Raw genomic sequence first — 107,507 nt, forward strand, 5'->3', positions numbered from 1 at the left:
GGAGTGATTGGGTTTTTGCTGTTCAGAGAGCCCTATCAACGGAACTTTCTCAGAGCTCACAGGATTTGTGGCAAGGTCTGCTGATTTTTTTTTTTTTCAGTCGAGTTGGCCTGGGCCCAGCTGTTGGACCGATTCTTTGGGAACCTCCAATTTAGTCTGAGGTGGAGGGAACCCTGCATACTGAAGCTGTCTCTTCTGAGAGAGGTGCAAGAACTATTGGGCAAGGTGGGGGAGTCTCCTCACGAAAGGAGAGGCCTGGCCGGGCGCGGTGGCTCACGCCTGTAATCCCAGCACATTGGGAGGCCAAGGTGGGCGGATCACGAGGTCAGGATTTTGAGACCAGCCTTGCCAACATAGTGAAACCCCTTCTCTACTGAAAATACAAAAAATTAGCCAGGTGGTAGTTGCAGGCACCTCTAATCCCAGCTACCCAAGAGGCTCAGGCAGGAGAATCTCTTGAACCCGGGAGGTGGAGGTTGCGGTGAGCCAAGACCATGCCACTGCACTCCAGCCTGGGCAACAGAGTGAGACTGTCTCTAAATAAATAAATAAATAAATAAAGGAGAGGCCAGACTGGGCACAGTGGCTCATGCTTACAATCAGCACTGTGGGAGGCTGAGGCAAGAGGATTGCTTGAGCCCCAGGGGTTTGAGACCAGCCTGAGCAACATAGGAGACCCCATTTCTACAAAAAAAAAAAAAAAAAAATTAGGCATGGTGGCCTGTGGTTCCAGCTGCTAGGGAGACTGAGGTAGCAGGATCATGTGAGCCCAGGAAATCGAGGCTGCAGTGAGCTGTTACCATATCACTTCACTGAAGCCTGGGCAACTGAGCAAGACTCTATCTCAAAAAAAAAAGGCTGGCTGGGTGCAATGGCTCACTCCTGTAATCCCAGCACTTTGGGAGGACAAGGTGGGTGGATCACCTGAGGTCAGAAGTTGGAGACCAGCCTGGCCAAAATGGCAAAACCCCATCTCTACTAAAAAAAAAAACCAAAAACAAAAATTAGCCGGGCGTGGTGGCGCACGCCTGTAATCCCAGCTACTTGGGAGGCTGAGGCAGGAGAATCGCTTGAACTTGGGAGGCAGAGGTTGCAGTGAGCCGAGATCGCGCCACTGCACTCCAGCCTGGGCGACAGCAAGACTCCGTCTCAAAAACAAAAACAAAAACAGAAAAAACCCTGATCTTTCACTTCGGGCCTGACAGCAGCTTGACTGGAAGTTTGCTCCCGCAGTTCTGAGATTCTGGCCTTTTCTTTTGTCCCATTGCTACTTTTTGCTGCCAGGGTTTCCTGTCCTTCAGGTTTCCATCCCCAATCAGTTGAGAGTCCGACTGGAGTACCCAAGGTGCGTTGAGGAATGAGGCACAGCCCTGGGTTTAACTCATCCAGCCTGGCCAGCTCAGCCTTCCCCTGTCAGGTGGGAGCCTAGGATTGCTGTCAGCCCAGGGAGCAGAGTTGGAAGAAGGGGGCAGGGCCCTACCTAGGCTGCGGCCCATCGGGGCAGCCTGCGCTGGTGGCTTCGGAAGGCCCTGGTTTGAGGATGGGTGTGGCAGGAACAGCCTGAAGATAGTGGATGGAGAAGGTGCCTGAGGTGTTGGGAGCTCTGCTGGTGAGCTGGGCCCTTCACGTCAATGTTAGAGGTTGTTACGTGCTAGGCGCTGTTCAAGCACTGGGAATTAGCTAAACAAAATGACCATTACTGTCATGGAGCTCACCCCTAGTTGAGAAAAATAAGCCGAATCACACGGCAAGTGCTAGGAAATATAAGCAGGGATAGTGAGGGAGTTATTTTACCTAAGTTTGAAGGGAAAGCCCTCTGATAAGGCGACATTTGAGCAAAGGCCCGGAAGAAATGAGATACGTCTCGCCCAGTCGCACCCTGTCTCTACCTGACAAGTCTCCGGCCCGCGGACTGAGTGGGGGACCTGGGCGGCCGCCATCCCCCACTTCCTCATTGTTCCACGGCCCTGGATCGCCTTCCTTTCTCGGTCCTCCCGAGGACCGGACGCTTCTCCTCTCCCTGGCGTGTGTGGAAGAGATGGACGCTACGCTAGAGCACATGGCACAGGCGGTCCCATTAAAAATCAGATGGGGGAGAGAAGCGAGCCCAAGTCAACCGAGGAGAGCGGGGAGCGGAAAGGGAGGAGCCGTCGGGGGCGGGACAGACACCGGCCCACCGGAGGGGCGCGCCGCCGCCGCCCCGCTCCACTCCGCCAGGGGGCGCTGTGTGGCTCCCGAGTAGGCTCAGAGCGACCGTGGCCGGGCGGAAGCGGCTTTCTGGCCTAAGCTTTAACAGGCTTCGCCTGTGCTTCCTGTTTCCTCTTTTACCAGGGACCCGCCAACATGGTAGGTGTTGTGGCTCGAGGCCGCCATCCTCCACAATCGTCCCCCATCTGCAGCTTCCCGCGGTCCTCAGCCCACAGAGAGGCCCTGGGCCGGGAAGGCGCAGAGCCCTGTCAGGCTGGAGCGCAACGGGCCGGCGGCTTCCGCATTAAGCCCGGCGCCCGGCACTGTTTAGCCGGGCCCTCTCCGGCTCAGCGCAGCCGGCGGTCCCCAACCACACCGGCCGGGGCTCGGCGCCGCACTCTTCCCAGAAGGTTGCGCTGGCTCGTGAGTGATCCTGTCCTCTCCACCCGCAGGGCCGCGTTCGCACCAAAACCGTGAAGAAGGCGGCCCGGGTCATCATAGAGAAATACTACACGCGCCTGGGCAACGACTTCCACACGAACAAGCGCGTGTGCGAGGAGATCGCCATTATCCCCAGCAAAAAGCTCCGCAACAAGATAGCAGGGTGAGTCGGGCCTTCCTCGGCCTCCGGGGCTCCGCGGTCTGTCTGTGTGCTCTGCCGCCCTCCGACTCGGGAAGAGACGGTGCCTTGGTGGTTTCGTTAGCCTGAGACTCCCTGGTGTCCCGGAGAAGGGCTAGAGCTTTGCGTGTGCAGGATTTCTCTTGTGAACCTAGGCTTGTGTCATGACTGGCCGCGGTGACCCTGGGTCGAAGGTAGCCACCGTCAGACCTCTTGCTTTGAAGCTACGTTGCTTTTAGTTGTCAACTTTTTTCTTTCTTTTTTTTTTCTTTTTTTTGAGACGGAATCTTGCCCTGGCGCCCAGGCTAGAGTGCAGTGGCGCCATCTCGGCTCACTGCAACCTCCGTCTCCCGGGTTCAAGCGATTGTCATGCCTCAGCCTTCCCAGTAGCTGGGATTAGAGGCACGTGCTACCACACTTGGCTAATTTTTGTATTTTTAGTAGACAACAGGGTTTCACAATGTTGACCAGGCTGGTCTCGAACACCTGACCTCAAGCGATCCGCCCGCCTCGGCCTCCCAAATTGCTGGGATTACAGGCGTGAGCCACCTCGCCCAGCTGGATGTCAACTTCTAATGCTTACTTCACAGTTGCAGTTACTGTTCGAGAGATTTATAGGCATATGGCCTGGAAGAATAGTGCCAAAGTCAACGTATTAATTGCCAAGTTATGTGAATTTGAAATTGGAAGAAAATGAAGGCTGTGAAGGGTCGTGAAACTGCGGGGCGGGGCGGGGCGAGTGGGGGGTGGGGCGCTTGATCATCATGAAGGAGAGTTTGAATAGAGAGTGAGAAACCAAAGGGAAGGAATGCTCAGGCCAGTGGAGGTTCTATGTGTAGGAGGTCCCAGGATAGTGAGTGCTCTTCCTTCTCACTGTGGAAAAGAACTAAAGCGGGTATTTATATATCCACATGTGCTCAGTACCAGGTGGGAGTTGATTTGTCTTCTCACTGTTCTCTTTGGCTGTGTGTGCTTTGTAGCTATGTCACGCATCTGATGAAGCGAATTCAGAGAGGCCCAGTAAGAGGTATCTCCATCAAGCTGCAGGAGGAGGAGAGAGAAAGGAGAGACAATTATGTTCCTGAGGTAAACTTTCTGGATATTTGGGCTTCTGGCTAATCCTCAAATGATAAAGCTATGGGTTCTTGGCTTCCAAAGGGACCTCAGCTGAATCTGAGACCTTTTATCCATACATTCCATAACCAGCTGTGGGTGCCCATAGGCCCCCTACCAGTTTCTTAGCCTCCATTCTGCTCTTCTGGAACCAGTTAAGTCTATTCCATATTTCATGGGAGCCCTTAATGTTGATTTGATGACTGCTGTCGTGGCTTGATTGTTTGCCCCTAATATAGTATTCTTTGGTGTAAACACAGACTTCAAGTGTTCTGAATACTGAATGAGGGCATGGGAAGGTAAGACCAGAAGAACAGGTCATCGGGGTCTGTAATACTGTAAGAGACTGCTCACCTTGTGAGAGGAATGCTATCCTTGTGCAGCTCCTCTTCCCCATATTTAAGAACCTGGGGAGAGGAGGAGGAGAGGTGAGTGATAATCTCATTGATTGGTATTTTGACCCTACCTCGTTTCCTTGTAGGTCTCAGCCTTGGATCAGGAGATAATTGAAGTAGATCCTGACACTAAGGAAATGCTGAAGCTTTTGGTAAGTGTTTGCTGGATTCCTAAAGTGGTATTTTCCTGGTCAAAAACCATCAGTAGGTCTTATTATCCAAGGTCACCCAGCTAGTAAGTGGCAGAGTTGGGAATCCCATCTAAACTTCTAGCCACTAAACTGGACTGCTTTCATAAGGGGTGTAGCGGAAGTTGTGTGCATTGAGTTTGTTCGCCACAAGATCATGATTCCCAAATCTAGTGGCTTCCAGGACACCTTTTCTCTCTTGGCTGCTTCTGTTCTTGGTCTTATAGCTGGCTTACGTTGCCCCCTTTGTGTCAGCCCTGGCTGAATCTGCCTGCTTTTCTTCTGTGAAGGCATTCCTTTGGTGTCTCCATGCTAACCACTCAGAAATGAGCTTTGGTCCATTTCCAGGTACATACAAGGCACTGCTTAGGTAGTTCACGAGTATCTTCATTGCACTTTGATGTTTTTTCTATGGCTTATCTTAGTCCTTTTGCATACTTGGGTGAAAGCATGGGCTTCATGGGCGGTTGGTGATTTTGAACAACTTCATTTTTCCTATTTTTATGGTCATTAAATGTTTAAGACACTCAAAAAGGTAGTAGCAAAATGAACTCACATGTACTTTCCCAGCTTCAGAAAAACATCACCAGTACAGCTACAGCCCCACTGTGGGTCTTTTCTTCCTGAAATAACCACTGCGCTGAATGCAGCTTTTTTGTTGAAACTAAATGGGTTTCTGAGGACCAAATAGGACATGAAGTTCCAGGTATAAGTTGGGCCCTTGGCTTCTTGCCCTGCCTACCAGCCTGAACTTGTTTGAGGGCAGGGTCTGCTCTTGCCTCCCTCCCTTCTGCTTGATGCCTTGTGTACTTGGGCCCTTCACAAATGTTGATTAGATTAGTAATAGGTCTTACCCAGGGCTGGTCCTGGAAAGCAAGTGGCACTGTGTATTCTCAAAGGGACAGAGTTTTGCTTTAGAGGACATTTGGCAATGTCCAGACACATTTTTCGTTCTCATAGCCAGGGGATACCTGCTAACTTCTAATGGGTAGAGGCCAAGGATGTTGCTAAACTTTCTGCAATACACAGTACAGCTGCCTATAACAAAGAATGTCCAGCCCAGGATGTCTACGTTGCCAAGATTGAGAAACGGTGTTTTAGAGTGATTGATAGGAAGGGGTTGTGAAAACAGATACAAATGGCATGGTACATTGGGTAAAAGTCATAGAGTTGTAAATGGGGATACCACATGGTCAGGTGTGTGTTGAAGGAAGATCACTCTGGAAAAGTGGGAGGCATTGAGAACCCTGTTGGCTCTTAAAGGGTCCTTCAGGTCGCCTCTGGACCCCCTTGAGAGTGCTGTGGCTCTAGGGGCCTGTGTTTTCTTCTGGGGTCCACCCACAGATCTCACCAGTAACTGCTCACTGAATCCATTTTCTCGTTCCAGGACTTCGGCAGTCTGTCCAACCTTCAGGTCACTCAGCCTACAGTTGGGATGAATTTCAAAACGCCTCGGGGACCTGTTTGAATTTTTTCTGTAGTGCTGTATTATTTTCAATAAATCTGGGACAACAGCCTTGCCTGTGTCATCTTTGCAGTTGTGTGTGGGTAGAGGAAAGGCAGGAGCTCTTGAGGCAACAGATCAGCTGGCACTTGTCTGGGATTCAGGTGCTGCTGCATCTGGTTTATGGGGAGTGGGTTCACCAGAGTTTAGTAAAGGAGCAAGGGCAAGCCTGAACGTGTTGAGAGTGGTCTGCAGTATGAGCCTGGAAAGCTGCTTTGGCAGCTCCGCCCTGCTTCCCTGGGTCTTCAGCCCCTGCTGGGTGCATACAATTTGGGCCAACTTGCCCACGTTCAGAAGGTAGCAACAGGATTATCGTGTATCAGAGGTTGACTTTTCTTTCAGTGGGAGTTAGGATGAATGGTGTCTTTGTGTCCAATGTTGAGCCCAATGCCTAGAATATAGGAGATCTCAACAAATGTGAATAAATGTGTATGGGAGGATTGATAGTGGGATGCTTCAGCCTAACCGGAGGCAGAGCTCACCAGCTGCAACCTGGGTAGACTACCCTGGACTCTGAGCTTTAGGCTCTCTGTCGCTGTCAGTTAACCACGTGTGTGTGTGTCTCACAGGAGCTGGGCTGCACTTGGTTGGTTCATGCCCTTGCATATGAGGAAAGCTGTGGGCTCTTTTTCTCCAGTGGGACAAGGAGCTGTTGCAGAGCCAAGCTTAGCCGGCTGCATGTCCAGGAGAACAGGCAGGCATGGTGGCTCACACCTGTAATCCCAGTACTTCAGGAGACTGAGGTGGGAGGGATTGCTTGAGCCTGAGAGTTGGAGACCAGCCTGGGCAATACCAAGACCTCCTCTCTACTAAAAAGGTAGAAAATAAGCTGGGCATGGTGATGTGCATGTGTAGTCCAGCTACACATGCTTAGGCGGTCGGAGGGCTGCCTAAGCCTTGGAGGTGGAGGTTGCGATGAGCCGAGATCATGCCACTGCACTACAATCTAGGCGACGAAGTGAGACCCTGTCTCCAAACAAAAAGCAGCCAGCAAGTGGGAAAGCTCTAGCCTTAAAGTAATTCTTGCATATCTATTTCTGTCAAGCAGATAAATACAGCAGACATTTTTAATGTGTTTTGTAACTTAATTTTTGTATAATTTCAAACTTACAGAGAAGTTGCAAGAATAGTACAAAGAACACCCAGGTTTACCAGTTCACATTTTGCCTCAATGGCTTTATTTTTTGGTGGGGGGAGATGAAGTCTCACTCTGTCACCCAGGCTGGAGTGCAGTGGCACAATCTTGGCTCACTGCAACCTCCATCTCCCAAGTTCAAGTGATTGTCCTGCCTCAGCCTCCCGAGTAGCTGGGATTACAGACGCTCACCGCCACACAAAGCTAATTTTTTTTTTCTTTTTTGAGACAGAGTTTCGCTCTTGTGGCCCAGGCTGGAGTGCAATGGCACGATCTTGGCTCACTGCAACCTCCACCTTCCAGGTTCAGGTGATTCTCCTGTCTCAGCCTCCCAAGTAGCTGGGATTACAGGCATGCACCACCACGCCTGGCTGATTTTGTATTATTAGTAGAGACAGGGTTTCTCCATGTTGGTCAGGCTGGTCTTGAACTCCCGACCTCAGGTGATCCACCTGCATCAGCCTCCCAAGTGCTGGGATTATAGGTGTGAGCCACTGCACCAGGCCATATATTCTTTATATATATATATATATATATATATATACATATACACACACACACACAACTTTTTATATTCAAGAAAGTCTATTACATTTATTTTTTATTTTAACGATTTATTTTCTTTAATTATTATTGTTATACTTTAAGTTCTAGGGTACATGTGCACAACGTGCAGGTTTGTTACATATGTATACATGTGCCATGTTGGTGTGCTCCACCCGTTAACTTATCATTTATATTAGGTCTATCTCCTAATGCTATCCCTCCCCTAACCCCATGACAGGCCCCAGTGTGCGATGTTCCCCATCCTGTGTCCCAAGTGTTCTCATTGTTCAGTTCCCACCTATGAGTGAGAACATGCGGTGTTTGGTTTTCTGTCCTTGTGATAGTTTGCTCAGAATGATGGTTTCTAGCTTCATCCATGTCCCTACAAAGGACATGAACTCATCCTTTTTTATGGCTGCATAGTATTCCATGGACACACACAACTTTTTTTCCGCTCCACTTGAAGTTAAGTTGGAGATGTGCCCATTTACTCCCAAATATTTCAGTGTTACTTCCAGAACAAGAACATTATTTTATATAACCACAATACAATGATCAAAATCAGGAAATGTAACTGATGTAATACTATGTAATTCAGTCAGTCCTTGGTCACATTTTGGTCACATTCACAAAATGTGAAAAGTCATGGTTGATTTATTTTGTCTTGCAATTTGGGTTTTAGTAGCCGGGACCACAGGTATGGACCACCATGCCTAGCTAATTTTTAAATTTTTTGTAGACATAGTACCTCCTGTGTTACCCAGGCTGGCCGTGCACTCCTGGCCTCAAGTGATCCTCCCCCCTCAGCCTCCCAGAGAGCTAGGATTACACTAGTGTGTGAGCCACCGCATTCAGCCATGTACTCTTATATCTGTTAAACTGTTAGCCAACCTTTGGCTACCTCCTCCCCCTTCCTCACCTCTAGTAAACACTATTCTAAGCAAATAGATCTTAAAGGAGACCACCCAGAACCTGGTAGACTCCTATACGGCCATTGTCAACAAGACAGTGTGGGACCTCATGGTTGGTCTCCTGCCCAGGACCATCATGCACCTCATAATCAACAATGTTCATGCACTGCCCCATGGTGGCAGGGGCGACTGTGGCACTGGGGATGGAGGTGGCCATGCTGGCCTGGGAGAGATGCCGACCAGCCCTATGGGACCAGGTCCAGGGAGGGAGGCATGGTCAAGACCAGAGCTGTCCCATAGAAATATAACATGGGACTGGGCACAGTGGCCCATCCCTGTAATCCCAGCACTTTGGGAGGCCAAGGCAGGAGGATCGCTTGAGCACAGGAGTTTGAGACCAGCCTGGGCAACATAGTGAGACCTGGTCTGTACATAAAAATTTTAAAAATGCTGGGCTTGGTGGTGGCACATGCCTGTAATCCTAGCTACTCAACAGGCTGATGTTGGAGGATCACTTTGAGCCCAGGAGGTTGAGGCTGCAATAAGCAGTGATCTCACCCACTGTACTCCAGCCTGGCAACAGAGTGAGATCCTATCTCCAAAAAATTTTTAAAAACCGAGTAGACAGGTGTCCTGGTGGCATGATAGGTCCTGGGTCCCCTTCCAGATCTGTAACCTTGGACAGGTGACTTTTCCTCTCGACCTCAGTGTCCCCATCTGAGTGAGAAAAGGCGGTGGGGAGGCAGATCTTCGAGTCTTAAGTGGTGTAGAAGCTGTGCCTGAAAAGCCGTACTTGGGGCTCCAAGCCCAGCGCACAGTCCTAGCAGGGCCCGGCAGGGCAGCCAGGGCAGCACAGGCATCAGGTTGCACCCTCCTTCCCTCTTTGCCCACTCTCAGACCAAGGAATTCATCATCTCGGAGCTGCTATCCAACCTGTACTCGCATGGGGACCAGAACACGCTGATGGAGGAGTCTGCAGAGCAGGTACAGCGGGGCGATGAGATGCTGTGCATGCACCACATGCTGACAGAGGTGCTCAGCAGCATCAGCGACATCAACATGATCACCATCAGCATGCCCATGGGGGCCCGTGGATGACTCTTGCCTGCAGGTGCAGAGCATCCTGGCTGGACGCAGATACCAGGGCCGGCTCCCACGGTCCCAAAGTCCCCCAGCCTCCATGACTGAGCCTGGGGAGTCTTGGAATGGGCTCCATGCCGAAGCTGGCAGATGTGGGTGCTCTCTGGAGCCATCAGAGAGGGCAGAGAGCTTGTGGTTTATGGTGTAGGGGCTTGGAGCTTGGAGGGGGGTGTGTGTTGGCCTGGATTCTGAGGCAGCCAGAGGCCTGGGCACATCATCCTGGGCACGCCGTACCTGTCGTGCAGTCTGAGTCATGCTGCCAGGGCAGGTATCCAGCTCCCAGCCTGGGAGTGCCGAGAGCCAAATCCACTGCAGATTAGGGGTGATAGTCAGGGTCCCACGTCCTCTATCTGTCAGCAATCCAGTGGTGATCTAGGATAAAAGCCTGAGAGTCCAATACACACGGTCATCCCACAACACACTTCACAGGCCAGGCAGGGACACACAGACCCCATCTCTCCCTCCCAGATACCATCACAGCTGCTAGTGTGTGACCGAAGGCAGGGTCCCTGGCCCCCGCTGAAGCACTACTGCCAGCCAGTGGGCTCATGCACCTTGGCCTGTTGCTCCTAGGGGTCACCTGTGCTATTCAGCCAAGGAGACCACAGTGCCTGCTGGCCCAGCTGAGCTCTTTCCAGTGAGCCTGCCCGCCTCTCCTGCCACAGACTCTCCCTCTTCTGCTTTTCCCTGCAGGAAGGGCCCAGCCTCACCTATGTGACCTGCAGTCCCCCAACAAGCTGAGGCTCCCCTCTTAGACTTATAAGTCTATGGCCAGTGGCATCTGGCTGCCTGCCCTCCCTGCCTCCCCCAGGGTCCTCTCAGAGGGTTCTGGGCTTTCTGATGGCCCAAAGGGGCCTCCAGTGCTCACTCCAACCATCCATCCCTTTTAGCTTCATCATCCTGGTTCAAGCAGTGTTCCTTCCCTATCAGGCCTGGTGGCTGTTGCTTGGGGCTCCCCAAGGCGAGGGGTGGCCCTGGGCCAGTGGGTTGGAAGACAGGGTGACCAGAGAAAAGGGAAGCCTGAGGGGGCTGAGCATTGGTCTGAACTGTGGGTACACTGCCTGGATGCCATGGGAGAGGCGAGTGTGGGGTGTGGAGGGCCGCTGCAGCCCCCAGGCACTACCTGTGAAGCTCCGGCTTCCCCCTCCATCCTCCTCCCCTTTCCCTTCCAGCCCCTTTTCCAGGAACCTTACTACACACCCGCACCTGTGCCCTCCCCTCCCCAGCCCTCCCACAGCTGCTGTGTCACTCCCATGCTCTGCACTTGCCTCACCAGCAATCCGCTCGCTTTTCTCTCTCCTGTTTTCTCTTGGCTTTCTCTCCACTTGCCAGCTGATCGGGTCAGGCAAGTCCATCCCGTCCTGAGAGCCCCAGGCCCCACTTTGACTTCTAAACAGATTCCTCCTCTACTTGGAGACCTCCCTTTCCAAGCCTGCCTGAGCAGGTGTACTATGACTTGACAGTGGCTCTCCAGCCCCAAAGCCAGCCCCCTTCATCTGTGACTTAGTCTGTTGTAGTGGTGAGCTGACACATCCAGGTGTGACCGTTGCTGAAAACTTGTGCCCCCTTTGTGGTATGCCCCTGCCCTGTTCTATAAATAGCCATATATATATATATATATATATATATATATATACACATACATATATATATATATATATATATATATATATATACATACACACATACAGTTACACATGGCCGACCGCCTCGCCTCTAGCACTAAGAATAAGTCCCTGTGCTGTCCTTTTGGAGTCTTGTGGTCCAGCAAGAGAGAGCTGTCCCCTGACATCGCCCCTCCAAAGTGTGCCACCTCCAGTGAGACTCCCTGTCATGCCCAGCCTGTGGACAGCCAGCCCCCGCCATCCCTCCCACCCTCCACCAAGCATGGGGGTGCTGTGCAGGCAGCCATGTGGCCTGACAGTCTCTACCAGTCCTGCTGTCCCTCGGCTGAGAATCAAACCCATTTCCGGATGACGGAGAATGTGTCCTCTGCTGGCTGTGTTCTCTGTGGAGCTCAGGGGAGGGGAAAGGCCAAGCCATGTTTAGGGTGCTGTTGGGAGCAAGTGAAAAGACCACATCCTTTCCAAGGGACACTTTTCCTGGAAAGTCCCTGGAGCTTAGCTGGCTTTTATCCTGTGAAGCCAGCTCCGGCCACTAGGGGTCAGGGTCATGATCTCAGCCTGGAGGGAGACTGAGGGGCAGCCAGCATTCTGGAGGGACAGACAGAACAGGCCACCCAGTGCAGACAGGAGAAGGAGGCAAGGGGACGGAAGGGAAGATGCCTGGGGTGGATGGAAGTCAGTGCCCTTGGGTGCTGGTATCTGTCTTCCTGGCCACTGCTAGATCAGGCTTCTGAGCCTGTTGGCTGTCAGGGCCGTACTGTGCTCCATAGGTGCTATGGCAGTCCCCATGAAATCCACCAGGTGTCACCAGGCAGCATACAGGTAACAGGCCTGGAAGGTCCCCAACAGCCCAGCTGGACATGCTCAGACACTCTGGGGCTCCTCATTCAGTGGGACAAACTCCAGGACCCAGTGAAGGAAACGGGAACACACCAGGCTGAGCAGTATGGCTAAATCCATTTATTCCAAAATGAAAAGCAAAATAAACAGGAGTCGCATCACCAAGGGAGCCACGACCCCATCCCCGCCTCCTTCCTCTGTCCTATGCTAGCAATAAATACGTTTCCCAGATGCAAATAATTGTTAGATCCTCCTCCCCATATGCCAGCTCCAACCTCCACTAGGTACGATACAGGGGCAGCCCCACTCCCCAGAATATACAAAATGTTATGCAGATACAATATATACACTGGGGAAGGGGGGGTCACCCCAGCAGCCCATGCCCTTGCCTGGTCTACTGTTAGCCCCACTGTCCTGCCTCTCTGAATAAGAAGATGGGAGCTCCCCTGAGGGAAAAGTTGCTTTGGCAAGAGTAGAGAGGCCATCAGGCCTACTCCAAACAAACCAACTCCACCAGCCTCTGGCTCTTAAATAACAAGCATCATCGTCCAGAAATTTAAGGACTCAGCCCTGGTCAAGGTGGCAAAGGGTCTGTCTCCCCCCATTAGACAGGGGTCTTGCTACCCTAATGGTAAAGAGGTGACTGGGAAGGGGTGGTAGGGACATGGTGGGGGCGGAGAGTCCAGACCCACTTCTCCAGGCTTATGCTGGAAGGGGCCTGCTTTTATTTATTTTTATTTATATCCCGTGACTTTTTTTAATCCCATAACTTCTTTTCCATAACTTTTTAAATAACTTTTCATACAATTTTTTCTACTTTTTTTGACACACTTTTCCACATTTTTTATCCCGTAACTCTTTCATCCCATAACTTTGTTTGTTCTTTTAATAAACACACTTACATAGTTACAATTTTGTAACAATAAAAACAGATTATCTCATGCCAAGCGTGCCCATTATTTGCATGCTATAGTATTTAATACTGTAGTTCTCAAGACATATGAAATTTTAAGGCAAAAACAGCACTTTGCAACAATTTAATTTATTACATTACAGTAACATCACAGCAGTCAACAATGCCACTTTAGGCAAAAGTCAGTATTTCCATTATACATTCTGTTTGTAAGAATTCATAAATAGGTAAAAGTCATTCTAAGAAAACTTGGCAAATAAAGCTTTGGACTGGAATTGGCATTTCTTTCTCTACTTTTCCTTCCCCTGGTTTCTTTCTTTTAAACTGCAGTATTCATATTTAAAATGTTTTAACTTATTTCAAAACATTAAGATAGCAGTTACATTTTTTAACAGTTATATTATTTTAAAATGACAGATACAGTTTTAGAGAAATTATATTATGGATAGGGCTGGTTTACATTTTCACATTTTCAAAAAATCATCTTTGGTTTTAGAACTGATTTTTTTCATTTCGAGAAAACCTATCCGGTTTAATCAAATACTTTAAAAATAATTATTATATATTGCCATCTTTAGATAGGTATTTTGATTCTTTACTTCCTATAGAAATTCACATTTATTCAGTTGAACTCATATTTTAAAATTCCGTTTCTGATGAACTCTAACCTTCTAATGTTGCCTTCTAAGCAAATTGAAAGCTGCCTTATACTGAATGAGGAAGAGAACAAATACTTGGCTGAATGAGGTATTGCAAAGGACCGCATGCACTTTGAAGAAAGACATAAGTTATTGTCACATGATTTCCATTCTTTTTAGCTTTTTCTTAAACATATGACAAAATACCTACATAAAGAGTGGTATTTGAGTTAATATTAGTACATTTATTTTTCAGACTGACATTCAGCTTAAATATGCCAGTATGTGATTTAATCCATAGGTACCTGATGAACACATTATTGTCAGATTGGTTACAGATGCTAAACGCTATCTGAAGGTCATTCCTAGTCATTTATACGTGTCAGGGTAAAAGTGAAGTGACTTGAACTATAAAAATACCTTTGAAATAATTTATCAATGTATTAGGTAAACCCAGTTTCAGAATGATAAAGAAAAACTCTTAGATCAAATAATGTGGCTAATTAACAGTGGTACGACTTCTAGCCTGAGGGTTTAAAATGGACTTAAAGTAACTGTCTTTAAACTGAACTCAAAGAATGCAAAAGCAGCAAGTTCAGAAAATAAAAGGCAAGAACAGGACCTTAAGTCCATTTTAAACCCTTGGGCTGGAAATCCTACCACTGTTAATTAGCCACATTATTTGGTCTAACAGTTTTTCTTTATCATTCTGAAACTGAGTTTATCTAATACATTGATAAATTCATACAATCTGGAAGAGTCAGTTGAAGTCACAAGGGCTCAATATTTGCAATCTTTAAGTGAATGCAGGCAATTCTCTTATTCAATCTGTAAAATCGTATTATTGATCTCCTATTAATGTCATATTTATAAAAGTACATGAGGTTGCCCAATGCTAAAAGTGGAGATGGTCTAGTAACTAGAAATGCCCACCCCAGGGAGCGCAGATACATCTCTCCCTACATCCTAATGATATGATGTATTTTGGAACACAGACATTAGAACTTCATGAAGTTTTAGCTGTTGATTCTTCCCCAAGCATCATCCAGTTATGATATAGGCAACATATGACTGAAATAATTCATTGATCATGCACATTAACATAAATATTACACAAAATATGCCTCTAACTGAAACTGAGAGGTATAAAAACATATTTCACTCTTCGTAAAGAACTTTGTGAGGAAATATAACTCCGTGATTGTATAGACACTTTCCTCATGACACTTTGACATTCACAAACAGTAGATTGCGCTGCAGTTTGTAAACATTTTAAGTTGCATAAACTGCTCCTTGATTTTCAAATGTAGTATAATACTGTCTACTAAAATTCCTTTTTGTTTCAACTTAAGTACTCTCACATATATTAGTTTATAATAATGTTTGTTATTATTTTTAAAGTCTTTTCCATTCAAGAAAAAGAATGCCTATGTCAGATGGTTGAAGACTAGGTATTAGCCAGAGAGGTCTAGATGGTAAAATCCATCTTCTAGCTTCAAGTAAGCTCCATGAACATAGAGGAATGCCAGGTGTCACGCAGCTTTCCTTCACTCGAATTCATTCTTGACTAGAGCCTGTATGCCTGTTCCAGGGACATTTAAACTCTTAAAGGATTTCTTCTGATCTTTACTAAATACATTAAGGAGAATGCCAACCAGTGCCCTTTTGTGTACTGGGACATGTAGTCATGTGATTAAAACAGGGAACACGAACTCTGACTTTAAAATGTATTGTAGATATAAATGCTCTCAGCTAGAAAAGGTTTTCCACATCCACAGTCATGATGGGAGCCTTTCATTCCTCAGAAATAATCCCCTTTTAGGTCATCAAAAAAGAGTACAACTGCCACAGCTCATGATGCAATATCTTCATGAGCCCAGAGCACATGCAAATCCTAAGGGAACTACCGTAGTACAGTGCTCATTCTTGGCACCAGAACAAATGAAACATATTCTATCCTGCACACACCTGCCAGAGCAGGCCACTTTCCTCTTCTGGGAGATTTAAAAAGCTCCCCAAAATGTTATTACTCCCATCCCCAATACACAGAAAAAGGGGGAAAGGCTGTTTCCAGCGCTCCACCTTTAAACAACTGTAAATGTCAGTACTCACAGTGGCATATTACAAAGTAATAGACCGCGCACTTGAGGGCAAACCACATATTGAGCTAATGAAGAGCTCACTGTGATTAGGATTCGATCAAACATAACAGCAGAACATAAGGAAATTTTATTTGAATTCCGTAATGAATATACAGGCTGTACTAACATTAAAAAAGCATGGCAGCCTATCCCAAACCAGCAAGAACAGTTGTGTGCATACAGTGGGTCTTTGTGTGTTTGAACTCCCATCACATAAGGGCAAACTCGATATGCATGCTAGCGTCCTATAATTATCAAATTTAAAAAATGCTAAAGGATGCCAGAGTGAACATGAGGGAAAGACCCACTCTCATTTAACTTTTTACAAATAAATTTAAACTATAAATTAGAAACACAAATAAATTTAAACTATAAATTAGAAACATAAATTTAAACTATAAATTAGAAACACAAATAAACATAAGTGGCTCTAACATTCAAATGAAGTAAATGAATTGTGTAGGATATTAACCCCTTAAACGTTTTTTTTTTTTTTTTTTTTTAAATTTCTTGACCCGCTCTTAGATGATGGTGATGTTTAGCTCTCTGTTCTCGGCGGCCCGAAAAGAATGGCATGCAGCCTCTCCTGCTCCTCCTGCCGCCTCTCCTGTACCAACAGCTTCTCCACTCAAGCCTGGGTGCTCCTGGGGAGTCCTGCATTAGAGGAAGCAGCTGCTGGATCTGCTGTGCAGTGGGGTTGTCATGGGGGAGAACCCTCCCTGTCCTCTCCCGGTGCAGCCTCCATGCTATCAGTGAGGCTCAGCTCACTAAGATCTTCAGAGAGAGGGAGGGGGGTGGGAATCTGAGCACAGTGCGAGCCTCCCCTGCTCCTGCCTGCCCACCCCGCCTGAGGGCTCTACTCACCACCCTGCTTGTCCGCACACCCAAGCTCCTGTGGGACTGGGGCTCCAGGTACTGGTCTGGCTGCTGCTGCAGACTCGGAGCCTCTTGGCTCTTCAGCTCCACCTGCCGGAAGACCCTGGGCATGAGGACATGTGGTGGCTGGCTTCCAGATTCCTGGCCCATTAATAGGGTAGCGAGGGCACTGTGGGGCTCTGTGGCCTGCCCAGGCCCCTGGCCCCTTGCTCCAGGCCTAAGAGACTGGCTCCCTTGCCTAGAACCCCATGCCTCCTTCCCTAGCATCAAATCTCACGTCCTTTCTCCCAGCATTTAAACTGTAGGCCACAGACTGGTGGAAAAGCAGGCGGAGCCAACCACCATCTGCTAAGTGTGCTACATGCCTAATGTTTCCACGTATTATCTCATTTAATCCTCAGCACCTCTGCAAGGAAAAGGCTAACTTCCTTTTGAAGTTAAAGAAACAGAGACTTAGAGATGCAAAGTAGTTGAATTATGACCAGTGGAACCGAGGCCGGAATCCAGTTTGAATCTAAGGAGTCTTTTTTGTTTTTCTGTTTTGTTTTGTTTTGAGAGAGTGTCACTCTGTGTCCCAGGCTGGAGTGCAGTGGTGCAATCTCAGCTCACTGCAACCTTCACCTCCCGGGCTCAAGTGATTCTCGTGTCTCAGCCTCCCGAGTAGCTGGGATTACAGGCATGCACCACCAGGCCCGGCTAATTATTATTATTATTATTTTTAAGTTTAGTAGAGATGAGCTTTCACCATGTTGGCCATGTTGGTCTCAAACTCCTGACCTCAAGTGATTGTCCTGCCTCAGACTCCCAAAGTGCTGGGATTGCAGGCGTGAGCCACCACACCCGACATAAGGAGCCTCTTATACCACTGTCTCTTCCTCTGTGATTGGGGGGCTCCATGCCTCTAGCTGGGATGATGATGTCCAGACCTGGGAGGACCCCAGGGCTACCCACCTCTAAAAGTCAGAGGGCAGGAAGCAAGAAACAGTCATAGGACTGCCCCGGAGGGTGCTGGGGTCACCTGTCCCCAGGCTGCAGCTGCCTGTGGCCTGGCACCTCCCCTCCCCAGAGGCTGGTGCCCGCCTCCCACATCTTCTTGGATGGGTCGGAGGTTACAGTCTCTTTCAGCTCACCCGACTTCTTCAGCTCCTTTACTTGCTGCTCCGGCTGCAGTGTGCTCTTGTTCTCGTTGTTCTGGACAGAGAGAAGCAATCAGTGGCCACCCACTAAAACTGGAGACCCCAGAACTTAGTGTCTGCCTCCCATGGCACCGGGAAGGGTGGAGGCAGGTTAGAAAAATATCCCCTCTCTCCCACAGCCATCAGAGCAGGGCTCTGGCTCACAGATGCCTTTAGAAGTACCATTTCATGTGAAGGCTACAATGCCCCATTTTACAGGTGGGGAAACAAAGGCCTTGAGGGTTAGGGAAGAGGGCAGCCTCCCCAGGTGGGGCAACGCACCAGCTCCTCGAAGCCGCTGCGTGGCTCGGCCCGCTGCTCGTAGAGGGCTTCCCACCCCAGCTCCAGCATCCTCTCCAGCTCCCGCAGCCTCTCCAGCTCCTGCAGAGTCTCCTGCTGCCACAGCCTCTCATCCTCTTGCCGAAGCCTCTCCTGCTCCAGGAGCTCCTCCACCTCGTCCAGCAGCCTCTCCCTCTCCAGCAGCCTCTCCTGCTCCTCCTGCTGCCTCTCCTGTTCTAACAGCTTCTCCACCTCTTCCAGCAGCCTCTCCTGCCCTGGCAGCTTCTGTTCACACAGCCTCTCCTCCTGTTCACGTAGCCTCTCCTCCTGTTCACGTAGCCTCTCCTCCTGTTCACGTAGCCTCTCCTCCTGTTCATGTAGCCTCTCCTCCTGTTCACGTAGCCTCTCCTCCTGTTCACACAGCCTCTCCTCCTGTTCATGTAGCCTCTCCTCCTGTTCACGTAGCCTCTCCTCCTGTTCACGTAGCCTCTCCTCCTGTTCACACAGCCTCTCCTCCTGTTCATGTAGCCTCTCCTCCTGTTCACGTAGCCTCTCCTCCTGTTCATGTAGCCTCTCCTCCTGTTCATGTAGCCTCTCCTCCTGTTCACACAGCCTCTCCTCCTGTTCACACAGCCTCTCCTCCTGTTCATGTAGCCTCTCCTCCTGTTCACGTAGCCTCTCCTCCTGTCTCCTGTTCAGGAGACTCAACATCTGATTGTTTTCCACCTCAGCCTGGAGCTGTCTTCCCACACTCTCTAGCTCCTTCCTTAGGTGGTTGGTCTCATCTTGTAGCTGCTCCACCTTAGATGGCCCTGCTGGGGGCTCTGGGGCCAGGGGTTCAGCTGAGAAAGGAAGCAGACAATAAGGGCCTCTGGATTCTCAAAAAAAAAAAAAATCATCCCTTCGGTGCACAGCTCCTCCTCTCAGGCTTCCCAAACTTGGCCTCACTGCTAATGACTCCTCACACCCGGATGGTAGCCAATCTTCCAAGTCACTTTCAGATAGAGAGCACTGTGGGTGGCGGACAATGGGCACTCCTCCCTCTTTACTGATGGGGACACTGAGGCTCATGGAGATGACAAGACTTGTCCTCCCCTGGCACAGACCTCTTTCCCTCTGCCTCAAAGCCCTTCCATCCACCCACCTCCCTGGGGCATTCTAAGTCACCCCCACAGCCCTCTAATGCCAGTCCTGCTGCCAGGTCATGCCAGCCCCATCTTACCCGTCTGCTTTTTGAATTTGAACAAGCTCCTCCCAAGCTTCTGTACCCGATGTGTCTTATGCTTCTTCTCCTCCTTAGATGTGCGAACCTGCCCAAAGCAAAGGGGGAGAAGGGCCCTGGAGGGAGGGGCTGGTGAACCTCTAGAGACAGAGTTTGAGAAAGGCCCACCCCCCTTCTGCCAGTTTGTGATTTGGAAACGTGCATTCATTCAACAAACATTTACTGAGCATGTACAGGCCAGGTATAGTTCTTCATAGCAGAGATATAAAACAGCAAAGGACAGACAGGAGCCCTTGGCCCTGAGGTTTCCATTCTAGGGGCCTTTAAATCTCTGACTTTCAGAGCTAACCGAGACCTTTGATACTCTCTACCTTCTCCAGAAACACGAGCATAAAGAGGAGAGATGGCTTGTCCAGACTCAAAAAGCAAATTAGGGACTGAGGCAGGGCAGAAATATGGACCCCTGACAACCAGTCAGGCTAGTGCTTCCCGGAGAGGTGACAACCCCAGGGCATGTGTGGCAAGGACTAGAGCAGAGGTGTCTGGAGAAGAGAGAGTCAGCAAAGAGGGCAGTGCAGAAGAGCCATGCTGCATGTTCTGTGCTCTGGGGTCCCTCCAGGTGAGACCTGGGTGCCCAGCTCCCCATTTGCCCTTGGCATCAGGGGCCCCTAGCCCCTTTCTTCAGGGCCCCAAGAGGAAACTGGAGTCCGGGATTGACCAGCTGTAATCAGGGGACCCCACTGGACTCTTACCGGTGAATTGATGTTTTCAGTGAGTTGACTGATTATTGCGGAGCTTGAATCCAGGGCCACTGCTAGTTCTTGGTACTGGCTCTGAGGTGCATGCAGAGAGAAGGAGTTGGAGGAAGATTGTGGGGAGGGGTAGAGAGAATAATCATTAGGGCTGGTGGGGGTGTGTGGGCTGCCTCAGCTGGCAGAGGGGCAACAAGCCCCTGCTGTGGGAGGAGGTTGGAGGGCTGGCCTGCAGGGTCACTGCATCTCGGCCCAGGGCCTCTGACCTCCAGATCCTCCAGGGTAGCAGAGGATGCACGGCCCTCCCCGTAGATACCTGTTGCTGACTGCAAGAGATGAGAGTGCACATGGAGATGTTCTGTCCCCCCTCACTGTCTAAGCCCTCTGACTTCCTTTCATCCCCCATCAACTGGCAAAAGCTTCTTTTCTGTCTATCTTGGACCCTTTTTCCCATAACTCGTTTGTGCCAACTTCTCTCGTGGTTCTTATCTCCCCACCATCCCACCCTGGGGCCCTTTCAGTGACTCCTAAAGGGACAGCCTGATGGCAAGTGGCTCTTCTCATTGGCCTGGCTTCCCCTTGAGACTGGGGATGAGGAAAATCAAACAGCAACGACCATTTCCTCGGTGTCCTGGGTGTTTGCAGCAGGCCATGTACTAAGGATTCACATAAAAGCAACAATAACGAATCTCATTTAAACTTCACAAATGGAAGTCAAAAAATACCACCTCTATTATACAGATGTGAAAAGAGAGGCCCAAAGACCTCAAGCAACTTGCCCTAAATCATATGCTAATCAATCCCAAATCAATCCTTAGCAGACGGAGAGGCAGGATTCAAATCCAGAATTCTTAACCAGTACCCAACAGTCCATCTACAATCTTAACAATTACCCTCTACTGCCCCTTGGACCCCCTGTCCCTAGGACCCTGGCCCGCCGAGACTCACATCCCCAGGTGAGTGGTAACCACCAGAGGTGGCTGTGTCAGGGCTACTGCCATTGATTTTCTTTTTCCTGTTAGCTCCTGCTGGAATGCCAGGGCTCTTCCTCTGCCAATATGCTTTTAACTGTGGGGAAGAAGAGCAGTAACACTCATGAGAATGATCAGCCCCTACAGCCACATCCTCCTTTACAGTTTTGACAAAATACCCTTATATACCATCTGATGTAATGCCACCAACAACTGTACAAGGTGTTGTCACAATCACTTAGTGACTGAGAGGGATTGATATCATGGATAGAAAAAAAAAAGAAAGAAAGATCAAAAAAGGCAATACTGGAACTTAAACTCAGTCCTCTGACTCCAAGCTCTGGGGTTTTGCCATGAATCAGCAGCTGCGAGGGACCAAAACCAGGGGCAGAGGTAGAAAAGTAAACATGAAGCAGGCAGGAGCTGTAGGCCGTGTGGTTTAGAGTCACACATCCTCACAGGTCTGCTAGCGTGAAGAAGCGCACCAGTACCTCTCACACTTTCGTATCAATGTGTCCTCATGGCAGAAGGCAGCTTTTCTATTAAATCCGGGAATTTATCAGAAAGAGGACAACCCAAGCCTCATTTCAGAGCGAAGTCTGGTATACGCTTGGAAACCTATGTGTCTGTCATCCCTAAGTACATTAATGCATTTTCTCAAGAGAATCAAGGGAAAACGATGCTTCAGAAAGATGTCCCACATTTATCCTGTGGCACTCAAAGTACCCCAGGTTGAGACGATATGAGGAAGATTCAAGCTGTCAAGTTCAGTTTCCCAAGATCTATTCCACAGAAGATGAGCAAATCTCACTTCAGAGGCCACTGACTGAAGGGCAGTCTGGTCCCAGAACCGTGGAGAACTCAGAAAAAAATGTGAAAGTCTCTCTGGAAAGTAGAAGCCTGGGAAAAAAACCAAACCAAACCCATTCTCCCATTGCCACCCAGAGATACTGTGAACATTTTGAGCTCACAGGGGAAGTGTAGGCTTTTCCCACTGTCAATGTCTATGTGAAGGGAGTAAGGCATCCTGAAACCTCTTGCTCCTAGGTCCCATAGTCTCCACTCCCCTTCCAGCTGGAAATTTGTGCTGCAACCAGAGGAACCAGAAATGGGGTGAGAAAACTTAGGGGACTGGGTTGTACGATCAAAGGCCGGTCTTGCAGCAGTAATGACAGTTCCTAGGGGCACTGTGACATCATTGCATTCCACCCCTCCCAGGGGAGGGGACCACATCAGCGCTGCTCCACGATGAGGGAGGGAAACACACGGTTTCGACCCAGGTCCCCAGAGACGCCAGCCCAAGAAGCCTAGGGAGGTCGAGCTTGGGGCAGCAGGAGGGGAGGGCAGAGTCTGCAGTAGGGAGCCCCGGGAGTCACCAGCCCAAAGCCACCCAGGGATGACTGGTGAGGGCAGGGCCTGGGGCTGGGGGACCCAGGTCCTGGGAGACGCAAGCCCAAAGAGCCCAGGGAGGTTGGGCTTGGGGTGGCAGGAGGTGAGGGCTGATTATGGAGCAGGGAGCCCCAGGAGTCACCTGCCCAAAGTCACCCTGGGGTGATTGGCAAGGGCAGGGACTGGGCTGCTTGCTGAAGGGGTGGGGCTGACTGACTAGGCTTTGGTTGGGGGAGCCCAGAGGGGCTGGGGTTGGGGGGCCCCGTCTGGTATGCCTCAGGAGTGGTATGGACTCTGGCACCGGTCTTGTCATCGGAGGGGATCTGTGGCTGGGTTGGGGGCCATGACCTGGTGTGTTTTACCTTTTTCTTGGCTGCGGCCAATTTCCCCTGTTGTGTTTTTTCTGACATCGCGGGGTGGGGAGGGAGGCGGGGTTGGGGCCACATCAGCGAAATACCAGTGAGCGCTGCTCAATGCCTCCAGTCACCTACCAGGCAGCTGTGCAACTGAGCCACAGGTGGCGTAACCAGGGCACCAATGGAACGCAGAATAGGGGCGTGGCCTTAATGCTCCAAGCCCATTGGTCAGTGAGAAAGATGAAAGGGAAAGGAGGCGTGGCCAGGCAGCAGCATGTCCAGAGGGACCTGTGGCATCATAAGGAAAGCTGCCCAGGCAACCGCTGTCCCCGCCCACTCAGAGAAAGGGGAGGGGCCGCCCACTCTGGGAGAGGGGAAGGGCTGGGTGTTGCTTTAAAACTTTTAAAACTGTAAAAAATAAACTTTAAAAAATATATGTGTATATACTTTATATATATGTGTGTCTGTGTGTGTGTATCTATGTGTTCCTCCAGAGCTGTCTTCATTATGCAGCTTCTGTGCAAAGTCTGTGATTTTGGCCTATATTTTTCATCTTCAAATGGAGTACAAGAATTACCAGTATTACCTTAACTGAGATATAGATCCTATAAAAATGGAAAATCCATAGCATGCTTGATGATTAAGGAAGCCGACTATAGTATCCAACATTCCAATAAGACAAAATAATCACAACAATTTCTCTTTTTTGGAAAAATGTTTGTCTTATTCTCCTACATTATTGTTAAGATTTCTTTTAAAAACAAGAAACATGTCTAATATCTTTAAAAACACAAAGCTTTTGGGCCGGGTGCGGTGGCTCACGCCTGTAATGCCATCACTTTGGGAGGCCGAGGTGGGTGGATTGCCTGAGGTCAGGAGTTCGAGACCAGCCTGGCCAACATGAAGAAACCCTGTCTCTACTAAAAATAGAAAAACTAGCCAGGCGTGGTTGCGGGTGCCTGTAATCCCAGCTATTTGGGAGGCTGAGGCAGGAGAATCACTGGAGCCCAGGAGATGGAGGTTGCAGTGAGCCAAGCTCACGCCACTGCACTCCAGCCTGGGCGACAGAGCAAGACTCCATCTCAAAAGAAATAAAATAAAATACAAAATAAGTAAGAACACAAAGCTTTCAATTTAATAACCACTTAAAGCTCTTTACTGGTTTAAGAGAAATACAAGGCCCATTTTTCTAGAATCACCTGGCCTCTCTAAGCCTTGCAAATGAAACTGAATTTCTCACTTGATACTTGGCTATCACTTGCAGTCATGAAAACCAAGAATTTGTTATGTCACTGTGTATTGCTTGTTACCTGAAATCCACACTAGGCTGGGATCAAGGGTTGAATCTTTCATGATTTTCTCCATAACCTGTGTGCTTCTTATCCCACACCAAACTAAGCTTTTTTTCTAGAGCTCTGCAATTTACAGTTAGTATATGAGAGCAGTTCTCAAAAATGTAGTCTCTGGACTAGCAGCTCCAGCAGCACCTGGGAACTTCTTATAAATACACATTCTCAGGCCCCACCCTGGACCTGATGAATCAGAAACTCTGGAGTAGGGCTCAGCAATCTGTGCTGCAGTAATCCCTCCAGGTGTTCAAGAACCTCTGGCATACAGCAGGTAGAAAAATGTGTTTCCTTCTGTAGGTCCAAAACCAGGGATACTATATGTTCTGTCTCTATATGAAACAATGACATGCAATTAAAAGACATAAATCTCCTTCCTGCTCCCACCTTCCAGCCAATGTGTTTTATTTTTATGAGTTAAATAAGAAAACAATCAGAGATTTCGTCTAAATCGCACATTTACAGGTATCAGTTCTCATCCAGCCTGATCTTATCCAATATCATTTATATTCTCTTACATGTGAAGTTTTAGAGAAGGATCTTCACAATGCTAGACTCAGGCACACTAGGAGTTCTATAATAAAACACCAAGTAGATCAGAATGTCCAAACTTACTGGAGAAGAAAAGTGGAATCATTGGCTATATTTTCAAATGGCAATAAACAGGAAATTAAAGTTTTGAATTTTTTTCACCTTCATCCTTCCAAGTTAATAGAATTAAGCCAAAATACTTGTCTTCCAAAGCCTCTAGCCAGGCCAAATTTTACTATATTACTTCTTGCTTTTCAATGGCTATAAACAGACTCCTGGTAGGCACATTTGGTATACCTGCAAAGATGAAGAACTAAACAGTTCCATCTGTTCAATACTGAAACAAAAGTCCTGCAAACCTCGGATGGTGAGTGTAATACTTCAGCACTAGCACCAAAGCCTCAAATATGAAAAGATACCAAGAACACCACTAGCAAACAAAACTAAACTCTCGGCTGGGAGCTCTAGTTCATGCCGTAATCCCAGCACTTTGGCAAGCAAAGGCGGGAGGATTACTTGAAGCCAGGAATTCAAGACCAGCCTTGGCAGCATAGTGAATTCACACCTCTACAGAAAGTTTTTAAAATTAGCTGGGTGTGGCAGCACACTTCCCGGGGCTGCTGTGCCATTGCTGGAAACTTCTCTGTGGAGAGTACCAAGTACTTCTACCTGTAGCATTTTCCCTGGCTGGAATCCTGCAATTATGACAGTAGCCTGAGATCCAAGAAGGCAGGGCAGGAGCATCGTGTCCCCTTCCCAGCAGGTGCAAGGGAGGCTGGGGGGTGAGGCACAAGCCAGTGGGAGGGTGAGGAGCAGGAGGGATGCATGGTGAGCCTCTGTTGACTGCTTGCTGCCTCAGCTGGAAGGTCAGGACCCAATGTCTATTACAGGTTAAATTACAGAAGTATTTCAGATTCTGGATTTTTTTCAGATTTTGGAATTCAAAAATCTGAAATCCAAAAGGCTCCAATGAGCATTTCCTTTGAATCTGGCCTTCGAACATCATGTCGGCACTCAAACAGTTTTGGATTTTGAAGCATTTCAGATTTTGGATTTTCGGATGAGGGATGCTGTATTATCTTCTGAATGAGGCCACTCCTTCAGGAAAGCCCAGAGCTTGGGGACGTGGAGCTGCAGACCAAAGAGGTGATTTCTGTAGTGGCTTTCAGTGCAGAAGGGCCTACAAAGTGGTTTAAAGCAAGCCACAAACTAGGAAACCCAATATTTAGCTAATGGAACTCTGATAAAACCTGCTCAAGATGTCTGTCTCTACTAATTCAGATGGAGCCAAGCCAAAGCATCATTATTATTTTAAAAAGGCACCAATCCCTCTGCAAAAGCACTGAATTATATCATGATACAATCATCAATTGTACCATGCATCACCATCAGCGGCGGTCTTTTAGGGATATGAAGAAGGGGTTTTCACAATACATCGCATGACACACCATCTTCCAAATCTCTAAACATTTCCCTCCACAGCCCAGTCCTCTCCATAGTTGTCCAAATCCCTCCCTCTTTTCTCTTGTTGTCTCCAAAACTCAAAACCATGCTCTGACTTTCTATATCCCGCCCTCCCCTTCTTGGACCACCTGGGAAGCCCCCCGCTTCCCCAGGGTGTCCCCTCCTCCCCTTCTGGGATCAGTCATCTTTCCTCAAATGGACCAGTTCGGCCTCTCTTAGTTTCTCCAACTCTGCATCTCAACCTTTCTCCCTTCACTACACAATAATGTCCAGGAGGCAAAGAGCCCACAAACCTGGGAACCTCCCTTTCCAGAAGGGAGGAGAGAGGTGACTACAAATATTTGGTTATGATTTTCTTCCCTGCCACGCCTGTTTTCATGGGCAGTGCTGAGCCCCAGTCCCGGCAGAGCTCAGAACCAGGCTCTCATGAGCTGGGGCAAGTGGGGCCTAGGGAACCTCTGGGTTGAGGACCTTGCACCCCACTCTGCAGCTGCCCTGCTGATTTGGCTCATGCAACCTCTCCTCCCGGGCTCAAGCGATCCTTCTACATCGGTCTCCCAAGTAGCTGGGATTTGGGCTACCACGTTTGGCTAATTTTTGTATCTTTTAGTACAGATGGGGTTTCACCTGTAGCCCAGGCTGGTCTCGAACTCCTGGGCTCTAGTGATCTACCCTCCTCGGCCTCCCAAAGTGCTGGGATTACAGATGTGAGCCACTGCACCCGGCCTTGTGCCAGCTTTTAAATATCAACAAGGACAGATTAGAGAACAGTGGAAGAGGGTGAGCAGCATGATGAGGTGATACAGAAATAATTTCACATGAAGAACTGGGCATGCTTGGCCTTTTTTTTTTTTTTTTAAGCCATTCTGGGTTGGGTGCTGAGGCTCACACCTGTAAGCCTGTAATCCCAGCACTTTGGGAGGCCGAGGTGGGTGGATCACCGGAAGTCAGGAGTTCAAGACCAGCCTGGCCAAAATGGTGAAACCCCGTCTCTACTAAAAATACAAAAAATTAGCTGCAATTGGTGGCATGTGCCTGTAATTCCAGCTACTCGGGCAGCTGAGGCAGGAGAATCGCTTGAACCTGGGAGGCGGAGGTTGCAGTGAGCTGATATCGTGCCATTGCACTCCAGCCTGGGCAACAAGAGTGAAACTCTGCCTCAAAAAAAAAAAAAAAAAAAAAAAAAAAGAAAGAAAGAAAGAAAAAAGAAAAGAAAATATATCTATGCACCAGAGCTCAACACTAGGTTAGGAGCATTTCTGAGATTTGGAGCTATTCAACTATGGAAGTTCCTGGCACATACATCAGGTATTCACAATACCCTTTCTCAGGTGTTTGGTCACTGCTAGTGAGCCTGCCTGGATCAGTGTTTCCCAAATGGCAGTCATTTGCATCTTTGCATTTTTGGGGCGGGGGGGTTGTGGGGGTATATCCCATACCAGATTTTTAAAAAATTGACATTAAAAATACATGTATAAAATGTGTAAAGTGCACTAATCTAAAGTGCACTGGATGTATTTTTTATTGATGTACATACTTTTGTTATCCATCACCCAGGTCAAAATACAGAATCAGCACCACAGAGGGTTCCCTCCTCCTCCTTCCCAGCCAATAATCTTCTCCTCCTACCTAACCAACTGTTCTTACTTCAATCACTGTCAACTAGTATTTTACATTCTTGAACTGCATATAAAGTGTCTCAAGTTTTACTTAACACTTTTCTTGAAAAACACTTGTTTTTTTGCCACTTTTTATTTGACCTAAGAAGTAACATTAATGAAACAATGATTTGATGTGATAGGCATTTCCCTCCTAATGAGCACTAAAACACTTAACTATTTGAAAAAAGAAGTTTCTCCGTGTACCAACTAATATATTCTCGTCGGCCGCCGTTGGTACACGGACCACATTTTGTTTCTCAAAGCAATCCGATGATTTCTGAGGTCCTTTGCAGCTTGAACACGGAACGACTGTGGTGATCGAGTAGCCAAAAGTTCACGGAATGCACTGTCACAATTGTGATTCCGCCATAGCGCCGTGCATCCATCCAACACTTGTTTAATACCTATATTTAATACCTAATACCTTAGACTGTCCTAGGCTGTGGACGCAGAAGACTCAACCCCACTTCCTGAGTTGAAGTGGGGGAAATAGAGGAGTAAATCATTTCACGATGTGTGGTTAAATGCTACAGCTCAGGTAACCACGAGCACACAGAGAAAGGGCAGTTTCTAGAAACAGGGCGGAGAGGAGACCGTGAGTGGGCATTTCCCAGAGCAGTCTCTGCCAGCCACCCTGCTGTGATCACTTTGCCACAGAGCAGCCCCGGCGGTCAACCTCAGCCTCCCTGAGCAACCTGAGCGCCCCGCCCAGGTGCCTTACTATTGGTCTCGTGGAGCGGGATGGGCAGCTCTGCCGTGCAATCCCAGCTCGCAGCCCTTGCTCCGCGTGTACTCACGGGAGGACTCGCAGACGTTACTGCCCTCTTGCGTGCCCCGGCCACCCCCGGGCAGCTTGTAGCCGGTGCGCGGGGTGGCTGGGGCTACGGGCAGAGCTGTCGCGGAGCCGGAGCAGCAACGGTGAAGCCCCTCGGCTCGGCCGAGACCGCCGTGCCCATCGCTCGCCTCGGTTGCCGCCGCTTTAGCCGCAGCCGCTGCTGCCGCCGCCGGGGGAGAGGCAGCCTATTGTCTTTCTCCGCGGCGAAGGTGAGGAGCTGTCTCGGCTGGGCCCGCGGGGGAGCCCCGGGAGCCGCACGGTGAGAGCGCAACTTAGTTGGCGGAGTTGGGGGAAGTTTTGTGATTTGAGGAGGGGTCGGGGTGCGGAGCGCGGCCCGTCCCCTGCGGCCGCTCGGTGGGGCGGGCCCCAGAGGAGGGTCGGGGGCTGCGCGGGGCTTCAGGGGCGGGCGGAACGGATGGGTAGCCGGGCGGCGCGGGGACCTCAGCTTTGCGGACCCCTCCTCCCTGCGCATCACCCTTCTCCCGCATTGTCTGCTTGGGGCTCGGCGCGCCTCCCACTCCGCAGCCCAACTTGGGGGCCGTCGCCGCTTTCCGGATGGGGGACGCGCCCGGCCGCGGATGGCCCCGAACCCTTGCCCCGGGTCCCCGGGTTGGCGCCGCTGGGGCGGACTCAGTCCTCCCCTGGGGCGGGCGGCCGCGGTGTGGAGTCCGCGCCGCGAACAAGTGCTGCGGGCGGGAGGGAGCGGCTCCCCGGGGCCGACGCGGACGGTAAACCTGTCCGGCGGCGCCCGCCTGCTGGGGCCTCTCCGCTGTTTCTCGCGGGCGCGGCCCGGCTGAAACTGCGACCGTCGGAGGCGAGCGGCCCTCTGGGACCCGTGCAGCCGGTCCACCTTGCAGCTATACTTTGAGACTAAACAATTTTTTTTTTTTTTTTTTTTGCAAAGGCAAACCGGTATGTGAAGTTGAAAAAAGCAAAAACCCTCAAATTTTCCTTCTTTCTTTCTTTCTTTTTTTTTTTTAAATCAAGAAAGGGGGTAGATAGGTTTGTTTTGTTTTGGAAATAGTTTTTATAGCAGAGTGATACCGTCACATTTAATGATCCTACTGTGAATTCAAGAATTCACGATGAAAGTTGGATTGAGCGGTATTTTGGTGTTCATTCTTTGCTGATACTCATTAATGAAGTTAGTTGGAGAGTTTATTGCTTCAGTACAGTAAAAACCAGTGTGCCTTTTTTTTTGTTACTACTCCCCCCTCCCCGCGTTGTTTTATTTTTCGAAGAAGCAATTTATTCAGTTTTTCTAAGCCACGGGATTGCCCAGATGAGGACAAACGGTGCAGTTCTTGAAAGGTCATTATTGGCAAGTTTGTGAGGGAGCTAAGATGAGTTGAGATAAACCAGTGTTACTGTTCTTGTATTCTGTCGTGGACTCTTGGGGATTTGCAGGCTGCATTAAGTACAAGTCTGGTCCAGTTTTGGGTGCACGTATTCCACTGAATTTGGTTCGTGTGGCTTATTATATGAACATGATTCTGTTTCACTTCCCCAGATGGAACTAGCTTAAATGTCTATCATTTATAGTGACAAATGATCAAAATGGCTAGAGTGTCATTTATTAACTTCAGTTGTATTCCTTTACCTTACCTTCTGCTAAATGAAAAAGAAAAATTTGACAAATACTGTGTGCGTCAGTTTGCTCTGAGTGATTTCTCGTGCTAAGTGAGTCCTGTGGAGAAGCGTTCCTGGGCTTTTCTGGTTTGGTGGGCCTTGTGTTATAAAACCAATTTTCCTCACCTGATGAAGCTAAAGACAAATTTTCTTCAGGCACAGGCATTGCCGTTTTAAACTACAGAGCCACTTGTAGGATTCACAATACTCACTCAATGGCTTCCCTTCCTGGCAGTGTGGTTTTGTGTGTGTGTGTGATTGTGGGGAAGGAGGCTGACAGAGGTTGGAAGGGATTGTCAGGGAGGGACATCATGTAAGCAAGTACTAACAACATAACGTGACGAGGGCACCAGTTGCTTTCCTTCTGTGGGCGGTGATGGCATGTTATACTGTAGGTACTATTGTTGTAGGATTTCCCACAGTTCGTTTGCCTTGACTAAATGGTAACTGCACACATACTATACTATAAATGGACTCCTCCTCTAGTCCTTTAACTCCTTGATGGCTGTGATAGACCTTATTTAACTTTGTACCCTCTTTGCCAGTGGTCTTAACATAGTGCAGGCACGGTATGTGTTTGAATTGGGTAAATTACTTTTACTGCCTAGTGGTAGCTGGTGTACACAGGAGAGGGCCACCAACTCTGGGGACTTGTCCAAAATGACAATTCCCTTGCAGATCTCTGATGAAATTTACTTTAAAAGGATTTCTAACCTTTTTTTTAATCTGTCGGTTATTTTTTGAAAAGAAGTGGGGCTTAACTAGTGCTCTAAGGATTTTAACAAGAGATTCCGATTTAGAAATCTGTCCCCCCTTTTGGTGAAATTATTATTTTTTTAGAGTCGGAATCTTCACTGTTGCCCATTTGTCTCCTGGGGACCCAAGCCGTCCTCCCACCTCAGCCTCCCACCGTATTGGAATTACAGACGTGAGCCACCCCACCCAGCTGGTGAAATTATTAAAATTGTAGTGAAAACTCTGCCTCCATTGTGAAATTGGAAAAAAATTAGAAATTTTAGAAGAAAGTACGCCCTTTGGAGCTAGGTAGAGTTCAGATCCCCACATTTCCATTGAGTAGTTGCATAGCCTCTCAGAGCTTCAGCTTCCTACTCCTTAAGGGTTAGTAACATGCTTTGCAGTGTTGTTAGGAATCAGTGAAACTGTGTGAGATACTTAACTGCAGTATCTAACATGGAGTAGGTAGCTATTTCCTGGTAGCTGTAATGATAATAATTTTGATACGTTTTTACGTGACTTAAGCATTCTGAAAAGTCTGATGCTTCTGAGTATGGAGGCTTAGCTATTTCTTTCATTAAAGAAGGGGCCCTGAGACTTGTGAGTCTTATCCAAATGCATTTCTTCACAGGTGTCAGATGAACTGAAGGATAATGGAAACAATAGCAAATTTATCTTCTCAGTCACCTGTGAGTCTTCCTTTGCGAGTGGGACTTGCAGAGTACTTGGTAGGGTAGAGCTCTTTGTGACTATGCTATTTAGGAAATGGTGAGAGATGGATTGTTTTCAGTACATCAGTCATAAGAGGATATGAGTTAGTTCCAACTTTCCTTATTTTACCTTAGTCTTGACAAATAACAAGTATGGATTATGTCTGTATTTCTGAGACTTGTTTAAGGTAGAACTGGACTGGGTGTTAACAGTGTTAGTTCAGTAGAGACATGAGCAAATCACTCACTTCCCCTTCAAGATAACACTTTCAAGGTGCCACCATTTGCAGAAGAAAGCAGTGATTTAAAGCAGCTATACTAGCACAGTTTAGAATACTTACACTACCTGATGGAGTAGATACATTCTAGAAATATTTACCTGTAGTGGGAGTTGAACAGTGAGAACACACGGACACAGGGAGGGGGGAACATGACACACTGGGGCCTGTTGGGGGTTGGGGGGCTAGGGGAGGGATAGCATTAGGAGACATACCTAGTGTAGATGACGAGTTGATGGGTGCAGCAAACCACCATGGCACGTGTGTACCTATGCAACAAACCTGCACGTTCTGCACATATACCCCAGAACTTAAAGTATAATAATAAGAAAGAAAAATAAATATTTACCTGTTAAGGACATTTCTGTGTATTTTATTCCATCTTTCCAATAGTTTTCTTATGAAGAGATTATAGTAAACCTTTGAACTTAACAGATTGAGGGTAAACCTTTAAAAAATATATTTGGTCACACTTACAGATTGAGGGTAAAAACATTCCTGACAAAGCTAGGCGAAGACACTTGGACTTTTTTTTTTTTTTGAGACGGAGTCTCGCTCTGTCACCCAGGCTGGAGTGCAGTAGCACGATCTTGGCTCACTGCAACCTCTGCTTCCCCGGTTGAAGCGAATCTTCTGCCTCTCCCGAGTAGCTGGGACTACAGGCACACGCCACCATGCCTGACTAATTTTTGTATTTTTAGTAGAGACGGGGTTTCACCATATTGACCAGGCTGGTCTTGAACTCCTGACCTCGTGATCCACCCGCCTCAGCCTCCTAAAGTGCTGGGATTACAGGCATGAGCCACTGCACCCGGCCGAAACTTGGACTTTTGATGTTTCCTTCTTTTAAAGTTAACATCTAGCACTTGAATAGACTTGGTTATTACTGATGGGGACAGGCATCCATTTGGAAGTAGCTTCCCTCTCTCTCTCTTTCCCAGGTTAGGCTGTCTTACTGCTGTAAATGGGGAGAGAAGAGAAAGCCGTGGGTGGAAGAAAGTGTTTCATGGCCTGGTGCGGTGGCTCATGCCTGTACTTTGGGAGGCCGAGGCGGGTGGGTCACTTGAGTTCCCAGCACTTTGGGAGGCCGAGGCGGGTGGGTCACTTGAGTTCAGGAGTTCAAGACCAGCCTGGCCAACATGGTGAAACCCCGTTTCTACTAAAAACAGAAAAATTAGCTGGGCATGGTGGCGGGCACCTGTAATCCCAGCTACTTGGGAGGCTGAGGCAGGAGAATCACTTGAACCCAGGAGATGGAGGTTGCAGTGAGCCGAGATTGCACCCCTTCACTCCAGCCTGGTCGACAGAGCAAGACCTTGTCTCAAAAAAAAAAAAAAAAAAAAAAAAGGGTCCCACTCAGTTGCCCAGGCTGAAACGCAGTGGCAGGATCACTGCTCACTGCAGCCTTGAACCAAGCGGTTATCCCACCTCAGCCTCCCAAGTAGCTGGGATCACATGCATGCACCACCATGCCTGGCTAATTTTTTTATTTTTGTAGAGACAGGGTCTCTCTATGTTGCCCAGCCTGGTCTCAAACTCCCGGGATGAAGCAGTCCTCCCACCATGGTCTCCCAAAATGTAGGGCTTACAGGCGTGAGAGCCACCATGCCCAGCCTGCTGGGGTTTTTGATTGACATTGCATTGAAACTGGAAATCAGTTAGGAGGCAACTGACATTTTAATAATGAGCCATGAACATGGTATATCTATTTATTTAGACCTTGTTAGATTTTTCGTCAGTGTTTTGTAGTTTTTAGCAGTTGGATCTTGCTTGTATTTTGTAATCTTACACATTTATTTCATGTTTGTGATACTGTTGTGAATGATACTTCTCAATTTCCAGCTAGTGATTGCTAGTATATAGGAAGATGATTTTATGTTATATGCTGACCTTGGATTCTACAACCTTGCTAAACTCATTTTTAGTACTAGAAGCTTTTTTGTAGATTTTTGGAATTTTGTGCATAGACAGTAATGTCACTGGCAAATAAGGGCAGTTTAATTTCTTTGTTTTCACTTTGTATACTTTTATTTCCTTTTTTTTTTTTTTGAGACGGAGTTTCTCTCTTGTCGCCCAGGCTGGAGTGCAATGGCGTGATCTAGGCTCGCTGCAACCCCTGCCTCCTGGGTTCAAGCGATTCTCGTGCTTCAGCCTCCCCAGTAATTGGCATTACAGGCGCCCGCCACCACGCCTGGCTAATTTTTGTATTTTTAGTAGAAATAGGATTTCACCATGTTGGCCAGGATGGTCTCAAACTCCTGACCTCAGGTGATCTCCCCGCCTCGGCCTCCCAAAATGCTGGGATTATAGGTGTGAGCCACCGCTTCCGGCCTAAGAGGACACAGTTTCTTTGGCTTATTAAGAGGTATTTGGTTAGTGTTAGACCGGGGGTTGGTACATTAGAGCTTGCTGACTGGATGTACCATGCTGCCTCTTTTTATAAATGAAGTTTTATTGGAACACGGCCACACCCATTCATTTACATATTGTTTAACAGAGACCATATGACCTACAGACCCTAAAATATTTACCACTTTGCGCTTCGCAGGCATTTTGCTGGCTACTGCTGTGGACACCAATTTTAATTTAGGTAGATAAACTTTTTTGTAGCTTCTGAGGTTTTGCATTAATTTGCTCAGGCATATCGGTTGGTGGAAGTGCTTTCCGTTCCTTCTCCCAAACCAATCACACAGCCATATAACTTCATGCCTGAGTTTCTGTGTGGTCCTCTATAGTGAGTGAGTTTTTACATACTTCTTTGCAGCAGCATGAATTTCAAAAATGTCAACGCTTTTGCTCTTGCTAATCTTTGTAAACTTTGCACACCCAGTGCTGGTACATTCTGATGATAGTGTCCACACTGCACTCTATGAAGAAAAGACTGATGATTGTTTATATTAAAATGCAGGAAGAGAATTGTAGCGGCAACTTTTGCTTCTCTAATCAGCAGCATCATAAGAGACTTACTATGTGTGGGCAATGGGGGAGAATGTTAATTTATACATTGAGATAGTTGTATTAAAATTGAGTGACTCTTACTGTGACATAAAGTGAATGTGTCTCTCTTATACAGCAGAAAACTATTAAATTTGTTTTTTCTCAGCAGTATAAAATAAAGTGGAAAATGTGGGAAGAATACAAATCCTTAACTTCTGTGCTTCTGCTTATTTCACACCCCTCAAATTTCTGATTCCTTTCAACTGTAGCTGGCTTTACTACTGAGTGGTGAAATTGCTGAACATACTTAAAACTACATCATTTAAGACTTTGAATTTTGACATCTCCTCCTCTTCACAGTCTTTCAAATACTAGGCAACCTGTAGGGTTCCACTGTGTCTGTCATGTGTTGTCCCTGTGTTACATGAAAGCAGCCCCAGTGAACTTGTGAATTTGCTCAGTCATTTCACTGGCTACTGGGTGAGGAAGAAGTAGGATTTTCTCTCTTAAAATTCCGTGGTGAAATCATTGGGTGGGCATGGTGTGTTTCTTTAATTTTCCTTTTGGTCAAAAATCTGACAAAGCAAAGACTTCCAGTTGTTCTTGGTCTTTCAATAGGTTTAGTTTTTAAGTGTGTTTACTCTGACCAAAAACTGCCTTCCTGTAATATGCTCCTTCCTTTAGAACACAGTTCTTAAGTAGAGTTTGTTTATTTAAATGTATAAAAATAAGTTAATGCATTATATGCAGCGAGGTTTTGCATCGGAACCCTGAGTTCTCAATGTGGCAGGTTTAAGTGTCTAGAACACCTTTTACCTGTTTTTTCTATTACTTGCTTTTTTATTTTGGGGGTAAATGAGATCTTTCTCAGGGAGGCCTTCCCTCAGCACCATGTTTAAGAGGGCATCTCCCTCATTTGCTATTCCTTCTTCTGTTTTATTTTGCTATATGGAATTTGCTACTATGTGAAAACTATTTTAATGTTTTATTTACCTGTGTTACCCCTAAAATAATATCTATGAAGGTAGGGATTTTTATCTGTTCCTTCTGTGCCTACAGAGTGTTGAGGAGTATGGTGTCTGGCACGTTGTAGGTGCACAGTGACAGCTGAATTAATAACATCAGGGAGAGTTTGTAGGATGGGGCTCAAGGTGTAGGGCAAGTCAGTTTTTAGATTTGAGGTTATTAGCAGGAGACGATGTGGGGGGAAAACACATGTTTTAATGTCAGACTGGGTTTGAATCTGGTCTCTCCAACTTACCCTTTGACCTTGGTGTTAAATAATTTAACCTTTGAAAGATCAACTTTGTCACTAGTGAAACGGGAAATAGTATCTTTTTAATGGGGATTAAATGTAATATCAAATATAATGCTCTGTCAATGTTAGTTTTGTCTTTCCCCTTGTGTGCCAGCATTGTGGAAGTCTGAAAGCAACCTGAATTTACCAGTCTGTTTCTGGAGCCTTCTGGGGTCATTACTTTGATTACTTTTGACAGATACATTCTTTTCAGCAGCCTGCATTGCCAGCATAACAATGACCTGTCCCTTTGACCAGTGTGGGGGACAGACACTTTGTCATCCCTCTTTTAATCCGCGTATCAGAACAACTCTTACGAGTTCTGGTTTTGAAACATGTTTAGAGGAGTTTATAATTCCGAACAGTTCAGATGACATCAGCCCTTTCTTAGAGTCCTCTGAGTTTGCTCAGCTTCCTCATTCCAGTGTGGCGGGAACCATTCAGTTAAATTGATGTTTGTGGTCTTTACACATAGTCATCCTAAGTTTCTTGCGAATCATGAGAGATCAGAGGGCTACTAAGTCACTAGTTTGTCTCTGTAGATTTCTCTAATCCAAGCTTGTCGAACCGCGGCCTGCAGGCTGCATGCAGCCTGTGAAGGCTTTGAATGTGGCCCAATACAAATTCGTAAACGTTCTTAAAACATTGGCCAGGCACGGTGGCTCACACCTGTAATCCCAGCACTTTGGGAGGCCGAGGTGGGTGGATCACCTGAGGTCAGGAGTTTGAGACCAGCCTGGCCAACATGGTGAAACCCCGTCTCTACTAAAAATACGAAAATTAGCTGGGCATGGTGGCACGCGCCTATCATCCCAGCTACTCGGGAGGTTGAGGCAGGAGAATCGCTTGAACCCAGGAGGCAGAGGTTGCAGTGAGCCAAGATGGTGCCACTGCACTCCAGCCTGGGTGACAGAGTGAGGCTCCATCTCACAACAAACAAAAAATTATGAGATTTTCTTTTTTTGCAATTTTCTGAAAGCTTAGCAGCTATTATTAGTGTTAGTGTATTTTATGTGTGGCGCAAGACAATTCTTCTTCCAGCGTGGCCCAGGGAAGCCGGAAGATTGGATCCCGCTCCTTTAAGTTTTATGGATTAACAAGGTGTTAATTCCTGTATCAGTTTCACTGATGTTTCTTCTGCTTGATGCAGGAACACTTGACAAGTTAGTTAAGGTAGATTGGTCCATAAATTTATAGGTTCTTTCATTCCCATGTCCTAGGCAAGTCTGAGCAGGACCTGGAAAGCTGATTAAAAGGCCAGTGAGCACAGTGAGCTTAATTGTAAATTAAATGGATATTTAATACATTAAGAAGGCACTCAAGCCTTTCAATCTTTCATTTTCATCCATGCTTGCTATTTGAATCTGATGGGCTTGAAATTGACCTTGTTCTTCTTGTAAAAATGTTGGTTATTGCTGCCTTTCTCAAGCTTGGTTTTCAGTGTGGATTTCTGCAGATAATTTTTGCACCTAAAAGTACAGAGTCATTAAGTGAAGGCAGTCAGGAAGGAAAGAGTGCCCTGAGCCAGGAGGTCTGTAACAGCACATGGGGTGGACAAGAAAATGAATGGACATGGGCATGGAGGTGGTTCAGTCAGTGTGGGAAGGCCACCTGCTTGTCAGCTTTCTACTGCGTTGTCCAGCAGAACACGTTGAAGCTTGGGGCCTGCAACTCGTGTAGAGATGATTGCATTTAGAAGGCTGAGGTAGGTTTTTTCCCTCTTAAGTGTGTGCTCACTGCTTTTTGGCGAAGTCTTGACCCGAGACATACACAGCTTGATCTGTGAGGATTTTAACATCGAGATGGTTCTATTATTTGAGTTAGGCATGGCTAGGCTACCAAGGCATTGCTTTTCAGTCCAAACATTTGGTCATTTCAATTTATTGTTAGTGAGGTTTTTGCGATTTGTTAGAACACAGAGTTTGGGATTTTGTCTGTTTTTTGCATGTGTGAATGACACTTGATATTGTTGTTTATATTGCTGGTTAGTATGTGCCTTCATTTACCTATTGTGAGTAAGAAACTTCCTCAGATCAAATTATAGTGAAGTCGCTTGGTTCTGTTTCTCTGACTCTTAAGAGGATGAGATCACTTTATACACAAACTCAAGCTGTTTGGTAAAGGACCTACCATTCTGAGCATTCATAGCCTAGATGAAGTCCTGGTCCAATCACCAAGTTAAACTTTTAAAAAACATGCTGTTCTTAATGTTCAGGAATTCAACCCTGGAAGCCTTCTCTAAATCTTAATGAGAGTTTTATGAGAATTCATTTAGTGAAAATATGTATCAGGGAATCCAGCTATTAACTTTGAGGAGGGTGATGCCTTTTAGTGGTTAGAGAGGCAAGCTGTAGCCTCCCTTCTCAGAGAAGGGGAATTGAGGAAGAGAGTTCTAGTGGTCCCTTGCAATCCTCCCCTCACTTTCCAGGTTCCCTAGTAAGACTGGAAGAAGTCCCTGAGCAAACAGCATTTTGTGAGTTTGAGGGACTGTGTAAAAATGTAAGTGAACATACAGTGGTTTTGCTTTGATAACTGTTTTAAATATCCTGTTGGTTGTTGAAACTTCTGTGACAGTGAAGCCTTTTTTGTCTTTATTTTTCAATCGGAAGATCTTTCTTCCCCACTTGAAAAGATTGAGTCTGGGGTCAATCCCTGACCCCGCTTCCTTCCTAAATGTCTTAGTGTATAGCGTACAGCTGGGCATATGGTAATCTCAGGCAGGGGATTGTACTCATAGAGCTATGCTTGACACCTAGGACTTTAGATGGCTTATATATTTTTGATGACAACTTTTAATTTTATTCTCATTTATTCCATTTCTGTTTCAGTGTCCTGGGTCATGAAACTTAATCCACAACAAGCTCCCTTGTATGCAAGTAAATCATGCGATTTCTTTTCATTTTGTATTTATTTGTTCTGTTTACTTGTTATAATAAGCCACACTCTCACATGATAGCTCCTCAAGGAAAATTTTAACCATATGTGCATGAATATATTGGTGTAAGACTCTTCAGAAATTGAGTTTGATTTAGTAAGTACTAAATGGCTAATCTGTGCATGGAACTGAAAACAAATAATACCTGTAAGACTTGAGAGTTAATTTAGTCAGGGCGATAGTATGCACGTATGAAACAAATTGTCCTGCCAAACAGTACTGTAGCTTCTTATTTTTTACCTGCAGTGCTTTCCTGTAAAAGTAGTGTGGAGATCCTCCTACTGCCACTGTGATTTACCTTACGTTGCCACTAGGTGGCACTATGTCATTGGCAAGAGTGCTGTTTTCTTCAGGACTCTGGGTGAAAGCTGATATATCATCTCCCTGAAGTGAGGGACTTTGAAGATAAAATTGATAAATGATTGAATCAAGGCTGGAAAAGGTAGGCTGTAGGCGACTATTCTTCATTATTGTAAGAGTGAATTAATTGAATTTGGGTGGTGAAAAGTACCCGTTTGATGAGAAGCCAGCTTAGGGTTGTGGATGGTTAGAGCTGTGAGAGGCCAGTAGATGCTGGGTTGCTATGCTCTGGAGAGGGTGAGAAAATATATTTGTAATAGGACTTGATTCCAGCCTTCAAGAATATGGATCATTTATTTGGACAGAACGTCCCCAGAATTAGTTGAAGACAAAAGGCAAATGGTCAGGAATGGGAGGCAGTGAACATGGTGTTGGATGAATAGTGGGGGGATGGTCAGTGGAAACTCTGGCCCACCCAAGTTTGTGTCAGGTAATAATGGGAGATCAGCCTGAAAAGGTGGATAAAGCTCAATTGTGAAGGAAGACAAAGGTGTGAGGATTTTGTTTTGTGACCACCGAGGAGCCATTGATGGTGTTTATTTTAAGGATGCTTTTCCTTTTATGCATTTGTACATAAAAACATAAATGTACTTAACCATTCTGTATTAATAATAGTCATTTACCTTTCCAACATAAAATGTTCATGTAACTTCTGCATAGCTGATTTTTACGTTAAATGTAACATGTAAAGAAATATATGTGTGTTTTTAGAAGACGTCTTATGTGCTCATTTTCTTTCTAGATTACTTGGAGATAATTTATGTTTACCAGTGGTTTTGCATGTGAACCGAGTACCTTGGGTTATTTATTATTATTATTATTATTTAGAAATTCTCCACGTTCTGTGTTCCCCCAAGATATGTCAAGGTGATGTTTCCGAGGGAAACATTTTTTTTAAGTATATGAAAACTAATAGAACTTGAACTTTAGGTGGGTGTTGTCAAATAAAATAGACCCTACTATTTTTGTTAACGCGTGTGGTTAAGACTAAGAAACTATTGCGCCATCCTTTTCTCTCTCTCTCTCTCTTTTTTTTTTTTTTTTTTTTGAGACAGGGTCTCACTGTGTCGCCCAGGCTGGAGTGCAGTAGTGAGATCATAGCTCACTGCAGCCTTGAAAAGCTGGGCTGAAGCAATCCCCCTGCCTCAACCTCCCAAGTAGCTGGGACTACAGGCGTGTGCCGCCACATCCGGCTAATTATTTTTTATTTTTGTGGAGACAAAGTCTTGCTATGTTGCAAGGAATCCTCCTGTCTCACCCTCCCAAAGCACAGGGATTACAGGTGTGAGCCACTGCACCTAGCCAACTTTTCTCATTTAAACTGAAGTTATTCTTGTATGAATGCCCAAATACATTCTTGGTATTAAAAAATCCAGACACTCAGGTAATGCTAAACATTCCTTTTACTACAGGTTTCAAGCCTTTCCCCAAAGACAACCTCAGTCAGGAGTATGCTTCCAGATCTTCTAGGAAATATGGGTGTTCCTATGGGAGCATAGTCTTGTTTAGTGTTTTATCTCCCTTACATGAATGGGATCTTGCTCCCCATTCCCCTCCCCAGGCCTCTGGAAACCATCTTCTACTTTCTGTCTTATGAATTCAACTACTCTAGGTGCTTCATGTAAGTGAAATCACACAGTATTTGTCCTTTTCTGACTGGCTTATTTCGCTTAGCATCATGTTTGGAAGGTTCTTCCATGTGGTAGCCTGTGCCAGGATTTCTTTCTTAAGCTGCATAATATTCCATTGTATGCATGTACCACGTTTGGTTTATCCATTCTTCTGTTGGTGGACACTCAGTTTGCTTCCACCCTGTGGGCTATTGTGAGTAAGGCCGCCATGAACATAGGTGTACAAGTATCTCTTTGAATTCCTGCTTTCCATTCTTTGGGGTATATGCCCATAAGTGCTGCAGCAGCTTTCTGAGTACATTTCAGGCTGTGGGTGTCTTCTTCACTTGAACACCCCTTGCATTTGGGCTGTTTACCATAGTTACCCACTGATGTAGTTTGGATTTATCCCCCTGCAAAAATCTCGTATCAAATTGTAATCCCCAGTGTTGGAGGTGGGGCCTGGTGGAAGGTGACTGGATCACGGGAGTGGATCCTTCATAAATGGTTTAGCACCATTCCTTTGGTGCTGTATTCGTGACAGAATTCTCACGAGATCTGGTTGTTTAAAGGTATATAGCACCTCCCCGCTGTCTCCTTCCTGCTCCGGCCATTTGAAGTGCCTCTGTCTCCCTTCACCTTCCGCCATGATTGGAAGCTTCCTGAAGGCTCCCCAGAAGCAGAAGCCGCTATGCTTCCTATACAGCCTGCAGAACCATGAGCCAATTAAACCTCTTTTCTTTATAAATTTCCCAGTCTCAAGTGTTTCTTTATTGCAGTGCAAAAATGGACTAATATACCCACCCACCAAGGGCACTCCTTTTTCCTTTCTAGGGTAGCTGTAGGCTTAAACAAGTGGTTCTCCATTTCTAAAGATTTGGGGCAGGAGAAAGAAGTTGTTCTCAGGCTCCTGTACTGTAAGACTCAGTTCGAATGTCCCAGCCTCTGTTATCTTCCCCGATCAATCTAGGGACTGAGTGCCCTTCTCCTTTTCACTGCAGTCGCACTGTGCTCTCTTATTTACCAGCGCAGTGTTGCTGCTCTTTGTTTAGAGTCCCATCTTCCTCAGGATCCTGGGAACTCCTTGAGGGAGAAGATTGTGCCTTTTCAGTCTTTGATCTGCTGTATTGTACACAGTGGACAGTGTCTACTTTTAAATTTTTAATTTGAAAAACATCTTTAATAATTATATATACAGTTAAAAAATTCAGGACCGGATGCAGTGGCTCACACCTGTAATCCCAGCATTTTGGGAGGCCGAGGCAGGTGGATCACTTGAGGTCAGGGGTTCAAGACCAGCCTGACCAACATGGCGAAACCCCGTCTCTACTAAAAATACAAAAAATAGCTGGGCATAGTGGCCGGTGCTTGTAATCCCAGCTACTGGGGAGGCTGAGGCAGGAGAATCACTTGAACCCAGGAGGCAGAGGTTGCAGTGAGCTGAGATTGCATCACTGCACGCCAGCCTGGGCAACAAGAGTGAAACTCTATCTCAAAAAAAAAAAAAAAAAAATTCAGGCCAGGCGCAGTGGCTCATGCCTGTAATCCCAGCACTCTGGGAGGCTGAGGAGGGAGGATCACAAGGTTAGGAGTTCAAGACCAGCTTGACCAACACGGTGAAACCCCATCTCTACTAAAAATTAAAATAAAAAAAGTAGCTGGGCATGGTGGCGTGTGCCTGTAATCCCAGCTACTCCAGAGGCTGAGGCAGGAGAATCACTTAAACCCAGGAGGTGGATGTTGCAATGAGCCAAGATCGCGCCACTGCACACTCCAGCCTGGGTGACAGAGCAGGACTTCGTCTCAAAAAAAAAAAAATAAAAAATTCAAAGAACAAATAAAAGGTTGGTAAATGTTAACTTCCCCCTCCCTATCTTTGTGCTACACTTCAGAAAGAAACATGTCTGTTTCAATTTTCAGTCCTCTGAGTGGTAATCAGCTTCTCTAAGTAGTAAACTTGAACCACTATGCCACCAACCCTGTAGGAGACAATCTATTGGCTTCTGCTTTGGTTGATGAGAATTTAGTTCACCTGTACCAGCAGCCACCTTTCCTGCCCCCATTGATTTCAAGCCTTCACCCCGTCCACGCCCATCTCTAGGCCCATTTCCTTGTGGCTTTGCAGTTCGGCCCACTTACATATCCTGTTTTTTACTTTGGGCTCAGCCATATCATGTGCTTTGGATAATGGGATGTTTGCAGGCATGATGTAAGTAGGGGTTAGAACAATGCTTGTGGTTCTGGGCACAGTGGCTCACGCCTGTAATCCCAGCACTTTGGGAGGCCGAGGTGGGCAGATCACTTGAGGCCAGGAGCTCGAGACCAGCCTGGCCAACATGATGAGACCCCGTGTCTACTAAAAATACAAAAAATTAGCAGGGTGTGGTAGTGTACACCTGTAATCCCAGCTACTCAGGAGGCTGAGTGGGGAGAATTGCTTGAACCTGGGAGGCAGAAGTTGCAGTGAGCCGAGATAGTGCCACTGCACTCCAGCCTGGGTGACAGAGCAAGACTCCATCAAAAAAGAGAGAAAGAGAGAGAGAGAGAGAGGAAGGAAGGAAGGAAGAGAGAAAGATGCTTGTGCAGTAGGCTGTGTTCTGTTGTACCTCTGTCATCATCTGGCTAGCCTGCTGGTCTTGGGAGAAGGATAGAAGATGTAGGGCAACACCATCCCAGTGAATTGTAGACTTGCAGACAAGGAGCAAAGCAATCTGGCCAGCCCAGCTAGATCAACTGAATTCTAGCACATCTGTAGATGGGTGAACAATCATAAATGATTATTGTATAAAGCCACTGAGTTTTGGGGTAGTTTGTTATGCAGCAGAAGCTAACTAATACATACCTTGATCTACCTTCCCAGTCCCCCTCGTCCTTCTCCAGTTATATCACCATTTTTGTTCCTCAATTGTTATCAGTTTAACCTTTCTCATTTCATTAATTATTAATGGTATCACTTCTCTCCCCATTTTTTTTTTTTTTTGAGATGGAGTCTCACTCTTGTTGCCTAGGCTGGAGTGCAATGGTGTGGTCTCGGCTCACTGCAACCTCTGCCTTCTGGGTTCAAGCGATTCTCCTGCCTCAACCTCCTGAGTGGCTGGGATTACAGGTGCCCGCCACCACACCCAGCTAATTTTTGTGTTTTTAGTAGAGACGGGGTTTCACCATGTTGGCCAGGCTAGTCTTGAACTCCTGACCTTAAGTGATCTGCCCACCTTGGCCTCCCAAAGTGCTGGGATGACAGGTGTGAGCCACTGTACCCGGCCCCCATTTGGTATCATAAGTTTATTTTCACTCTTCCTTCCACTCCACTCACCACTGTCCAACAACTGCTTTCCATCAGCTACAGCTTAGCTTTTACACAGAGATGTTTGATTTCACTAACATTTTGTTTGTAATAGAACTTTCAAACACTTGGGGCTTTCTAAGTCCATCAGGTTTCTATGGAGGAAAACTGACAAGATACTCTTTTACAGCAAACCTACAATTTCCCATGAGCTAGTTTAATGTGTTTCTCTTTCTTGCAATCAAATGATCCCAGATTAATACACCCTCAGTCCCATCAAATCTCCTGGGACCGAAATGTAAGCAGCAGGAAGACTGAATCGCAGGATGAGACTTCTTTGCATTGAAGTCTCATCAATTGAGTTTTAGCAGTGGTAATATAACCCTGGGATGTTTCCTCTCTGACAACTCTTTCTACTGTCACAAACATTTGTGCTAGTAGCAGATAGCACACATCAATTAAATGTAACAACTGTCCTTTACAAAGCTCTGTCTTCATTAGTAAAGATCAATTAAACTAAGTTGGGCATTGTGCCCAGGAAGTCAGTGTGGCATTTAACAAGAAGGATATTCTCGGTTGATACACTTTGCCATAAATTTTTTACCAGATAAAATTAAAAAATTTGGAGATGAAAATGAGTAGATATTTTGTAAGGTTTAGGCTGGAGATGGTGATGTTGGAACTGGAATTCTCAATTGGTAGGAATGCTATCCTTGGGTTTGAGGAAGCTCAGATCTTTCCTGACCCATCCACACCTCCATGGTTCAGAGAGTGTAATGAGGGACTTTTCCCTTCTGCGGACATTGGTTCCTTTATTTCTCCCATATTCGCTGGAATCATGAAAAGAACCTGGATTTGGGAGTAGACAGTTTTACATTTGAGCAGCCGCTTTACCGTGGCTTGGCAAGTGGAACTTGGGCAAGTTTCTTAATGTTTCTGATCTTCAGTTTCCTCAAATAAGGAAAATAAATAAATGCTGAATAGGTTCTGCTGTGAAGAGTGAATGAGCCAAGGATATCATGTGCTTGAGTCACAGAACATCACAAAAGGTAGCTGCTTTTATTCTTACTATTATTATTCATCACCTTGAGACACATATTTATCTTCATATTTAACTTAGCTCACTTTATTATCCCATACAATTTACAGTGATAATGTATTTTCCCCCCTGATATCCTTTCTTCTGTGATAACTCCAAGATCTCTCCTCCCTCCGGGATATTCCTTGATTCTTGGATGCTGTCTCTTCCAGCAGAGAAAACCGGAAAACAAGGGTGTCTAGGATTTTTGGCTGTTTTTGCTTATCCTAACACACAGTGGCGCTGTTGAAACAAACAATCTTGCCACTGGGTGCCAACCTCCTGGTCCGATGCCCAGAGATCTTAGAGAACCAGATAGGCACCTCCGTGGAATATAGAGATCTGGCAGCAGCTGCTATAGCCCATCTCAGCCTCGTGGAGAGATCACTTTTATTTAAGTACGGCTTGTGATGACTATCATGTGTGCAGGAGGGATCCTCACCCTGGTGTGCCCTGCCTGTGTCTGAGGCTCAGTCCTGCTCCCCTGTTTAATTACTATGAACTTTGAGTTGACACATCCAGAACCTCCATGACAAGTGATTTCTCTCCATGCAGCTACCACCAGACTCAAGTAATGAGCATTCTTCTCCCTGGCAGTATTCACTTGCAGGTTCCTGCCACAAAGACGCCCTTGTAGGGAACCAGCTCTGAATAAAGCTTGGAAAGCTCACACCTCTCTGGGCACTTCTCTGCCCAGATGAGTTCCTTGGACCTGGATGTTTCTGCCCACACTCATGAGACCTGGGCTGGAATTAGAAAGCTGTCAGTGCTGAGGGAATGTTGAAATTAACATCACTTGTTCACTTTCGCCTTTTAAGCCAAATCTCAGGACTTTAAATGTATTGAGGGCGTTTGCCATGAGAAGGAGGGGCATGAAGAGATATCCAAGATAAATGGTTTAATCGGGAAAACAAATTGGCAAACTAGGTGTATAACATGATCCTATTTCCCTGTTTTTTCTTTTGGACTTCTCTATTGTCTGAATTTAATGTACAGTTATAAAGAGTGTGAATTTGTTTTACACATAGTAAAAAATGATAAAGATTTTAAAAACCACCCTATTCTGCCAGCAAGTTGGTTGGAAATAGAGGCTTCAACTGAAAGAAAAAAGTAGGGGGATAATGTGGTGCTTTTATCACGATTGCTTTTGGAAAAACTGAAAAATCAAAATTATTTGCTTCTAGCATTATATAATCCAGAATAAAAATTATTTTAATATTTTTAAATTTATTTTTGAGACTGAGTTTCACTCCGTCACCCAGGCTGGAGTGCAGTGGTGCAATCTCAGCTCACTGTAACCTCCACCTCCCGAGTTCAAGCAATTCTCCTGCCCCAGCCTCCTGAATAGCTGGGACAAAATTATTTTTTAAATGAGCACAAAATAAAATTCATAAGGTAATATAAAACTATATTGTGGGCTGGCCTTTGCTTCCTTAAAATGATTTCTAAAGAGATCAAAACAATTTCAAGGGCCAGGTGCAGTGGCTCATGCCTGTAATCTCAGCACTTTGGGAGGCCCAGGAGTTTGAGACCAGCCTGGGCAACATAGTAGGACCCCATCTCTACAAAAATTTTAAGAATCAGCTGGGCATGGTAGTGCATGCCTGTAATCCCAGCTACTTGGGAGGCTGAGGCAGGAGGATCACTTGAAGCCTGGGAGGTCCAAGCTGCAGTGAGCCAAGATTGTGCCAGTGCACTCCAGTCTGAGTGACAAAGCGAGACCCTATCTCAAACAAAACAAAACATCCCTATCAAAGTCTAACAGTAACCACACACTAAGGACAACAGCAGAATCAGGCAAGAGCAGATGGTGTTTCTGTCTCCTTGTGGCCAAGAAAGATTTCTATGCCTTCCTTTCATGTAGGCTTCTTTCTTCTGTTTTTACTTTTGATCGAGCGGTTAGTGGCTATATTCTTTATGTTTGATTATGCCTCCACAACATAGAGTGTCTGAGCAGCATCCCTCTATTCAGTTAGAGAGACTAAAAACCGAGGAGATGAGGGAAATTGACATTTAATGGATACCAACTAGTACTGAGCACTGGGCGAGTGACTTTACTGCCTTCATGGCTAAGAAGCCTATGTCCAAGAGGGTTTAAGAGCAAATTCAAAGGTGCTGGCTTTTCTTTTTTATTTTTTTATTAATTTTTTATTTCTATTTTTTATTTTTGAGACAGAGTCTTTTTTGCTACCCAGGCTGGAGCGCAGTGGTGCGATCTCGGCTCACTGCAAGCTCTGCCTCCCGGGTTCACACCATTCTCCTGCCTCAGCCTCCCATGTAGCTGGGACTACAGGCGCCCGCCACATGCCCAGCTAATTTTTTGTATTAGTAGAGACGGGGTTTCACCATAGCCAGGACGGTCTTGATCTCCTGACCTCATGATCTGCCCGCCTCGGCCTCCCAAAGTGCTGGGATTATAAGCATGAGCTACTGTGCCCGGCCAAGCTGCTGGCTTTTCAAGACACTTGGTCCTTGGATCCTGCATCTATGAATGTGGGAATTGCAAATATGTATACTCCTTTATGGAAGGGAAGAATTCAAATTTTTCCAAATATATATTCAAGTCTATTTTAGCTGCATATGTTTTCTGTATTAATTGGGTGATGTTAGCTGCTGTAGGAGATTAACACCACTTCTCAGTGGATTAACACCAACAAACATATTTCTCTGTTAGTTTCCTGGTCCATACTGCTTGGGAAGTGTTCAGTATGGCTACTCAGAGCCCAGGAGCCTTCTATCCTGTGGCTCTGCCCTCTGCTTGGTCCCCAGAGTTCTTTTCATTCAGTGGATGGGTCAGGGAGAGTGATTGTGTGGAAGACACACATGTTTCTTAGTCATTTTGACCTAGAGGAGACAACAGCACAGCATCATTTCCTTGGTGAGAACTAGTCCTGCCTAGAACTGGTGCTGGGCAGCCCCTTCGCACAACGACTGTGCACGGTGGAAAGGATCACTTATCTTTGATGGTCAGCCGATCCTTTCTACTACGGGTATATGCAGGACTCCAATCAATGATTCTGGAAAAATGTAATATTTAATGTCCTCAAAGTCACTTTCCAACTTCAGCAGTGAAAATGGCAAGAAAGAGAGGTCATTTGGAGTCCACTTAGAGAGAAGGTTGAGATTCAGATCAGGCATCCTGGAGCTTCCTGTTTGTATTTGCACAAGCAGTCTATCTCCAGACCTGGTATCTCCTCAGCAAGTTGGTCAGAGGGCAGGCAGAAGCATATCTATCTGTCAACAATTTTTTTTTCTTTAGATGGAGTCTTGTTCTGTTGCCCAGGCAGGAGTGCAGTGGCGCAATCTCGGCTCACTGCAACCTCCGCCTCCTGGGTTCAAGCGATTCTTCTGCCTCAGCCTCCCAAGTAGCTGGGACTACAGGCATGTGCCACCACACCCGGCTAATTTTTGTGTATTTTGTAGAGACGGGGTTTCACCATGTTGGCCAGGATGGTCTCAATCTCCTGACTTCATGATCCACTCGCCTCGGCCTCCCAAAGTGCTGGGATTACAGGTGTGAGCCACTGTGCCCAGCCCCATCTGTATCACTGATGAGGATTTATTTCCCAATCAGCAACCCTGGACAACCAAATAGTGCAAACACCTACATGTATGAATGACTCCCAGGGGTTTCTTTTTTTTTTTTTTTTTTGGCAAGATGGTATCTTAAGAGCAGGAAAAAAACTGACCAAGTTCTTATGAGGCAGAAATAAATTCTTCCAGCATGCCGCTGACAATAACCATAAATAAGTCGCCATAAATAAGATCTAGGTCTTACAAATGTGTCTGCTACCTAGGACAAGCCCAGAGCCAAATCATATCTCACTATCCAGAATGTGGGTGACAAATGTGCCAGTTTCCCTTAGACACACAGCATATTCCTTGCTGCAGTATAATTGGAGTTTTTAAAAAAACTTTTTAACAGAAGATTCCATAGAAGAGGAACAGAAGAGTGAGCGGTTGGGATCAGTGTTGAGCCTCATAACTATCTCTTTAGTGTCTGACTTGCATCTGTTCAAGTAGGTCTGTTTTATTAATGCTTACTGGCCTACAGCTATAGCCATAATATTAAAGATGCAATGTTAGCACAGCACTGACATATAGATTGTTTTCCATAAGAAAGAAATTAATGCTCGTGTAGGATATTGAAGCCCTGGCTTTCCTCCAACTTTCTGGCCTCCATGTTCAAAGGCTGCATTAAAGATAAAGATTACAAAGGGGCCCCTAAGGGGGTTACCATTAAGAATGGGGTAGAGATCAATGAAAGCTAGACTAGGGGACTAAGGCTGAGATATCACCTCACCTCAGTGTGAGACCCGACTTCCTCCCCATTGCTGAATCCTCAAGCATCAGGTAATCCATATGGACTAGCAGGTACTTGGTAAAGAAGGAAACAAAGTGATCCCTTGACTCATAAACATCCAAACAGCTTTGTCAGGCAAGTAGCAGAATTTCATTTATCATAAATGCTGGGGTCCTTTTGTCACTAAGAATAAGACAGTGTAGCCACCTCCAGTTTGATCCAGGCCAATATTCATGCTCAAAATATTGAAGGGTGGAGCATATAAATTCAGTTTCTAGGCAGCTGCCATCTTGGATACCAGGGACTCTGAGGCCCTAGCCCAGGAGGCCCCTCCAAGCAGAAGAGAACAACGAGAGTCCCCACCACAAGAGAAGGTGGGGGTTGAGTGGGAAGATCACAACCCAGTAACTTGGTCCGTGCTTCAGGGCAGGACTCCAGACCCATGAATAGAGAGGGCCTTAGAAACCAGAGGCTGGGTGGAGGGAAAGACGCACCAATGGAGTGCACTCAGAATTGGGAGCCAGGGGACTGGAGGTGATGCTGCTGCAGACTCCTCAAGATGTTCAGACCAGATGCGTCTGATAAAAGAAAACTGGCTCCTCAGGAACTCCCTCTCCTGTGGGAACAAGTTCCTCTTGGGAATGGTTGCTTCCATGGGTTCCGGGTCAGAGGGAGATTAGACTGTGGCTGACCAGCCTGATTAGGGCTATGTTCCTGAGCTGGGCTTGGCAAAGTTCTTCTGCAAAGAGTAGTAAATATTTTTATTTTTATTTATATATATTTATATATTTAGAGAGAGTCTTGCTCTGTTGCCCAGGCTGGAGTGCAGTGGTGTGATCTTAGCTCACTGCAGCCTTTGCCTCCCAGGTTCAAATGATTCTCCTGCCTCAGCCTCCCTAGTAGCTGGGATGACAGGCGCGCAACACCACGCTCTACTAATTTTTTGTATTTTTAGTACATGGTTTCACCATGTTGGCCAGGCTGGTCTCTAATTCCTGGCCTCAAGTAATCTGCCTCCCTCAGCCTTCCAAAGTGCTGAGATTACAGGCGTGAGCCACCATGCCTGGCCAAGAGTAGTAAATATTTTTAGCTTTGCAGGCCATAGGCTCTGTCTTGCTGTCACTCAGTTCTGCCCTTGTAGCACAGAAGCAGCCACAGACAATATGCAAAAAATGGGCATGGCTGCATTTCCCACCCCCCCAAAACAAAACCTTTATTTACAAAAACAGGCAGTGGGCCAGATTTGTGTTGCAGAATGTAGTTGGCTGACACCTGTTCTGGAGAAAAATACTCTTTTCTCCACAAGGCCATCCCTCCTATCCATCAGGCTTCTTGTTTACGGCCCAATGCAGGTGCTCCTCGGTACTTCTATTTTCCTCCTTTCTCCTTCGCTTTTCTTTCTCTGCTCCTTTTTTGTTTCTCTCTTCTATATCTTCAATCCCTTACCGTTTTTCTCGTAAAGCACTTGCCCACCACATTGTAATGTAATCATCTACACCCAGATCTGTCCTCTACTGGACTTCCTTAAGGCTCTGTTTCTGAGAGTTTGTAGTTTTCTGCAATGCTTTATAGCCAGTAGGTGCTCGTTCAATGTTAGCTAATCAGCCTGCTCAACTGGGACATTTTACTCCTTTTCCTGAATGCCTGGTCTTCCTCCCATAACCTCCACAGCAGCTGTGTTTCAGGAGCAGCTCCTCCTCTCTGTTTGGAGCTCTCAGTGTTGGAGGAACAGCCACTGGGATGGGATTCTCTGAGTCCAAGAACCTTCAGCAGCTGGTCCCCGCCTGAAGAGAGAGCTGCTGTTCCAGTTCACAGCACACCTGGTTGTGACAGGAGAACAAAGGAGCCCTGGCAGGAGCATGAGTCAGACCGAGAGGGGGCGAAAGCCTTTTGGTGAAGGTCCCAGAAGGCAGAAGTCTTTTCATAGGGCTCGGGTCAGAGGTGTTCCACCCAAGAGGATGTCTGGCAGGTGGCAGCTTCCTTTCTACACTCTTGCCCCATTCATCCTCTCTTTGGCCCTCATCTCTTCCAAGAGAAGGATTCCTTCCTCCTGTTTTGCAAAGTGACTGATTTTCATTTATGCCAATCTAGTTGACAGACCCGGGTCAACGCAGGGCTAAGGTAAGTGTCTGACTTCACAAGCCCCTGTGGCAGCAGCTCTTCTGATGGTTATAAAGAGCCGCTCAGGAGATGTTGGGCCTCCCCACATGGTCTTTTTTGGGAAAGAACTTATCTGCTGGGTGTGCATCTTAGAGGCCTGCTGTAATTTTGGCTTCAGAAAGGGTGTCATCTGGGGCTTGGCCTGAGTCCATGTTGCTCTTGGTCTCCTTCGGTGAGACATCTCCCCCTCCCACTCCTCCTTACCCTCTTGCTAGTTTCACAGATGTACCAACACATCCATTTTTAATCTGACCAAATCAATTACAAATGTTACAGATTGTAATTACCGAAGGAACTCCCGAAAACTAATTATGTAATACGCAATCCCCACAATAAATTACACCTTTCCTTTGGCTTGATGTTCCAGCAAACTGTTTTCTGCTCATGCCTGTAATCCCAGCACTTTGGGAGGCAGAGGTGGGCGGATCACCTGAGGTCGGGAGTTCGAGACCAGCCTGACCAAAATAGAGAAACCCTGTCTCTACTAAAAATACAAATTAGCTGGGCATGGTGGCACATGCCTGTAATCCCAGCTACTCAAGAGGCTGAGGCAGGAGAATCGCTTGAACCCAGGAGGTAGAGGTTGCGGTGAGCTGAGATCACACCATTGCACTCCAACCTGGGCAACAAGACCGAAACTCCGTCTAAAATCAAAACACAAAACAAAAAAAAAATTATTTTCTGAGGAGGCAGAGAAAGAGTATTGCTCATCCCTGCCAGGGACGCTCATGAAGCAGCTATTTAGCTCTGCTGCGTGTTTGTGGGTGTTTGTCAGAGGTGGCCACAGGCTCCGTGCCAGGGCTCTGGGCAGCAGCCACATCATCTTTTGCCACTATAGGGGATGTTGCCAGAATACCCATGGGCCCGTGTCTTGTCGTTCCACCACCAAGAGAAACTTCGGTGTCCTTGGGCAAAACCTGGGAGGCCAGGTAATGGAAAGCAAATAGCAGATGCAGGAGATGCTTGAAAAGGGAAGAGAAGCAACGTGTTAACCTTGGCCTGAGACTAGTGGAGTCCTGTTAAGTGATGGATCACTAGAGTGTTCCTCAGCCACAGTGCCTGTCAGAGAAGAAACCCAGAGCAGACATTTACATTCTTCTTTTCTTGTTTTTTGTTCACTATCAACAGACAATGGAATATCAGAGTTTGCTGAATCTCAGCTTTAGGTACCAATAAAAGCTTTCCTTGACCTAAATGCATTTGAAAAGCACACTATACAATTATATCAGTGATAAAGTAAGAAATTCACTCATTTACAGGACTCATAGCGTCAGAGTTGCAGACCCTTCACCGGGAGCTGCCATTCATGTGAAATGCTATTCATAACTGTTAATAAAATCATCAGGATAAAAGAGGAAACAGGGAGCAAAGTTGTAAACATCCCAGGCATGCAGCAAGGATGGAGAAGTTTAGCAACAATTGTTTATGTCAGGGGGGCCAAGGAAGGCTGACAGAAAAAAAACATTCTTTGAGTTTGTATTAGGGTTCTCTAGAGGGACAGAATTAATGGAATATATATACACACACATATATACATACGTATATATACACACATATATATATAGGGGAGTTTATTAAGTATTAACTCACATGATCACAAGGTCGCGGAATAGGCTGTCTAGGCTGAGGAGCAAGGGCAGCCAGTCCGAGTTCCAAAACTGAAAAACTTGGAGTCCGATGTTTGAGGGCAGGAGGCATCCAGCATGGGAGAAAGATGTAGGCTGGGAGGCTAGGCCCATCTGACCTTTTCATGTTTTTCTGCCTGCTTTATATTCACTGGCAGCTGATTAGATTGTGGCCGTCCAGATTAAGGGTGGATCTGCCTTCCCAGCCCACTGACTCAAATGTTAATCTCCTTTGGCAACACCCTCACAAACACACCCACGATCCACGATCAGTACTTTCCATCCTTCAATCCAATCAAGTTGACACTCAGTATTAACTCTCAGAGTCTCAATAGTAGTAAGAAGGTTCCCAGTGAGAAGGAGTGAGCTTGGGGTTGGTCTCGTGTGCCTAGGTATGCACAGGGTTGGTACGTGTATGTGGCAGTGATTGTGTGTGCATACACACATGCACATGCATTTGTGTGTGTGCAGATATGAATTGTGTGCATGTGTGTGTGCATGTGTGGATGTGAGTGGGTGTGGATGTGAGTGTGTACATGTGTGCATATCTGCATTTGCATATGTGTTGCTGGGTATGGGTGTGTGTGCATATGTATGTGGGTGTACATGTGTGTATGTGCCTCTGTGTGCACGTGTGTGTGTGTGTGTTTATAGGGACATCAAAACACACTAGATAAGATAAGAGCCCTTTACTCTTCTCCTGCAGCCTTGGCCTTTACTTCCCTGTTACAACCTCCGTGGTTCTTACTGTAGATTCCCATTGAACTGACCGCCTCCTCTCCTAGGAGGGCCGGGGGAGGGGGCGGCAGTGTGTTCTTCAGCTGCACACCCAGCCCTGAGCCTGCCTCCTGGTAAGTGCTAGCTCAGTGTCTGCAGAGCAGTGGAACTGCACCCCACACTGATGGGATGGGGGACAGTTAGTGTGCATGGCGGGCAGTTCTCATCTCACCTCCTTCCTCACCAGACGTGCTAAGTTCCATTTTTGCAACATGGGCAGTCTAGGTTTTGTCACTTGTTTTTTGAGCATTGGTTTTCTTTTTTCGTTTTTTTGAGATGGAGTCTCTCTCTGTCGCCAAGCTGGAGTGCAGTGGTGCAATCTCGGCTCACTGCAACCTCTGACTCCCTGGTTCAAGCGATTCTCCTGCCTCAGCCTCCTGAGTAGCTGGGATTACAGGCACGGGCCACCACACCCAGCTAATTTTTATATTTTTAGTAGAGATGGGGTTTCACCATGTTGGCCAGGATGGTCTCCATCTCCTAACCTCATAATCCGCCCGCCTCGGCCCCCCAAAGTGCTAGGATTACAGGCGTGAGCCACTGCACCCGGCCGAGCATTTGTTTTTAAAACAGAAATGCATTTTTTTGAATTAGCGTGGACCCAATTCTGGCATATAGAATAAAGTCTATAGAAATGTAAAGAAACCCTTCTTTTTTCAAAATTCTTGACATTGGAAGAAGTCAAACCTCATGGAATGCTCTCAGTGTCTTTTATTGCAAACCCCAGCTTCTTCCTGGTGATTCTCACGTTCTCGCCTCTCATGTCCACTTGGTAATCTGACGTTTTAGTTTGGAAATGATTCAGGAACCTACTCAACCACTACTTGTAAATGCTGCTTTTATGAAAACAGTCATTCTTCCTTGCCTGTGTCACCACAAAAGTTCTAGCTTGGTTTCTTTTTCCATTTCCGCTTCATTCTGCACACTTTGCTGAGGCTGCTGTATTAGTCTGTCTTGCACTGCTATAAAGAAATACCTTTACATGGCCAGAGCCAGAGGAAGGTGGGGGGCATGCTACACACTTTTAAATAAACAGATCTCGTGAGAACTCACTCACTATGCGGTACCAAAGGGGGATGGTGGTAAACCATGAGAAACTGCCCCCATGATCCAATTAGCTCCTGCCAGCCCCCACCTCCAACATTGGGGATTATAACTGAACATGAGATTTGATGGGGACACAGATCCAAACCATATCAGTTACCTTTCAATAAGAAGATCTAGTTGTATTAAGTGGGAAACTATGAAATTGCCAATATCCAACCTCTCTTGACCTACAAAAATTTGCGGTCTAACAGAAGTCACCATGACACTGCTACCTAGCTCTTGAGTCTGTGTTGGCCTCTCATGACAATGGGTTTTTGAGAAGAAATTGCTGTATTTTGTTTCCTATTCGCTTCCTTAGGATTAAATAAGTGGGGTGGTATCCAGAATCTCATGTCCCATCGATGTCATTTGCTGGGTAACCAACAGCAAAGATCAGATATTTACCTCTGACATGCAATGTTCAAATGAAATAGTAAAACGTCTCTATGTACATGTTTTATGCCTCTTTATAATATCAATTGAATTCTATCCTTTCTGAAGTCACTACACCATTTCTCCCAGTATAAAATTGTCTACGAAATCTCAGAGTTGGTTCTGACACTACTAATTTTGAGTTGAGTGACCTTAGACAAATCACCTACTTTTTAAGCTTCACTTTTCTCATATAAAAGTTAGGCATGTTAATAATAGTTAACTCATCAAGCTTTTCTGAAAATTAAAATAAAAGTGCATATAATGTGGTAAATAGGGTGACTCACACCTACTGAGTGCTCCATGGAGTACATTGTACATTTTAAAATAACTCAAAGAGTGAGATTGGGTTGTTTGTAACTCAAAGGATAAATGCCTAAGGGGATGGATACCCCATCTGCGCCCAGTCTATTTTTATAGAGACAGGAGTCTTGCCACGTTGCCCAGGCTGGTCTTGAACTCCTGGCTTCAAGCAATCTTCCTGCTTTGGCCTCCCAAAGTGCTGGGATTACAGGCATGAGCTACTGTGTCTGGTCTAAAGTCTTTATTGATAACATTTTGAGTGATACTGATTAAAAAATAAAAAAGTTTTACCATAGATATTTGCATTAGCTTTTTTATTGTTGTATAACAAAATACCACAGCATAAAGGCTGAAAAATAACACATATCTCACAGCTGCACACATTTTAGCTGGGTCCTCTCCTTAGGGTTTCACATTGCTATAATCCAGGTGTCAGCTGGGGCTGCAGTGTGTCTCATCAAAGGGCCAACTGGGGAAAAAGACTGACTTCCAAGCTCCCTCAGCGTGGCTGGCAGAATTCATCTTTAACTGTAGGACTGAGGTCTATTTCCTTGATGACCTTTGGTTCTGAATTGGGAGCTGCTCTCACCTAGGGACTGCCTGAAGCTCCTTGTTGCCTGGCTTATCTGTAGACTGTCTTACAACATGGCAGCTTGCTTCTTTAAAGCCAGCAAGGGCTTCTCCAGTCTGCTAAGATAGTATCTTATATAGAACATAACACAGGAGTGACATCCCATCACTTGTGCTATATTCTTTTGGTTAGAAACAAGTCAGGTCTCCCATCCCAGCACTTTGGCATGCCGAGGTGGGCGGATCACTTGAGGTCAGGAGTTCGAGACTAGCCCGGCCAACATGGTGAGCCCCCATCTCTACTAAAAATACAAAAAAATTAGCCAGGCGTGGTGGCTAATCCCACCACCTGTAATCCCAGCTACTAGGAAGGCTGAGGCAAGAGAATCACTTGAACCTAGGAGGTGGAGGCTACAGCAAGCTAAGATCGTGCCACTGCACTCCAGCCTGTGTGACAAAGTGACACTTCATCTCAACAACAACAACAACAACAACAGCAACAACAAAAAGAAGTCAGGTCTTGCCTACTCTCAAGGTGAGGGGATTGTATAGGGTATAACGGGTGATGCATGAAGATCACGGGGCCCATCTTAGAATTCTGCATACTATAGTATTCTAATAATCTCTAATAGATGTCCAATAATCTCTAACAGATGTCTAATAATCAGCAGAGAATATTTTCAGTTCTATCTTCATTGAGTACCATTTTTTTAGATTTATAACTAATAAAACATTATTTTTATATTAATTACATTTCCTTCGCTTTCTTGTGAGGGTTTAGAAATTAGTCTATACATTTATCCTGGGCTGTATTTTTCTGTGGGCTTTCTAGGGTGTGATGTGAGTACACAGAGTTTACACGCACCTCAATGAAACCGTTTTTTTTCCTTGCAGCACTGTAAGGGCTGTGGTAACATAGGCTGGACACGGTGACTCACACCTGTAATCCCAGCACTCTGGGAGGCTGAAGCAGGCAGATCACTTGAGGCGAAGAGTTTGAGACCAGCCTGGGCAACATTGTGAAACCCCGTCTCTACTATAAAAGTACAAAAATTAGCTGGGCGTGGTGGTGTATGCCTATAGTCCCAGCTACTCAGAGGTTGAGGCAGGAGAATTGCTCGAACCCAGGAGGTAGAGGTTGCGGTGAGCTGAGATTGTGCCACTGAACTCCTGGGTGACACAGCGAGACTTGGTCTAAAATAAATAATAATAATAATAATAATAATAAAGAAACAACGTAAAGGGACTTAAATTCTTAACTCTTGGTTTAATGTTACTTGACTTCCAAAGACTAACAGATTAGTCATATATAGTGCCGGTGCAGGTATGGGGAAACTGGCACTCAAGTTGTTAAGTTTAACTGGTACTTTCAGTTCTGATGTGTAGTTTGGCAGCATATCAAAATTAAGAATTTGCATTTGCTTTGATCTAGCAATTCCATTTATAAGGATTTATCCTACAGAAATATGTGGTTAAGAATATTCAAAGCAGAATTGTTTAATGTCAAGTAAGTAGAAGAAACCTAAATTTTCATCAGTGCTATCGATTAGATATCAAGTCACTGATGCAACAGAATTTTACATAGTTGATTAAAAGAATGAGGCATGGCTGGGTGCAGTGGCTCACACCTGTAATCCTAACACTTTGGGAGGCCGAGGTAGGAGGATCACCTGAGGTCGGGAGTTCGAGACCAGCCTGACCAACATGGAGACACCCTGTCTCTACCGAAAATACAAAATTAGCCGGGCATGGTGGCCTATGCCTGTAACCCCAGCTACTCAGGAGGCTGAGGCAGGAGAATCACTTTAACCCAGGATGGGGAGGATGTGGAGAGCCAAGATTGCACCATTGTACTCCAGCCTGGGCAACAAGAGAGCAAAATTCCATCTAAAAAAAAAAAAAGAATGAAGCACATGTATTATGGCCATGAAAAGTTTTCTGTAAGTTTGAAAACTTCAATTTTTTCAAGAGCATTAAAAGAAAAATTTCCTTGTAAATAAAGTAACAGCTTTTTCCTGGTCCATAAAGAAAATACGACCTGGAAAGAATAGATCTTATATTTAAACAAAACAAGGCTTTGATTGTGTTAATACAAAATAAAATATGACAAGGAAAAAATTAATTTTTTGTTAAATTCATTGTACTCAAGTTGGAAATCCTGGCTCCTTTCTTAGATACATACTATCTAATTTTAAGTTGTTGTTGTTGAGACAGGATCTCACTCTGTTGCTCAGGCTGGAGTGCAGTGGTGCAATCATGCTCACTGCAGCCTTGACCTCCTGAATTCGGCGGATCCTCCCACCTCAGCCTCCTCAGTAGCTGGGACTATAGGCATGTGCCACCTAATATTTTGTATTCTTTGTAGAGATGGTGTTTCGCTATGTTGCCCAGGCTGGCCTCCAATTCCTGGACTCAAGTGATCTGCCCACCTTGGCCTCCCAAAGTGCTGTGATTATAGGTTTGAGCCACCATACCCAGCCTCCAAGTTTTAATATAAACATATTTCTTAATTTCACTGTGGAAGGGGTCACATGACAGTAAAAGAATGCTTTAGAAATTGTCATATCTACAATGCATGGATCATTGGGACATCACAAGAAACTTTTCCTGTATTCTATATAGAAGACAGGAAAATCCTTATAAAGTTATCTTGAAGTACAGGAGCAATTTCTAACATTTTGGGTTTTTTGGCAAAGCACAATGTAGCTTTAATAAGACTAATGAGGACCAGGTTGTCATCTACAGGGACTAGACATCTTAATATCTGTTTTCTGTTGGAGGGCTGGAGGGGCAGGGTACATCCAAGTACTGTGGAATCTGTTTTCCATGTGTGTTGTACAGGTTGAAAAGCAGTCTTCCATTTGCACAAACGGAAAGTAACAAAATTGTTTAAATTAACCAGAAGTCTGTAACGAGGTTAAGTAAAGGCTAAATGTTGTCGTTTCTTGTTTATCATTAGGAACACGTGATGATGGTAGTGCTGGTGATGAGGGTGACTGGGCTCAGAAATGATCATAGGTACACCTAGGTTTTGAGGCCTAATTTTCTTGTTTCTGGAAATGAGGTTAGAAACAAGAGTACTGATCAAAATCTCCCTTGGCTATTACTGTTAATATGGTTTGCATCTAGAATGACACAGAAAGCTCATTACCCATATCTTTTCTATGGCAGTGAGGAAAACAGAGTAAGTTCATGAACACAGGGATTTAGCCTTGGGTAACGAGGAAGGGTATGAAGCAAGGTTACTGACATTTCTAAATGTCTGGAATCCGATTTGAGGCTGGGCACGGTGGCTCATACCTGTAATTCCAGCACTTTGGGAGGCCCAGGTGGGAGGATTGCTCGAGCCCAGCAGTTTGAAACCAGCCCGGGCAACATGGCAAGACCCCGTCTCTGTAAAAAATACAAAACATTAGCCAGGCATGGTGGTGCGCACCTATGATCCCAGCTGCTGAAGAGGCTGAGGTGGGAGGATCGCATGAACCCAGGAAGTTGAAGCTGCAGTGAGTCATGTTCACACCACTGCAGTCCAGCCTGGGTCACAGAGCGAGACGCTGTCTCAAAAAATCAATCGATCGATCAACCCGACTGTGGCAGATGAAAAACTTGGCAGTTTGATTTGGAGCTCATGGAAACTTTCAGTTAATCTTTTCCCATATTTTGAATTTCTAGAGCAAGGAGACTGGCTTTCACAGAGGTTTGGGTTGAATTCAGTTTTCTTCAGAAGAACTTCAGAATGCACTACAACAGGAAAATCGTATTCTAGATGGAGTCAAGTCAATCTGTTTATATATCAGATATATCTATGATATACATGTAGCTACTATCTGATTATGTATCAATTAAATAGATCATAAATGTGGAATGATGGGGACTTTGAGAGATTTGTAACTGAAGCTGCCTTCATGCTCGTTAGAATGGTGGGGTGGAAGAGTTCCCAGTTTTAAAGGAGAAGTACAAGAAGACCCGTAATGGTTAGCAAGATATACAGAACACAGTGGACATAGCAGCACACTTCTCAAGTCAGGTAAGCTGGGGCTGAAATCTTGCCTTTCCCGCTTATTATGTGATCTTGGGCCAGATTGATTTACTATTTTATTTTTTATTTGTTTTCATTGAGCCTGGGCCTTTCTATGCTGCAGGTTAGTTTTGAACTCCTAGCCTCAAGCTGTCCTCTTGCCTCAGCCTCCCACAGTGCTGGGGTTATAGGACTGAGCCACTGTGACTTGCCCAATTTACAATTTTTAATGGAGGGTGAGGGAGTCAAAAGAACAAAAAAGATGGTAAAGGGAATTTGAGGAGAAAACAAATAAAACAACAAGGTACAAATAAAAACTGCCTGAGTTCTTTCTACTGACTCCCTCATAAAAAGGAGATTTTCAGATCGAATGTTTTTGCAGACATTGCCTTTCCTTCCCTACAGTGCTTATTTTTTTCAGCTCCAGGTTCAAGCTCAAAGGCCTAAAGTTTTCCAAACATCTGAAGAAGAAGAAGATTTTTGAGACTGTCCTAGCCTATTACATAAAGGAAACATAACCGAGAATTTTGTCTAAAGGTTTTTATTTGAAACAAATATTTGCACCAAGCAAGAGCTTCTTTTCCCCACTCCAAATTAAAACACAGAGCAACAGGGGCCACATTTATTTGGCAGGACAGTTCCAATATGTGAACATCCTCCTCCTCACTGCCGTTGGGGTGACTTGACTCATAAGCAGGTGTTCTTACACAAAATGTTAACCCGAACTGCTAGTGTCACACAAAAAGAAGTGCTCTTGACTGTGTATGTGGGCCAGCATGTTCTACACATGCTGAAAGGTGGGAGAAGCACAAATACAACCCACTCTTTAAAAAAACTAAACAATTCAAAGTAAAACGTTCTATCCCTGCCCCCTCCCCACCCCCGCCTTCTCCAATAATAAAATGTAGCATCGAGATTTGGTTTGGATCCTGACCATTCACAAAGTGTTGCCCCGTGGGACTTGCATCATTAGGGTTATGGATGATCACAGTTCATTTGCTTTGAAGAGACGCGTGTCTACTCCTTCCTCCTCTTCTTGCCTTCATGCTTATGTTCTTTGGGGCGGCTGCTGAGGGTCTTTGAGAGCCACCATGCTGTGTGGCTTCTTCCAAAAAGTTGTCCAAATCAAAAGAATCTTCTTCAAACTGAATGGTCCTTCTCAGCCTCTTGGCCTCTCTGCCTATGGTCTGGACCAGAAAACTCCTTGTCAGGAACAAATCTAGGAAACAAGAGAAAAGACTATGAACTATTTTGTTTTCACTGGTGTAAACACTGAAAAGGAGTTGTACAGCTTGATACCTGTTGGTCTTTATTCTGGTTTCTAGGTCATCACCATACATGTCCTTGTCCAGATTTTTACTGGACCTATAAAAACTCTGGACCATATCTTTACCACCCCTCTAGGCTTGATCATAAACATTATAAATTTCATCTTCTACACCTGCAAATCCACTGTCCATACCCTGTAGAAAAGTGGATGACATTAAATGAAAATATAAACATCAATTATTAAAAGATGAATCTGACAACATTCATGTGAAGAGTAAACTCTTGCTAATTCATTGCTCAAATTTTCCACAATCTGAACTGCGAATTTTAAAAAGGTCTTCATTGGACTACACGTGGTGGCTCACACCTGTAATCCCAGCACTTTGGGAGACCGAAGAGGGCAGATCACTTGAGGTCAGGAGTTCAAGACCAGCTGTGGCGTGGCATACAGAGAGCCAAGCAGCAGTGCATGCAGCCTATGTGAGTGTGGGGCCCAGGGTGCCCTGGGCAATGGGACAGAGGGACCCAGGCAGTCAGCCGATTGCAGGAGCTTGGCTCTGTCCCAGCCCCTGGCTCTTAGAAGTGTCCTCATAATGGTCAGTCTGAGTGTCCAGGCCACCTTGAGTCACTTTCAAGGAGTGTTCTGAGGGCTGACAGGGTCCCCACTGCCGACCCCTTTGCAGAGAGGGGGACACTGAGGCCCAGAGACTGGAGAGACTCAGCAGAGGCCACGTGGCAAAGCAGCTGCTGGCTGGAAGGAGGCAGGAGAGGGCAGTGGGGAAGAGCATGGGCCCTGGACCTTAGATGGCTCAGGGTTCGAATCCCCTCTTCACCCCTTCTCTGGGCCTCCATTTCCCCACCTGTATAATAGCAGTGCCCATCCAGTAAAGTTGTAGTCAGGGGCAAATGCAGTTTATGCAGGCCATCCCCTCAGCCCTGCAGCTCATCTGTAGTGGGCACTCAGCAGGAGGGGCTTGGTGGCCTCAGAGGCACAACAAGGGTCTGAGATGAGATGGAGCAGCTGGGAGGATGGGACAGCACTGAAGGGGTGGCCTGAGGTGAGTGACTTCACCTCTCTGGATCTCTGTTTCCCCATCTAAATGGGAGGGCGCAGGGGGTGTGAAGATCTGGTGAGAAGCAGAGGCCAGTGGTACTGTAGACCGAGGCACTGCCCGGCTGATCTTCACTTCAGGAGGCCACCCGGGGCAGGCATGGGGTTCACAGCCAGCCCCACCCAGGGCCCTGCGCTTACCCAAGACTGGCCTGTGCCCCTCCCTGCCTCCTGGCCTCCAGGTCTGAGCTGGGTGGGGGCCAGCGACCCTGGCCTAAATGTGGAGGATTTCAGGAGCTGTGCTCCGTCAGACCTTTCAGCTGGCTGGGGCTCTGGGCGCTTCCTTTAGACCCAGGCTGGGGGTACTGCCACCAGGAGGAAGGCTGAGGACTCAAGGGCTCGTTAGGATGCTGGTGTCATGGGCTGGAGACTCGGAGTAGTCCCTCCAGCCAGTGCCAGTGATGCCTGCAGCTTGTCCCAGCTTCTCAACAGCCCTCTGCAGGGGCAGCCCCAACCCCACTTTATACATGAGGAAACTGAGGCCCAGAGGGTGGCCGAAGACTTGTCCACGATCACACAGCAGGTTGGGGGCAGAGCTCAGGCTTCCTGCTGCCACCTCCCCACAGGTCCTTACAGACAGGGAGGGTGTGTCTGGGCCACAGGGTGGGCAACCCAAGGGAGGGGAGCAGCGTGCACAAAGCTGGGCAGCAGGGATCTTGGGGTGTGGGTGCAGGAGGAAGCTGCTTGCTCTGGGCTGTGGCCATGCAGTAGCACTCACTGGGCCCTCACTGGGGTCCACCCCGGTTCTCCCCACAGGCCCAAATACAAAGGCAGATACTGTGTGGGTAAGCGGAAGCGCTTCCGCCTCTGCAACCTGCAGGCCTGCCCCGCTGGCCACCCCTCCTTCCGCCACGTCCAGTGCAGCCACTTTGACGCTATGCTCTACAAGGGCCAGCTGCACACATGGGTGCCCATGGTCAATGACGGTGAGTGCTGCCTCCCATGGAAACATTGAGACTCAGAGGGCGGCGAGCGGGGTGTGGGTCCAAGGTTACCCTGTGATGCAAGCAGGAGACCCAGTCTCCACCCCAAGCCTGGGCCACTCCCACTGTCCCCTGGGGCTGCTGCTCGCCCCTAGCTCCCCAGTCTGCAGCCTTGCAGATAGCTACCAGCCCAGCCGGAGCCTCCAGCATGTTTGTGCTGCTTGGGAGCCTCCAGCCTGCCATGGATGTGTGTCACGGAGGGGTCTTCCTGGTGGCCTCCATACTCCTGCTCCAGCTGTTGCTGTGACTCTTCTACTTGGGCCCCCAGTGAACCCCTGTGAGCTGCACTGCCGGCCCGCGAATGAGTACTTTGCCGAGAAGCTGCGGGACGCCGTGGTTGATGGCACCCCCTGCTACCAGGTCCGAGCCAGCCGGGACCTCTGCATCAACGGCATCTGTAAGGTGTGCCTGGTTAGGAAGAGGCTCTCCCAGCACTGCCTGCCCCCAGCCCCACTGGCGGGCCCCAGGTTCTCTCCTGGTCCTCCTCGGGCCACCCTCCCCATGCTCTACCATCGGGCTTCCCAGCCCCTGCCCTCTATGACCTCTAAGGCAAAGCCCCTACCACGCCTCCTGGCACTGGGGACCCCCCCCAGTCAGGCCTCGCCCCACTGCGTCTCCTTGGATGCCTGCACCAGCACCGCCCCAGCCAGGAAACCGGAGCCCAGGCAGTGGCTTGACCTCTTGCTGGCTGGCTGACCCCAGGCAGTGGTTTGCTCCCTGATAGAGGGGTTAAATGAGGTGGCACAGGTGACATGAAGGGCTCTGAGCCCCGAAGAGTAGCCCTCAGTGTTTGGTAACAATTTATATTCTTATTTTTAATAACAACGATGGCCTCTCCTCTTTGCCCATGTCTCCAGCCACCTACTTGTCCTTGCTTCTTGCCCTCTAAACCACTGGGGTATCAAGGCCTGGGCTCCGAGGAGGACCAGGAGGGAGGTGCCAACCCCCAGTGCCTTTGACGTTGAAATTCCCTGCACGCGCTGCTCAGGAGCCCGTGGCGTGTCAGATCCCCTGCCTGCCCGCAGGCTTTGCAGAACTCTTCCCTTCTCTTGTCTCTTGTGATGCTCATGACATGCCTTTAAGGGAGGGGTGGGTCTCCCTGTCTCACATCTGAGGAAACTGAGGCTCAGGGAGGTAGAGAAGTTCACCTGGGTCAGAGGCACAGCTGGGGTGGGGCAGGGCCAGAGAGAGGCCTCCCAACCCCCACTCCCAGCTTTCTTCTCCTGACCCTGCCTGGCTCCCGGTGCTGGGGCCACAGAGGGCTGGCCGCCAGCACCAGGGGCCTCCCCTCCTCGTGTGTTGCAGAACGTGGGGCTGTGACTTTGAGATTGACTCTGGCGCTATGGAGGACCATTGTGGCGTGTGCCACGGCAACGGCTCCACCTGCCACACCGTGAGTAGGACCTTCGAGGAGGCCGAGGGCCTGGGTATGCGGTGGGACCACTGTGGGGAGGGGTGTGCTCTTCACCTGGTGGCCCCTTCCCCATCTCCCCCGGGCCCCTGTCCTTGGCCTCGTGGCCCCCACCCAGCCTAGAAATGGCTAAGCAGGGAGGGCTTGCTGGGGTGGATTCTTGCAGGAGTCAGGGGACCCCTGGCCCACATGCAGAGACCTGTCCCCATGGGGAGTCTTCCTGTCCCAGAGACCCCAGGCAGGGCCACCCCAACTTGTGTGTGGCCCCTGGGCCTTTCAAAGAATGGTCGTCTCCTCCTGAATCTTCTGAGACCCCAGCTCCATGCCCTCACCTCTGGTCTGTTTTGCACATGTTGCTGAAGTACTGACTGTGTGCTAGGTGATGAGGACATGCAGGTGAAGCGCTCAGTCCTGAAGGGGAACAGAACCTTCTGGTGTGATCAGTGCAGTGGAGGGAGGCCCAGAGGGCTGTGGGAGCACTGAGGAAGAAGGTCCTGGCCTGGGGAAGTCAGGGAAGGTTTCCTGTAGGAGGCGGAAGTTGAGCTGAATCATAAAACTCAGAAGAGATGGAATGGGCATTCCAAATGGAGGAAAGAGCTTGCGCCAGAGCCCTGGAGGCAAGAAGGGAAGGCAGGGCCAGCTATGGGGCCTTGAGTGCCAGGCTGAGAAGCTTAGATTTCATCCCAGAGATGCAGTGCAGTGTGGTGGATAAAGCACTGGCCCTGGAGGCTGCTTATATTGCAGCAGGATGCTCATGCACGTTACTCTTCCTGTCTGCCTCACTTTGCTCATCTGTAAAATGGGGATAACAATAGTACCATGCTATAGGGCCGTTACCCATGAGCTTACACATGTGAAGTGCTGAGAGTAGTGCCCGGCACGTGATGGGTGTGATGGAAGTGAATGAATAAAAGCAGGCCGTGTGGGGATGAGGAGGGTGTCCCAGGAGAAAGGCCTGGGCACTTTGGTTTTTTTTAGAAAGAGAATGCCAGCCGGCCCTTAGAGTAGGGGATGGATCCAGCCTTATGATGAGACCAGTTTAGGTCCCCAAGAGAGGAGTGACGGGGCATGGCCACGGGGTCAGGATTTATGGCACCTCCGCAAGGTTTTGGTGACCCATGACCGATCCGAGCAATTTGGGGAGCTCAGACTTTAAAGCTAATGGCGAAATCTTTGGCATCAGCAGGCAGAGGCAAGTGGGGAGAGATGTGAGGGGAGCAGGTGGGGATAAGCAAGCTTCTCACCCTGGGCACAACCCTTGCCTGACAGGGTATGTGGACGTGGGGCTGATCCCAGCCAGCACACGTGAGGTCCGCATCCAGGAGCTGGCTGAGGCTGCCAACTTCCTGGCACTGCAGAGCGAGGACCCGGAGAAGTACTTCCTCAATGGTGGCTGGACCATCCAGTAGAACGGGGACTACCAGGTGGCAGGGACCACCGTCACATACGCACGCAGGGGCATCTGGGAGAACCTCACGTCCCCGGGTCCCACCAAGGAGCCTGTCTGGATCCAGGTGCCTGCCTCCCGAGGCCCAGGCGGGGGGAGCAGAGGCGGAGTCCCCAGGCCCAGCACCTCCCATGGTAGGTCTCGTCCTGGAGGAGTGAGCCCTGGGTTAGTCACAGAGCCTGGCTCTGAGCCAGACCCTCCTGCTGAGGCCTCTACCTCGGTTTCCCCATCTTTAAAATGGCCCAACTGTGTAACTGCAGTTCACAGAGGTGGCTGGGGTCAGCTCCTTTAAGACTGGGTGGATGGAGAAGACACCTCGTGCTGACGGGCCCCCGCCTGCCCACCCAGCTGCTGTTCCAGGAGAGCAACCCTGGGGTGCACTATGAGTACACCATCCACGGGGAGGCAGGTGGCCACGGCAAGGTCCCGCCGCCCGAGTTCTCCTGGCACTATGGGCCCTGGACCAAGTGTACAGTCACCTGCGGCAGAGGTGAGAAGTGGGGCAGGCACAGCCCCGCCAGCAGGGGCTTCATCTCTGGACAGGGACACTGGCTTCAGCTCCCAGCTCACTGCTGGGCCACCATGGGTTTAGAAGTTTGCTTCTCTGAGCCTCAGTTCCCCATCTGTGAGATGAGGCTAGCAACCGCCCCATGCCCCAGGCCCACTGGGAGGGTAAATGGATGAGGCAGGTGGGTGCTGGCTCGCGGCGTGTGCTCAGTGTGCTGCAGCTCTTGGCGTTCTCCCTCCAGTGGACACAGCTCCCCCTTGATTTTGTCCTTGCTCAGCTCCGGCAGGTTTTGTGCCTGCATTTCTGCTGCGTCCCGGAGACCAGTCCAGTGGCCCCTCACTACACTGACTTATTTCCCTGAACTGTTTATGAAAAGTAGGGCAATTTCATTAACTCCGACTCTTCCTCCCCATATTTCCCTCAGTCTCCCCCCATGCTCCTCAGTCTCCCCTCTCTGTCTCTTTGTCTCCTCCCCACTGCTCCTCAGTCTCCCCTCTGCCCCTCCGTCTCCTCCCATACTCCTCAGTCTCCCCCCATGCCTCTCAGTCTCCCCCCATACCCCTCGGTCTCCCCCCACTATCCCTCAGTTTCCCTCCGGCCCTCCAGTACCCCCGCCACGCCCCTCAGTCTTCCTCCCCCGGCTCGGTCTCCCCCGCCATTCCTTGGTCTCCCCCCAGCCCCCCAGTCCCCACCCGACGCCCCTTGGTCTTCCTCCCCCTGCTCGGTCTGCCCTGCTGTTCCTCGATCTCCCCACACCTCAGTCTCCCGCTTTGTCTCTTAGTCCTCCCCTTTTCCCCTCAGTCTTCCCATCGTTGACACTCAGTATCCTCAGGGTCTCAGAATCGGGAATCTGAGATACAGACATTTGAGCATTCCTTCAAATGCTATTATGATGACAAAGTGAAAATGGAGAACTGGGCAGATACCTTCCAAAGCTAGGAAACCCATTTTATCTAATACAGCTGTCTTTATTTTATTTTGTTTTATTTTGTTTTATTTGAGATGGAGTCTCACTCTGTCGCCCAGGCTGGAGTGCAGTGGCGCGATCTCGGCTCACTGCAGACTCCGCCTCCCAGGTTCCAGCAATTCTCCTTCCTCAGCCTCCCGAGTAGCTGGGATTTACAGGCACGCACCACCATGCCTGGCTAATTTTTTATTAGTGGTAGAGATGGGGTTTCACCATGTTGGCCAGGCTGGTCTTGAACTGCTGACCTCAGGTGATTCGCCCGCCTTGGCCTCCCATAGTGCTGGGATTACAGGCGTGAGCCACTGTGCCTGGCCTAATACAGGTGTCTTTAATTGGACAAATGTGAAAACCAACAAATACATTTGCAGCACTAGACATTTGGGGAATTGTCTTTCAGCAAATTGGCTGCTTTGCAGGTGGACCACTTAGGAGCGTCTGCAGAGGCAAGTGCCCTGTGGTGGCTGGAACAGACAGGGGTTCTTTGTCTCAGGCAGGAAGTCCCAGGTGCACAATCCAAGCTGGCGGGACCTGGAGCTGACTGGCCCTCAGCCACACCATCCTTGCCATAGCAGCCTCCCCTCCACTCCTGCTTGCCACAGATGGTGTCCTCCCTTCCAGGGCTCTTGCAGTGTTCTAGGCAAGAAGTAGGAGAGAGGAAAGGGCTGACTCCCAGCGAGGGACTTGGGCCTTTTTCTCCTGAGCCAGGACTGTGTCCCAGACCCCCCTAGTTGCAAGGGAGCGGCAGTGGGGTGTGTTTTCAGCAGGTCCCACTGCTGCCTTGAATAAAATCAGACTCTGTTGGTGAGGAAAGAGGGGGATGGATGTGGGACTGGCAGCTCAGGGGAGGGACAACTTACTCTCGGGACCACGGGGCAGGGGGTGGAGCAGAGAAGGCAGAGCCACCAGCAGATGGGGTCCTGCAGCTGGGCCTCAACAGGCAGTATGGAAGTGAGTGTCCAAGGTGAGGAACGTGGCTGTGCAAAGTCCCCAGGTTGGACAGTGGCAGAGGATGTAAAGGACTGGAGCAGTGCCAAGGCTGGTGTGGGGATGGAGAGCAGGGGCTGTCCATTGATGCCCCATTTCTTGTCCAGACATTCTCTGAGCCATTGGGAAGGGTGTGGATGGTGGGACCGTGTGTCAGTGGCCCCTGGACACACTGGGCCCTGAAGGCTCAGGCAGCGGCTCCTCCAGCCATGAGCTCTTCAATGAGGCTGACTTCATCCTGCGCCACCTGGCCGCGTGCCCTTCACCCGCCTCATCACCCAAGCCAACCCCAGGAAGGAGCAGAGGGAGCTGGTCTTTCATTCTCTTCCCAAGGCTGAAGCCCCAGCCCCCGGTCACCCCTCACTCCAGCCTGGGCCACCCTGGACACTTATGGTCCTCCTCGTTGGGTCCCTGGCTGTGGAAATAGGCCTCAGGTCGCGTTCAGTTTCCCTGAGGGGAAGGTGGCAGGAGCCACGGCTGGGTTTGCATGCTAGCAGCAGCTGGCATGGATCGAGTTCTTAGGATGTGCCGGGCACGGGCCGAGCCTGCACATGCAAGAACACATGCAGTCCTCCCTCCAGGACATGGAGGAGGCAGGATTGTCGCTCCCACTTCACAGAGGAGGACGCTGAGGTTCAGAGAGGCCAAATGAGCTGCCCAGGCATCTCAGCTAGGTTGCAGAGGGTCTGGGCACCCAACCCACTAAACCTCCACACTCTGCCACCCCTCCAGGGGCAGTCAGAGGGGAAGCTACATAGGAGAGGGGGTGGGTGAGAACCAGGAGGACAGCAAGGAGGTGACGGTGGAGGTCTGCCTTCATCCTGACATGGGCAGTAAGGCATCCTGACATGGGCAGTAAGGCGCTGTTCTGGGAGGGTTCTGGCAGAGAGGGTGTCTTTGGGTCTTGGGCGGTGGGCACCTGGGTGCCAGTCCCAGGCTGAGCGCCATGGCCCCTAGGTGTGCAGAGGCAGAGTGTGTACTGCTCGGAGCGGCAGGCAGGGCCCGTGGACGAGGAGCACTGTGACCCCCTGGGCCGGCCCGATGACTGCCAGAGGAAGTGCAGCCAGCAGCCCTGCCCTGCCAGGTGAGCCCGCCCCCATCCCCCACCAACTCCCCACCCCCAGGCATCCTGGGTCTGCCACAGGCCCCTACATCTGGGTCCCCGGAGGCCCTGGGGAGGAGCAGAGGGAGCCGGGCTTTCATTCTCTTCCCAAGGCTGAAGCCCCAACCCCCGGTCACCCCTCACCCCAGCCTGGGCCAGCCTGGACACGTATGGTCCTCCTCTTGGGGTCCCTGGATGTGGAAATAGGCCTCAGGTCATGCTCAGTTTCCCTGAGGGGAGGGTGGCAGGAGTGGAGGGGCTGTGCCTTGTCACCAGACTTTGAGGGCAGGACACTTACCTGAGCTTGGAGCTCTGGAGAATCATCCACTGGCTTCTGGCACTGTCCAAACCCCGAGGTCCTGGAAACCCAGCCTGGCCCTCCCTGCTGGTGAGCCTGCCAATGCCACCTGTCTGATGCCATACTGATGAGACCTGTGTGCCCTCAGCAGGTGGTGGGCAGGTGAGTGGCAGCTGTGCTCCAGCTCCTGCGGGCCTGGGGGCCTCTCCTGCCAGGCTGTGCTCTGCATCTGCAGCGTGGGGCTGGATGAGCAGAGCGCCCTGAAGCCACCCGCCTGTGAACACCTTCCCTGGCCCCCTACTGAAACCCCTTGCAACCACCACGTGCCCTGTCCAGCCACCTAGGCTGTGGGGAACTGGTCTCAGGTGAGTGTGGGATGGGAGGGGGCCCGCCTCCAGCTCCACCCTTGGTCTTCAGCTACGGGGAGGCAGACAGCCTTCCTGGAGACCTTGTGGGTGGGAGGGAACCTGGGCATTCCAGGGTCCAGCCCCTGACTCTAAAGCCTCAGGGATCAGGAAGCCCCTGGCAAGCATGGCCACAGTCATGGCCTTGAGCTGGGAAGGGCCAGAGAGGGCTGGCTGGGGTCTCTGCCACTCTGACATCAGGCAGTGGACAGGTTACCCAGCCTTGCCCCAGTGTCCCCTGGCAGCCTGCCTCCCAGGCTAAGCCCCTCACCCTGGCTTCCCCGCAGTGCTCAGTGACATCTGAGGAAGGGACTCAGCACCGAAATGTCCTCTGCATCAGTGACACCGGTGTCCCCTGTGACGAGGCCCAGCAGCCAGCCAGCGAAGTCACCTGCTCTCTGCCACCCTGTCAGTGGCCCCTGGACACACTGGGCCCTGAAGGCTGAGGCAGCGGCTCCTCCAGCCACGAGCTCTTCAACGAGGCTGACTTCATCCCGCGCCACCTGGCCCCACGCCCTTCACCCGCCTCATCACCCAAGCCAGGCACCATGGGCAACGCCATTGAGGAGGAGGCTCCAGAGCTGGACCTGCCGGGGCCCGTGTTTATGGACGACTTCTACTACGACTACAATTTCATCAGCTTCCACGAGGATCTGTCCTACGGGCCCTCTGAGGAGCCCAATCTAGACCTGGCGGGGACAGGGGATCGGACGCCCCCACCACATAGCCGTCCTGCTGCGCCCTCCACGGGTAGCCCCGTGCCTGCCACAGAGCCTCCTGCAGCCAAGGAGGAAGGGGCACCGGGACCTTGGTCCCCGAGCCCTTGGCCTAGCCAGGCCGGCCGCTCCCCACCCCCACCCTCAGAGCAGACCCCTGGGAACCCTTTGATCAATTTCCTGCCTGAGGAAGACACCCCCATAGGGGCCCCAGATCTTGGGCTCCCCAGCCTGCCCTGGCCCAGGGTTTCCACTGATGGCCTGCAGACGCCTGCCGCCCCTGAGAGCCAAAATGATTTCCCAGTTGGCAAGGACAGCCAGAGCCAGCTGCCCTCTCCATGGCAGGACAGGACCAATGAGGTTTTCAAATGATGAGGAACCCGAGGGCTGCGGAGCACCCCACCTGCCCCCGAGACCCAGCCCCACGCTGCCCACTTTGTACCCGGTCAGCAGCACCCACTCCTCTCCAGTCCTGACGTGGCGGAGCTGTGGACAGGAGGGACAGTAGCCTGGGAGTCAGCTCTGGAGGGTGGCCTGGGGCCTGTGGATAGTGAACTGTGGCCCACTGTTGGGGTGGCTTCTCTCCCTCCTCCTCCCATAGCCCCTCTGCCAGAGATGAAGGGCAAGGACAGTCCCCTGGAGCCGGGGACTCCCACCTTCCCAACCCCAGGACCAGGCTTATGGGACCTTCAGACTGTGGCAGTGTGGGGGACCTTCCTCCCCACAACCCTGACTGGCCTCGGGCACACGCCTGAGCCTGCCCTGAACCCAGGACCCAAGGGTCAGCCTGAGTCTCTCAGCCCTGAGGTGCCCCTGAGCTCTAGGCTGCTGTCCACGCCAGCTTGGGACAGCCCTGCCAACAGCCACAGAGTCCCTGAGACCCAGCCGCTGGCTCCCAGCCTGGCTGAAGCGGGGCCCCCCGCGGACCCGTTGGTTGTCAGGAATGCCAGCTGACAAGTGGGAAACTGGAGCGAGGCAAGTGGTGTGGGCTGGGCGGGCAGGGAGTTTGCGCGGGACCTTGGTGGCTGTTTCCTCATCTGAAAATGAGCAGAGTGGGACACAGGCGCCGTCTGTCTCGCCTTCCTTGGGGCGGGGGTTCCCAGGATTAGGGGAATGAGGGGACCTGGGGCCCATTCCTGGGCAGCACAGGGGGCCTCAGGGAAGGCAGGGGCAGGCACACTCTGGCAGCACAGCATGCCCCAGGATGGAACTGGCTCAGACAGCTGTGCAGTGGGGAGGGTCCCTGTGTGGCCGCCAGGCCCAGTCCTGCCCAACAGGCAGCAGCTTCCCTGAGGCTCTGCCTGGCTCCTCCAGGCTGGACTCAGCCCACTGCTACCTGGCTCTGCCCTCAGTGGCTCCACCCTCCTTTGGCAGTGACCTGCAGACGTCTGAGCTGCATGAAAGAAGCTGGCTAGTGCCCCCTCCCTGGGTCCCCAGATGGTCGCTGCAGGAGAAGCAAGCTTCTGCTCAGATTCCTAATTTTGGGGTGGGAAGGGGCAGGCTGAAGCCCACAGGGCTTGTTTTGCACGGGGATAGCCAGCGATTTGGCTGCTGGTACCAGGACCCAGCCTTCCTTCCCTGGTGCCTCTGGGAAGCGACGAGGCTGGTCAGGATAGCTGGTCAGGGGTGCCCACAGGGTCTCCTCCCCCGAACCTCTGCACCAATGACACTGGAACACAGGCCCTTTGTCCCATGTGAGCAGGGACGGCTGGTTGCTGGGGGGATTTGACTTTTCATTCTCATGGTCTTCCTGGGAGGTGGGTGGAGGAGCCTATTTTGCAAATAAGGAAACTGAGGCCCAGAAGAGGGCCCCTGTCTTGCTGAGGTCTTGCTAGCTTAGGTGGGTAGTTTCCTGGCTGTGGAGGCCTGGCGAGGATGGGATCTGCCTGGCTTTCACGGGTCTGTGCCCCGTAGTGCTCCACCACCTGTGGCCTGGGTGCCCTCTGGAGGCCGGTGCGCTGTAGCTCCAGCCGGGATGAGGACTGCGAACCTGCTGGCCGGCCCCAGTCTCCCCGCCGCTGCCACCTGTGGCCCTGTGCCACCTGGCACTCAGGCAACTGGAGTAAGGTGCATGAGGATGGAGCCAGGACAGGCATCCCCAGGGCATGGGGTGGAGCCCTGGTTCCCCACGGCCTGTGTTCCGAGAGCGGCAGGGAAGGGGAGGGCTCCAGGCTGCATGTCTACATGCCTGATCGCACCGGATTCCGAATCTCTTGGGAGTCATCTCATCTTTGTCTGGCTTGACCTGTCTCCTTTCCTCTGTATCTTTGACCCCATCTGGACTTGTTCCTCCCTTTCTCTGTCTGTCCCAGCCCATGGCAGCCCCTGGCCATGCCACCTTTTGCCTGGGGCCTGCCAGCCTTGGCCTCTCGCTGGGGCTCTTCAGGGATTTGCCCCCGGCTGGGGCGTGGGTCTGATGCCTTTCCTGCCACACGCCTCACGGGGTCATGCCTGTGGGCCTGCACGTGGGGATGTGTCCACACAAGTCTCTCGGTCCCCAGTGCTCCCACAGCTGTGGCAGAGGTTCCTCAGTGTGGGACATGCAGCATGTGGACACGTGGGACCTCCGGCCACTGTGGCCCTTCCGTTGTCAGCCTGGACCTGCCAAGCTGCCTGTGCACTGGCCCTGCGGGGCCCAGCCCTGCCTCAGCTGGTACATGTCTTCCTGGAGGGAGGTGAGGCCTGGGCGTTGAGTTGGGGGGAGGGGACACCCTCAGACCCTGGCTGTGCCCTGACTCCTTCCCTGCCCACCCAGTGCTCCGAGGCCTGTGGCGGTGGTGAGCAGCAGCGTCTGGTGACCTGCCCAGAGCCAGACCTCTGCGAGGAGGCACTGAGACCCAACACCACCCGGCCCTGCAACACCCACCCCTGCACACAGTGGGTGGTGGGGCCCTGGGGCCAGGTGAGCCAGGCTGCGGCGGGGAGCAGGGAGCAAGTGCTTGGTAGCGCCTGGTCAGTCCTGGGTTGGGTGAAGGAGCTGTGGAGTGTGTGCTGTGAGCCAGGCTCTCTGTGGCCCCTGCACATGCAGCAGTCAGTGGACGAAGCCCTGCCATGCTGGTGCTCACACCTGACAGGGAGAAACAGACAAGGAAAGGGCACATGTGCTGTGATGTCAGGGAAGGCCTTCCGAGGAGGCGTCTGGGGTCGAGACCCGAGGGAGGAGTCAGTGATGCCAAGGACAGGGATCGAGGGGACAGCAGGTGTGAAGTCTGAGGCAGGAATGATGAGCTTGGGGAGATCAGGGAGCCCAGCAAAGGCCAACGGCAGAAGGGGGCAGAAGAGGGGCCTCGGATGGGCAGGACACCTTCTGCTGGGCCTGTTTGCAACTGAGGGGTTCAGAAATGTCAGATTTGGGCCCTGAGCTGGGTCCGGGAGTCAGCTGGGCCAGCGTTTGAGTCTTTGTCCGACTGGCTGCTGAGTGACTCTGGGCAGGTTGCTTTGCTTTGCTGGGTCAGTTTTCTCATCTGTAAAATTGGGACGCTTTGGGAGAGGAGGGTCAGGAGGATTAAATGGAGGAACGCAACAAAGCACAGGGCCGGGCACAGCACGACACTGGCACAGACTCAGCACATGTTTAGGGCTTTCAGACGTGCACCTGTTAACAACAAAGCCTGGCGGGCTGGGCCCCAGCTGTGAAATTGTCTCCACCCCTCCTGCCCATGGGCTGCGGCAGGTCCTCTGCCCTGTCCCTCGGGCACAGCGGTGTCTCGCCCACGTCTCTGCTCACTGCTGCATCAGGGCTCCATCCCGGGGCCCCTGCCCAGGCCTCTCAGGCATGTCCCGTGTGAGGGGCTCACTGCCCTGCCGCCCCAAGGGCTGTCCCATGGTTCTCATGCCCCTTCCCTCTGCAGCAGCCAATCCCACAAGTGAGAGTGGGGTTCCAGCACCAAGTGGGCTCTAGGAATGGGAACAGGTCCTCCAGGAGGCACTGAGAGGGCGGCTGGGAGCAGGGGCAGGCCAGTCAGGCACGGGGCGCAGGGACGGCTTCCCAGAGGAGGTGTCCCTGCCCCCACTGCTAGGGCTGGCCCTGGAGACACTCATTCCTCCCCTGCTCCCCCCAGTGCTCAGGCCCCTGTGGTGGTGGCATCCAGTGGTCACACACTGGTCAAGTGTGTCAACACCCAGACGGGGCTACCCGAGGAAGACAGTGACCAGTGTGGCCACGAGGCCTGGCCTTGTGAGCTCCCGGCTGTGTGGCACCGAGGATTGTGAGCCCGTCGAGCCTCCCCGTGAGTCCCCCGACCCCAAGCTCTCTGCTGAAGTGAGGTGGGGCGGGAAGGGTGATGGGGAAATTGGGTCTTCAAACCATTGCACCCACGGCACCGGCTGGCTCCATCTGTAGTCTGGGCTCATGAGCCACTGGAAAATCCTGATGCCACAGGATCCCATGCTGGAGGCTGGGCTGTGCTGGGAGTCAGTCAAGAGGAGTCCCAGCTACACAACATCCCGCAGGCAGCTTTCTGACCTCCGGTGAGTAGAGGGAGTGGCCTTGGCCCCTGATTTGCTGTGTGAACCTGGGTAAGCTCTTTCCCCTCTGGGTCTCAGTCTTCCCACAGTGAGACCAGGGATGTCCCTGAAGCTGTGTGAAAACTGGGCCTGGGTGAGTCCCTGTCCCCTCCCCAGCCCTGGCCTGTCCATTCCCTGGCCAGAGGACTGCCTAGAGTGAGCAATGGAACCACAGGAAGGGCCTCCCTTCCAGGGTCCTGCTAATCCCAGTGGTGGGGGGTTTCCTGGCCAGCTGGGTCCTGGTGGAAGGGCTTGAGCTAGAGGTGGTTCTGGATATCCCACCCCCCCGCCTCCAACACACACACACACACACACACACACACACACACACACACACACACACACACACACACACACACACACACACACACACACACACACATTCACACACACTTCCTGCAGCCCCAGCTGCTCTCAGCAGTGCTGAGGGCAGGAAATGGGGTGGCCCTGGAGTGTCACCTGGGCTCCCCTCACCAGCTGTGTGGCCTTGGGCTCCATTTCCCTCTCAGGGCCTTCATGTGCTGAATAAAGGGGCTGCCAAGCCCCATCCTTGCATAAGTGAGGTCTGGGCATGAAGGGCGCAGCACTGCGTGGGGATCCAGGTGGTGCTCAGGGAAGGTGGCTTTTTCCCCTTCCCCAAAGCCACTGTCATCCCCAATTGCAAGGTCAGGGAGAGGGCCTGGGGCTGACCCTGCCAGTCTAAGGAATCAGGAGCTGTGGCCTGAAGAGCTGCGGCCCCTGTGCTATTGGCTGTCTGCCCCCTGAGCCTAGGACAGAGTCCTCAGCCACGGCCCTCAAGCTGGCATTCGGGGCCCCCTGCAATCTCCCCAGTCTGCCTTCTCCCCTTGTCCAATGCAGCCTTCTCTACCTGCGCTGGCTCCTGGGCAGCCCTCATTTGGGCTCAGAGTGGCCCCTGCCATGCCTCGCTGCCATGCCTTGCTACCCTGCCTCTGGCAGGGGTGGCCTTCCTGCCACAAACCCCATTATCTCAAGGCCAAGTGGCAGTGCCCCCACCCTGTCCTGCCTGCCCTCAGCACGCACCCAGCCAGCATCTCAGAGCACTCCTGTGTGCTGCCTGAGCTGGGTTCTGGCATCACATCTCTCGCCTTCATGGCTAGAGCTGGCCACAGGGAGTGGGGTGGTTATGATCTCAGGGGATGAGGACCAGATGGGGCAGAGAACAGGAACTGAGGCCCCTGGGGGCCTAGAACCAAGGACGGATGGCCCAGGAGGCTCTGGGCTTGCAAGGTCTCCCAGGGGCGGGTATGAGTGGGCTGCAGGGAGTGGGCTATGGGGGCTGGTTAGGTGGCTGAACTGGAAGCTGTCCTAAGTGAGGAGTTTTCTGCCACCAGTGAACAGTGGAGGGGCAGCTGGGAAGGTGTCTTGGACTTTGAGACCTGGAATTCCCAGGATGTTTTGCTGGTCTGTGGGACAGCTGGCGGGACAGGGGGAAAGCCGGGAAACTCCAGAGTGTGCGGTCGCTGCAGTGACACAGCATGGCCACATCCATTTGCTGTGGAGGTGGGGTTGACAGAGGAGGGAACCGAGGCCCAAGAGGTGAAGCAGCTTGTCTGAGGTCACCCCGGGCGACCAGGATGCAGGCCTGCAGATGTGCACTTTGGAGCTCTGCGTGGAGCTGGGGTGGGGTAGCCTGCCTGCGGCCTCGTGCCCTCTGCCGGGCCTGAGGGATGTCCCTGGCACAGGGCTGGCTGCTGTCCTCCCGCTCTTCCTCCCCAGGGAGGTCTGCTGGAGTAAGCAGGGCCCAGGCGGCAGGTGGGGGCTGTCAGCAGTGGCAGTGGCATCAGGAGCAAGGCCAGGAGGCTGGAAACAAGCCACTTCCCAAAATAGCTCTGATAACCACGGGGCAGGAGGGCCCAGCCAAGCCTCAGCCCTGACAAGCACAGCCTGCAGCCGGCCTCCCTCCCCACTGGGCCTGGGCTTAGTCCCTGGTTTCTGCTGACAGCCTGTAGGGCCCACTCTCTCTAGGCTTTGTGGCCCACCTGGGAAGTGGGAGGCTGGCCTGGGAGATGGGACCTGTGACTCAGAACCCGAGGCTGTGTACAGCCCCTGTGGCTGGAGGTGGTCACGGAGGTCTGGCAGGACAGATGCACTGGGGCAGGGGGCGGTGGCGGGAGTCGGGGGCAGAGGCCGCTGCAGGTTGGCAGGAGGCCCCGGGACCGCAGTTCTGTGCCAGGATCTGTCGGGGAACACCAGGGGTGAGCAAGGATGGAGATGGGATGGCAGGGCGTCGCCCTGGGCAGGCTCTTTAACAGGCATGTGAGGGGGTCAGAGTGGGGTCTCAGGACCTTTCCTCCAGAAACCTCAGCCCAGCAGCGCCCGTTCTCGAGTCCTGGGGTCGGCCGTGAGTAGGTGGGACAGAGACACCAACAGTTGGAGACCTGCAACTCCGGTTTGGGAGCCGCTCCAAAAACCGGGGCTCTCTGCTTGGTGGGGAGCTGCTGGAGCCTCCTTAAGGTGGTTGGGGTGGGGAGCCAGGTTCTGGGTACCCCAAACCACTGGTTCTGATGCCTCTCTGCCCCCCCCACTCCAGGCTGTGAGCGGGACCGCCTGTCCTTCGGGTTCTGTGAGACACTGTGCCTACTGGGCCGCTGCCAGCTGCCCACCGTCCGCACCCAGTGCTGCCGCTCGTGCTCTCCGCCCAGCCACGGCGCCCCCTCCCGAGGCCATCAGCGGGTCACCCGCCACTGACGGTGCCAGGATGCACAGACCGACCGACAGACCTCAGTGCCCACCACGGGCTGTGGCGGAGCTCCCGCCCCCTACGGCCTAATGGTGCTAACCCCCTCTCACTACCCAGCGGCAGGCTGGGGAGCTCCTCCCCCTCGAAAAAGGTATATTTTTATTCTAACAGTTTGTGTAACATTTATTATGATTTTACATAAATGAGCATCTACCATTCTAAAGCACAGTGTGACTTCATCTTGGATTTGGGGAATCTTAAAAGTAAGAAACTCTTCCCCCGACCCCTCTGCCCAAAACTCCACCGCTGCAGCACCTCGGCAAGCGCGGCTTTTCACCTGCTCCTCTGGGGCAGAGCTGCAGGGGGCAGCGTAGCAAACGAGTCCCTGAGAGCATGGCATCTGGTGAGGCACGGAAGGCCTCGGAAGCCGGAGGGCTGCTGCCCAGGGAGGCCTGTCTGCAGAGGGTGGGGTTCTGGGGGCAGGAAGGTCTTCTGGGCAGGGGCACAGCTTGGCCCTTACTTGCTGCCTGCCTTCAGCTCAGGCTCCCAGCCTTCCCTGGGGCCCCACTCTGTGGTCCTCAGAGACCTGTTCCACAGGGATTGAGCCCACCTTGTCACTTGCAGGGACTGCCCCCTGGAGTGGTGGGGACTGGGGCCCCCATGGGCACCTCCCTGGCTCTGTCTGTTCTATCTGTTGACTCTTCTGCAAAAAGCGGGCAGAGAGGGGAAGAGCAGGCTGGCCAATTTTGCCCTACTGTGTGCCCACGTGTCCCTTCATCTCTGTGCCCAGAGATAGGGCTGGGCTAATTGCCACTGCCTTGGAGAGGCCCCTTTCCCACCACCAGCCCAAGCAACAGGTTCCTACCATGCCGATCTATGGTCCAGCACCTGGCACCTGCCTACCCACAGCCCCTTCCCCTCCCATAAAATCTAGTCCCATGGAGCCAGACAGTGGTGCCCACAGCTGGGAACAGATGGGCATGAAGGTGCTTTGAAGAGGGTCCTGGCCTGACCAGGGGCGGGAGGCTGGAGAAGGGGCGGACACTGTCCTCCCAGGCCCAGGCCCAGGCCCAGGCCCAGCCCTGGATCCGACCCTGGCCTCTGGCTGTGAGCCTTAGACTCAGCCGTTGACAATTTCCTCCTCAGCCCTCCCCCTGGAAGGTGTTACGCCCCTTCTACAGGTGGGGGACACTAAGGTTCAGAGAGGCCACCCTGCAGCCTACAGGGGTCACCTTTCACATTCTACTCTCCAGGGTATGACATCCCTGGACGAAAAGCAAGTGTAGCCCTGGAGCCTGCATGTGGCAGCCGCGGCCGCTCAGGGCTGGGTGTATGCTGGGGATGGAGAGGACACCACTGAAAATCACTCCTGGCTGGGCGCGGTGGCTCACACCTGTAATCCCAGCACTTTGGGAGGCTGAGGTGGGCGGATCACCTAAGGTCAGGAGTTTGAAACCAGCCTGGCCAATGTGGCGAAACCCCATCTCTACAAAAAATACAAAAATTAGCCGGGTGCAGTGGTGGGCACCTGTAATCCCAGCTACTTGGGAGGCTGAGGAAGAAGAATCGCTTGAACCTGGGAGGCAGAGGTTGCAGTGAACTGAGATCACGCCTTTGCACTCCAGCCTAGGCGACAGAGGGAGGAGACTGCGTCTCAAAGAAAAGAAAAGAAAGAAAAGAAAAAAAATTACTCCTTAGGGACTGAGACCAAGAAAGAGCATCAGAGGCTGAACCCCTTGGTGATGAGCGTCTGTCCCAGGACTTGGAAGGGAGGGAGGGGAACGTGGCCAGGGGGGCTGCCTGCAGGTGCCTGTCCTGCTGCTCCTCAACTCAACATGCTCGCCTCATTTCACACCAACACGCCCCATTCTCAGAGGAGGAGCCCAAGGCTCTAAGAGGAAGTAACTGGCCCAAGGACACATGCCCTAGTGACACAGGCCCATCCTAGGCGCCGACTGCCCACCTCCAAGTTCCAGGCCACGCTGAGCAGGTGAAAGAGGGAGAGGGCCCCGAGCAGGCCCCAGCTATGGCTTTGCACAGAAAGGGCAGCCTGCCAGAGTTCACGCAGGAAAGCAAGTTGCTGGGAAGGCTAGCGTGAGTCCCAGCCCCGCTGTGCTGACCGAGGGTGGAGGAGCGTCAGGCGTGCTTCCTGTCTGCCTGCAGCAGCCAGGCTGGCCCAGCAAGACCTGGGGACCCACGCTCTGAGTCATGGGTTCCCAGGCCTTAGTCAGAACTGCCCCTGGTGGCAGTCCCTTCCAAGGGGTAAGGAGCAGGGCCTGTCGACTTGCTCCTGACCCACACACTGAACCAGTCCCTAGGAACATTATCCTGGGCATGCCGTACCTGTCGTGCAGTCTGAGTCATGCTGCCAGGGCAGGTATCCAGCTCCCAGCCTGGGAGTGCTGAGAGCCAAATCCACTGCAAAGCAGGGGTGATAGTCAGGGTCCCACCTCATCTATCTGTCGGCAATCCAGTGGTATCTAGGTGAGAGTCCCATACACACGGTCATCCCACAACACACTCCACACTCCACAGGCCAGGTGGGGACACACAGCCCCCTTCCCTCCCTCCCAGGTACCACCATAGCTGCTAGTGTGTGACCGAAGGCAGGGTCCCTGGCCCCCGCTGAAGCACTATCGCCGACCAGCAGGCTCACACACCTTGGCCTGTTGCTCCTAGGGGTCGCCTGTGCTATTCAGCCAAGGGGACCACAGTGCCTGCTGGCCCAGCTGAGCTCCGCCTAGCGAGCCCACCTGCCTCTCCTGCCATGGACTCTCCCTCTTCTGCTTTTCCCAGCAGGAAGGGCCCAGCCTCACCTATGCAACCTGCAGCCCCACCCCCGCCAACCAGTTGAGGCTCCCCTCTTAGACTTATAAGTCTATGGCCAGTGGCATCCGGCTACCTGCCCTCCCTGCCTTCCCCAGGGTCCCTTCAGAGGACCCTGGGATTTCGGACCACCCAGAGGGGCCTCTGGCGCTCACTCCAATCATCCATCCCTTATAGCTTCACCATTTTTGGTTCAAGCAGTGTTCCCTTTCTATCAGGCCTGGTGGCTGTTGGGTGGGGCTCCCCAAGCAAGAGGTGGCCCTGGGCCGTGAGTTGGAAGACAGGGTGACCAGAGAAGAGAGAAGCCCGAGGGGGCTGAGCATTCACCTGAACTATGGGTGGACTGCCTGGGTGCCATGAAAGAGGCCAGCGTGTGTGAGCTGGGGAGGGCCGCCGCAGCCCCCAGGCACTACCTATGAAGCTCCGGCTTCTCCCTCCATCTTCCTCCCCTTTCCCTTCCAGCCCCTCTTTTCCAGGAACCTTGCCATGCCCACACCTACGCCCTCCCCTCCCCGGCCCTCCACGGCTGCTGCAGCGCACCCATACTCTGCACTTGCCTCACCAGCTCTGGCTTTTCTCTAACCCGTTTTCTCTCTGCTTTCTCTCCAACTGCCAGCTGATCGGGTCAGGCAAGTCCATCCCATCCTGAGAGCCCCAGGCCCCACTTCGACCTCTAAACACATCCCTCCTCTTCTCAGAGACCTCCCTTTCCAAGCCTGCCTGGGCGGGTGTCCTGTGACTTGACAGTGGCTCCCCCAGCCCCAAAGCCAGCCCCCTTCATCTGTGACTTAAGTCTGTTGTAGCGGTGAGCTGACACGTCCAGGTTTGACCATTGCTGAAAACTTGTGCCCCCTCTGTGGTATGCCTCTGCCCTGTTCTGTAAATAGCTATAAATTCTCATATATATACACATACACATACACACACACACACACACACACACACACACACATACATATATACATGTGGTCGACTGCCTCACCTCTAGAACTGGGAATCAGTCCCCGTGCTGTGCTTGTGGAGTCTTGTAGCCCAGCAAGAGGAAGCTGTCTCCTGACATCGCCCCTCCAAAGTGCACCACCTCCAGTGAGCTTCCGGGACATGCGCGGCCTGTGGACAGCCAGCCCCTGCCATCCCTCCCGCCCTTCTAGCCAAGCATGGCGGCACTGTGCAGGCAGCCGTGTGGCCTGACAGTCTCTACCAGTCCTGCTGTCCCTTGGCTGAGAAACCCATTTCTGAATGACAGAGAATGTGTCCTCTGCTGGCTGTGTTCTCTATGGAGCTCAGGGGAGGGAAAAGCCAAGCCATTTTTAGGGTGCTGTTGGCAGCAGTGAAAAGGTCACACCCTTTTCAAGGGACACTTTTCCTGGAAAGTCCCTGGAGCTTAGCTGGCTCTTATCCTGTGAAGCCGGCTCTGGCCACTAGGGCACAGGGCCCTGAACTCAGCCTGGAGGGAGCCTGTGGGGCAGCAGGCACTCTGGAGGGACAGACAGGCCACCCGGTGCAGACAGGAGAGGGAGGCAGGGGGATGGAATGGAAGACACCTGGGGTGGATGGAAGTCAGTGCCCTTGGGCACTGGTATCTGTCTTCCTGACCACAGCTAGATCAGGCTTCTCAACCTGTTGGCTGTCAGGGCCGGACTATACTCCATAGGCGCCATGGCAGTCCTCGTGAAATGCACCAGGTGTCACCAGGCAGCATACAGGTAACAGGCCTGGAAGATTCCCCACAGCCCAGCTGGACATGCTGAGACACTCTGGGGCTCCTCGTTGAGTGGGAAAAACTGCAGGCCCCAGTGAGGGAAACGGGAACATGCCAGGCCGAGCAGTATGGCTAAATCCATTTATTCCAAAATCAAAGCAAAACAAAAACAAAAACAAAAACAAAAAAAAACAAAACAAAACAAAAAAGGGGTCCCATCACCAGGGAGCCATGACCCCATCCCCGCCCCCATCATCGCTCCTATGCTAACAATGAATAAGTTTCCCAGCCGCGAATAATTATAAGAACCTCTTCCTCATATACCAGCTGCAACCTCCGCTAGGTACGATACAGAATGTTACACAGCTACAGTATGTACACGGGGGAAGGGGGGCACCCCCAGCAGCCTGTGCCCTGGCCTGGTCTACAGTTAACTCCACTGTCCCGCCTCAGCTGCCTCTCTGAGTAAGAAGATGGGAGCCCCCCTGAGGGAAAAGTTGCTTTGGTGAGAGTAAGGAGGCCGTCAGACCTCCTCCAAACAAACCAACTCCACCAACCTCTGGCTTTTAAATAACATCATCATCCAGAAATGTAAGGACTCAGCCTTGGTCAAGGTGGTAAAGGGTCTGTTTGTCTCCCTCCATTAGACAAGGGTCTTGTCTTGCTACCCTAATGGTAAAGGGCTGACTGGGGAGGGGTTGCAGGGACATGGTGGGGGTGAAGACTCCAGACCCACTTCTCCAGGCTTATGCTGACAGGGGCCTGCTTTTATTTATTTTTATTTTTATCCCATGATGTTTTTTTAAATCCCGTAACTTCTTTTTCAGAACTTTTAAAAAAAACTTTTCATAAAACTTTTTTTTTTTTACTTTTTTCCCACAACTTTTTTTGCCACAACTCTTCCACAGTATTTTTTATCCCGTAACTTTTTCATCCCACAACTTTAATTCCTGTGACTTTTTTAGTTTGTGTTCTTTTAATAAACACACTTACATGGTTACAATTTTGTAAGAATAAAAACCGATTATCTCATGCCAAGCATGCCCAGCATTTGCACAGTCTCAATACCTTTAATACTATAGTTTTGAAGACACAAAATTTTTAGGCAAAACAGCACCTTGAAACAATCTAATAATTTATTACATTGCAGTAGCATCACAGAAGCAGTCAATAATGCCACTTTAGACAAAAATCAGTATTTCCATCATGCATTCTGTGTATAAGAATTCATAAATCGGTAAAAGTCATTCTAAGAAAACTTGGCAAATACAGCTTGGACTGGAATTGGCATTTCTTTCTCTACTTTTCCTTCCCCTAGATTCTTTGTTTTAAGCTACAGTATTCGTATTTTAAAATGTTTTAAATTATTTTAAGACATTAATATAGCAGTTACATTTTTGAATAGTTATTTGAAAGTGACTGTAAGATAAAGTTTTAGAGAATCTATTTTGGATAGGGTTGATTTACATTTTCACATTTTCTAAAAATCAGCTTTGGTTTTAGAACTGATTGCTTTTCATTTCAGGAAAACCTATCAGGTTTAATCTATTACTTTAAAAATAATTATCATATATTGCAGTCTTTAAATAGGTATTTTGATTCTTTACTTCCCACAGAAATTCAAATTTATTCAGTTGAACTCACATTTTAAAATTCTATCTTTCTGCTGAACTCTAACCTTCTAATGTTGCCTTCTAAGCAAATTGAAAGCTGCCTTATACTGAATGAGGAAGAGAACAAATACTTGGCTGAATGAGGTACTGCAAGAGACTGCGTGCACTTTGAAGAAAGACTTGAGTTATTGTCATAGGATTTCCATCCTCTTTAGCTTTTTCTTAAACATATGACAAAATACCTACACAGAGAGTGGTATTTGAGTTAATATAGTACATTTATTTTTCAGACTGACATTCAGCTTAAATATGCCAGTATGTGATTTAATCCACAGGTGCCTGATGAACACATTATTGTCAGATTGGTTACAGATGCTAAACGCTATCTGAAGGTCATTCCTAGTCATTTATACGTGTCAGGGTAAAAGTGAAGTGATTTGAACTATAAAAATACCTTTGAAATAATTTATCAATGTATTAGATAAACTCAGTTTCAGAATGATAAAGAAAAACTGTTAGACCAAATAATGTGGCTAATTAACAGTGGTACGATTTCTAGCCTGAGGGTTCAAAATGGACTTAAAGTAACTGTCTTTAAACTGAACTCAAAGAATGCAAAAGCAGCAAGTTCAGAAAATAAAAGGCAAGAACAGGACCTTAAGTCCATTTTAAACCCTTGGGCTGGAAATCCTACCACTGTTAATTAGCCACATTATTTGGTCTAACAGTATTTCTTTATCATTCTGAAACTGAGTTTATCTAATACATTGATAAATTCATACAATCTGGAAGAGTCAGTTGAAGTCACAAGGGCTCAATATTTGCAATCTTTAAGTGAATGCAGGCAATTCTCTTATTCAGTCTGTAAAATCGTATTATTGATCTCCTATTAATGTCATATTTATAAAAGTATCATGAGGATGCCCAATGCTAAAAGTGGAGATGGTCTAGTAACTAGAAATGCCCACCCCAGGGAGCGCAGATACATCTCTCCCTACATCCTAATGATATGATGTATTTTGGAACACAGACATTAGAACTTCATGAAGTTTTAGCTGTTGATTCTTCCCCAAGCATCATCCAGTTATGATATAGGCAACATATGACTGAAATAATTCATTGATCATGCACATTAACATAAATATTACACAAAATATGCCTCTAACTGAAACTGAGAGGTATAAAAACATATTTCACTCTTCGTAAAGAACTTTGTGAGGAAATATAACTCCGTGATTGTATAGACACTTTCCTCATGACACTTTGACATTCACAAACAGTAGATTGCGCTGCAGTTTGTAAACATTTTAAGTTGCATAAACTGCTCCTTGATTTTCAAATGTAGTATAATACTGTCTACTAAAATTCCTTTTTGTTTCAACTTAAGTACTCTCACATATATTAGTTTATAATAATGTTTGTTATTATTTTTAAAGTCTTTTCCATTCAAGAAAAAGAATGCCTATGTCAGATGGTTGAAGACTAGGTATTAGCCAGAGAGGTCTAGATGGTAAAATCCATCTTCTAGCTTCAAGTAAGCTCCATGAACATAGAGGAATGCCAGGTGTCACGCAGCTTTCCTTCACTCGAATTCATTCTTGACTAGAGCCTGTATGCCTGTTCCAGGGACATTTAAACTCTTAAAGGATTTCTTCTGATCTTTACTAAATACATTAAGGAGAATGCCAACCAGTGCCCTTTTGTGTACTGGGACATGTAGTCATGTGATTAAAACAGGGAACACGAACTCTGACTTTAAAATGTATTGTAGATATAAATGCTCTCAGCTAGAAAAGGTTTTCCACATCCACAGTCATGATGGGAGCCTTTCATTCCTCAGAAATAATCCCCTTTTAGGTCATCAAAAAAGAGTACAACTGCCACAGCTCATGATGCAATATCTTCATGAGCCCAGAGCACATGCAAATCCTAAGGGAACTACCGTAGTACAGTGCTCATTCTTGGCACCAGAACAAATGAAACATATTCTATCCTGCACACACCTGCCAGAGCAGGCCACTTTCCTCTTCTGGGAGATTTAAAAAGCTCCCCAAAATGTTATTACTCCCATCCCCAATACACAGAAAAAGGGGGAAAGGCTGTTTCCAGCGCTCCACCTTTAAACAACTGTAAATGTCAGTACTCACAGTGGCATATTACAAAGTAATAGACCGCGCACTTGAGGGCAAACCACATATTGAGCTAATGAAGAGCTCACTGTGATTAGGATTCGATCAAACATAACAGCAGAACATAAGGAAATTTTATTTGAATTCCATAATGAATATACAGGCTGTACTAACATTAAAAAAGCATGGCAGCCTATCCCAAACCAGCAAGAACAGTTGTGTGCATACAGTGGGTCTTTGTGTGTTTGAACTCCCATCACATAAGGGCAAACTCGATATGCATGCTAGCGTCCTATAATTATCAAATTTAAAAAATGCTAAAGGATGCCAGAGTGAACATGAGGGAAAGACCCACTCTCATTTAACTTTTTACAGATAAATTTAAACTATAAATTAGAAACACAAATAAATTTAAACTATAAATTAGAAACATAAATTTAAACTATAAATTAGAAACACAAATAAACATAAGTGGCTCTAACATTCAAATGAAGTAAATGAATTGTGTAGGATATTAACCCCTTAAACTTTTTTTTTTTTTTTTTTTTTAAATTTCTTGACCCGCTCTTAGATGATGGTGATGTTTAGCTCTCTGTTCTCGGCGGCCCGAAAAGAATGGCATGCAGCCTCTCCTGCTCCTCCTGCCGCCTCTCCTGTACCAACAGCTTCTCCACTCAAGCCTGGGTGCTCCTGGGGAGTCCTGCATTAGAGGAAGCAGCTGCTGGATCTGCTGTGCAGTGGGGTTGTCATGGGGGAGAACCCTCCCTGTCCTCTCCCGGTGCAGCCTCCATGCTATCAGTGAGGCTCAGCTCACTAAGATCTTCAGAGAGAGGGAGGGGGGTGGGAATCTGAGCACAGTGCGAGCCTCCCCTGCTCCTGCCTGCCCACCCCGCCTGAGGGCTCTACTCACCACCCTGCTTGTCCGCACACCCAAGCTCCTGTGGGACTGGGGCTCCAGGTACTGGTCTGGCTGCTGCTGCAGACTCGGAGCCTCTTGGCTCTTCAGCTCCACCTGCCGGAAGACCCTGGGCATGAGGACATGTGGTGGCTGGCTTCCAGATTCCTGGCCCATTAATAGGGTAGCGAGGGCACTGTGGGGCTCTGTGGCCTGCCCAGGCCCCTGGCCCCTTGCTCCAGGCCTAAGAGACTGGCTCCCTTGCCTAGAACCCCATGCCTCCTTCCCTAGCATCAAATCTCACGTCCTTTCTCCCAGCATTTAAACTGTAGGCCACAGACTGGTGGAAAAGCAGGCGGAGCCAACCACCATCTGCTAAGTGTGCTACATGCCTAATGTTTCCACGTATTATCTCATTTAATCCTCAGCACCTCTGCAAGGAAAAGGCTAACTTCCTTTTGAAGTTAAAGAAACAGAGACTTAGAGATGCAAAGTAGTTGAATTATGACCAGTGGAACCGAGGCCGGAATCCAGTTTGAATCTAAGGAGTCTTTTTTGTTTTTCTGTTTTGTTTTGTTTTGAGAGAGTGTCACTCTGTGTCCCAGGCTGGAGTGCAGTGGTGCAATCTCAGCTCACTGCAACCTTCACCTCCCGGGCTCAAGTGATTCTCGTGTCTCAGCCTCCCGAGTAGCTGGGATTACAGGCATGCACCACCAGGCCCGGCTAATTATTATTATTATTATTTTTAAGTTTAGTAGAGATGAGCTTTCACCATGTTGGCCATGTTGGTCTCAAACTCCTGACCTCAAGTGATTGTCCTGCCTCAGACTCCCAAAGTGCTGGGATTGCAGGCGTGAGCCACCACACCCGACATAAGGAGCCTCTTATACCACTGTCTCTTCCTCTGTGATTGGGGGGCTCCATGCCTCTAGCTGGGATGATGATGTCCAGACCTGGGAGGACCCCAGGGCTACCCACCTCTAAAAGTCAGAGGGCAGGAAGCAAGAAACAGTCATAGGACTGCCCCGGAGGGTGCTGGGGTCACCTGTCCCCAGGCTGCAGCTGCCTGTGGCCTGGCACCTCCCCTCCCCAGAGGCTGGTGCCCGCCTCCCACATCTTCTTGGATGGGTCGGAGGTTACAGTCTCTTTCAGCTCACCCGACTTCTTCAGCTCCTTTACTTGCTGCTCCGGCTGCAGTGTGCTCTTGTTCTCGTTGTTCTGGACAGAGAGAAGCAATCAGTGGCCACCCACTAAAACTGGAGACCCCAGAACTTAGTGTCTGCCTCCCATGGCACCGGGAAGGGTGGAGGCAGGTTAGAAAAATATCCCCTCTCTCCCACAGCCATCAGAGCAGGGCTCTGGCTCACAGATGCCTTTAGAAGTACCATTTCATGTGAAGGCTACAATGCCCCATTTTACAGGTGGGGAAACAAAGGCCTTGAGGGTTAGGGAAGAGGGCAGCCTCCCCAGGTGGGGCAACGCACCAGCTCCTCGAAGCCGCTGCGTGGCTCGGCCCGCTGCTCGTAGAGGGCTTCCCACCCCAGCTCCAGCATCCTCTCCAGCTCCCGCAGCCTCTCCAGCTCCTGCAGAGTCTCCTGCTGCCACAGCCTCTCATCCTCTTGCCGAAGCCTCTCCTGCTCCAGGAGCTCCTCCACCTCGTCCAGCAGCCTCTCCCTCTCCAGCAGCCTCTCCTGCTCCTCCTGCTGCCTCTCCTGTTCTAACAGCTTCTCCACCTCTTCCAGCAGCCTCTCCTGCCCTGGCAGCTTCTGTTCACACAGCCTCTCCTCCTGTTCACGTAGCCTCTCCTCCTGTTCACGTAGCCTCTCCTCCTGTTCACGTAGCCTCTCCTCCTGTTCATGTAGCCTCTCCTCCTGTTCACGTAGCCTCTCCTCCTGTTCACGTAGCCTCTCCTCCTGTTCACACAGCCTCTCCTCCTGTTCATGTAGCCTCTCCTCCTGTTCACGTAGCCTCTCCTCCTGTTCATGTAGCCTCTCCTCCTGTTCATGTAGCCTCTCCTCCTGTTCATGTAGCCTCTCCTCCTGTTCATGTAGCCTCTCCTCCTGTTCACACAGCCTCTCCTCCTGTTCACACAGCCTCTCCTCCTGTTCATGTAGCCTCTCCTCCTGTTCACGTAGCCTCTCCTCCTGTCTCCTGTTCAGGAGACTCAACATCTGATTGTTTTCCACCTCAGCCTGGAGCTGTCTTCCCACACTCTCTAGCTCCTTCCTTAGGTGGTTGGTCTCATCTTGTAGCTGCTCCACCTTAGATGGCCCTGCTGGGGGCTCTGGGGCCAGGGGTTCAGCTGAGAAAGGAAGCAGACAATAAGGGCCTCTGGATTCTCAAAAAAAAAAAAAAAATCCTCCCTTCGGTGCACAGCTCCTCCTCTCAGGCTTCCCAAACTTGGCCTCACTGCTAATGACTCCTCACACCCGGATGGTAGCCAATCTTCCAAGTCACTTTCAGATAGAGAGCACTGTGGGTGGCGGACAATGGGCACTCCTCCCTCTTTACTGATGGGGACACTGAGGCTCATGGAGATGACAAGACTTGTCCTCCCCTGGCACAGACCTCTTTCCCTCTGCCTCAAAGCCCTTCCATCCACCCACCTCCCTGGGGCATTCTAAGTCACCCCCACAGCCCTCTAATGCCAGTCCTGCTGCCAGGTCATGCCAGCCCCATCTTACCCGTCTGCTTTTTGAATTTGAACAAGCTCCTCCCAAGCTTCTGTACCCGATGTGTCTTATGCTTCTTCTCCTCCTTAGATGTGCGAACCTGCCCAAAGCAAAGGGGGAAAAGGGCCCTGGAGGGAGGGGCTGGTGAACCTCTAGAGACAGAGTTTGAGAAAGGCCCACCCCCCTTCTGCCAGTTTGTGATTTGGAAACGTGCATTCATTCAACAAACATTTACTGAGCATGTACAGGCCAGGTACAGTTCTTCATAGCAGAGATATAAAACAGCAAAGGACAGACAGGAGCCCTTGGCCCTGAGGTTTCCATTCTAGGGGCCTTTAAATCTCTGACTTTCAGAGCTAACCGAGACCTTTGATACTCTCTACCTTCTCCAGAAACACGAGCATAAAGAGGAGAGATGGCTTGTCCAGACTCAAAAAGCAAATTAGGGACTGAGGCAGGGCAGAAATATGGACCCCTGACAACCAGTCAGGCTAGTGCTTCCCGGAGAGGTGACAACCCCAGGGCATGTGTGGCAAGGACTAGAGCAAGGTGTCTGGAGAAGAGAGAGTCAGCAAAGAGGGCAGTGCAGAAGAGCCATGCTGCATGTTCTGTGCTCTGGGGTCCCTCCAGGTGAGACCTGGGTGCCCAGCTCCCCATTTGCCCTTGGCATCAGGGGCCCCTAGCCCCTTTCTTCAGGGCCCCAAGAGGAAACTGGAGTCCGGGATTGACCAGCTGTAATCAGGGGACCCCACTGGACTCTTACCGGTGAATTGATGTTTTCAGTGAGTTGACTGATTATTGCGGAGCTTGAATCCAGGGCCACTGCTAGTTCTTGGTACTGGCTCTGAGGTGCATGCAGAGAGAAGGAGTTGGAGGAAGATTGTGGGGAGGGGTAGAGAGAATAATCATTAGGGCTGGTGGGGGTGTGTGGGCTGCCTCAGCTGGCAGAGGGGCAACAAGCCCCTGCTGTGGGAGGAGGTTGGAGGGCTGGCCTGCAGGGTCACTGCATCTCGGCCCAGGGCCTCTGACCTCCAGATCCTCCAGGGTAGCAGAGGATGCACGGCCCTCCCCGTAGATACCTGTTGCTGACTGCAAGAGATGAGAGTGCACATGGAGATGTTCTGTCCCCCCTCACTGTCTAAGCCCTCTGACTTCCTTTCATCCCCCATCAACTGGCAAAAGCTTCTTTTCTGTCTATCTTGGACCCTTTTTCCCATAACTCGTTTGTGCCAACTTCTCTCGTGGTTCTTATCTCCCCACCATCCCACCCTGGGGCCCTTTCAGTGACTCCTAAAGGGACAGCCTGATGGCAAGTGGCTCTTCTCATTGGCCTGGCTTCCCCTTGAGACTGGGGATGAGGAAAATCAAACAGCAACGACCATTTCCTCGGTGTCCTGGGTGTTTGCAGCAGGCCATGTACTAAGGATTCACATAAAAGCAACAATAACGAATCTCATTTAAACTTCACAAATGGAAGTCAAAAAATACCACCTCTATTATACAGATGTGAAAAGAGAGGCCCAAAGACCTCAAGCAACTTGCCCTAAATCATATGCTAATCAATCCCAAATCAATCCTTAGCAGACGGAGAGGCAGGATTCAAATCCAGAATTCTTAACCAGTACCCAACAGTCCATCTACAATCTTAACAATTACCCTCTACTGCCCCTTGGACCCCCTGTCCCTAGGACCCTGGCCCGCCGAGACTCACATCCCCAGGTGAGTGGTAACCACCAGAAGTGGCTGTGTCAGGGCTACTGCCATTGATTTTCTTTTTCCTGTTAGCTCCTGCTGGAATGCCAGGGCTCTTCCTCTGCCAATATGCTTTTAACTGTGGGGAAGAAGAGCAGTAACACTCATGAGAATGATCAGCCCCTACAGCCACATCCTCCTTTACAGTTTTGACAAAATACCCTTATATACCATCTGATGTAATGCCACCAACAACTGTACAAGGTGTTGTCACAATCACTTAGTGACTGAGAGGGATTGATATCATGGATAGAAAAAAAAAAGAAAGAAAGATCAAAAAAGGCAATACTGGAACTTAAACTCAGTCCTCTGACTCCAAGCTCTGGGGTTTTGCCATGAATCAGCAGCTGCGAGGGACCAAAACCAGGGGCAGAGGTAGAAAAGTAAACATGAAGCAGGCAGGAGCTGTAGGCCGTGTGGTTTAGAGTCACACATCCTCACAGGTCTGCTAGCGTGAAGAAGCGCACCAGTACCTCTCACACTTTCGTATCAATGTGTCCTCATGGCAGAAGGCAGCTTTTCTATTAAATCCGGGAATTTATCAGAAAGAGGACAACCCAAGCCTCATTTCAGAGCGAAGTCTGGTATACGCTTGGAAACCTATGTGTCTGTCATCCCTAAGTACATTAATGCATTTTCTCAAGAGAATCAAGGGAAAACGATGCTTCAGAAAGATGTCCCACATTTATCCTGTGGCACTCAAAGTACCCCAGGTTGAGACGATATGAGGAAGATTCAAGCTGTCAAGTTCAGTTTCCCAAGATCTATTCCACAGAAGATGAGCAAATCTCACTTCAGAGGCCACTGACTGAAGGGCAGTCTGGTCCCAGAACCGTGGAGAACTCAGAAAAAAATGTGAAAGTCTCTCTGGAAAGTAGAAGCCTGGGAAAAAAACCAAACCAAACCCATTCTCCCATTGCCACCCAGAGATACTGTGAACATTTTGAGCTCACAGGGGAAGTGTAGGCTTTTCCCACTGTCAATGTCTATGTGAAGGGAGTAAGGCATCCTGAAACCTCTTGCTCCTAGGTCCCATAGTCTCCACTCCCCTTCCAGCTGGAAATTTGTGCTGCAACCAGAGGAACCAGAAATGGGGTGAGAAAACTTAGGGGACTGGGTTGTACGATCAAAGGCCGGTCTTGCAGCAGTAATGACAGTTCCTAGGGGCACTGTGACATCATTGCATTCCACTCCTCCCAGGGGAGGGGACCACATCAGCGCGATGCCAGAGTCGCTGCTCCACGATGGGGGAGGGAAACACACGGTTTCGACCCAGGTCCCCAGAGACGCCAGCCCAAGAAGCCTAGGGAGGTCGAGCTTGGGGCAGCAGGAGGGGAGGGCAGAGTCTGCAGTAGGGAGCCCCGGGAGTCACCAGCCCAAAGCCACCCAGGGATGACTGGTGAGGGCAGGGCCTGGGGCTGGGGGACCCAGGTCCTGGGAGACGCAAGCCCAAAGAGCCCAGGGAGGTTGGGCTTGGGGTGGCAGGAGGTGAGGGCTGATTATGGAGCAGGGAGCCCCAGGAGTCACCTGCCCAAAGTCACCCTGGGGTGATTGGCAAGGGCAGGGACTGGGCTGCTTGCTGAAGGGGTGGGGCTGACTGACTAGGCTTTGGTTGGGGGAGCCCAGAGGGGCTGGGGTTGGGGGGCCCCGTCTGGTATGCCTCAGGAGTGGTATGGACTCTGGCACCGGTCTTGTCATCGGAGGGGATCTGTGGCTGGGTTGGGGGCCATGACCTGGTGTGTTTTACCTTTTTCTTGGCTGCGGCCAATTTCCCCTGTTGTGTTTTTTCTGACATCGCGGGGTGGGGAGGGAGGCGGGGTTGGGGCCACATCAGCGAAATACCAGTGAGCGCTGCTCAATGCCTCCAGTCACCTACCAGGCAGCTGTGCAACTGAGCCACAGGTGGCGTAACCAGGGCACCAATGGAACGCAGAATAGGGGCGTGGCCTTAATGCTCCAAGCCCATTGGTCAGTGAGAAAGATGAAAGGGAAAGGAGGCGTGGCCAGGCAGCAGCATGTCCAGAGGGACCTGTGGCATCATAAGGAAAGCTGCCCAGGCAACCGCTGTCCCCGCCCACTCAGAGAAAGGGGAGGGGCCGCCCACTCTGGGAGAGGGGAAGGGCTGGGTGTTGCTTTAAAACTTTTAAAACTGTAAAAAATAAACTTTAAAAAATATATGTGTATATACTTTATATATATGTGTGTCTGTGTGTGTGTATCTATGTGTTCCTCCAGAGCTGTCTTCATTATGCAGCTTCTGTGCAAAGTCTGTGATTTTGGCCTATATTTTTCATCTTCAAATGGAGTACAAGAATTACCAGTATTACCTTAACTGAGATATAGATCCTATAAAAATGGAAAATCCATAGCATGCTTGATGATTAAGGAAGCCGACTATAGTATCCAACATTCCAATAAGACAAAATAATCACAACAATTTCTCTTTTTTGGAAAAATGTTTGTCTTATTCTCCTACATTATTGTTAAGATTTCTTTTAAAAACAAGAAACATGTCTAATATCTTTAAAAACACAAAGCTTTTGGGCCGGGTGCGGTGGCTCACGCCTGTAATGCCATCACTTTGGGAGGCCGAGGTGGGTGGATTGCCTGAGGTCAGGAGTTCGAGACCAGCCTGGCCAACATGAAGAAACCCTGTCTCTACTAAAAATAGAAAAACTAGCCAGGCGTGGTTGCGGGTGCCTGTAATCCCAGCTATTTGGGAGGCTGAGGCAGGAGAATCACTGGAGCCCAGGAGATGGAGGTTGCAGTGAGCCAAGCTCACGCCACTGCACTCCAGCCTGGGCGACAGAGCAAGACTCCATCTCAAAAGAAATAAAATAAAATACAAAATAAGTAAGAACACAAAGCTTTCAATTTAATAACCACTTAAAGCTCTTTACTGGTTTAAGAGAAATACAAGGCCCATTTTTCTAGAATCACCTGGCCTCTCTAAGCCTTGCAAATGAAACTGAATTTCTCACTTGATACTTGGCTATCACTTGCAGTCATGAAAACCAAGAATTTGTTATGTCACTGTGTATTACTTGTTACCTGAAATCCACACTAGGCTGGGATCAAGGGTTGAATCTTTCATGATTTTCTCCATAACCTGTGTGCTTCTTATCCCACACCAAACTAAGCTTTTTTTCTAGAGCTCTGCAATTTACATTAGTATATGAGAGCAGTTCTCAAAAATGTAGTCTCTGGACTAGCAGCTCCAGCAGCACCTGGGAACTTCTTATAAATACACATTCTCAGGCCCCACCCTGGACCTGATGAATCAGAAACTCTGGAGTAGGGCTCAGCAATCTGTGCTGCAGTAATCCCTCCAGGTGTTCAAGAACCTCTGGCATACAGCAGGTAGAAAAATGTGTTTCCTTCTGTAGGTCCAAAACCAGGGATACTATATGTTCTGTCTCTATATGAAACAATGACATGCAATTAAAAGACATAAATCTCCTTCCTGCTCCCACCTTCCAGCCAATGTGTTTTATTTTTATGAGTTAAATAGGAAAACAATCAGAGATTTCGTCTAAATCGCATATTTACAGGTATCAGTTCTCATCCAGCCTGATCTTATCCAATATCATTTATATTTTCTTACATGTGAAGTTTTAGAGAAGGATCTTCACAATGCTAGACTCAGGCACACTAGGAGTTCTATAATAAAACACCAAGTAGATCAGAATGTCCAAACTTACTGGAGAAGAAAAGTGGAATCATTGGCTATATTTTCAAATGGCAATAAACAGGAAATTAAAGTTTTGAATTTTTTTTCACCTTCATCCTTCCAAGTTAATAGAATTAAGCCAAAATACTTGTCTTCCAAAGCCTCTAGCCAGGCAAAATTTTACTATATTACTTCTTGCTTTTCAATGGCTATAAAGCAGACTCCTGGTAGGCACATTTGGTATACCTGCAAAGATGAAGAACTAAACAGTTCCATCTGTTCAATACTGAAACAAAAGTCCTGCAAACCTCGGATGGTGAGTGTAATACTTCAGCACTAGCACCAAAGCCTCAAATATGAAAAGATACCAAGAACACCACTAGCAAACAAAACTAAACTCTCGGCTGGGAGCTCTAGTTCATGCCGTAATCCCAGCACTTTGGCAAGCAAAGGCGGGAGGATTACTTGAAGCCAGGAATTCAAGACCAGCCTTGGCAGCATAGTGAATTCACACCTCTACAGAAAGTTTTTAAAATTAGCTGGGTGTGGCAGCACACTTCCCAGGGCTGCTGTGCCATTGCTGGAAACTTCTCTGTGGAGAGTACCAAGTACTTCTACCTGTAGCATTTTCCCTGGCTGGAATCCTGCAATTATCACAGTAGCCTGAGATCCAAGAAGGCAGGGCAGGAGCATCGTGTCCCCTTCCCAGCAGGTGCAAGGGAGGCTGGGGGGTGAGGCACAAGCCAGTGGGAGGGTGAGGAGCAGGAGGGATGCATGGTGAGCCTCTGTTGACTGCTTGCTGCCTCAGCTGGAAGGTCAGGACCCAATGTCTATTACAGGTTAAATTACAGAAGTATTTCAGATTCTGGATTTTTTTCAGATTTTGGAATTCGAAAATCTGAAATCCAAAAGGCTCCAATGAGCATTTCCTTTGAATCTGGCCTTCGAACATCATGTCGGCACTCAAACAGTTTTGGATTTTGAAGCATTTCAGATTTTGGATTTTCGGATGAGGGATGCTGTATTATCTTCTGAATGAGGCCACTCCTTCAGGAAAGCCCAGAGCTTGGGGACGTGGAGCTGCAGACCAAAGAGGTGATTTCTGTAGTGGCTTTCAGTGCAGAAGGGCCTACAAAGTGGTTTAAAGCAAGCCACAAACTAGGAAACCCAATATTTAGCTAATGGAACTCTGATAAAACCTGCTCAAGATGTCTGTCTCTACTAATTCAGATGGAGCCAAGCCAAAGCATCATTATTATTTTAAAAAGGCACCAATCCCTCTGCAAAAGCACTGAATTATATCATGATACAATCATCAATTGTACCATGCATCACCATCAGCGGCGGTCTTTTAGGGATATGAAGAAGGGGTTTTCACAATACATCGCATGACACACCATCTTCCAAATCTCTAAACATTTCCCTCCACAGCCCAGTCCTCTCCATAGTTGTCCAAATCCCTCCCTCTTTTCTCTTGTTGTCTCCAAAACTCAAAACCATGCTCTGACTTTCTATATCCCGCCCTCCCCTTCTTGGACCACCTGGGAAGCCCCCCGCTTCCCCAGGGTGTCCCCTCCTCCCCTTCTGGGATCAGTCATCTTTCCTCAAATGGACCAGTTCGGCCTCTCTTAGTTTCTCCAACTCTGCATCTCAACCTTTCTCCCTTCACTACACAATAATGTCCAGGAGGCAAAGAGCCCACAAACCTGGGAACCTCCCTTTCCAGAAGGGAGGAGAGAGGTGACTACAAATATTTGGTTATGATTTTCTTCCCTGCCACGCCTGTTTTCATGGGCAGTGCTGAGCCCCAGTCCCGGCAGAGCTCAGAACCAGGCTCTCATGAGCTGGGGCAAGTGGGGCCTAGGGAACCTCTGGGTTGAGGACCTTGCACCCCACTCTGCAGCTGCCCTGCTGATTTGGCTCATGCAACCTCTCCTCCCGGGCTCAAGCGATCCTTCTACATCGGTCTCCCAAGTAGCTGGGATTTGGGCTACCACGTTTGGCTAATTTTTGTATCTTTTAGTACAGATGGGGTTTCACCTGTAGCCCAGGCTGGTCTCGAACTCCTGGGCTCTAGTGATCTACCCTCCTCGGCCTCCCAAAGTGCTGGGATTACAGATGTGAGCCACTGCACCCGGCCTTGTGCCAGCTTTTAAATATCAACAAGGACAGATTAGAGAACAGTGGAAGAGGGTGAGCAGCATGATGAGGTGATACAGAAATAATTTCACATGAAGAACTGGGCATGCTTGGCCTTTTTTTTTTTTTTTTTTTTAAGCCATTCTGGGTTGGGTGCTGAGGCTCACACCTGTAAGCCTGTAATCCCAGCACTTTGGGAGGCCGAGGTGGGTGGATCACCGGAAGTCAGGAGTTCAAGACCAGCCTGGCCAAAATGGTGAAACCCCGTCTCTACTAAAAATACAAAAAATTAGCTGCAATTGGTGGCATGTGCCTGTAATTCCAGCTACTCGGGCAGCTGAGGCAGGAGAATCGCTTGAACCTGGGAGGCGGAGGTTGCAGTGAGCTGATATCGTGCCATTGCACTCCAGCCTGGGCAACAAGAGTGAAACTCTGCCTCAAAAAAAAAAAAAAAAAAAAAAAAAAAGAAAGAAAGAAAAAAAAAAAGAAAATATATCTATGCACCAGAGCTCAACACTAGGTTAGGAGCATTTCTGAGATTTGGAGCTATTCAACCATGGAAGTTCCTGGCACATACATCAGGTATTCACAATACCCTTTCTCAGGTGTTTGGTCACTGCTAGTGAGCCTGCCTGGATCAGTGTTTCCCAAATGGCAGTCATTTGCATCTTTGCATTTTTGGGGCGGGGGGGTTGTGGGGGTATATCCCATACCAGATTTTTAAAAAATTGACATTAAAAATACAGGTATAAAATGTGTAAAGTGCACTAATCTAAAGTGCACTGGATGTATTTTTTATTGATGTACATACTTTTGTTATCCATCACCCAGGTCAAAATACAGAATCAGCACCACAGAGGGTTCCCTCCTCCTCCTTCCCAGCCAATAATCTTCTCCTCCTACCTAACCAACTGTTCTTACTTCAATCACTGTCAACTAGTATTTTACATTCTTGAACTGCATATAAAGTGTCTCAAGTTTTACTTAACACTTTTCTTGAAAAACACTTGTTTTTTGCCACTTTTTATTTGACCTAAGAAGTAACATTAATGAAACAATGATTTGATGTGATAGGCATTTCCCTCCTAATGAGCACTAAAACACTTAACTATTTGAAAAAAGAAGTTTCTCCGTGTACCAACTAATATATTCTCGTCGGCCGCCGTTGGTACACGGACCACATTTTGTTTCTCAAAGCAATCCGATGATTTCTGAGGTCCTTTGCAGCTTGAACACGGAACGACTGTGGTGATCGAGTAGCCAAAAGTTCACGGAATGCACTGTCACAATTGTGATTCCGCCATAGCGCCGTGCATCCATCCAACACTTGTTTAATACCTATATTTAATACCTAATACCTTAGACTGTCCTAGGCTGTGGACGCAGAAGACTCAACCCCACTTCCTGAGTTGAAGTGGGGGAAATAGAGGAGTAAATCATTTCACGATGTGTGGTTAAATGCTACAGCTCAGGTAACCACGAGCACACAGAGAAAGGGCAGTTTCTAGAAACAGGGCGGAGAGGAGACCGTGAGTGGGCATTTCCCAGAGCAGTCTCTGCCAGCCACCCTGCTGTGATCACTTTGCCACAGAGCAGCCCCGGCGGTCAACCTCAGCCTCCCTGAGCAACCTGAGCGCCCCGCCCAGGTGCCTTACTATTGGTCTCGTGGAGCGGGATGGGCAGCTCTGCCGTGCAATCCCAGCTCGCAGCCCTTGCTCCGCGTGTACTCACGGGAGGACTCGCAGACGTTACTGCCCTCTTGCGTGCCCCGGCCACCCCCGGGCAGCTTGTAGCCGGTGCGCGGGGTGGCTGGGGCTACGGGCAGAGCTGTCGCGGAGCCGGAGCAGCAACGGTGAAGCCCCTCGGCTCGGCCGAGACCGCCGTGCCCATCGCTCGCCTCGGTTGCCGCCGCTTTAGCCGCAGCCGCTGCTGCCGCCGCCGGGGGAGAGGCAGCCTATTGTCTTTCTCCGCGGCGAAGGTGAGGAGCTGTCTCGGCTGGGCCCGCGGGGGAGCCCCGGGAGCCGCACGGTGAGAGCGCAACTTAGTTGGCGGAGTTGGGGGAAGTTTTGTGATTTGAGGAGGGGTCGGGGTGCGGAGCGCGGCCCGTCCCCTGCGGCCGCTCGGTGGGGCGGGCCCCAGAGGAGGGTCGGGGGCTGCGCGGGGCTTCAGGGGCGGGCGGAACGGATGGGTAGCCGGGCGGCGCGGGGACCTCAGCTTTGCGGACCCCTCCTCCCTGCGCATCACCCTTCTCCCGCATTGTCTGCTTGGGGCTCGGCGCGCCTCCCACTCCGCAGCCCAACTTGGGGGCCGTCGCCGCTTTCCGGATGGGGGACGCGCCCGGCCGCGGATGGCCCCGAACCCTTGCCCCGGGTCCCCGGGTTGGCGCCGCTGGGGCGGACTCAGTCCTCCCCTGGGGCGGGCGGCCGCGGTGTGGAGTCCGCGCCGCGAACAAGTGCTGCGGGCGGGAGGGAGCGGCTCCCCGGGGCCGACGCGGACGGTAAACCTGTCCGGCGGCGCCCGCCTGCTGGGGCCTCTCCGCTGTTTCTCGCGGGCGCGGCCCGGCTGAAACTGCGACCGTCGGAGGCGAGCGGCCCTCTGGGACCCGTGCAGCCGGTCCACCTTGCAGCTATACTTTGAGACTAAACAATTTTTTTTTTTTTTTTTTTTGCAAAGGCAAACCGGTATGTGAAGTTGAAAAAAGCAAAAACCCTCAAATTTTCCTTCTTTCTTTCTTTCTTTTTTTTTTTTAAATCAAGAAAGGGGGTAGATAGGTTTGTTTTGTTTTGGAAATAGTTTTTATAGCAGAGTGATACCGTCACATTTAATGATCCTACTGTGAATTCAAGAATTCACGATGAAAGTTGGATTGAGCGGTATTTTGGTGTTCATTCTTTGCTGATACTCATTAATGAAGTTAGTTGGAGAGTTTATTGCTTCAGTACAGTAAAAACCAGTGTGCCTTTTTTTTTGTTACTACTCCCCCCTCCCCGCGTTGTTTTATTTTTCGAAGAAGCAATTTATTCAGTTTTTCTAAGCCACGGGATTGCCCAGATGAGGACAAACGGTGCAGTTCTTGAAAGGTCATTATTGGCAAGTTTGTGAGGGAGCTAAGATGAGTTGAGATAAACCAGTGTTACTGTTCTTGTATTCTGTCGTGGACTCTTGGGGATTTGCAGGCTGCATTAAGTACAAGTCTGGTCCAGTTTTGGGTGCACGTATTCCACTGAATTTGGTTCGTGTGGCTTATTATATGAACATGATTCTGTTTCACTTCCCCAGATGGAACTAGCTTAAATGTCTATCATTTATAGTGACAAATGATCAAAATGGCTAGAGTGTCATTTATTAACTTCAGTTGTATTCCTTTACCTTACCTTCTGCTAAATGAAAAAGAAAAATTTGACAAATACTGTGTGCGTCAGTTTGCTCTGAGTGATTTCTCGTGCTAAGTGAGTCCTGTGGAGAAGCGTTCCTGGGCTTTTCTGGTTTGGTGGGCCTTGTGTTATAAAACCAATTTTCCTCACCTGATGAAGCTAAAGACAAATTTTCTTCAGGCACAGGCATTGCCGTTTTAAACTACAGAGCCACTTGTAGGATTCACAATACTCACTCAATGGCTTCCCTTCCTGGCAGTGTGGTTTTGTGTGTGTGTGTGATTGTGGGGAAGGAGGTTGACAGAGGTTGGAAGGGATTGTCAGGGAGGGACATCATGTAAGCAAGTACTAACAACATAACGTGACGAGGGCACCAGTTGCTTTCCTTCTGTGGGCGGTGATGGCATGTTATACTGTAGGTACTATTGTTGTAGGATTTCCCACAGTTCGTTTGCCTTGACTAAATGGTAACTGCACACATACTATACTATAAATGGACTCCTCCTCTAGTCCTTTAACTCCTTGATGGCTGTGATAGACCTTATTTAACTTTGTACCCTCTTTGCCAGTGGTCTTAACATAGTGCAGGCACGGTATGTGTTTGAATTGGGTAAATTACTTTTACTGCCTAGTGGTAGCTGGTGTACACAGGAGAGGGCCACCAACTCTGGGGACTTGTCCAAAATGACAATTCCCTTGCAGATCTCTGATGAAATTTACTTTAAAAGGATTTCTAACCTTTTTTTTAATCTGTCGGTTATTTTTTGAAAAGAAGTGGGGCTTAACTAGTGCTCTAAGGATTTTAACAAGAGATTCCGATTTAGAAATCTGTCCCCCCTTTTGGTGAAATTATTATTTTTTTAGAGTCGGAATCTTCACTGTTGCCCATTTGTCTCCTGGGGACCCAAGCCGTCCTCCCACCTCAGCCTCCCACCGTATTGGAATTACAGACGTGAGCCACCCCACCCAGCTGGTGAAATTATTAAAATTGTAGTGAAAACTCTGCCTCCATTGTGAAATTGGAAAAAAATTAGAAATTTTAGAAGAAAGTACGCCCTTTGGAGCTAGGTAGAGTTCAGATCCCCACATTTCCATTGAGTAGTTGCATAGCCTCTCAGAGCTTCAGCTTCCTACTCCTTAAGGGTTAGTAACATGCTTTGCAGTGTTGTTAGGAATCAGTGAAACTGTGTGAGATACTTAACTGCAGTATCTAACATGGAGTAGGTAGCTATTTCCTGGTAGCTGTAATGATAATAATTTTGATACGTTTTTACGTGACTTAAGCATTCTGAAAAGTCTGATGCTTCTGAGTATGGAGGCTTAGCTATTTCTTTCATTAAAGAAGGGGCCCTGAGACTTGTGAGTCTTATCCAAATGCATTTCTTCACAGGTGTCAGATGAACTGAAGGATAATGGAAACAATAGCAAATTTATCTTCTCAGTCACCTGTGAGTCTTCCTTTGCGAGTGGGACTTGCAGAGTACTTGGTAGGGTAGAGCTCTTTGTGACTATGCTATTTAGGAAATGGTGAGAGATGGATTGTTTTCAGTACATCAGTCATAAGAGGATATGAGTTAGTTCCAACTTTCCTTATTTTACCTTAGTCTTGACAAATAACAAGTATGGATTATGTCTGTATTTCTGAGACTTGTTTAAGGTAGAACTGGACTGGGTGTTAACAGTGTTAGTTCAGTAGAGACATGAGCAAATCACTCACTTCCCCTTCAAGATAACACTTTCAAGGTGCCACCATTTGCAGAAGAAAGCAGTGATTTAAAGCAGCTATACTAGCACAGTTTAGAATACTTACACTACCTGATGGAGTAGATACATTCTAGAAATATTTACCTGTAGTGGGAGTTGAACAGTGAGAACACACGGACACAGGGAGGGGGGAACATGACACACTGGGGCCTGTTGGGGGTTGGGGGGCTAGGGGAGGGATAGCATTAGGAGACATACCTAGTGTAGATGACGAGTTGATGGGTGCAGCAAACCACCATGGCACGTGTGTACCTATGCAACAAACCTGCACGTTCTGCACATATACCTCAGAACTTTAATAATAAGAAAGAAAAATAAATATTTACCTGTTAAGGACATTTCTGTGTATTTTATTCCATCTTTCCAATAGTTTTCTTATGAAGAGATTATAGTAAACCTTTGAACTTAACAGATTGAGGGTAAACCTTTAAAAAATATATTTGGTCACACTTACAGATTGAGGGTAAAAACATTCCTGACAAAGCTAGGCGAAGACACTTGGACTTTTTTTTTTTTTTTGAGATGGAGTCTCGCTCTGTCACCCAGGCTGGAGTGCAGTAGCACGATCTTGGCTCACTGCAACCTCTGCTTCCCCGGTTGAAGCGAATCTTCTGCCTCTCCCGAGTAGCTGGGACTACAGGCACACGCCACCATGCCTGACTAATTTTTGTGTTTTTAGTAGAGACGGGGTTTCACCATATTGACCAGGCTGGTCTTGAACTCCTGACCTCGTGATCCACCCGCCTCAGCCTCCTAAAGTGCTGGGATTACAGGCATGAGCCACTGCACCCGGCCGAAACTTGGACTTTTGATGTTTCCTTCTTTTAAAGTTAACATCTAGCACTTGAATAGACTTGGTTATTACTGATGGGGACAGGCATCCATTTGGAAGTAGCTTCCCTCTCTCTCTCTTTCCCAGGTTAGGCTGTCTTACTGCTGTAAATGGGGAGAGAAGAGAAAGCCGTGGGTGGAAGAAAGTGTTTCATGGCCTGGTGCGGTGGCTCATGCCTGTACTTTGGGAGGCCGAGGCGGGTGGGTCACTTGAGTTCCCAGCACTTTGGGAGGCCGAGGCGGGTGGGTCACTTGAGTTCAGGAGTTCAAGACCAGCCTGGCCAACATGGTGAAACCCCGTTTCTACTAAAAACAGAAAAATTAGCTGGGCATGGTGGCGGGCACCTGTAATCCCAGCTACTTGGGAGGCTGAGGCAGGAGAATCACTTGAACCCAGGAGATGGAGGTTGCAGTGAGCCGAGATTGCACCCCTTCACTCCAGCCTGGTCGACAGAGCAAGACCTTGTCTCAAAAAAAAAAAAAAAAAAAAAAAAAGGGTCCCACTCAGTTGCCCAGGCTGAAACGCAGTGGCAGGATCACTGCTCACTGCAGCCTTGAACCAAGCGGTTATCCCACCTCAGCCTCCCAAGTAGCTGGGATCACATGCATGCACCGCCATGCCTGGCTAATTTTTTTTATTTTTGTAGAGACAGGGTCTCTCTATGTTGCCCAGCCTGGTCTCAAACTCCCGGGATGAAGCAATCCTCCCACCATGGTCTCCCAAAGTGTAGGGCTTACAGGCGTGAGAGCCACCATGCCCAGCCTGCTGGGGTTTTTGATTGACATTGCATTGAAACTGGAAATCAGTTAGGAGGCAACTGACATTTTAATAATGAGCCATGAACATGGTATATCTATTTATTTAGACCTTGTTAGATTTTTCGTCAGTGTTTTGTAGTTTTTAGCAGTTGGATCTTGCTTGTATTTTGTAATCTTACACATTTATTTCATGTTTGTGATACTGTTGTGAATGATACTTCTCAATTTCCAGCTGGTGATTGCTAGTATATAGGAAGATGATTTTATGTTATATGCTGACCTTGGATTCTACAACCTTGCTAAACTCATTTTTAGTACTAGAAGCTTTTTTGTAGATTTTTGGAATTTTGTGCATAGACAGTAATGTCACTGGCAAATAAGGGCAGTTTAATTTCTTTGTTTTCACTTTGTATACTTTTATTTCCTTTTTTTTTTTTTTGAGACGGAGTTTCTCTCTTGTCGCCCAGGCTGGAGTGCAATGGCGTGATCTAGGCTCGCTGCAACCCCTGCCTCCTGGGTTCAAGCGATTCTTGTGCTTCAGCCTCCCCAGTAGTTGGCATTACAGGCGCCCGCCACCACGCCTGGCTAATTTTTGTATTTTTAGTAGAAATAGGGTTTCACCATGTTGGCCAGGATGGTCTCAAACTCCTGACCTCAGGTGATCTCCCCGCCTCGGCCTCCCAAAATGCTGGGATTATAGGTGTGAGCCACCGCTTCCGGCCTAAGAGGACACAGTTTCTTTGGCTTATTAAGAGGTATTTGGTTAGTGTTAGACCGGGGGTTGGTACATTAGAGCTTGCTGACTGGATGTACCATGCTGCCTCTTTTTATAAATGAAGTTTTATTGGAACACGGCCACACCCATTCATTTACATATTGTTTAACAGAGACCATATGACCTACAGACCCTAAAATATTTACCACTTTGCGCTTCGCAGGCATTTTGCTGGCTACTGCTGTGGACACCAATTTTAATTTAGGTAGATAAACTTTTTTGTAGCTTCTGAGGTTTTGCATTAATTTGCTCAGGCATATAGGTTGGTGGAAGTGCTTTCCGTTCCTTCTCCCAAACCAATCACACAGCCATATAACTTCATGCCTGAGTTTCTGTGTGGTCCTCTATAGTGAGTGAGTTTTTACATACTTCTTTGCAGCAGCATGAATTTCAAAAATGTCAACGCTTTTGCTCTTGCTAATGTTTGTAAACTTTGCACACCCAGTGCTGGTACATTCTGATGATAGTGTCCACACTGCACTGTACGAAGAAAAGACTGATGATTATTTATATTAAAATGCAGGAAGAGAATTGTAGCGGCAACTTTTGCTTCTCTAATCAGCAGCATCATAAGAGACTTACTATGTGTGGGCAATGGGGGAGAATGTTAATTTATACATTGAGATAGTTGTATTAAAATTGAGTGACTCTTACTGTGACATAAAGTGAATGTGTCTCTCTTATACAGCAGAAAACTATTAAATTTGTTTTTTCTCAGCAGTATAAAATAAAGTGGAAAATGTGGGAAGAATACAAATCCTTAACTTCTGTGCTTCTGCTTATTTCACACCCCTCAAATTTCTGATTCCTTTCAACTGTAGCTGGCCTTACTACTGAGTGGTGAAATTGCTGAACATACTTAAAACTACATCATTTAAGACTTTGAATTTTGACATCTCCTCCTCTTCACAGTCTTTCAAATACTAGGCAACCTGTAGGGTTCCACTGTGTCTGTCATGTGTTGTCCCTGTGTTACATGAAAGTAGCCCCAGTGAACTTGTGAATTTGCTCAGTCATTTCACTGGCTACTGGGTGAGGAAGAAGTAGGATTTTCTCTCTTAAAATTCCTTGGTGAAATCATTGGATGGGCATGGTGTGTTTCTTTAATTTTCCTTTTGGTCAAAAATCTGACAAAGCAAAGACTTCCAGTTGTTCTTGGTCTTTCAATAGGTTTAGTTTTTAAGTGTGTTTACTCTGACCAAAAACTGCCTTCCTGTAATATGCTCCTTCCTTTAGAACACAGTTCTTAAGTAGAGTTTGTTTGTTTAAATGTATAAAAATAAGTTAATGCATTATATGCAGCGAGGTTTTGCATCGGAAC

The 107,507-nt window shown here is 49.0% G+C and overlaps 3 protein-coding genes and 2 pseudogenes across 3 annotated transcripts; 2 read left to right on the forward strand and 3 right to left on the reverse strand.

Annotated features, from left to right (window-relative positions):
• Positions 1–2,302: 2,302 nt before the first annotated feature.
• RPS17 (ribosomal protein S17) lies at positions 2,303–6,012 on the forward strand. The gene is given in 5 exon segments (NM_001322790.2): positions 2,303–2,346; positions 2,640–2,791; positions 3,787–3,892; positions 4,401–4,466; positions 5,890–6,012. Coding segments are annotated over 5 exon segments (408 nt in total). The 5' UTR covers positions 2,303–2,343; the 3' UTR covers positions 5,971–6,012.
• Positions 6,013–16,371: 10,359 nt separating this feature from the next.
• On the reverse strand, positions 16,372–23,093 carry LOC112205556 (putative golgin subfamily A member 6-like protein 19). The gene is given in 9 exon segments (XM_054667093.2): positions 16,372–16,549; positions 16,760–16,790; positions 16,793–16,861; positions 17,902–17,962; positions 18,229–19,067; positions 19,448–19,535; positions 20,200–20,280; positions 21,148–21,267; positions 22,922–23,093. Coding segments are annotated over 9 exon segments (1,506 nt in total). The 5' UTR covers positions 23,006–23,093; the 3' UTR covers positions 16,372–16,416.
• Positions 22,325–22,962, reverse strand: LOC112205609 (uncharacterized; annotated as a pseudogene).
• A 5,529-nt stretch (positions 23,094–28,622) lies between the features above and the next one.
• On the forward strand, positions 28,623–79,508 carry LOC107968410 (A disintegrin and metalloproteinase with thrombospondin motifs 7-like; annotated as a pseudogene).
• Positions 79,509–84,926: 5,418 nt separating this feature from the next.
• On the reverse strand, positions 84,927–94,885 carry LOC112207690 (golgin subfamily A member 6-like protein 10). Its single transcript, XM_054667094.2, is given in 9 exon segments — positions 84,927–88,255; positions 88,466–88,496; positions 88,499–88,567; positions 89,608–89,668; positions 89,935–90,752; positions 91,135–91,222; positions 91,886–91,966; positions 92,834–92,953; positions 94,622–94,885. Coding segments are annotated over 9 exon segments (1,485 nt in total). The 5' UTR covers positions 94,706–94,885; the 3' UTR covers positions 84,927–88,122.
• Positions 94,886–107,507: the final 12,622 nt, after the last annotated feature.

This window comes from Pan troglodytes, chromosome 16 (assembly GCF_028858775.2).
Source record: "Pan troglodytes isolate AG18354 chromosome 16, NHGRI_mPanTro3-v2.0_pri, whole genome shotgun sequence".
In the NCBI taxonomy this organism is placed as follows: domain Eukaryota; kingdom Metazoa; phylum Chordata; class Mammalia; order Primates; family Hominidae; genus Pan; species Pan troglodytes.